This window comes from Schistocerca cancellata, chromosome 6 (assembly GCF_023864275.1).
Source record: "Schistocerca cancellata isolate TAMUIC-IGC-003103 chromosome 6, iqSchCanc2.1, whole genome shotgun sequence".
Classification (NCBI taxonomy): Eukaryota; Metazoa; Arthropoda; class Insecta; order Orthoptera; family Acrididae; genus Schistocerca; species Schistocerca cancellata.
The window spans coordinates 321303856-321448034 of NC_064631.1; the positions used below are offsets into that span (position 1 = coordinate 321303856).

At 42.6% G+C, this 144179-nt stretch overlaps 1 protein-coding gene across 1 annotated transcript; it reads right to left on the minus strand.

Annotated features, from left to right (window-relative positions):
• Positions 1 to 18286: 18286 nt before the first annotated feature.
• Positions 18287 to 97399, minus strand: LOC126088310 (uncharacterized). The gene is made up of 4 exons (XM_049906441.1): positions 97079 to 97399; positions 87659 to 87880; positions 61641 to 61946; positions 18287 to 18661 (listed from the first exon to the last, which is right to left on the minus strand). Exons 1-4 carry the CDS (start codon positions 97397 to 97399, stop codon positions 18287 to 18289), a joined length of 1224 nt encoding a protein of 407 aa, XP_049762398.1.
• Between the last annotated feature and the right edge of the window lie 46780 nt (positions 97400 to 144179).

Consider the following 144179-nt stretch of genomic DNA (forward strand, 5'->3'; position numbering starts at 1 on the left):
TACGTCACTCAGTCTAATTGGTTGGCGCAAACTTTTTCAATTTAGATGTCGTTTGTTTCTCCTCAGAAATTATATTCATGCCAGTGATCTGCTGTAATTAATATTAGAACCACACTGAATAAACTTTTGATATTCAAACTCGCGATGGACGTTGTCAAAAATTAATAATCTTGTGAAATAAATTACGTAACACAATTCTTCATAAATAAATTCTCGGAACACGTATTTCAACTTTAGTAGCATCCACTAGTTTATTATCTTCCTACATATAGACGTGAACCTGAGCCTTGACAAGACAGAACTGAACATTTACATCATGATTAAACTTTCTATGACGTCATTGTTGTACAAACATTACAAATTCTCAATTATTTAATTTTTAGAAGCACGACGCAACAACTCGGTTTTAGGATCTTCTGTTGCTCTTTGGCTGTCGACCCGCGACGTATAGTGGCCAGCAATTTTCTCTCTGGTCCCGGCAGCGAAGATGCTGTCTCCGTTCGTTGCGCCACCCTCTCCGTACATGAAACATAAAAAATAAATACAAAACTTTAGATAATTCACAGCTATTACAAATATTACAAAAATACATAAACAAAACAATAAATTAAACTTATATTCACCTGCGAACTGGGCTGACACTGGTGGATGGGGGACGCTTCAGTTTGACGCCCCACTACAAGTACTGACACATTATCTGCGTATCCAGTTATGCTGGCAACTGAAGATGACGTAACGAAGCGTAGAAACGGGTAGCGACAAAATAAATTAAAAGTCATAAGGACGGCTGTAGGTGTTTTTATTTTTTGTTACGATAGTAAACGACCGTCGCCTCAGAGACCTCCTGCTAAAAGGATGGACATACAAAGACAGGTGAATTAGGTGGTGCAGCAGGGAGAGGGAGGCAGATCATTCCCATGGCACTTGTTGATGATGTTCCTGTAGCTATAGCCTACCGTGCAGTACAAGCCTCAAATGCTGCAGCTGGTGCTTGAGTATCCCTCTGTGCGACACAATTCAAGAGATTGTGCTGCCGCAGTTTACAATGTTATGTCTCAAAGATTGAAAATGTGCACCAAAGGAATCCCCGGAGGACATCTACAAGATCGTGACTTTATCCCCGTTTATTTGCGCGAATAGAAATGGATGATACGTGGTGAAGCAATGTTCTTTTGTCGGAGGAGGTGCAATTTACTTTGAACAGTAGCCTAAATGCACAGAGCTATCGCATATCAAGTTCTATTCATTCATATGTTGTTGAAGAACATTTTACGCAGCTTAAGTGATTGTTTGGTATTGTTTCACAAGCTCCTTCTTTCTCAGTCCGATTTTCTTCGAAGAGATGACACCTCGTAGTCATACTAGGTGTAAAGGTACTGCTCCTCGTTATCTCTTTATACAACACTCGATTCCAGCTTCGCAAGAACGTAACGGTGTCCTTATCACTACCTTCACGCAAAGTGGGGCAGCATCACATGTCGCTTCCCAGGAGAAACATTTGATCGATAAAATTTCGGTAACGACTGCATCATCTCTAGGCAATTTCTAGATGTGTAGCGTTCCAGATCCCTCGACATAAATCTGTGTGACTTCTGGTTGTGGGGATATCTCAAAGATCGTGACTGTCACGGATGTATCCGTACTCTTCCTGATCGTAAGGGTCGCATACAATGACATACGGCGCGCGGGATTAGCCGAGCGGTCTGGGCGCTGCAGTCACGGACTGTGCGGCTGATCCCGGCGGAGGTTCGATTCCTCCTTCGGGCATGGATGTGTGTGTTTGTCCTTAGGATAATTTAGGTTAAGTAGTGTGTAAGCTTAGGGACTGATGACCTTAGCAGTTAAGTCCCATAAGATTTCACACACATTTGAATATTTTTCTTGTCTCTGATTACGCCGGATATGCTGCGAGAAAGGGTCGACCACGCAGCGTTATGGATGCAGTGTGGGTGCACTCAGCCCTTGAGAGAAAAACTGTGGAGCTAATTGATTGAGAAGTAGCGGCTCCGGTCTCGGAAACTGACATACGGCCGGGAGAGTGGTGTGCTGATCATTCCTTTCTTTTTTTGCCATCGGTCTTCTGACTGGTTTGATGAGACCCGACAAGAATTCCTCTCCTGTGCTAACATCTTCATCTGAGAGCAGCACTTGCAACCTATGTCCTCAATTATTTGCTGGATGTATTCCAATCTCTGTCTTTCTCTACAGTTTTTGCCCTCTAGTACCATAGAAGTCATTCCCTCGTGTCTTAACATATGTCCTATCACCCTGTCCCTTCTCCTTGTCAGTTTGTTCCACATATTCCTTTCGTCTCCGATTCTGCGTACAACCTCCTCATTCCTTACCTTATCAGTCCACCTAATTTTCAACATTCGTCTGTAGCACCACACCTCAAATGCTTCGATTCTCTTCTGTTCCGGTTTTCCCAGAGTCCATGTTTCACGACCATACACTGCTGACCGTATGCCCCTCAGTATCTGCATCCGGCGACGTCTGTGGTCTGAGGATGACAAGGCGGCCGGTCGGTACCGTTGGGTCCACTAGGGCCTGTGGACGGAGTTCTATGTTGCTGCGTCGGGAGACTATAATGAACATATGTTGTAGCTTGTTACTGCACCCCAATAATCGTTAATGTGTTTCATCGTTCTTTCCCGTTTCCTCGTCCCACATCACATTCAGACTGCTCACAAGACCATGTTCCCATTTGGTGTCAGAAAGTGGAACTATTATTTTTTCACTATACTCCCTGAGCCCATCAATTAATGAACATACCTTCGGTGTTTCAGCGTCCTGCGACGTATAGAACCCGCACTGCAGCACTCGGTACACCTTCAGTTTAATTATAACCACCTGAGCCGTGACTTCCTGCGATGCTCTTGGCATGATAGTTTCTCTGTCTAAGTTACCCGTTTTGCGGCGTCCTGGTTGGCTAGCGCCCTCTACTTAGGACGGCCGCAGCTCGCGTGAGGAGTCTCGGTTGACTGCAGTGTCAGAGGGAAGATAGCACACGGAGAATCGCGAATAGTTATTCGGCTGTTGGTGTACTGCGAGGACGCTTGGTGTTGACGTTCCTGCGCCTGAGTCTGGCGGTAAGCAGAAGCAGTCACCGGTCAACCTGAGCTCTGTTTAAGAGTCGTGTTATCTGGAATCCTGAGGAGAGCGCGGAAGTTTACCGTGGCGTGATTGTTAACGGCGAGCTCCTGGACTAATTTTAAATGGTGAGCCATTTTGTGGTGGAACCTCCGGTCGTCATTACTCCATGTAGCCACACTGATCTTCGCTAGTCATTTCTTAAACCACTTAGACGTGGGTCCGAGATACTTGGTGTGTCAAGTCCATCTAATTGCACTGATCCCTGGTTCCGTTGCAGTGTGATCGATATTCGGCGATTCCTTTTTTTAATTTGTCATTGTTAATATGTTAAGCGCTGAACTTTTTAAATCAAATTTATTATCTATATAAAGCCTCAGCCGCTAATTTAAATTGGAATTGCAAACTTCTTTTTGTCAACTACCATAACAACAGTTTAACGCCGTCGAATGGTGCTTTGATATTTAAGGTTGTGTGCGGATTGCCTGGTCATTATCACCTTAAGCTAGTTGTGGATTATAAATTTATCTAGTGAAACTTCACGTCATTGGAGATTGTTTAGTGAAATATCGCTTTACTAAGTAACTGCGGTTGTCTCACTATAACGTTCAACACCTCGTCCTGTGTTTGGCTATACCTAGTGCTTGGCTATTGTTTTTAGTATTTTAGTGAACTGTGAATCAATACTGGGTTTGTGTGGTCTAGAAGCCGTTATTGTTGCGCGCAGGCCCTCGTGTTTGTCACTTGAGGTCTCGCACATGGAATTCAGGCCGGCCGGTGTGGCCGTGCGGTTCTAGGCGCTTCAGTCTGGAACCGCATGACGGCCTTGCCATGGTGGATACACCAGTTTCCGTCAGATCACCGAAGTTAAACACTGTCGGGTGTGGCCGACACTTGGATGGGTGACCATCCGGGCCACCAAGCGCTCTTGACGTTTTTCGTGGTGCGCCCAGCCTCGTGATGCCAATTGAGGAGCTACTCGACCGAATACTAGCGGCTCCGGCCACAGAAAACCATCTTAGTGACCGGGAGAGCAGTGTGCTGACCACACACCCCTCCTATCGGCATCCTGAGCTGAGGATGACACGGCGATTAGATGGTCTAGATGGGCCACTTGTGGCCTGAAAACGGAGTGTATTTTTTGTTATACAATTTAGTAATCGGTGTAGATCATTGCAATTTCCAAATCCTAATTAATCATTAAGATGGTAAAATAATTTTTTTTGTATCCTCAAATGAGTTTAGCATTCCACTCCAGCAGCCCATGTGCCCTCCTTACCAATCCTGTACCTTACCACCACTCAGTACTTAACGCCGTTAGATGAATTTCTATCTTTGGGTTTATTCAGCAGCTAACAGTACTGTCATACAGACTACATACGAAAGCCAACATACAACGACATAGAAACAGGTCTCTGCTATGTGGAGAAGCAATACTTCGATGGACCTAATCAAAATCAAATCACTTTTTTTGTGCTATATGACATCAGTCCATTTTTCGGTCATAATTTTGTGGTTGCATTTGTGGGCATTGGAGATGTTTACTGGAGAGCTTCGCTCCCTCCCCAGTGGTTCAGTGGGCCCAGTCTTGGGTCTCCTTTGTCAGTAGAGAGCAGTGTGCGAAACGACCAGGGCTCCCTGGACTGTTGGGTAAACTTCGCATAAGCTGTGGTCCACTCTGCTGCTTTTGTGTGAACATGGCCATGTGCCATACCTCAACGCCGCACGATCCTCGCCATCCCCTCGGCAAAATCTGAGCGTGACGTTTCTGCCTCTATGCACTAACTTCAAATGCCTAGTCACCGCTGTTTCGCCTTGCTAGCTTGGGAACGTTGTTTCCATTTCGCTTCAAAAATTTGATTTATCCAAAGAGATTGCATAATGGCATCCATTGCATGACCGGCACGGGCTTAACAGTCAAGGTAACACTGCTTCTACCCAGCCCCAACCCCAGCATTGTAAATTGTGAGTCTCTTGAGCGAAAAGTGGGAAATTTGCTGTCCTTTCAATTAATTTTCGTAAATTTTGTAAAGTTTTTCATCCATTGGATTAGCAGTAGTTTGATGTCACCTCTCCATGTAAAATTTTTGAAAGGTTTGAATCTGGGCAGCGGGAAGTAATATTTGAGCATTCAGGGATGGACGGTCAGAGGAACAGAGAGCTGATCGTCTTCTGGGGCTGGTTCTCACCATTTGCTGGAGCAAATATAAAGTCTTCCCAAGCCTCGATAGCATGCTTGCTCAGGTATGTGACATGAGTTGCAGATTTAATTAAAATTTGTATTTTGTTTCGTTATTTATACGTGCTAGGTGCACAGATTAGGAAATCCTGGTTTTTTATTGGTCATGCTGTCTTCCTTTCATTTGGCACCTCCCACAGTACTGGCGTTACTTTTTGTTAACGTAATTGGGAACAAAATCATTGTTGTTCTTTGATAATTTTTGATTAACCTATGTGTCGAGCAAACTAAATTCTGTGAAAGGTAGACTTGACCTCTAATCCAAGATCCTTAACTTTTCCTAAAATTTCGCTGCTGCGGTGACCCAGTAAGGATTAAATATAGCCTGATACACTACCAAGTAGTAACTTCCTGTGTCGGTGTTGCCCTCTGCATACAGTGGAGAGGTTGGACCACAGGTTGTTGATTATTTAGTTTTGTAATAGCAACGATCATGGCACTGCACCGTGCATCATGTGGAAACCCTGCTCCTGGCTCTTGTTTCTGGTCTCTTTTAGAATATTCCAGTTCGGACAGCATAGCAAAGCACCACGAGGGATACAAACAGTTGTAGACCATCTTGTCCAACCTTGTATGTGAGTGTACACTAACGAGCAGCCGCAGGACAAGCTATCACCAAGCATGCACATTTTGTATTTATAGAAATAATTTGTTGTATATAACTATTTTGTGTGTTTGTATGTCAAATTATCTTTTCTGAAGGTTTTTGTTGTATTTCTTGAAAAGATTTATTGCGTTGCATGTGAAGACTTTTTTGTGATTAGATTCGTTTGATCTGGAGTAGATTTCAGTTTCTATTCTTGTATCGATGAATAGTGCCAACTTCGTGCAGTCGAGAGAGACAAGAAACGCTTTCACGAAAGAGCTCTACATGGAATTACAAGCGTATCGGATAGCATCAGCAACAATTGAGTTGCCAGTCATCCAAGATACTGAAGCTACAGCGAAATATGGCCGAAGTAGCGAAATTCGCAACACAGAATCGTCAGTAGCACAGAGCAGTGAAAATTTAGAAAGCATGGGAGATATCCCACTATGGGCAAAGCAAATGCTAAAAGAAGCAGAAATTACCAGGAGGAAAGCAGAAGAGGGAGATAGACATAAGAAGCAGATGGCAGAAAGAGAGAACAGGGAGGTAGAACGGCAGCAGTTGAAAGGAAAGAAAAGGAAACAAAAGTGGAAGTTGACAGAAGAAAACCAATAGAAAGACATAGGAAAGCCGATTCAGACTGGAAAGACAGGAGCAGGCGCAGAGGCAGACAGAGAAAAGAATGAAGCACACAGAGAGCAGCTAACAGAGAAGAAGGCGCCGCTGCTCGGAGTATTTCGTGACCTAAATCTGTTGACGAGAATGCTGTTGAGATTTTAAATGTGGTATCGATAGTTACGATGCGACAGCGTAGGTTAGCACTACGAGAGCGTAAGATCTACACCCACGACAGCACCATCTAGAAAACGCTGTGCAGCTCTACGAACACCGCTCCACTTTCGCCCAGTTCATTAAGAGCAGACAGTCCTGAACCATCGCTTTAGCTTCTTGCTATTGAGACTCTCGTATCTGGACTTTGGCTTCGCACCTACGTGCTCACCTGTACCAATTTATGTATCCAAGTGTATAATTCGGGTTGGACTATAGTAAAACCACTTTAACTTTACTTGCAGTACCGACGTGCTATATTACCTCACTTGCTCCTAGTCTCTTCCTTTCATTCGACCTCTTTGTTAGTTTTCAGGAGCAGACCCACGCGCCGCATTCCAGGCGGGATAAAAAAATATTGGCGACGAGAAACGGCAACTATCAGGGGATCAATTCCTTTTCCCCTCTAGGTGATTTTGCTCGATACTATTTTAGCTTTGTCCATTTCCCTGTGTTAATCAGTGTATGAGTGCTTTTGACTTTGTTTGTATCAACAATGGCTTCACCACAGGAACAGGCTTCACTGTCCGATCTTTTACGGTTTCAGGCTCAGCAAATAACGCAGCTGCTTGCTGCTGTAAATGGACTGGTCACACTTCAAACTTCACCTACTATGGTGCCTCCGACGCTTCCGCCTGTACCACTCCCGACGTCGCCTCCGGCGCCGCCATTTCATGCCTTCGGTCCTGATGTTGAACACTGGCCAGAATGCATCGCCCATCTCGATGCACACTTCGCAGCCTAAACATACCAGGTACAGAGCGGCTTGCCTTTTCATTGCCAACGCTAGTGTTGTGTTATATCGTGTGTCCGTAAAATTGTTTCCTACCACCCGCCCAGAAACTAAAACTTACGACGAAGTGATTGATGCATTGAACTCCCACTTCCGTGATGGTGTAAATGTGGTAGCTGCACGCTACTAATTCTTTCGTCTCCTACGTGGTCCTAATCAGTCAAATAAATCATGGTTAGCGGGCCTGCAGGGACTAACTTCTGATTGTGACTTTTATTGCTCCTGTGGACGCTCCTAGGCGGACATCATGATTAGAGACACTGTTGCGCAGAATGTGGTGGACCACAGCATCTGAAAGCAAATCTTACGATTTAAAAACCCGTCTTTGCAGGAAGTAGTGGGCTTGCTAGACAGACAAGATACCTTAGATATGGCTAGTACCGCGTTCGACGTGACCCCGGGTGTGTGTACTGTTAGCGCGGCACAACACGTGCCCCCCCGCCCGGCCTTGGCTCAGCGAGCCACGCTGCGCCGTTCACGTACAAGTAAACAAGTTTCAAGCCAGGCACACACTAAGTTCAAAAGGTTCAAATGGCTCTGAGCACTAAGGGACTTAACAGCTGTGGTCATCAGTCCCCTATAACTTAGAACTACTTAAACCTAACTAACCTAAGGACATCACACACATCCATGACCGAAGCAGGATTCGAACCTGCGATCGTAGCAGTCGCGCGGTTCCGGACTGCGCGCCTAGAACCGCGAGACCACCGCGGCCGGCGGCACACACTAAGAAACTGAAACCATATCCGAACTGTTCTTGTGCCCAACCAAGGGACAATAGTCCATCCCGTCAAGCACAGTGTCATTTTTGTAATAGAAAAGGTCATGTGCAAGCTGTGCGTAGTAAGAGAAGCTCTAATTCACAACCTGTCTCCCGTTCGCGTGACTCAAGTGGGCGTCATCTCAATGGAAACCACTTTAACTTTACTTGCAGTTACCTAAACTGCTCCTAGTCTCTTCCTTTCATTCGGCCTCATTGTTAGTTTTCAGGGGCAGACGCACGCGCCGCCTTCCAGGGGGGTAACAAAATTAAAGACAGTGATAAACAACGTGACCGACTGCCTCAGGAAAATTTGAAAAAGTAGGAACGGCAAAGACTTCAGTTTCTGGGATAATGCTGTCTTTGCAGGAACTAAATGCGTCCAAGGATACAGAACCAGTGTGATTTCCCGAAACTGATGTGTTTGTCACTGAAACAATGTATGGAAACCACAATAAAAGAATCAGAGTGGCCGTGAGCCATGAATTTCTTAATTCTCCTAGCAGAGCGTACAACACAAATAAATAATGTGTAGCATATTTGTGCGAATGCATGTTCTATTGGTGCGCCGTCAAGGACACAAGACAGGATTACTGCGAGGAAATCTAGTCGGATGTCGCGATCTGTGTTCATTAGTCAGTACTTTGATGATAAGCATTTTGCTCCCTGTGAGAATTCCTCAGTTATTCCACTGGTACATCAAAACATGGGTAGAACACTTTAGAGACAGTCTGTCAAACATTTCATCACTCCAAAGAACATTAAATTCTATGAGTAGTCATATGAGAGGAGAGATCACTGTGAAAGTTTTATCCGTCACGAGATACTGTATCGTCGGATTCAAAACAGAAGTTATGAAACTGTACTGGTCGTCCACTGAAAGAAATAGGGTTAGATTTATAATAGAAGTCCCAACACTGGCAGCAAAGCCCTTTTGTACCTAACCACAGTATCCAGACCAGGTCTTGAAATGGAATCAGCATCGCATCCATCGGTACGCTCGTCGAGAAATGATTCAAATTTTCATCAACACAATGACACAATGACTACTGAGCACAAAATATCGTTGCCTTGTTGTAGAAAGCGTGATGTGGATGCTTTTAAGCAAGTCTTCATTGGCCTCGGCCAATACGTATGAGAAGATAGGAGAATGAGCTTTAATTGTAACAGGAATCAGTAGAGAAATTCACGAGAGGAGCAGTGGGTAAATGCCAATGTCAGGGAAAGCAGTAACTGTAAGATCAGAATGTTATTTGGAATAACCAGACACCAGAGCATTATGAAGAGAGGCCTCATCTAGGAAATTACCTGTAAATACCACCAAGAGAGCGGAACAACATGAGAATAGAAATTACTGACATACGAAATCCTGCCCGTCATCGTAGTCAATATGTCTGACTGTTTAACGAGGAGAAAGCTAGTGGAGGCAATGGCCAAATCTCCACTCTAATTGCAAGTAGTGTTAAGTGTATTTTGTGTCTTTGTGTAGTTATCAGTTTTCTTGCGGCTACTGTTTCTGTGCATATGAATGTAGTATTTTTAGCTGAGACCCAAACAAGCAAACGTGAAGGGTATTGGAGATAGAAACGCCTAGCAGAAATCATTTTCCTTTGGTAATTATAGTTGGAGTCACAAACGACAGCGTTCGAGATTAGGCTAGTTCTGCCCAACTACGTCACGCATTCTTCGACATCCAATGAGTGCTCCGCTGTGGATGTCGTATCCAGTGAGAGCTTTAAATGCGAGCGTAGCGAGTTATAGTGGATTTTTTGTAATTCTATTTGTTTCGAGTTCTCATGGTTGATGCTGATGTTAAGAGACAAATTCTACACAAGCAAGTAGAGACATAATCTGCGAGATACACGCTTACATCAATCGCAAACCACGTGTATGCACGTACCGCTACTAGCGCTTGGAACCAAGAACGATGCAATCAAAAGTGGTTCAAATGTCTCTGAGCACTAGGGGACTTAACATCTGAGGACATCAGTCCCCTAGAACTTAGAACTATTTAAACCTAACTAACCTAAGGACACCACACGCACCCGTGCCCGAGGCAGGATTCGAACTTGCGACCGTAGCACCCACGTGGTTCTGGACTGAAGTGCCTGGAACCGCTCGGCCACGACGTCCGTTTCTAAACTGCGCGAACTGAGATATTTCGTGGATCGGAGTGTAAACGTGCAGGCACACGTCCGCCTGCTGCAAAACCTCACGGTGCGACCATTCAGTATTACGGAAATATAATACATCCTTTGGAAATTTTCCAGAATAAAGTGCACCCAACAGGAACGAAAACTAATATGAGATATTGACGTAACATGTTTCATTTTTCTTTCAGAAGTGTCTGAGGTAACAACGCACTGTATCTTTCCTCTAAAGTGTCATTTTGTATTTCGTTCTTTTAATGTCTGATCCCTGTCCTGTCTAATCAAAATTCTAGTGGTGGGATGGCAAATTTCCTTTGCGGAAACGTTTAGTTTCTGCACTCTTTCGTTGTTTTGGAAGCATTTAGAAATATCTGCAAAAGTGGTAGGAGACTTTTGAGTACGGCATGAAAAGGAATTACAGTTTTTTCGTATTTCAGCGTAGAAGTATATGTTGCAGATTTTATTAAGAGTTTTTGGGTGTACTGACAGCTGCTGAAAATGGCCTGCGGCATTTACAAATATGTTTAGGGTTCATAGGCTCTGCTTTTGTCGAGAGGGCTTTGAATGGTTCTGGCTGTGTGTATCTGTCAGATGTTTTTACTTGAGTCGTTTCTTTTAGTATGATAACTTGCCCATGTGGATTGATAATACTGATTATCTGCGCTACGAAAACCACTTTGAGCTTAATGCTGATCTCAATTTTAACCATCATGTAGGTAGACATGTTGCAGTGCACCATTGTAATTTGGTAGACATAAAACGTTTATAGGTAACAATAGTGTTTAATATGTGAGTAACGAATTTTTTAGACGTATGGGTAATCAAGACATATAAGTCAGGATTGAAATTGAGTTGTCTATAGAAACTGCGATACGTTTGAACTTATTCAGAAAGAAAATAACTGAAAGAAAGTATTTGGACCTATGACCATAGCAGTCTGGTCCCTTCAATCCCACAAACGAACCAACCAACAAAATATTCTGCTGTTGCACACATTCATTGATATCAAATCTCACTATAGAGTTATCTAGAGTGCTGCTAAAGAGGTTGTACATTCAAAAAACTTTACTGATTGAAGCTCACGCCTGTTATACAAGCAGACTGGCCAAGGCAAGAAACGACAGAACTGTCAGGTAGGCAGGTATAGGGCGTTGTCTACTTCCTTCTCTCTGGTGACTGTGCGTATATCAGCAGACATACTGAGGCATACAAAGACGGCAGCAAATTGCACTTGCTCGTGGCAGACGTCCTGGTTCCTCACAGGTGTCCTCAGGCACAGGGGTCAGCGAACCGAACAGCACAGGGTAGCAACCTCTGCAATAAAGTATCGTTGTCTGCATCAACTTAATGTAACAGTGCCACCCATGAGAGATAAGAAAACTTCTCGTAGTCAAAGGGCACAGTGAAGCCCTGTGAAGATATTATACACTCATGCACATAAATTAAGGAAAACGCTGATTCACGGTGAAACAACGCTCTGGTGTCCGGTTTGCGGGCTTAAATCACCACGGCGTATGACCACGCGGTGCATTTGACCTGCGGTCGTCGCACGGTGGTGCTCGCAGCAGTCCACATACGCATGTCAGAGTACGGTGTAGCGAGTAAGTGGGCAGGCGTTCTCAGACATGCCAATGGTGACTGTATGTTGAAAAGTGCTCAAATAAATATTGATGACGTTATGAGGGCGACTGGAGGCTGGTCAAACATAGCAGGTCGTAGAACGGGCACTCCGTGTGCCACAAAGTACGATCTCACGATTATGGCAACGATTCCAGCAGACAGGAAACGTGTCCAGGCGCTACAGTATGGGACGTCCACAGTGTAAAACACCACAACAAGACTGATATCTCACCATCAGTGCCCGCAGACGGCCACGGAGTAGTGCAGGTAGCCTTGCTCGGGACCTTACCACAGCCACTGGAACAGTTGTCTCCAAACACGCAGTCCACTGACGACTGAACAGACATGGTTTATTCGCCCGGAGACCTGAAAGGTGCATTCCACAGACCCCTGGTCACAGGAGAGCCCGTAAAATCTGATGTAAAGAACCCAGTACATGGTCATTGAAACAGTGGTCCCAGGTTATGTTCACGGACGAGTCCAGCTATAGCCTGAACAGTGATTCTGGCCGTGTTTTCATCTGGCGTGAACCAAGAACCAGATACCAACCCCTTAATGTCCTTGAAATGGACCTGTGTGAATGTCGTGGTTTGATGGTGTGGGGTGGGATTATGATTGGTGCACGTACACCCCTGCATGTCTTTGACAGAGGAACTGTAACAGGTCAGGTGTATCGCGACGTCATTTTGCACCCGTATGTCCGCCTTTTCGAGGGTGTAGTGGATTCCACCTTCCTCCTGATGGATAATAATGCACAGCCCCACCGAGCTGCCATCGTTGAGTAGTACCTTGAAATAGAAGATATCAGGCGAATTGAGTGGCCTGCATGTTCTCCAGACCTAAGCCCTTTCGAGCACGTCCGAGATGCTCCCGGTCAACCTACAGCTGCACGTCTTCAAACTCCCAGGACACTTCAGGAGCTCCGATAATCACTGGTGCAAGAATGGGAGGCTATACCCCAGTAGCTGCTCGACCACCTGATCAAGTGTATGCGAATCCGTTGTGCGGCCTGTGTACGTGTGCATGGTGATCATATCCCTTATTGATGTCGGGGTACATGCGCAGGAAACAGCGGCGTTTCGTAGCACACGTGTTTCGGGACGGTTTTCTCAGCTTATCACCAATACCGTGGACTTACAGATCTGTGTCGTGTGTGTTCCCTATGTGCCTATGCTATTAGCGACAGTTTGGTGTAGTGCCACGTAGTGTGGCACCACATTCTGCAGTTATCCATAATTTATGAGCATGAGTGTACTTGTAGATCTTCTAACTTAAACACATGGCAGTAACCAACACTTAACAAAGAAACTTGATGCTCACTTCTGTGAAGTCACTAGAATCCATTTTTGAATAATTTATTTTGTTTGGTGTCTTTTGTGATCTTGTTATTGTATATACCTTAGCTAGTTTAAGAAACGCTTGCTGGTAATACCAAGACATCTCGATGTGGAAACAATATATCAAGTTTTTAAAGGTCAGTTTCTATTGTTTTTTGAAACGAACCACTCTATTTTATTAACTTAATCAAGATATGAGGATGTTGTAAAAGATTATTCTTCGTTCTAATAAATAGAAATAGTTTCTAAGTCTGTATTTTCTTCCTTTGAATCTCCTTTTTTTTTATTATGCATACAGTTGTTCTTCAAATAAGGAGACGACATATTGGTTAACTTCATACACAATACTTCATAGTTGCTAGATGCCATTTCTTCCTTTTACAATGAAATTAATGTACGAGCAACTCAACAAAAAACGTTGCTGTGGTTATGATACGCGAATGTGGGAAACATTTCTTTTTGTTCTGCTAATCAGAAATAGTTGGTATGTCAAATACGCTCAAATACATTAGTATCAAACACATAAGTTTGGTTTGATGAAACATGTAATTTTATTTAGTTAATTCAATCAATAGTGTGTCATTGTAACAAGACTAACTGTACCCAGACTAAGGAGAGTTAATACTGTAATCATTTTTTTGGGTTGCAGATTCCTTCTATGAAGTTGCAGTTGTTCGTTAGTACGCACGCTCCACGTTTGAGATTACATTACCATGTTCATCTTCATACTGTGTTTATTAGCTAGCAATCAATCAGCCAATATTATTTTTTATCATTTCCATGATCTTGAAAGAAGACGGAGGCACTGTATCGGTTCAGAGATTGCGTGAATTACTTACTTTTATTGAATATGATATCCATTTGGTTAATAGGAACTGCTGTTAGGGAGGTTTCCTTAAGTTTTGAATCAGATAACGGGGTGATGTGACGCAGCTGTCACATATCATAGTGCAGTATCAGTTTGACCACTGTTTCGCTGTTATATTTATAGGCACTGGAAATCTGTACCTGGAGAGTAAGCTTCACGACCTCCTAACCTCCAAATGATTCACAGTAAGGTCTCGGGTCTTCTTTGTCAGTCTGAAAATCTCATTGGAGCACTTTGCTGATCTTGACCAGATGTAAGTTTTGTAGGCCATGATGGTGTTGTCCATAAATTGAGCAGCTTTCTTCTCCCATGTTCCGGGTATGTGACCTGAATTGCTAATTTAATTCGAATTTGCATTTCGTTTCATTATTTATATCTGAAACCTGCTGAGATCGCGATTTCTCGCTTCTTCGTTCTCCCTGCAATCTTCCTTTCATTTGGTACCTCCTACACTACTAGAGCCACTTTTTTAAAAATAATTCATAACTGATTTCTTATTTTCATTAACCTTTGTGAAGCTTAAACGTAAATTTAATTATGTTAAAGGTAAATATAGCCTCTGACTCGAGGTCCTTAACTTGTACTTCAACTTCCCTGTTTAAGTTCAAAATGGCACTGAGCACTGTGGGACTTAACATCTGAGGTCATCAGTCCCCTAGAACTTAGAACTACTTTAACCGAACTAAACTAAGGACATCACACATATCCATGCCCGAGGCAGGATTCGAACCTGCGACCGTAGCGGTCACGCTGTTCCAGACTGAAGCGCCTAGAACCGCGCGGCCTCCTGTTTAAATGACCCATTAAAGAATGAATGTAACCAGATATGTTACCAAGATGTGCTTTGCTGTGTCGGTATTGTCCTTTGTGTACAGTGGCCTGATTGGAAGATTTGTTGTTAATTATTTCGTTTTGTAATAGCAACGATCATGGCACGCCATTCAACATCACGATGGTATTTACTTAACAATATGATTAGAATAATGCGAAGAAAAGTACTTACTTGACAGGGTAATCCGGTACGGTGAATATTGCACTCAGTAATTAATAGGTTACTAGCAATTTAAATTTTCGGATTAAGGTAAAAAAACAGTTCAAATGGCTCTGAGCACTATGGGACCCAACATCTTAGGTCATAAGTCCCCTAGAACTCACCGTAACAGTCCCGCGGTTCCGGACTGCAGCGCCAGAACCGCTAGACCACCGCGGCCGGCGATTAAGGTAAGAAGAGCAGGATATTTACAAATTATTTGAAGAGAAAACTGTATTCTAGATCAGCTTAGACTCGCATATCACTTCCAATGGTTGGGGAACTACCAGTTAGGAAAATTGAAGATAAGTGTGTGTGTGTGTGTGTGTGTGTGTGTGTGTGTGTGTCTGTGTGTGGTGTGCGTGCTTGTGTGTTTTTAAATATGCGAGTACTTTGTTAAAAGGTAATATGACACACTATTACAAGTAGCCTTCCTTATGTACACTCCTGGAAATGGAAAAAAGAACACATTGACACCGGTGTGTCAGACCCACCATACTTGCTCCGGACACTGCGAGAGGGCTGTACAAGCAATGATCACACGCACGGCACAGCGGACACACCAGGAACCGCGGTGTTGGCCGTCGAATGGCGCTAGCTGCGCAGCATTTGTGCACCGCCGCCGTCAGTGTCAGCCAGTTTGCCGTGGCATACGGAGCTCCATCGCAGTCTTTAACACTGGTAGCATGCCGCGATAGCGTGGACGTGAACCGTATGTGCAGTTAACGGACTTTGAGCGAGGGCGTATAGTGGGCATGCGGGAGGCCGGGTGGACGTACCGCCGAATTGCTCAACACGTGGGGCGTGAGGTCTCCACAGTACATCGATGTTGTCGCCAGTGGTCGGCGGAAGGTGCACGTGCCCGTCGACCTGGGACCGGACCGCAGCGACGCACGGATGCACGCCAAGACCGTAGGATCCTACGCAGTGCCGTAGGGGACCGCACCGCCACTTCCCAGCAAATTAGGGACACTGTTGCTCCTGGGGTATCGGCGAGGACCATTCGCAACCGTCTCCATGAAGCTGGGCTACGGTCCCGCACACCGTTAGGCCGTCTTCCGCTCACGCCCCAACATCGTGCCATCGTGCAGCCCGCCTCCAGTGGTGTCGCGACAGGCGTGAATGGAGGGACGAATGGAGACGTGTCGTCTTCAGCGATGAGAGTCGCTTCTGCCTTGGTGTCAATGATGGTCGTATGCGTGTTTGGCGCCGTGCAGGTGAGCGCCACAATCAGGACTGCATACGACCGAGGCACACAGGGCCAACACCCGGCATCATGGTGTGGGGAGCGATCTCCTACACTGGCCGTACACCACTGGTGATCGTCGAGGGGACACTGAATAGTGCAAGGTACATCCAAACCGTCATCGAACCCATTGTTCTACCATTCCTAGACCGGCAAGGGAACTTGCTGTTCCAACAGGACAATGCACGTCCGCATGTATCCCGTGCCACCCAACGTGCTCTAGAAGGTGTAAGTCAACTACCCTGGCCAGCAAGATCTCCGGATCTGTCCCCCATTGAGCATGTTTGGGACTGGATGAAGCGTCGTCTCACGCGGTCTGCACGTCCAGCACGAACGCTGGTCCAACTGAGGCGCCAGGTGGAAATGGCATGGCAAGCCGTTCCACAGGACTACATCCAGCATCTCTACGATCGTCTCCATGGGAGAATAGCAGCCTGCATTGCTGCGAAAGGTGGATATACACTGTACTAGTGCCGACAGTGTGCATGCTCTGTTGCCTGTGTCTATGTGCCTGTGGTTCTGTCAGTGTGATCATGTGATGTATCTGACCCCAGGAATGTGTCAATAAAGTTTCCCCTTCCTGGGACAATGAATTCACGGTGTTCTTATTTCAATTTCCAGGAGTGTATGTGATAATTACTACTAAGAAATCGTCATTTCAGCTGAGATATGTTGACGCAAATATGAGCTATTAGAAGTGGCTTCCTCGCCATTGTACACCAACCACGTTACAAAACGTATGAAAGTGTGTGCACTGGTATTTTACATCCTTGCCCTGTGTCGTTAAGCCATGACAACTTCCACCGAAGTCGTTTATCTCAGCTATAGTGCGTGGCACTCTGCAGCAAAATATTGTGTACGACGTATGACGTACAAGAAACTAGACGGACGCTGCAAATCGTATACTTACCCAATGCTTTCAGTTAAGGGTTGCCGCTTTGCAAGTCCACAGCTATGTGTATACATTTCTTACACTACTCAGAACACCACTGCTTGTGTCTCATGCATATGTGTGCAGAGTATACAGTTTTACTTTTACGATGAAGCGCAGTAATTTGTCTGCAGTAAGTAACTCATCCACTGCCACTACTGAGTTGACAATATTCATGCAACTTGCGTGAGAATGCAGTTAAGGTCGGAAAAATGCCAACATCGTAACAATAAAGAGTAATGCAGAGTCTAATGTTTTAGGTAAATGTCTCCGGAACAGAAAAATTTCAATAATCCTAGTGGGAGCAAGCTTTGATGCTGGCTTCGGTTAAGAAGTACTATCGGGTCATTGATAATGAGTTGTCGGTTGAAAGCAACAACAGGTTATGTGAGTGTTATCTGAAACAAGCTTTATAGTTAATACTAAGGAAGAGCTAAGGAAGGACACACCGTATAGCATTTCCGTGCGTGACACGGGAACATTGTTCGACAGTACGGCTTTTGGAGTTTGTATTTTTCGTTGTTTTTTTTTCCCCTAGACCGCAGACAGAAATAGCCAGTATCGCTCCCTTGAAAAGGGAACAGAAAAAATTCTTCCCCACCTTTTCCCAGTCCGTGCCTGTCCTTTTCCATCGACCTCGTCGGATACGAGATGTAAAGCCTTAACTACTAACAAAATGATGATCAAGAGCACTTGTAACAACTTGCAAAACAATGGTCTGTGTTACAAGCTCTTATGCGCAGAGAAAGCTTGTGGAATGAGACGACGGTCACGAAATGTAGGTAAAAGTACGTCGTGGCGTCGGTTATTTCCAGTCCAGAAGCTCTTCAACATCTTCCGTCAGGATTTTCCTGTAGACGGGATCAGAAAGGAAGACGTGGCGCAGCTCATGGTCGCGGTCGCGGACCATGAAGCGCTGGAAGTCGGCCGCCGACACGTACTTCCGGGCGACGTCGCCGGTCATGGCGGTGAGCTGGTGGTGGACGGGCGCCATGACGACCCCACCGAGGCGCAGCTGCCGGTAGCTGCTCACCAGCTCCGACCACGGCAGCTCGCGCGCCGCGTCCACCCCGCCAGCCACCAGCCGTGACGTCAGAGCGCTGTGATACTCGCGCAGCAGGTCCTCCAGGTGGGCGGAGCGCAGCTCGCGGGAAGTGGACAGGTGCAGGAAAAACCCGATCTGCGGGACGGGTAGCTAAGTCACAAAAAATGGCTCAAATGGCTCTGAGCACTATAGGACTTAACATCTGAGGTCATCAGTCCTCTAGACTTGGAACTACTTAAACCTAACTATCCTAAGGACATCACACACATCAGTGCCCGAGGCAGGATTCGAACCTGCGACCGTAGCGGTCGGGCGGTTCCAGACTGAAGCGCCTAGAACCCCTCGGCCACAACGGCCGGCGCTACGTCACACTCAGACTGTCAGAACCCCAACCAAACATTACTCATGGATACAAGCCATTCATTGGTTGAGTAGATTACTCTGTTAATTGTACTTCTTGTGGATCTTAATTGCGGCCTCTCGAGGTTATCTGGAAAGAGCCAACTTTACATTCATGGCACATCTTCTGAGAAAAAAATTTGACAATTCACTCTCATTACTTCTATATGGTCTTTTCATGTATGTAGTGATTAATATTTTGTTTATTGTCTCTCCCATTTCTTCCCCTCTTTAACACACGTACACAACTAGAATACTACGAACTTCGATAGCGTAAAAGAAGCTCTTAGGGAGACAGGATATCGGTTTTCATTCCAAGATAGTTTTGTCACCCATTAAATTCTTCATGTTACTGGGTAGATGGCCAAAAATATTTGTTGCTGGATACTTGTTTCTTCTCTGTTGCCACACTAAGGATGAGTGATGATTAGTGAAAATCCTTTCTCCTTACTATTGTATGAGGTGAGTCAGTGTCTCCACCTACGGACTTTATGCAATCCACAACACCTTAAAGTACCATGCACAAGATTTTCATACTCTGTAATAGACTCTGTTGCCATATTTCGGGGTGCACTCAGCCTCGTGATGCTAGTTGAGCAGCTACTCGAACGAATAGTTGCGGCTCCGGTCACAGAAAACTATCACAACGACCGGGAGAGCGGTGTGCTGACCACACGCCCCTCCTATCCGCATCGTCAGCTGAGGATGACACGGCGGTCGATGGTCCCGATGGGCCACTTGTGACCTGAAGGCGGAGTGCTTCACTAGACTCGCCAACTATTAGCCTTAAAGAATATATATATAAACTATTTGTAGGACATTTGATGTAGTTATGTTTTTTATTCGCATAAGTTTCCGGTAGAGGCCGTTATTTTCGAATTATACAAGAAAAAATTTCAAAAGTGATCTTCAAACACTTTTTCCTTGAATAACTCCAAATCGGTGGCCTCCAGCGCAAATGTGTCCCAGTACAAAATTTAACCACGTTAAATTTCCTGCAAAGTATTTCTGGTTGGTTTGTGGGATTAAAGGGACCAGACTGCAACGGTCATCGGTCCCCAAAGTATTTCTGTTCATTTTTTTCTGTAGGAGCAATAGTTTGCGCATAGTGAGCTAGAGAAAATCAAAATTTTGCGTATGGTTTTTGAAGGTGTTATGAGTTGTGAGTGGCGTAAAACCAATAGGTAGCGGCAGCTGACTCAACAGTGTAGTATGTTTCAGGAGAAAAATTAAATTTTTTACGTGGTGCTAGTACACACTACTCCATTAGTCGTCCTATTTAACATGTGTATAATATTTATTACTTGCTAAGATGCTGCTATTGAACGTAACCCAGAACTAATTCTCACACAAGTTGATAAGCAAAGGAAATAGAGTAAGCCCATTGTTTCTTTTTATGAATTTCACCTCCGACGTTAATTCATTTCCAAATTCCCTTGAAAAAACGTTCTCTTCCTCTGCCACTTTGACGTTCCACTTTGAGGTCAGTACTATTCATAATATAAACGACCGATTCGTCTCCTGTATCTACGTGTACATTCTTGAGTTCGCCTTCCAATCACACTCGCAGGCAAAACCTTACTGGAATAATGTTCGGGGACATCGGTGGCAAAATATTGTGATCACTTCTGTATAATGGCCTTGTAGGGATCATCAGCATTTAGTAATCAACTGGTGACAAAACTGTGTAGAGGCTCCCTCATGCTGGAAGGAGGTACCCAACCTTGTAGCCAAAGGAGCTTATCCCAAGAATGCTGGGGTCTCATTTCCAAGCTATTCTACATAACGGGGCTACGTAGGACGATGTGGTGACACAAGGGTCCCAATCCACTGTCTGTCATACCACATCTAACATTTACAAAGGAAAGTTCTCCAAAGTGTTTCTTCAGAAAAGCGTTGGTGTTTTCATCGGATCACCGAAGTGAGTTAAGAGTGTTATTGATGCCGTCATAAGTGAAAGTGACCATCAGTAAACATTATTAGTGAGATTCATCAGTGATTTCCGATTAGCCAACGATAAAATTGTAATCGTGTACTAACATCTTTGTCTTGAAGGTACTGAATCCGCTATAAATATTGATAGAGGCCACTCATATGTACCATCCGCCGTATTCTTGTAAGTGGGATACCGCAATATAAACTAATTCTGCGTGTACTTGTTGAAGCTCTGTATTGCACCAACATAATAATGTCTTCTAATTCATAAACATTCCGCTCGTGTGTACATTCAGATGAGAAGTAACTGCTGGGCACCTCACAGTCCTCTCTTCAATCTGGCACTCATCATCAATTATGTAATCGTCTATAACATTCTCTTCAAACAGCGTTCCCGTTACTAAGACCATGCACATTTACCGTAGTGGCATACTCGTCATTCATAAACACGTGTGACATGATCAAGAGATATTGTATAAGAGTCCAACAAATTAGAATCACCGCTGAAAAACACACCATCGCAGTCTGAACTTAAAGACAAGGATGAGGATCAATAAATAAACTTGAGTACCAAAACGCTAACTGAACACTAATCGACGTATCCATGTAACTAATAAAATTAGACCACGTTATACGGGAAGTTTTACTCAAATTGGTCTCCACTGACAAATCCTAAATTATTTACTATTCATCCTTAAATGTTTATATTTATGAATGTTACTGTTGATTTCAAACTGTTATGATTATTAGTTCCTGAAAAAGAAGCATACTCTGAAGCTGTGATGGATGAAATACAAAAAGTAAATATACTATGCACATCCGTTAACTGGTTTTCTGAACGTGTTTCCAAGAATGCTGTAAGCAGGATGGCTGTGAAGTTTCCAGCACACATATTGCGCTACAAACATCTCCAGAAGGGATCCTAAAGCCTTCCTCACGGCTCCACCTTCAACACACACAAATAAACAAAAGATGTTATGTGGACGTGTGTCCGGAAACGCTTAATTTCCATGTTAGAGCTCATTTTAGTTTCGTCAGTATGTTCTGTAATTCCTCGATTCACCGTCAGTTGGCCCAATTGAAGGAAGGTAATGTTGACTTCGGTGCTTGTGTTGAGATATGACTCATTGCTCTACAGTACTAGCATCAAGCACATCAGTACGTAGCATCAACAGGTTAGTGTTCATCACGAACGTGGTTTTGGAGTAAGTGCAATGTTTACAAATGCGGAGTTGGCAGATGCCCATTTATTGTATGGATTAACACAGGGTAATAGCCATGGCGCGATACGTTTGTATCGAGACAGATTTCCAGTACGAAGGTGTCCCGACAGGAAGACGTTCGAAGCAATTGATCGGCGTCTTAGGGAGCACGGAACATTCCAGCCTACGACTGGCGACTGGGGAAGACCTAGAACGACGAGGACACCTGCAATGGACGAGGCAATTCTTCATGCAGTTCACGATAACCCTAATGTCAGCGTCAGAGAAGTTGCTGCTGTACAAGGTAACGTTCACCACGTCACTCTATGGAGAGTGCTACGGGAGAACCAGTTGTTTCCGTCCCATGTACAGCGTGTGCAAGCACTATCAGCAGCTGATTGGCCTCCACGGGTACACTTCAGCGAATGGTTCATCCAACAATGTGTCAATCCTCATTTCAGTGCAAATGTTCTCTTTACGGATGAGACTTCATTCCAACGTGATCAAATTGTAAATTTTCACAATCAACATGTGTGGACTGACGAAAATCCGCACGCAGTTGTGCAATCACGTCATCAACACAGATATTCTGTGAACGTTTGGGCAGACAGTGTTGGTGATGTCTTGATTTGGCTCAATGTTCTTCCACCTACGCTCAATGGGGCACGTTATCATGATTTCATACGGGATATTCTACCTATTCTGCTAGAACATGCGCCTTTACAAGGACGACACAACATGTGGTTCATGCACGATGGAGCTCCTGCACATTTCAGTCGAAGTGTTCGTACGCTTCTCAACAACAGATTCGGTGACCGATGGATTGGTAGAGGCGGACCAATTCCATGGCCTCCACGCTTTCCTGACCTCAACCCTCTTCACTTTCATTTATGGGGCCATTTGAAACTCTTGTCTACGCAACCCCGGTACCAAATGTAGAGACTCTCCGTGCTCGTATTGTGGACGGCTGTGATACAAAACGCAAATCTCCAGGGCTGCATCAGCGCATCAAGGATTCCATGCGACGGAGGGTGGATGCATGTATCCTCGCTAGCGGAGGAGATTTTGAACATTTCCTGTAACAAAGTGTTTGAAGTGTTGCTGTGTGTTTCCATTCCATGATTAATGTGATTTGAAGAGAAGTAATAAAATGAGCTCTAACATGGAGAGAAAGCGTTACCGATGCCCATGTCCACATGACATATATTCTTTCTTTGTGTGTGAAGAATGTTTCCTGAAAGTTTGGCCGTACCTTTTTGTAACACCCTGTATAAAGTGTATCCGGCGGACATGGAGCACAGGCATTAAGGTAATGCTGAAACGGAGCTATTTATCTGACGTCCAGTGGGGGTGGAACATTGACTTTTGGGTCATGGATGGAGGGATTTCCGAAACGGCTAAGTTTGTAAACGATTCTCATGCCACCAAGGTTAAAATATACCGTGCGTGGCCGAATGACGCTATGGAAAACAGGCGCCGAGGCAATTGTGGAGCATAATGAAGAGCTGAAGAGTGACTGTGGAGATACATGCAACTGTTGAGCAACTGACCTCCCAGATGAACCAATCGCGACCGTTAAGCGTTCGCTGCTACCTGTGGGCCTCTGCAGCAGTCACCTGGTGCGTGCACACAACCTGACTGCTGTTCATCAGCGATGCAGGCTGGGATTTCGACGCCAGTACCGCTACTAGCCTTCCTTTGAGTGCCGACAGGTGGCTTTCTCAGATGCCCAATCGGACAGATGGGCGTGGGCGTGTACGGCGTGAAACATGTAAAACCAAACACCCTAAATGCATTATCATCTGGAAAGTCTTTTCATAGCTTTCGTCATTCTGGAAAACACACTGGTTACAACGATTGGGGACCATGAAACCCATACATGCAGTTTGTTCTTCTTCGACACCATGACATCTACCAGCAAGACAATGCAACGTGTCACACAGCTCGTCGAGTACATGAGTGGGTTAGAAAAACACCGGGATAAGTCTAGTGTACTCCATTGCCCACCAAACTCCCCGAATTTACACCAAATCGAGAACCTGTGAGACTACCTGAATCATGCTGTTCGTGCCTTGGTTTCTCAACCGAGAAGCGTAGTGCAGTTGGCCACGGCAGTGGAGTCGACACGGTTCCACAACCCTGTCGGTATCTTCCAGAACCTCACTGACACCCTTTCTGTGCGACTCACAGCGATCCTCGCTGAAAGGGTCTCACAGTGATCCGCGCTGCCATGGTCGGTTATTCAGGATTTTGACACGTGACCACACTCAAGTGACAGGGTGATGTATGTATTAAAAATTTTTAATTACCTAAATTTTACGATCACTAGATATCATCTTTTTCTTTCTGTTTGATACTTATGACTCGTTTATTTCAAATAGTGTACTGCTTAGTCGGGAATGACTTTGTGTAAGAGTAAAAAACGCATCTGACTTAAAATAACACGCTAATCAGGCAGTTGGCACTTCATTTTAGCCTAAATGAGGCTATGCTAAAAAAAGCTTTGGAGGAAGGCTGCAACATTCACTGATTGTAACTATGGTGACAAAGGCCTCTAAAACCTTTATAGATTCTGTTCCCTTTCCCTTCCATAATGAACTACCACACAATACGCAAATATAAATTTGTTACGTTCCATGTCATAACAAAAAATTGAAAAAGAAAATGATAAAGAAGCTTTGACATGTCGAAAACACGACATCTGAAAAATTCGATCGTTGCAAAATAGTAAAACTATGTATCAAAATAAGTAAGGATTTTAAGTACAAAACACGTGTGGAACTACATTCACAAATTTTGCTGTAACGCCCATATGTATGGGGAAATTCATTCAAAAACTGCTGTAAGATGGCGACGTACGTGGCTAAATGTCATGTATTCTTCATTGTGCAAAAACATATGTTAACAAAAAAATGGTTCAAATGGCTCTGAGCACTGTGGGACTTAACATCCGAGATCATCAGTCCCCTAGAACTTAGAACTACTTAAACCTAACTAACCTAAGGACATCACATACATCCATGCCCAAGGCAGGATTCGAACCTGCAACCGTAGTGATTGCGCGGTTCCAGACTGTAGCTCCTAGAACCGCTCGGCCACTCCAGCCGGCCATATATTAACATTATCAGCAGAAGATGACAAACGTTTTTCACTGCGAGATAAAGTTATTTCTCTTACAAGGGGTAGCTATAACGTCATCGTGGTTTTCAGTAGTGCCACGTGTGTTTTGGTAATAATGAAAAAATCTTTAATTTCCTTATAATGTAGTTCTGTAATCAAACTATGCTCTTCGACAACAGCACATTAACTCGCTCAACATCAAGGGAGCGAGGTGGTATTTTGTCCCCTCCTTATGATGATATTGTAATTTTTTTAATGTACTAAAACTGTGAAAAATATTTATTGTTCACCACGATACCATAAATGCTTCACATATACTGTGTGATCAGAAGTTTCCGGACACCTGGCTGAAAATGACTTAACAGTTCCTGCCACCCTCCATTGGTAATGCTGGAATTCAGTATGGTGTTGGTCCACCCTTAGCCTTGATGAGAGCTTCCACTCTCGCAGATATACGTTCAGTCAGGTGCCGGAAAGTTTCTTGGAGAATGACAGCCCATTCTTCACGGAGTGCTGCACTGAGGAGAGGTATCGATGTCGGTCGTTGAGGGCAGGCATAAAGTTAGCGTTCCGAAACATCCCAAATGTGTTCTAAAGGATTAAGATCGGGACTCCGTGCAGGCCAGTCCATTACAGTGATCGTATTGTAAGGTAACCACTCCACCGCAGGCCGGGCGTTAGGAACAGGTGCTCAAGCGTGTTGAAAGATGCAATCGCCACCCCCGAATTGCTCTCAACAGTGGGAAGCAAGAAGGTGCTTAAAATATCAATGTAGGCCGGAGCCGTGATAGTTCCACGCAAATTAACAAGGAGTGCAAGGCCTATCCATGAAAAACACGAACACACTGAAACAATATTGCCTCCGAAGGTCATAGCACTTGTATCGGATCCTGATGCAGTTTGGAATTCCGGTGCGATGGTCTGGATAGATGTTTGCCTATTACACATTACGATCCTCTTCGACTGTCGGCTGTCTCTGTCAGTCAGCAGACGAGGTCAGCCTGTACGCTTTTGCGCTGTACGTGTCCCTTCACGTTTCCATTTTTCACTGTCACATGGGAAACAGTGGACCTAGAGATGTTTAGGAGTGTGGAAATCCCGCGTACAGGCGTATGACACAAGTGACACCTAATCACCTGAGCACGTTCGAAGGCCGTGAGTTCCGCATAGCGCCCCACTAATATGAAAAACGTATGTTTTTCGGGGTGTCCGGATACTTTTGATCACATAGTGTATTTCGGTTAAACTCACTGCACATTTGTAAGTTTTAGTAGTTCATATGACATTTCCCAGTGAATGTCATGCACAATATTTTCGGGTTCAGGACTTGTTTACACATAGATACTCCTTGAAAAAATATGCCAACAGCCTCTTGACTGTTTTGATGCGGCCTGAAAGGAATTTCTCTCCTAGACAACCTTTTCATCTCAATATAGCACTTTCAACCTACGTCCTCAGTTATTCCAATCTCTATCTTCCTCTACAGCTCCCTGTAGCACCACGAAAGACATTCCCTATGTCTTAACTGATGACCTATCATCCTGTCCCTTCTCCTTGGTAGTGTATTCCACATATACCTTTCATCTCCGATTCTGCGCAGAACCTCCTCATTTCTTACCTTATCAGTCCACCAAATTTTCAACATTCGTCTCAAAAATTTCGATTGTCTTCTGTTCTGGTTTTCCCACAGCCCATGTTTCACTACCATACAACGTTCCAAACGTACGTTCTCAGAAATTTCTTCCTCAAATTAAGGTCTATATTTGATACTAATAGACCTCTCTTTGTCAGGAATGCCCTTTTTACCAGTGCTAGTCTCCTTTTGATGTCCTCCTTGCTTCTCCCTCATTGGTTATTTTGCCACCTAGCTAGAAAAATTGCTTATCTTCATCTGCTTCGTGACAATCAATTGTCATGTTAAGTTTTTCGCTTTTCTCATTTCTGATACTTCTCATTACTTTCGTCTTTCTTCGAGTTACTCTCAATCCATATAGTGTACTTACTAGACTGTTTATTCCTGTCAGGGGATCATGTAATGCTTCTTCATTCCTCTCATGATGGCAATGTCGTAAGCGGATCGTATGATTGTTCTCTTTCCACCTTGAATTTTAATTCCACTTCTGAAACTTTTCTTTATTTCCATCATTGCTTCTTCTACGTACAGATTGAACAGTAGGGGCGAAAGACTACATCCTTATCTTACATCCTTTCTAAAACTATCACTTCGTTCTTGGTCGTCCACTCTTATTGTCCCTTTTTGTTTTTGTACATATTGTATATTATCCGTCCCTCCTTATGGCTTACCCCTATTTTTGTCAGAATTTCGAACATTTTGCACCATTTTAGATTGTTGAAGGCTTTTACCAGATCGACAGATACTATGAATTTGATTTTCCTTTATTCTTGCTTCCATTATCAACCGCAAAGTCAAAATTGCCTCTGTGGTGCCTTTACCTTTCCTAAATTCAAACTGATCGTCAAATAACACATCCCTAATTCGCTTTTCCATTCTTCTGTAAATTGTTCTCGTAACTTTGATACGTGATCTGATAAGCTAATTGTGCGATAATTCTCTGACTTGTGGGCTCTTGCAGTTTACGGAACGGTGTGGGCGATATTTTTCCGAAAGTTAGATAATATGTCGTCAAACCCATACATTCAACACAGCAACGTGAGTAGTCGTTTAGTTGCCACTTCCCACAATGATTTTAGGAATTGTGATGGAATGTCATCAATCCCTTCTGCCTTATTTGATCTTAAGACTTACAACCCTCTCTTAAATTCTGATTCTAATATTGGATTCCCCATCTCTTCTTAATCGACTCCTGTTTCTTCTTCGATCACATAGGACAAATGCTTCCCCTCTTTTGGGCCTTCAACGTACTCTTCACACCTACCTGTACTCTCACCTCTCCATTTAACAGTGGAATTCCCGTTGCAATCTTAATGTTATCCTCCTTGCTTTTAATTTCACCGAAGGCTGTTTTTACCTCCCTATTTGCTGAGACAGTCCTTCTGACAGTCATTTCTTTTTCGATTTCTTCACATTTTTCATGCAGCTATCTCGTTTTACCTTCCCTGCAATTCCATTTTATTTCATTCCTGAGTGACTTGTATATCTTTAGTTCCGAATTTCCCTGAACGTTTTTGTCCTCCCTCCTTTCAACGATCAACCAATGTGTTTTTCTGTTACCCGTAGGTTCTTCGCAGTTACTATCTGTGTACCTATTTTTATCTCTGAAAAATTATTTCCCCTTCTTAACTGAACTGCCTACTGAGATAAACATTATCGCAGTATCTATAGCGTCGTAGAACCTCAAGCGCATCGCGTTATTTCTTAATACTTCCGTATCCCACTTCTTTGGGTACCGATTCTTCCTGACTAATCCCTTAATCTTCAGCTAACTCTTCATCACTACTAAATTGTAATCTGAGCCCATATCTGTTCCTGGGTACGGCTTACAATCCAGTACCTGATTTCATCTACATCTACATCCACATCTACATGGATACTCTGCAAATCACATTTAAATGCCTGCGAATGGTTCATCGAAGCACCTTCATAATTTTCTATTCTTAGAATCTCGTATAGATCATAGAAAGAACGAGCACCTATATCTTTCCGTGCGAGCTCTGATTTCCCCTATTTTATCTTGGTGATCGTTTCTCCCTATGTATGTTGGCGTCAAAAAAATTTTTTCGCATTGGGAGGAGAAATTTGATGATCGGAATTTTGTGAGAAGATTCCTCCGCAACGAATAACGCCCTTGTTTTAATAATGGCTATCCCAAATCCTGTATCGTTTCAGTAACACTTTCTCACCTATTTCGCAATAATATAAAACGTGCAGCCCTTCTTTGAACTTTTTCGATGTGCTCCGGCAGTCCTATCTGGTAAGGATCCCACTAAGTGCAGCAGTATTCTAAAAGAGGACGGCCAAGTGTATTGTAGGCAGTTTCTTTAGTTGATCTGTTATATTTTCTATGTGTCCTACCAATAAAACGCAGTCTTTAGTTAGCCTTCCCCACAACATTTCTGTGTGTTCCTTCCAGTTTAGGTTGCCAGTATTTGTAATTCTTAGGTATTTAGTTGAATTTACGGCCTTTAGATTTGACAGAAGTTTAACGGATTCCTTTTAGCACTCATGTGGATCACCTTACACATTTCGTTATTTAGGTTCAGTTGCCAATTTTCACAACGTACAGATATCTTTTCTAAATCGTTTTTAAATTGGTTTTGATCTTCTGATGACTTTACTTAGTCGTCAGAAGATCAAAACAAATTGCAGAACGACTTAGAAAAAGTTTTACCAGTTGAAAAACGATAGCGTCATCTGCATAGGCCTACAACCTAATACGGCTGCTCAGATTGCCTCCCATATCGTTTATATAGTCAAGGAACAGCAAATGGCCTATAATACTAGCTTGGGAAACTTCTGTCTTAATCGATGACTTTCCGTCAATTACTACGAACTGTAATCTCCCTTACTGGAAATCACGTATCCGGTTACATAACTGAGATGATAGTCCATATGCATGCAATCTCACTACAAGCCGCTTGTGTGGTACAGTGTCAAAAGCCTTCCGGAAAGCCAGAAATACGGAATCCATTCGAAATCCCTTGTCAATAGCACTCAACACTTCTTGCGAGTAAAGAGCTAGTATTGTTTCAACGAGCGATGTTTTCTAAATACGTGTACACTGTGTGGCAATAGACAGTTTTCCTCGTGGTAATTTATAATTTTCGAACACAATATATGTTCCAAAATCCTGCTGCATATCGACGTTAATGATGCGGGCCGATAATTTAGTGGATTACTCCTACTATCTTTCTTGAATATCGGTGTCACATGATGCAGCCTTCCATCTTTGGTTACGGATGTTTCGTCGAGCGAACGGTGGTATATAATTGTTAAGTATGGAGATGTGGCATCAGAATGCTCTGAAGGGAACCTAATTGGTATATAGCCTAGACTAGAAGATTTGTTTGTACTGCTTTAAGTAGCTTCATTACTCCGAGGTTGTCACTTCAATGTTTTTCGTGTTGGTAACTGTTCTAGATTCTAAATCTGGAATATTTACTTCGTCTTCTTTGGTGAAGGAATTACGCAATTCAGTGTTTAGTAACTTTGCTTTGGCAACACTGTCTTCTATGGTACCTCCATTGCTATCGCGCAGAGAAGGCATTGATTGTGTCTCGCCGCAAGCATACTCCACATACAATCAGATTCTCTTCGGATTTTCAGCCAAGTTTCGAGACAATTTTCGTGGTGGTAATATTATAAGCGTCTGGCACTGAAGTCCGTGCTAAATGTCGAGATTCTGTAAAAGATCGCCAATCTTGGAGAGTTTGCGTCTGTTCAAATTTGGCATGCTTTTTTCGTTGTTTCTTCAACAGTGTTCTGACCCGTTGGGGATCAGCTCCATCGTTTGTTGGTGTATTTGGTATAAATCTCTCAATTGCTGCCGATACTATATCTCTGAATTTAAGGCACGTCTAGTCTACACTTACATTCTTAATTTGGAAGAAGTGAAGATTGTCTCTCAGGAAGGCGTCAAGTGAATCTTATCTGCTTTTTTGAATATTTATATTTTCCGTTCATTTTTGGAGGATTTGGGGGTTACAATATTCAATCTCGCTACAACGCCCCTGTGTTCACTAATCCCTGTATCCGATTTGTTGCTCGTTATTAACTCAGGGTTATTTGTTGCTAAGAGGTCACACAAGCAGAGATTCAAAACCCTAACTACCAAAGCACTCAGGTGAAACTAAATACACTCCTGGAAATGGAAAAAAGAACACATTGACACCTGTGTGTCAGACCCACCATACTTGCTCCGGACACTGCGAGAGGGCTGTACAAGCAATGATCACACGCACGGCACAGCGGACACACCAGGAACCGCGGTGTTGGCCGTCGAATGGCGCTAGCTGCGCAGCATTTGTGCACCGCCGCCGTCAGTGTCAGCCAGATTGCCGTGGCATACGGAGCTCCATCGCAGTCTTTAACACTGGTAGCATGCCGCGACAACGTGGACGTGAACCGTATGTGCAGTTGACGGACTTTGAGCGAGGGCGTATAGTGGACATGCGGGAGGCCGGGTGGACGTACCGCCGAATTGCTCAACACGTGGGGCGTGAGGTCTCCACAGTACATCGATGTTGTCGCCAGTGGTCGGCGGAAGGTGCACGTGCCCGTCGACCTGGGACCGGACCGCAGCAACGCACGGATGCACGCCAAGACCGTAGGATCCTACGCAGTGCCGTAGGGGACCGCACCGCCACTTCCCAGCAAATTAGGGACACTGTTGCTCCTGGGGTATCGGCGAGGACCATTCGCAACCGTCTCCATGAAGCTGGGCTACGGTCCCGCACACCGTTAGGCCGTCTTCCGCTCACGCCCCAACATCGTGCAACCCGCCTCCAGTGGTGTCGCGACAGGCGTGAATGGAGGGACGAATGGAGACGTGTCGTCTTCAGCGATGAGAGTCGCTTCTGCCTTGGTGCCAATGATGGTCGTATGCGTGTTTGGCGCCGTGCAGGTGAGCGCCACAATCAGGACTGCATACGACCGAGGCACACAGGGCCAACACCCGGCATCATGGTGTGGGGAGTGATCTCCTACACTGGCCGTACACCACTGGTGATCGTCGAGGGGACACTGAATGGTGCACGGTACATCCAAACCGTCATCGAACCCATCGTTCTACCATTCCTAGACCGGCAAGGGAACTTGCTGTTCCAACAGGACAATGCACGTCCGCATGTATCCCGTGCCACCCAACGTGCTCTAGAAGGTGTAAGTCAACTACCCTGGCCAGCAAGATCTCCGGACCTGTCCCCCATTGAGCATGTTTGGGACTGGATGAAGCGTCGTCTCACGCGGTCTGCACGTCCAGTACGAACGCTGGTCCAACTGAGGCGCCAGGTGGAAATGGCATGGCAAGCCGTTCCACAGGACTACATCCAGCATCTCTACGATCGTCTCCATGGGAGAATAGCAGCCTGCATTGCTGCGAAAAGTGGATATACACTGTGCTAGTGCCGACATTGTGCATGCTCTGTTGCTTGTGTCTATGTGCCTGTGGTTCTGACAGTGTGATCTTGTGATGTATCTGACCCCAGGAATGTGTCAATAAAGTTTCCCCTTCCTGGGACAATGAATTCACGGTGTTCTTATTTCAATTTCCAGGAGTGTATTTCGCCCCTGCTTAGGAATCTGCAATATGCCACAAAATCGGTTTACTTTCTGACGCAAACAAAAATGCGAGAATTGTGCAAGATAACTACTTTCATTTGAAAGCAGGACTTCAATAAAAATGGCAAGGTAATGTTAATCAGAACAGAAGGAGAACTTGGGATCTAAACGGCAATAGATTTATTCTTTCTTAATATCACAAGACAAAAAAATGACTAAAGAAACGTCACACAAACATTTTCATTTCACAAACGCTTTTACTGATATGGGGTCTATGGTGGACAAAGTGATGAGTTGGGGATCGACACAAGACACTAACCAGAACACTAATCGCTCTGTCTGACTCTACTATTCCAAAATAAGCGTTCGGCGACTGAAGTCATGGACAGCTGCAATCTGTTATTGATGGTGCGTGCCCGAAAAATGCGAGTACGCAGTCTCGCAAGCGGTTAATTCGGAATGCAGGTACTTCCCTTTGAGCATCTGAAACCCCTATGGATTCCAGTGTGCAGGTGTAACTGTTTGCTGGTCTGCCAAACCAATTTTACTCTGTGCCACGACTATGCGTGATGGAATATGTCAAATGTTTAGACAGCCGACTCAAGACAAATAAGTACACACACACATCACTCGTCGTGTGCGTGATGCTAGAAGCAGTACCTCTGAAGTTTCAGAAGGTGACTGGCACAGGCCCCAAGTGGCACACAAGCAAAAGACACACCGTTTAGGTAGACACCTGTAGTTCTTTACAAGCAAAGCGCCAGTACAAGAGAGATCTTCTCTTTCTGTCCTCTTTCCTCCTCAGCTCGGTAACAAAAGCCCATTTACATCTTAGACTTCCTCCACCTTAGCACAAGCCAATCACGAGCTGGAGCGCGGCATTTGAAGCTCGGAGAGCGCCCCTTGCTTTGTATACTTCGTTTTGACCGATCAGAGACTTTAAGGTTAATTGGAAGAAAAGGAAAAAAGATTCAGCTTCCCAGCCTCTTTCCCACGCATCATTTTGTTAACAAATTGACCAGGATGGAACCACATCCCTCCATAAAAAGCTTGTTATCCGCTCTGTTGCATCCATTTCGAAGTTTCCAAAGGCCGGCCGCGGTGGCTGTGCGGTTCTAGGCGCTCCAGTCCGGAGCCGCGCTGCTGCTACGGTCGCAGGTTCAAATCCTGCTTCGGGAATGGGTGTGTGTGATGTCCTTATGTTAGTTAGGTTTAAGTAGTTCTAAGTTCTAGGGGACTGATGACCACAGCAGTTGAGTCCCATAGTGCTCAGAGCCATTTGAACCATTTCGAAGTTTCCAAAGAATGGCCATAAACTCGCTAAAAGCCTCCTGCTTTCACAACAATATTTTGTAACAGAGTCTGAACGTCTGGGTGCCATTCACCTGTCCCACGGAAATGGGCGAAACGCTCACAGTTGTCTCGTCGGCTTCCTGCCTAACAAGGGCCCAACCTCTGCTTTATTGCCGTTCTACCATGCGCTTGGTATTGCAGTGGCGACTTCTCAGCGCTAGTCAGTCTACCTGGACACGGATGCCGACTTACTGGCGCCAACCAACGTGTCTGCACAATCAGACTGCGGAACTCAGCCGTCCGGAAATATTTCCATCCAGCTTCCACAGAAAAAAAGCGTTTCCCTCGGCCCACAGTCGCTGTGCGCCTTTACTGCAGTCGTTTAAATCAGCACCCTATTCCTTTGAACACAGGTAAAGCTTACTTCCCTAGAGCATGCAAGCAAGAGCATTAACTACTGCCCACCATTTCAACATGATATATGAAGTCAAATCGTAATAAAGATCGTCTTCACTAAGGACATGAAGTGACATAACGCTGAATCAGAAGTGGGAGTTCCCTGCAATCTCTCAATTGTTGCTATTAAATATTAAATTAACATGCAGAAACTCAAGAAACTAAACTATCAAAGCACACATACGAAATGGTACAATAAGCTCCTGGTTAGAAACTCATTAAAGTCAAAAAGATGTTACTATATTAAATTAACATGCAGAAACTCAAGAAACTAAACTATCAAAGCACACATTCGAAATTGTACAATAAGCTCCTTAAAGTCAAAAAGATGTTACTTCTCTATTGTTGTGTCTAAATCGCGGGGCTGCTACGGTCGCAGGTTCGAATCCTGCCTCGGGCATGGGTGTGTGTGTTGTCCTTAGGTTATTTAGGTTTAAGTAGTTCTAAGTTCTAGGGGACTTATGACCTAAGATGTTGAGTCGCATAGTGCTCAGAGCCATTTGAACCATTTTTTTTTTTTGTGTCTATCTCTGGCAGTCGCTGTTTCCTATTTCGAAATCTGTGTCTCACCATGATGTAATCTAACTGAAATCATCCCGTATCAACCGACCTTTTCGAAGTATACCTCCTCTTGCTGTAATTCTTGAACAGAGTATTCACTATTACTAGCTGAAATTTATTACAACAATCAGTCTTTCTCCTCTCTCATTCCTCGTCCCAAGCCCGTACTCTACTCTAACCTTATCTTCTGTTCCTTCCCCTACAACTGCATTCCAGTCTTCCATGAGTATTAGATTTCCATCTCCCGTTACGCATTGTATTACCCTTTCAGTATCGTCGTATACTTTCCCTATCTCTTCAACTTCAGCTTGCGACACTCGGTATGTATACCTGAGCCATCGTTGTCGAGGTTGGTTTGCTGTCGATTCTGATAAGAACAATCCTATGACTGAACTGTTCAAAGACATACTCCCTGCCCTACCTTCCTATTCATAAGGAATCCTGCTCCCATTTATACTATTCTCTTCTGCTGTTGACATTACCCTATAGTCGTCTGATAATAAATCCTTGTCTTCTTCCCTTTCCACTTCACTAATGTCCACTATATGTAGATTGACCCTTAGTATTTCCCATTTCATATTTACTATTTTCCCTATGTCATTCAAAGTTCTGACATTCTATGCCCCGAGTCGTTGAACTTTATCATTTCGTTAGTTATTCAATCTTTTCTCTATTGCCTTCCACAGCCATTTGTGCTGTGAAATAATATTAAAAATTAAGTGGGAGGCGGAGGATCAAATGAAGAAGTGCTAAAAGCAGTAGGTGGAGACAAATGGGTGTGGAAGGCAATAGAAGAGGGACAGATCATGACACGTTTGCTACGGCATCCAGGGAGAGCAAAGATTCCTCTGGAAAGAAATACTATGCCTGCTCAAAACAGTGGAGCACCAAAATATATGGACGGATGTCACTGTAACGTGATACACATACACACCATTGGCGGTTATGTAACTGGAAAAAATAAATTGGTACACATGGAAAGACAACGTCGACTCTGATCTGATGACGGCATATTCCACCTGGGCTATAGCAGGTGTACTGATAACGGTTTCAACGTCGTCCCCAGTAGGTAGCGTAGTGGCGTAGCTACCGGGGCGCAATCTATGTTTATCCTTTAATACGGAATGCTCGAAGTCAGATGGCTCAGTGCGGTGCAAACGTGTGAAGAAAGCAGACAACCATCCCAAGGAGACACACTCGTGCTTTCTACAGCCAACTGAGTGAGTTTGAAAGAGTTCAGATTGTACTCTTTTGTGCGTCGGGACGGTCTTTTCAGAGAATTACCACACAAGATGGACGTTCTAACAACCCTACCACAACAAAGGTCAAAATTTAATAATTGTAGTGTTGCTCACGCTGCTAAATACTGCATTTTCGGGCAACAACAAAATTATTATGTTGCAGGTGTCATTAGAGCACAGTTAATAAAGTCATTTCATGTAATAATTGATAAACTAGGCACTCATCTTTTCGTGTTTCCCACGCTGGTCTCGTTATGAAATCATGGCTCAATCGTCGAAAATCTAGGTGGTGATGATTCCAAGCTCGGATGCAAAGAGGCGTAGGTTTTAGTCTGCTATATTCAAAAGTTTTGTAGCTGCGCTTCACAAACCTTCCTTGAAGATTCAACATTTCAAAGTTAGCACGATAGTGATGTAAAAAAAATAATCAGCACTCCGAATTTAAGTTACACTTCTTTTTTATTGCTTTCGTTGCGATAGCACGTAACACACAAAACATCACTTTACAATACAAAACATACTTGAAAACATCTTCCTCACAGTCGCTGTTAAAGTTCACATTTTATAAGCTGACTACAATATGCGTCTTTCCAACATGACGTCCAAGAGTGGACTTTCTCAAGGTCCGACTCTCTAACAACTAACTAATAATCGCTTACGCGCCCAAAAATCAGAGTTACAAGTACGTCAAAGATCATAGTGACAAAAGAAAGAATACACATAAGAATAATATCATTGCAATATAAACATATCGATGTATTAAAGTACCTCTACATTAATGAAATCAAATCTGAATGTTGTCTCAGAAATATGTTAATTACTTTACAGAAACACAGTAGAATATAGCTGCTATCGAGAGGTTCAGGTGAGGTGCCGTAATGGTTACGTAATTCAAGTACCATTACAACGTGCAGTGTTAGTTGTTTAATGATGCTGGTATGAGTGGTCAAGTGAACATTCTCACACTCATAGACGAGATTCTGGATGTTCACTTAGTGCAGACACCTTCCAGAATCGTCGTATTGTGAAGGCAGCAACGGCAGGTCGTGCAGCTAGCAAAGTGTGGATGATGACGCTTGTGAGGCCAGATGTGCCAACACGAAACTGTTGCCATTATTAGCAACAGCCACGAACACTTCTAGCCTGTCTCCACTCGGGTCACGCCACTGACATACACGACTCGATTGGTACCGTCAGAGTACCACTTTGAAGAAGGAATGGCGCGCCGTGGTCTTCAGCGACGAAAGCAGATGCTGCCGGCACCCAAATGATGGTCGTTCGCTTGTACGGCGTAGACATGGAGAGCGCTGTCTCGAAAAGTGCATTCGTCCAGGACATCCTACACCAAGCCTTAATGCCTGCGTTACGAAAAGCTACAACTCTGATTCACCGTTGGTGTTTCTAGAGGAGCGCTAACGAGCGCACGGTACTTGCAGAATGTTGATAGACTCTCTTTTTTTGCCGTTCTTGCAACAGGATGGTGATATGTTGTTGTTACAGGATAATGCTCGCCCACACACTGCCCGTAAAACTCAACGTGCTTTGCAGGACTTGCAGCAACTACCCTGACCAGCAAGATCTCCGGACTTGTACGCAATGGAACTCTCGTGTGATATGATGGGACGATAAGTGGCTCGGGTGACTCGTCAACGAACAACTCTCATATATCTACGTGAATAGCTTGAGCAGGCGTGGCATAACGTATCCCAGAAGAGTATTCGCCATCTGTACGACCGACTAGATGCCAGAGTCAGCGCCTGCATTGCCGCCCGTGGAGACTACTCCACGTACTAATATGGTTGTTTCAGCTTCGGTCAATACCTTGCACCTTTGAATAGTTGTGCTACTGTCCTGTAAATGTAACCAAATTCCTGTAATCCACACGCACTGTTGAAACAATGAATTTGAGTGAATTGGATACATATAAAAGAGTGTAATTTTTTTCTGGCATTGTACTTGTAGTTCTCTGTGGCAAGCAGAATGGCTATCAGAATGCATTAGCACTCTTCTGTTTAATGCTGTGAAATTTGGAAATTTGTCGTAAGGTCTTACGGGACCAAACTGCTGAGGCCATCGCTCCCTAAGTCTACACACTGCTTAAACTGACTCACGCTAAGGACAACACACACACACTCATTGCCGAGGGAGGACTCGAACCTCCGACGGGGGAAGTCGTGCGGACCGTGACAAGCCGCCTAGACCGCGCAGCTAATTATTCCTGTGAGCAGGAGCGGTACGGTAGAGTGTATAAGGGCCGCGAACAAGGTAATATACTGACTGATCACTGAGAACTAGCGTTGCTACCTCTGGATCACGGGGTCCAGGGTTAGATTTCCGGCTGGGTTGGGGAATTTCTCTGCCCGGGGACTGGGAGTTTGTGTCGTCCTCATTATCATCATCATCATCATCATCATCATCATCATTCGTAACAGTGGCCATATAGGACTGCGAAAAAAATTGGATTGTGAAAAAAAATTGGACTGTGAAAAAATTGTGACTTTGTACGGGCGCTGATGACCGTGGAATAGAACGCCCCACAAACCAAACATCATCATCTCTGATCTCTTTAGCCGGCTTCGGTGGCCGAGCGGTTCTAGGCGCTACAGTCTAAAACCGCGCGACCGCTACGCTTGCAGATTCGAATCCTGCCTCGGGCATGAATGTGTGTGATGTCCTTAGGTTAGGTAGATTTAATAGTTCTAAGTCCTAGGGGACTGATGACCTCAGAGTTAAGTCCCGTAGTGCTCAGAGCCATATGAACCATTTTCTGATCACTGTGAAGGACACAGAGATGCTGCCTACTCGTATGAGACAGCGTCATCAGGCACTAAGAGAAGCACGAACAGTTGATGACTGGCGTCAAACGGTGTTTACTGAGAAATCTCAGTTTTGCCCTATTCCGGATGATCATTATTGTTGAGTATGACGACGACATGGGTAGAGGTTCCCTTCATACGCTGCTTTGAAGATACAACACCTTGTTACTCCTGGCTTCACGGTTTTGGAAAACATTATGTGCTGATAGTGTGTGACGAAACTATAACGGCACAATAAAACGTCACAGACAGTCGGCGTCTCCATGTGTTACTTCTCATGCGGTGGTATCGTGGTTCCATTTGTCATTGGGAAAGTTCTCGTCAGACATGGCATTGGTCTCTGTGAACTGCCTGTGTAAAATAAATGTCGTATGACTAAGGTCTCCAGTCGGGTAATTGACAGAAAGTCATCAAGTAAAACAGAAGCTATTTCTGGCGTTCCCCACGGTAGTGTTATAGGCCCTTTGTTGTTCCGTATATATATAAACGATTTGCAGACAATCTGAGAAGACATCTTAGGTTGTTTGCAGATGACCCTGTAGTTTATCAACTAATAAAGTCATCAGAAGAACAAAACAAATTGCAAAACGATTTTGAAAAGAATCTGAATAGTGCGAAAATTGGCAGTTGACCCCAAAATAACGAAAAGTATGAGGTCATCCACGTCAGTGTTAAAACGAACTCGTTAAACTTAGGTTACGCGATAAATCAGTCTAATCTAAAAGCCGTAAATTCAACTAAATACCTAAGTATTACAATTACGAACAACTAAAATTGAAAGGAACGCATAGAAAACGTTGTGGGAAAGTCTAACCAAAGACTGCGTTTTATTGGCAGAACACTTAGAAAATGTAACAGATCTACTAAGCAGATTGCCTACACTACGCTTGTCCGTCCTCTTTTAGAATACTGCTGCGCGGTGTGGGATCCGTACCAGATAGGACTGACGGAGTACATCGAAAAAGATCAAAGAAGGGCAGCACGTTTTGTATTCTCGCGAAATATGGGAGAGAGTGTCACAAAAATGATACAGGATTTGGGGTGGACATCATTAAAAGAAAGGCGTTTTTCGTTGCGACGGAAAGTTCTCACGAAATTCCAGTCAACAACGTTCTCCTCCGAATGCGAAAATATTTTGTTGACACCGACCTACAGCGGGAGGAACGATCACCACGATAAAATAAGGGAAATCAGCGCTCGATATAGGTGTTCGTTCTTTCCGCGCGCATTCTATCACGCTGACCACTTAGCTACTGAGGGCGAACAACTGCCTGTTGATGTTGTGTTACTACAGTGGCCAGTAAGGTACCGAAAACGACCACAACAGAACATGTGATGGACCATCTTGGACTTAAACTCCGTCTCCGTGCCAGTATCCAGGAGATAATGGACCTGTTAACAGCTGTGGCCTGGTTTGTCTCAGAAGTGCATGAAACGGCCTTATTATACCATTGCGAACCGAATCAGTACACGCATCAAGGCAAGAGGTGTTGCAAATTAATACTGATAAGTGGGCTCATACTGCAAGTTCTTTGTACATTTAACGTGCTTTTGTTATCACTGAAACAGTATACCCTTCCGATTCGTGTAGTTTCATTTCGTTTCCGCTTCCCCTGGTGGGAACTTCATTGATTTTTGTCAGGCAGTGTATCACAGACAGACCAAGATTAAAATACGTAAAACATATCGTAGAAGGCCTTGTCGAAAAGAGATATGCAGAGGAAAAAAAATTCGTATCAGGTAAAAACAGATGAAAGGAGAGTGTCAAATCTCCCAAGAGACTGAAGAGTTAATGAGAACCACAGTTAACTTTCTTCGTTATTGAATTCTTTTGGCAGGGAGATGGTCCAGTTTTACATGAAAAAGTACACAAGTGTGGAATAAGTATCAGTGATCGGAGTAGCGCCCAGAACCTCAGGCTGCAGCGGTGCCAGGAAGGATGTAGCGGCCAGGTGCCCCCTACCGCCCCCCCTCCCCCCTCCCAGAACTCCACGGAGCCCCGGAATGATTTGTTGTTAATTAGTTCCGCAGCCGTGACGGCCCGTCTCCAGGGCGTACAATTGTGCGCAGCGCTCAGCTACGCCGCTCGCCAGCAGTTGTGGTCGTGGTCTGCCCTGCACGCACGGAGCCGCAGGTCTTAATTAGGCACACTAAAACGACGTTTGCACACTTAATATATACATACATTGCGTGTATCTCCGAAGAGTCTTCAGGTGTGTTTTCTCTGGAGTGTCGGCAGACACTTGAAGCTTTGTTTTTGCATTTCACAGCTGGAGTCAGACAAAAAATTACTGCTTTTCACACCTTTTGTAGGACGCTCAATGACAACAGAAAGCGACGGTTTGTTTCCCACAACAAACAAAATTATTTTTGAATCGGAATTTTAGGTTTCCATTCGATAGCGCGCTCTGAAGTTAATATAATCCGATATTTGTTTCACCAATGTAAATTAACAGGGACAGGAAAACCACGAAGAATAAACAGCAATCGAGAAGCGACTCAGCAGCACTGCATGTTTCGCGCTAGACCACAATTCACAGAGCTATGAACAACAGAACGACTGTGAAATGTGTGGGAATCACAGCCCCAAGGGCAGGCGCGGTTCTGTTTACGCCCTTTATGCAGCCCCTAAGTCCTTTTCGTGTCGATTCTGAAAGGCTGTGTGTCTGAAATGCTTTTCTGCGTCACCCATAATTAAACCGCGTGATATCAAACGCGGAACGTCGTGGTTCTGAAGTCCATTGCAGAGACGTCAAAGGAAGCGAAGAAATGTGTGTACGGGGTGTTGTAACGAACTTTCCAACGTGTGACACGTCCACGGTGGCTTTTGGCACCATTGTGGTGATATATGGTGCATAAACTTCCGGGCGCTGGCGTCTTTTTGTATGCGTACACCTTGGTTTTGAAACGTCACAGAAGTCGTGGGTGACGTCGCAGAGCGTTAGAGAGGAAGGTTCCAGACAGGTTGGAGCCAAATTTCAAACTCGGGCGTCTCAATTGGATAAAATTATGGGGTTTCACAAAGGTGATCCTTTAACTATGTTGCGCAGCGTATTTTCTGGATATATTCCAATCTCTCTCTTCCCCTACTGTCTTAACTCTCTACCCTTTAATATCATGGCGATTATTCCCTGATGCCTTAACAAATGGTGTATACTACTGGCCATTAAAATTGCTACACCAAGAAGAAATGCAGATGATAAACGGGCATTCATTGGACAAATATATTATACTAGAACTGACATGTGATTCCATTTTCACGCAATTTGGGTGCATAGATCCTGAGAAATCAGTACCCAGAACAACCAACTCTGGCTGTAATAACGGCCTTGATGCGCTTGGGCATTGAGTCAAACAGAGCTTGGATGGCGTGTACGGGTACAGCTACCCATGCGGCTACAACACGATAACACAGTTCATGAAAAGTAGTGACTGGCGTATCGTGACGATCCAGTTGCTTGGCCAAAATTGACCAGACGTTATCAATTGGTGAGAGAGAATGTGTTGGCCAGGGCAGCAGTCGAACATTTTCTGTATCCAGAAAGGCCCGTACAGGACCTGCAACGTGCGGTCGTGCATTATCTTGTTGAAAGTAGCGTTTCGCAGGGGTCGTAACACATCTGAAATGTAACGTCCACTGTTCAAAGTGCCGTCAATGGGAACAAGAGGTGACCGAGACGTATAACCAATGGCACCCCATACAATCACACTGGGTGATATTCCAGTATGGCGATGACGAATATGTGCATCCAATGTGCGTTCACCTCGATGCCACCAAACACGGGTGCGATCATCATGATACTGTAAATAGAACCTGGATTCATCCTAAAAATGACGTTTTGCCATTCCTGCACCCACGTTCGTCGTTGATTACAACATCACAGGCGTTCGTGTCTGTGATACAGCATCAAGGGTAGTCGCAGCCATGGTTTCCGAACTGATAGTCCATGCTGCTGCAAACGTCGTCGAACTGTTATTGCAGATGGTTATTGACTTGCAAACTTCCCCATCTGTTGACTCAGGGATCGAGACGTGGCTGCACGATCCGTTACAGCCTTGCGGATAAGATGCCTGTCATCTCGACTGCTAGTGATACGAGGCCGTTGGGATCCGGCAGGGCATTCAACATTACCCTCCTGAACCCACCGAGTCCATATTCTGCTAACAGTCATTGGATCTCGACCAACGCGAGCAGCAATTACGCGAAACGATAAACCGCAATCGCGATAGGCTACAATCCGACCTTTATCATAGTCGGAAACGTGATGATACGCATTCCTCCTCCTTATACGAGGCATCACAACAACGTTTCACCAGGCAACGCCGGTCAACTGTTGTTTGTGTATGAGAAATCGGTTGGAAACTTTCCTCATGTCAGCAAGTTGTAGGTGTCGCCACCGGCGCCAACCTTGTATGAATGCTCTGAAAAGCTAATCATTTGCATGTCACAGCATCTTCTTCCTGTCGTTAAATGTCGCGTTTGTAGCACGTCATCTTCATGGTGTAGCAATTATAATGGCCAGTAGTGTATTATCCTATCCCTTATATTCATCAGGATTTTCCATATCTTCCTTAATTCGCCGATTCTGCAGAGAACCTCCTAATTGCTTTTTAGTCCCCCTGACTTCCAACATCAACATTACAGGACGTGACGAAAATTATAGAACGCAGAAATGTACGTCATTTCTTCATGTTAAGAAGACGAAGTTCAGTGACAGACGAAAGTGACATATTCTATTGCATTACCTTGTTAATATATTGCGTAATGTGTATCTTGATACAAAATAACTGGTCACCTGAAGATGGTCGTAGCGGATGAAACAATTGTCAGGTAAGAAGCATACCTACAGAGGTTGGACAAAAATATGGAATCACTGCGAGTAACGCATGTTTGAACATAATACAGATGCTAGCCAAGCCTGCAGGTTAAGCTGTTGTATTTGACCACAAATGGTGTAAGGTGTCAGGCAAATCCAACACCTTCCATGAAAACCCTGACATGATAAGCAAATCCGGCAGTATGTCACATAGCTCCGAATAAATCCTGACATTAAATTAACCAAAGTAATACGATTAATGAGTGAGCAAATGGAATACCACAGACTAACACAAGAACGACTAAATGCATGTCATACCTTCCCACCGTGAAACAGACGCAGTTCCGAGGGAAGAAACGAGAACAGAAGCCGAGAGCAGAACCGTGTTAAGCTAGAAGGCCCTACGATAAGGGACGGACACCCACGTCGCCTGCCAACCACCAGGACCATCCCCCAGCCCATGTTTAAAGGTAGAGCCCTCCAGAAGAACAGTATATATCTTACGATAACACTAAAAGGGCCACACCAGCTGCAAGATTTAGCGTGAGGCTGTTTCGCGTCTCTGTTATGTTGAAAACGTTAAAAACATTGCCCCACCACGAAAAGTAACCGGCAGGACCACCCCCCAGCCCATGTTAAAAGATAGATCATGGAAACCCACTCAGGGAATATTCTCTCACATTTTTGTTGAACGCAGTTGGTTTTTATCATCCTGTATTAAAATATTTCCTTTTATAAAAAGTGCAATTTATAAACAATGCTTTGTGAGTAGAATAAAATTTCCAGTGGTAAACATAACTGCTTTTTCGACTTTATTTTACCAGCTAACTAAAAATAGGAAAGCCTTGAACCCCTTCAACTAAATTTAGTTAGTAGTAAGATTCTTTTACAGGGAGTGGAGTGGAGCTGACGTTGAAATCATTAAGTATTTGGTTATATCATCGCTAGTGTCACGGAACTCTTCTGAACTCTACATGTCATGTGTGGTCTGGCGTCTCCTTACCAGCAACAGGTCCCAGGTTCAAACTAGTCAATTCCCTAAAAAACACACTCAGAGCGACGTTGCACGAAAGTGGTAGGGAGAGACGACTTAGAACAAACATACACCACGCAGAATGCAAATTCGTTAGGAAGAGAAATTTTAATATACTAGTTTTGACATACAGCAATGATACGTGGAACTGAATAATTTAAAAGCCGAGGATCGGTTACTGAATACTGGAAAGATTTGTGTTTTGAATTACTAGCAGAGGCAGAGGAAGCGTATTGGTCAGGGAAGCGGCTGACGTAAAGTCTCTCGTTATGACTGATGAGAATCAAATTGATATGGTTGGAACATGTAGCGAGACGAATTGACTGTTTATGAACCAAGGGCGCTCTTTGGTGGTCTGCAAGAGGCAAAAGACAAAATGGAAGTTAAATTGCTTACATCAGAAAAGATACAGGAGGAACGTGGACACATACTGACGAAACGCAGAAGAAAGGATGCAGAGAAGTGATTTCCGCACTAGCAGACATTAATTCGCTTGCGGTGAGGATGATAATAATTGTTAGAATACTTCGACTGTCTCCGGTCTGCAAGATAGCGACGAGTAACCAACAATCGTTTCTCGCAAATTCTGACAAAAAGTTCCAATAGTGTAGCAGCATAGTCATAATACACACTTCAAAAAAACCACACATTGCATGTTGTACCATCATACAGCGAGACCTTCAGAGGTGGTGGTCCAGACTGCAGTACACACTGGTACCTCTAATACGCAGTACCACGTCCTCTTGCATTGATTCATGCCTATACTCGTCGTGGCATACTATCCACAAGTTCATCAAGGCTATGTTGGTCCAGATTGTTCCATTCCTCAACGACGATTCGGCGTAGAGCCCTCAGGGTGGTTGGTGGGTCACGTCATCCTTAAACAGCCCTTCTCAACCTATCCTAGGCATGTTCGATAGACTTCATGTCTGGAGAACATGCTGGACACAGTAGTCGAAGTAAGTCATTCACAAGATGTGCAAAATGGGGGCGCGAATTGTAGTCCATGAAGACGAATGCCTCGCCAACATGCTGCCGATGTCGTTCAGTACCGGTTGGAAGATGGCATTAATGTACAGCCGTTAAGGACTCCTTCCATAACCGCCAGCGGCGTATGTCGGCCCCACATAATGCCACCCTAAAGGTGCGGGGAACCTCCACCTTGCTGCACTCGCTGAACTAAGGCGTTCAGCCTGACCAGGTTGCCTCCAAACACAGTCTCCAACGCTTGTCAGGTGAAGGCATATGCGACACTCTTAGGTGAATAGAACGTGATGCCAATCCTGAGCGATCCATTCGGCGTGTTGTTGGCCCCATCTGTACCGCACTGCATGGCAAAGCTGGACCTCGGAAGGGACGTCAGGAGAGAAGTTGTGCATCATTCAGCCTATTCCTCACAGTTTTGAGTCGTAACACGACGTCCTGTGGCTGCACGAAAAGCATTATTCAACATGGTGGCGTTGCTGTCAGGGTTCCTTCGAGTCTTTATCCACAGGGACCGGTCACCTACTGCAGTAGTAGCCCTTGGGAGGCCTGAGCGAGGCATGTCATCGACAGTTCCTGTCTCTTTGTATCTCCTCCATGTCCACAATAGCATAATTAAGTTACGAATTTTAATATTGTTAGATTTAAGTTTTCTCTCCAATGCAAGCGCACAGGTGGAGGATACATCGTTGACAAGTTGGTTCTGACCCAACAAGTAAGTGAATGGATTGTCAAGTCGTGTGTGCAAAAAGTTTATGAAACCCGTGAGATCGTATGAGCTCATGTTGACGCGAAGTAGGGCGCGTGAATTGCTTTTAAATCAGAACATAAGGGATTCGGAAAGATTAGCCATGGCAGATCGAGACCTTGACTGAATTGAGGTAGAGACCCAGCATGAAGATGGACAGAGAATAGAGGACAGTACAACAGACGATGCAGTATCGCGAGAAATAGGACAGATAATGCACCATAACGAGGATAATGTACGTCAAGGCATAGGAAACGTAAGTCAGCACACGACAGAGGAGCAGGAAAGTAGACAGACAGTCGATGAGGACTCTAACTTGCGTCTTGAATACATAGAACCCATAGTACAAGTAATCAGAGTTCCCTCACTACAGAGTACAAGGAATGCGAGCAGAAACGTGTCACCGCACAGTTCAATGCAATCGGTTGCGAACCAACACTTGGGCGAAAACACAGAGCGTAGGACGTCGGAAGAAAACGCAGTAGGACCCACCAGTCTGGCAGAATTATTACAACAAATTACGGAAACCATGACAAGGCAAAATAAAGAGATAGCAAACCAAATTCAAATTCAGAATGCAGAAACCACGAGACAAATGCGTGAGATTAAAGAACAAAACAAAAAAATTCAGTTACACCTAAGTCATATTGAGGACGAGGTAAAAGAATCTCGAGAAGTGACAGGAAACTTAGTAACAGGTCACAACCAATTGAGAACAGACATTGACAAGGTACAAGCGGACGTACAAACATTGGGTAATGACACTCAGGGCGAGATCAAAACATTACGTAACAACACCCAGGGAGAAGTCAAGAAACTAGAGAAACATATAAACGTAATTACTAGACAAGCAGCAGGTACAGCGCATGAAATTGTTGAAAACAGTGTGTTACGCAAACGTATCACAAAAGCAGCGCTGAAAAGATATGATAACCGCATAGTTAAAATAGAAGCGCAAACGAAGCAACAATTTCAGAAATTGCGAACGGAGTTGTTGCAAACTATTGAAGAGCGTCGTGAACAGGATCGAACAAGCACTGAATCTGCAACCACATCCGTATCTGTAACAGCACCGGAAAAACAAGCAATTAACGAAGATATTACGCATTTGCGATTCCAATCACAGGCGGAAAGTAACATACGTGAAATCATACAGCCTGCACAGCAACAAACACGTTTCGAAATTCTTAATGAACAAACGGCACCACAAACGTATGCGGAACCACAAATGTATGTTGCAAGACAGTTTGGATTGTGCAATGAAGCAGCAAGGTTAGCCAGACAAGATACCGAACCAATACGTGACAATGGAAAGTCAGGTCGCGAAGAGTACAGTATAATGCATTCAGCCACACGTTCACAATCGATGGAAGAAAATTATGGCGTACCACTCCAACGATACTACGCAAGGGTAGGCGAAAGTTACAGTGGACAATATCCAATGGATCTACCACAGCCGGAAACAACGACGGGAGAAATGATCAGAAACAAAAATGGCGAAGAATCGCGAATTTCATTTCGAACTGTGACGAAGTACGACAACGATCATTTCCTCACAGTCAGAAAATTTCAACACTTTCGAGAAGGAAACTCATTACATCCACGAACTTTTATTGATCAATTCCGAGTAGGATTACCAGAACACTGGGCGCTAGCACACAAATTAGACTTTATATGTGCACACATGTCAGGAACAGTCGCAGAAACCATGCAGAATGTTGCATCGACATGCCGATCGTACGAAGATTTCAGAGAGAAGTTTCTCTCACGATATTGATCCAGCGAAGCACACAACAGAGTGAAGTACGAATTATTACAGAACCCATATTTTGAAAATTCAGGAGCGAAGAGTCCCGTGAAATTTTTCGAATTAATGGCAAAGAAAAATCAATGCTTAGATGTACCATACAGTGACGGAGAGTTCATTAAATTATGCGCGATGAAGCTACCATTGAAATACCAGCAATCATTAGTAGGTCACGGAGGCAATGACGTCGAAGCATTTAAAGGTATTCTAAGGGAACTAGAGTTCATATTTTCGGATGATGGCGCAAGAAAAAGACGAAGCGCACGTGAAAACGAAAGCAAAAAGCAGTGGAATCCACAAGACACAGTACGAAGAAACAATAATTACGAACCACGTTATAACTTCGCTCCAAGAAACGACAATAGATTTCAACAAAGAACTGGTTATGGATTTAGAAGAGAATATGGCAATAACTATAATTCTCCCAGGAACGGCAACAACTATTACAGAGGGAATAACGACAACCGGAACGGAACGGGCCAATAGACCGACAAATTATCAACAAAGAAACCAATATCAACAAGCGGAGCAAGAAAAGAGAATACAGATAGAAGAGGTGGAGGTAAGACCACCAAACCCCGAAAAACGTTCGAATTGACAGCTAAGTGCCCATGCCAAAAAGAATGACGCACCGACCCAGGATAATTGCAGCACCTTGAACAGAGAAGTAAATACCTTATCACGAGAAGAGGAGAAGGAAGAAACAAAACCGCAGGGACCAGATGAAAACGAAGACAGGGAAATAACAATATCGTGTTGGGACGAAATTAATTGGGAGAATACTGACGAGGACGATTAATTACCAGAGGCATGCACGACGAATGTACGAGGAAAGGACGAAGTAATGAGTATTGCAGAGCTATTTGAGATGGAAACCAGGGAAAGCGAATTCAATGAGGATAATACAGAATCGTCAGAAGTTGAAAATAGGTCACTAGTGGGCACACAACCCAACGTATATAATGAAGGCAGTTATGAAGCGATAATTAGAGCATTTAGATGCGATTATGTGGAAGTAGCGACGAAGAAGGAGAAGATAGACGAGGATGAGGAAGAGGTAGAAGATGTTGAAGACAGCGTAAATGAAGGAAGAAATAGAGAAGAGGAAATAAAAGAGAGAGAAGTAGCAGTCGAAGCTTATCCTACAGAAAGTTCGAACTCACAATGGAAATTCCTGAAAAGACTCATGTATGATTCAGTGGATGATCCGTTGATGCAAGAAGAAGAAGAACAGAACCAACCCTTTCCAATTCAATCAACTGTGAAGGCCATGGTAAAGCATATGCCAGTCAATATTGTAATAGATAGGGTAAGTGAACAGACTGCGATCTCAGAAAATTTATTCATGCAGTGTAATGCCAATGAGGAATTGCCAGTTATGAAAACACATAAGATTAAAGTAAGAGGTCCTATTAGAAACAATGCTGCGGAAGTTACGAGACAAACAAGGTTAACTCTTTCGTGACAAGGTCAAAAGATCGAAGCGAACTTCGTGATTATACCTAAACTAACTGTAGATTTGATTATAGGTGCAGATTTTTTAAATGAGAGACGAGCGATAATAGATATTGGGAAAGGTAGCGTAACATTCACGAATGTCACACTTCTCTTTGAGCAAAAGCTAAAATTAGAAGAAATACCAGTTATAAACAAACAATTAAGAATGACGCGAGATAAAGAGGATGAAGAATTAGAATGGTATGCACAAAAGGGGGAATCGCCTCAACTCATGTTAGAAGTCCATAAAGAAATCGACCAAAAATTGCATGAAGTTCAAGGTATTTCGGAACACAGTAAAAAAGAATTAGAGGGTATTTTACGAGATAAAGCAGAGGTATTTTTACCTAAGACTGGCAGTATTAAACACTTTCAGTACAAGTTTGATGTAAAACAGCACAAACCATTTACAGTGCGACCCTATACAATCCCATTAAGCTACAGGAATAAATTATTCCAGGAGATATCTAAAATGTTATATGATGATATTATTGAACCAGCTACCTCCACATATAACAGCCCACTCCATATTGTACAAAAACGAGATGGGAGCATCAGGTTAGTGCTTGATTCCAGACAGATCAACACAATCATAATCACTGAGACAGATCGCCCAGAAAAATTAGAGGAATTGATACAAAACTTCCACGGTGCTAAGATATTTTCATCAATTGATTTACAGAGCTGTTTCTGGCAAATAGAATTGGCCCCAGAAAATTTACGGCATTTATCGTATTCGGTAGATGTTACCAGTTTAAACGATTGCCATTTGGTTTAAACATATCATCAGCAGGGTTTATTAGGGGATTTAATACTATACTCAGTCCTGAAATTTTACAAAAAATTACATGTTATGTTGATGATGTAAATATAGCAGAACCCTCTTGGAAACATTACAACGACACATTAAGTCAGTTTTTACGGATCATGAAAGAGCATCGGATCACAGTAAATATAACAAAATACAAATTTGGAAGGCGAGAGGTCAAATTAATAGGACGCATAATTTCAGAGAAAGGGGTAATGCCCGACCCAGAAAAAGTAACGGCAATCAAAGAATTCTGTACTCCATACAATAAGAAAACTCTAAGAGGATCTCTAGGTCTCACCGGATTCTATAAAAATTTATTTGGATCGACTCTCTCGCAACACCACGCCTATGTGCATTGACTGGAAAAAGCACACCATGGGTGTGGGATCAACAAGCCAATGAAGAATTTTTAAAAGTGAAAAACGCACTAACAACAGCACCGGTTTTAGCACATCCTGATCTAACACAAAATTTTTGTATGGCCACTGATAGCGCGAAAACAGGTTTAGGAGTTGTTTTATTCTAAGAATACGAACAGACAGGGCTAAGATCATATAGAACAATTGCATTTGCCAGTCATGTACTCACAAAAAGCGAGAAAAACTATTCAGTCATGGAGCTGGAAGCATTGGCCATTGTATGGGGCTTCCAACGTTTTCGATACTTCCTATTCGAAAGAAAAACAAAAGTATACACTGACCACAAAGCATTAGAATTTCTGTAATCCGCCAAATTAACTCATGGGATGTTAGCCAGACGGATGTTAATACTACAAAAATTTGACTTCACTATTACACACATACCAGGACCAGCGAATGTATTAGCAGATGCTTTATCGCGATGTCCACAGGGTGCATCCAATAACATAGGTTTGGAAGCAGCAGAAGACCAGTTTACAATGTACTATATGAAAGAAGTACCTTTCGAAAACTACATTACGACAGCATTGAAAAACATAGGCATAGAACAGATCAAGGATGTCGAAATACTAGGAATCAAACACAAGTGGAGAAGTAAGGATTTTCCAGACATTCGACAGCACTATCTAGTAAAAATCAATGTTTTATTTTTTAGACGAAATGTTGCAACGAATGAATGGTTAATTTATATCCCAGACGAACTAATTAATAAGTACACATGGTATACACATTTAAGTAATGGCCACTTTGGACCAAAGAAATGCTTTTTAAAAATAAAACGAACAAGCCATTTTCCTAATACGGAAAGACGAATTACATTAGTATTAGTCAAGTGCAAAAAATGTATGAGGGCTAAACGCATCACTTTCCAAACCAAATCACCTATGTTTCCAATAATCCCTAAAAAATTAAAACAAATAGCTGCAAAAGATTTGATATGGCCCCTCCCACGCACAAAAAATGGATATATTTTCATATTTGTCGTTTTGGAACTTACTTCTAAATATGTTACCTTGACACCATTAAAACGGGCAACAGGACTTACTATAAGTAGAGCATTTAAAAAGATTTTCTCAGACAAGTAGGTCGAGTGGAACGAATAATTTCGGATAATGGCCCACAAAACAAATCAGTGCAATGGCAGAACACGTTAAAACAACACAAAATAAAACCCATCTACATATCTAAGTACAACCCTAGCGTAAATCCAGCAGAACGATCTATGAAGGACATAGGCACTTTATGCCGATTAAATGCAGGCAAAAGACACAACACTTGGGATATATACCTTAAAGATTTTCAAGAAGTAATGAATGAAATGCCACATACCACTACACTACTACCTCCAGTTACTGTACTTAAAAATATTGAACCCCCATACATAACCAGAGAAAATGTTAGATTTCCTACTGTACCACGTAGACAGCACAAACAAGTCATAGCAACAGCACTCTCCAACATCAGAAAGGCAGCCATTAAAAGGAAAGAAAGAGGAGATAGAACAGCAATTAAAAGAACATTCTCAGTAGGCCAGAAAGTATTTGTAAAAACACACGATTTCTCCAGCAAACAGAAACACAAAATACATAAGTTTTATGCTGCATTCAAAGGACCTGTCACAATTAGCCGAAATGCTCATGATAATGCTGTGGAACTAATGAACCCAAGAACAGGCAAAACCTTAGGACTTCAACATGTGAGCCATATCGAAAAGTTTGAAGTTTAATTTTATTACTGGTAAATAATTAGCACAATATTTCAAGTTTATGTTGCAGATAAGATCGTCAGGAGAAAGGAGAATGAAGAGAGAGGAAGGTGGGAAAAAGAAAGTAGTTTCAATAAGAAGAAAAACAAAAATAACACCAATAGTACCATAGATTAAGGTGAAGGGATAAAGCGTAGATAGTCTAACAGCATGAAATACTAAAATGCTATACACCACGACTCTACACAAAAATAAAAAACGAATTTGAGGATTCTTGTATAAGTTAAGACTCAAGATATCTTGGAATTGTAACATGGAAAGGGCGCATAAATTTGTAAAACTTTTTAAAAAGGCGTAAAACAATGAAGGTGCTAGACATGTGTTAGATGAATATAAGTAAAACTTTTGTAACAACCATTGTAAAAACTCCAGCAAGGATGAGATGCAACGACCCACAAGTTGCAACGTGAGAAGGATCAAGAAAGAAAAGGACGTAATTAGCAAGAAACGATTCCTACAAGGCAGAAGCGTCCAGAGAAGGGAAAGGACAGTGACCGATGCAGGGAGAAACAAGCAAACACTGGACTTTCACTGCTCGTAAACCCTGGGACGCCCCCACTCAGTGGAGAGAGCAAAACACGGCCCGACGAGAAGACTGCTTGGGCAAGCCACCACTGGCAAGAAAAGAAAAAGGTCTAAAAGTAACACTACTGCTATTAAACAGCACGCTGATGCACGAAACTGAAGAAAACTTCCACAAAGTAAAAATGACATATCCAAAATATTTATCAAACTGTTACTAAGAGGAGAGCTTCAAAGCGACTAGTTTTCAATAAATATTTCCATATCCTGTCCAAAGAAGAACCAAGAATCAAGTAAGAAGCAGAGAAAAAGCAGGAAGAACAGAAGTTGAAGATTCGCAAGATCGAGACCAAGAAAGAAGATGGGTGAAGAATAGACAACATACCTTCCCAAATCCCTATCCTATTGTAAACTAGTCGTCTGCAAAGTGTTACAACGAAAAACGACCGCTTTCAGCGACACATAACGATGACTTTCACCCATACAAAACCAGTATACCATGAGATTCTGCACTCACACCTCCATTCCATTATGGGACCTCCACAACAGCAACACACACTTGCAAAGCCAACAAGGAATGATGAAAGAAACTGTACATCAAATACTTCCCCACATCCATCTCGATCAAGTCCATCACCTTCGTGCAAAAACATTCACCAACCTCATGCTTAATCATTCATAGGATTGTGTGAATGTGCGAAATCAAATTATGTGATGTAGGAATTGTGCAAAACGAACGTGTGAAAAACTGTATAAGTTAAGCACACCAGACAGCTAATAAACTACAAAATTACAGTCATTGACTATGGACTTAAGTAAAAAAATAGACTATCGATAAAAATAAGTCATTAGTTCTGAAATGAACAGTATATAAAGAACAAAAGTAAGGCATAATAAACACTAAAAATAAACTCATAAAAATAAAAGAATAACTATATTTTACTTATTTTCTCCTTATAACAACAAAGAATACAGAATTATCTTGTTGGATGTTTTCCCTTTTTTTTATAATATTTGTACCACTTCTTAGGATAATATCTCAATACTTGTGTATGTATATTTCTTTGTCAAAGCAATTATTGGAAATAATTCTTATTTGTTAGTGTAACAATGTTGAAATGAGTGTCTTGAAACAAAAACAAATTACTTGTACATGATACTTAGAAAATGTGTTACGAAAAGATTTTACTTAATTACTACATTTATAAAAAAAACAATATTTCTAAGAAAATCGGTGTGAAAGACTCCTCACTTTCGATAACAACCTTCTTAAAAAACAAACTTCACACTTAAATAAAGAAAGAAAATAATTAAAAATTAATAATAATAATGATAGCATAAAAATATTCTTCTCTTGTCAATATAAACATATTTTTGAGAATAATGTGGAAGAATATAAAGATATAAATTAGTAATACAAACCAGCATAGAACCAGGATAACGTGGCTGAACCGTAGGCAACAAAATTTAGATAAGGGAATAATTTCTGATGGACTTAGACAACGATTCAATCATTGCCTAACTTCAGTGCAAAAATTAAGTTGGAAGGGTGCTGATATGTAAGGTGTCAGGCAAATCCAGCACCTTCCATGAAAACCCTGACATGATAAGCTAATCTGGCGGTATGTCACATAGCTGCGAATAAATCCTGACATTAAATTAACCAAAGTAATACGATCAATGAATGAGCAAATGGAATACCACAGACTAACACAAGAACGCCTAAATGCATGCCATACCTTCCCACCGTGAAACAGACGCAGTTCCGAAAGAAGAAACGAGAACAGAAACCGAGAGCAGAACCGTGTTACGTTAGAAGGCCCTACGATAAGGGACGGACACCCACGTCGCCTGCCAACCACCAGGACCACCCCCCCAGCCCAAAATAAAAGATAGAGCCCTCCAGAAGAACAGTATATATCTTACGATAATGCTAAAAGGGCCACACCAGCTGCAAGATTTAGCGTGAGGCTGTTTCGCGTCTCTGTTATGTTGCAAATGTTAAAAACATTACCCCACCACGGAAAGTAACCCCCAGGACCCCCCCCCCCCCCCAGCCCATGTTAAAAGATAGAGCCCTCTAGAAGAACAGTATTGATCTTACGATAACACTAAAAGGGCCACACCTGCTGCAAGTTTTAGCATCAGACTTTTTCGCGTCTCTGTTACGTTGCAAACGTTAAGAACATTGCCCCACCAGGAAAACTATAACGTTTCTCATTGGATAGACAGAATGTTTGTAGGCGGAGCTTAAGGTTAACATTGAGACCCTGATTGGTCAGATGAAAACACAGCCAGATAGTTTTTTTTAAACCAACTTCAGTAAATTGTATTAAGGAGAAGTTAGGAGAGAGTTGCTTCCGAGATGGCGAGGTGCATGGAGCTGTGCTGCCCGCCGCCCCCTGACGAACACCGACAAGGTAATAAACGCACACGATGCCGCATTTTTCAGCGCATAAGGCTTCACTCAGAACTGCAGAAGTCTCATCTGTTACATCCCCTTTTTACGTAATACTAGTGTCGATCGTCAGTTTAAGCTCATGGTATTCACATTTGCTACGTAAGTTAAAATCTGAAACGCGATGATGATTGTGTTATATAATTATTGAGAAGCCACATCAGCCAGTGTAATTTACGACAAGTTAGATAAGTAATTAAAGATAATTGAGGGTCACTGTAGACCATTTTGATAGTTTTCTCTTTTGTGAAACTTAATTTAAACCTAGATTATAGATGTGATATGGCATAGGTCATCCTTCGGTCCATTGTAGTTCATGGAAACCCACTCAGGGAATATTCGTTCACATTTTTGTTGAACGCAGTTGGTTTTTATCATTCTGTATTAAAATATTTCCTTTTATAAATAGTGGAATTTATAAACAATGTTTTGTGAGTAGAATAAAATTTCCAATGGTAAACTTAACTGCTTTTTCGACGTTATTTTACCAGCTAACTAAAAATAGGAAAGCCTTGAACCCCTTCCACTAAATTTAGTTATTATTAAAATTCTTTTACAGGGGGTGCAGTGGAGCTGACGCTGAAATCATTAAGTATTTGGTTATATCAACTCTAGTCTCACGGAACTCTTCTGAACTCTACATGTCACGTGTGGTCTGGCGTCTCCTTACCAGCAACAGGTCCCGGGTTCAAACTAGTCAATTCCCTAAAAAACACGCTTAGAGCGTCGTTGCGCGCAAGTGGTAGGGAGACACGACTTAGTACAAACTGACACCACGCCGAATGTTAGAATGGCACCTTCACAACGTTTCAATACTTGCAATCAGTCGTGGTCAGAACAGTGTCCTACGTCCTCCTGAGTCTATTACGTCGGAGCTACGTGTATCCGAACGCAGGCATTTTGTAGTTGCTCGTGAGGTGGGTTCTTCAGTACCCAAGGTAGCGGATGCGTTTCCTGTTGCTTTTTAATTTTTTATACCTTATAAAGGGAAATCGGAAAAACATCATCTGTTAACACCGAGCTTGGACGAAAGTGGGTGTAGTGTCATCCTGATGGAAGGTTGTGGACGACGGGTGTAACGAAAAATAAGAGGACGCAGCTGAAGAGGACGCAGCTGAAGAGGACGCAGCTGAAATCCTCACGGCTAAACTAAATGTTGTACTCGAAAGCCCTGTCAGCACCAAAATAACACGAAACGAGCATTATAAGTAGGGAACCCGGGGAGAGCTGGAAATGCCAAACCATAAATCATGGATGTAACTATTCATGAGATTACTATGTTGTGCTGAAGCCATAAAGTCTGGACTATTGAGCAATGGAAGAACGTCTTTTGCTCGGATGAGTTTTATTTCACACAAATTTCTGAACTATTTTGCGTCCCAATGGTGGAAAGTGAAAAAAAGGGGGGGGGGGGAGAGGGGTTGAGAGGTTCAGAGGTAATTTGGACAGCCATATCGTGGTCCTCCCCTCCATGAACCATGGACCTTGCCATTGGTGGAGAGGCTTGCATGCCTCAGCGATACAGATATCCATACCGTAGGTACAACCACAATGCAGGGGTATCTGTTGAGAAGCCAGACAAACGTGTGGTTCCTGAAGAGGGGCAGCAGCCTTTTCAGTAGTTGCAAGGGCAACAGTCTGGATGATTGACTGATCTGGCCTTGTAGCAATAACCAAAACGGCCTAGCTGTGCTGGTACTGCGAACGGCTGAAAGCAAGGGGAAACTACGGCCGTAATTTTTCCCGAGGGCATGCAGCTTTACTGTATGATTAAATGATGATGGCGTCCTCTTGGGTAAAATATTCCGGAGGTAAAATAGTCCCCCATTCGGATCTCCAGGCGGGGACTACTCAAGAGGATATCGTTATCAGGACAAAGAAAACTGGCGTTCTACGGATCGGATCATGGAATGTCAGATCCCTTAATCGGGCAGGTAGGTTAGAAAATTTAAAAAGGGAAATGGATAGGTTAAAGTTATATATAGTGGGAATTAGTGAAGTTCGGTGGCAGGAGGAACAAGACTTCTGGTCAGGTGATTACAGGGTTATAAACATAAAATCAAATAGGGGTAATGCAGGAGTAGGTTTAATAATGAATAGGAAAGTAGGAATGCGGGTAAGCTACTACAAACAGCATAGTGAACGCATTATTATGGCCAAGATAGATACAAAGCCCACACCTACTACAGTAGTACAAGTTTATATGCCAACTAGCTCTGCAGATGACGAAGAAATTGAAGAAATGTATGATGAAATAAAAGAAATTATTCTGATAGTGAAGGGAAATGAAAATTTAATAGTCATGGGTGACTGGAATTCGAGTGTAGGAAAAGGGAGAGAAGGAAACGTAGTAGGTGAATATGAATTGGGGCTAAGAAATGAAAGAGGAAGCCGCCTGGTAGAATTTTGCACAGAGCGTAACTTAATCATATCTAACGCTTGGTTTAAGAATCATGAAGAAGGTCGTATACATGGAAGAAACCTGGAGATACTTAAAGGTATCAGATAGATTATATAATGGTAAGACAGAGATTTAGGAACCAGGTTTTAAATTGTAAGACATTTCCAGGGGCAGATGTGGACTCTGACCACATTCTATTGGTTATGACCTGTAGATTAAAACTGAAGAAACTGCAAAAAGGTGGAAATTTAAGGAGATGGGACCTGGATAAACTGACAGAACCAGAGGTTGCACAGAGTTTCAGGGAGAGCATAATGGAACAATTGACAGGAATGGGGGGAAGAAATACATTAGATGAAGAATGGGTAGCTTTGAGGGTTGAGATAGTGAAGGCAGCAGAGGATCAAGTAGGTAAAAAGACGAGGGCTTGTAGAAATCCTTGGGTAACAGAAGTCATATTGAATTTAATTGATGAAAGGAGAAAATATAAAAATGCAGTAAATGAAGCAGGCAAAAATGAATACAAACATCTCAAAAATGAGATCGACAGGAAGTGCAAAATGGCTAAGCAGGGATGGCTAGAGGACAAATGTAAGGATGTAGAGGCTTATATCACTAGGGGTAAGATAGATACTGCCTACAGGAAAATTAAAGAGACCTTTGGAGATAAGAGAACCACTTGTATGAACATCAAGAGCTCAGATGGAAACCCAGTTCTAAGCAAAGAAGGGAATGCAGAAAGGTGGAAGGAGTATATAGAGGGTCTATACAAGGGCGATGTACTTGAGGACAATATTATGGAAATATGCTGAGTGTGGGCCAGGAGACCATTACGCGCAAGGATACACTTTCATATGCACGGAAGGTATACGAAACTTTAACTATCTTTTCCGTATTCCTCATTCTCTTTTTCGTCTAGCTCTGTGGCTCTGTTCATCTTTAGCTTACAGTGTGTAGCCATTTCGACCATTATCTCTACCCCTGGCTATGGCAGACCACCTTATTACCCCATTTTCTCTCTCTCTCTCTCTCTCTATCCCTCTCTCTCTCACACACACACACACAAACACATACACACACACTATATATATATAGTGTGTGTATGTGTGTGTGAGAGAGAGACAGAGAGAGAGAGAGAGAGTTGGTCTTATATTCAGTTATGAGTCTAGACTGCAATTCTGGAGGTGTAAAGTTTCACTAAGGCCTAAAAGATTATTATTTTCATTATAACTTTGAAGGTTATTAGTTTAATTGACTTAAGTCCTTAGTATATTGAAAATGGAAATGGAAGAGGATGTAGATGAAGATGAAATGGGAGATACGATACTGCGTGAAGAGTTTGACAGAGCACTGAAAGACCTGAGTCGAAACAAGGCCGCAGGAGTAGACAACATTCCATTAGAACTACGGACGGCCATGGAAGAGCCAGTCCTGACAAAACTCTACCATCTAGTGAGCAAGATGTATGAAACAGGCGAAATACCCTCAGACTTCAAGAAGTACATAATAATTCCAATCCCAAAGAAAGGTGGTGTTGACAGATGTGAAAATTACCGAACAATCAGTTTAATAAGCCACAGCTGCAAAATACTAACACGAATTCTGTACAGACGAATGGAAAAACTAGTAGAAGCTGACCTCGGGAAAGATCAGTTTGGATTCAGTAGAAATACTGGAACACGTGAGGCAATACTGACCTTACGACTTATCTTAGAAGAAAGTTTAAGGAAAGGCAAACCTACGTTTCTAGCATTTGCAGACTTAGAGAAAGCTTTTGACAATGGTGACCGGAATACTGTCTTTCAAATTCTAAATGTGGCAAGGGTAAAATACAGGGAGCGAAAGGCTATTTTCAATTTGTACAGAAACCAGATGGCAGTTATAAGAGTCGAGGGGCATGAAAGGAAGCAGTGGTTGGGAATGGAGTAAGACAGGGTTGCAGCCTCTCCCCGATGTTATTCAATCTGTATATTGAGCAAGCAGTAAAGGAAACAAAAGAAAAATTCGGAGTAGGTATTAAAATCCATGGAGAAGAAATAAAAACTTTGAGGTTCGCCGATGACATTGTAATTCTGTCAGAGACAGCAAAGGACTTGGAAGAGCAGTTGAATGGAATGGACAGTGTCTTGAAAGGAGGATATAAGATGAACATCAACAAAAGCAAAACGAGGATAATGGAATGTAGTCGAACTAAGTCGGGTGATGCTGAGGGAATTAGATTAGGAAATGAGACACTTAAAGAAGTAAAGGAGTTTTGCTATTTGGGGAGCAAAATAACTGATGATGGTCGAAGTAGAGAGGATATAAAATGTAGACCGGCAATGGCAAGGAAAGCGTTTCTGAAGAAGAGAAATTTGTTAATATCGAGTATAGATTTAAGTGTCAGGAAATTATATCTGAGATTATTTGTATGGAGTGTAGCCATGTATGGAAGTGAAACATGGACGATAAATAGTTTGGACAAGAAGACAACAGAAGCTTTCGAAATGTGGTGCTACAGAAGAATGCTGAAGAATAGATGGGTAGATCACATAACTAACGATGAAGTATTGAATAGGATTGAGGGAAGAGAAGTTTGTGGCACAACTTGACCAGACAAAGGGATCGGTTGGTAGGACATGTTCTGCGGCATCAAGGGATCACCAATTTAGTGTTGGAGGGCAGCGTGGAGGGCAAAAATCGTAGAGGGAGACCAAGAGATGAATACACTAAGCAGATTCAGAAGGATGTATGTTGCAGTAAGTACTGGGAGATGAAGAAGCTTGCACTGGATAGAGTAGCATGGAGAGCTGCATCAAACCAGTCTCAGGACTGAAGACCACAACAACAACAACATATTGTGGTATTCTGTGCACGCCACAGTTACTTTTAAGTCGCATTACTACCAAGGACTATCTGATTATTTTGAATCAAGAGGTCAATCCTATAGTATAACGTTTGATCCCCAATGATGATGCTATGTTCAAAGATGACACTGACGCAGTTCACACAGTCCGCGTCGTCTAGGACTGGTCTTCTGAGCTACAGAATGGATTTTCGCACCTGCCTTGGCCATCAGTCATCAGATATGAATTTTATTGTCATTGCAGTCTACTTAGAAGTCAAACGAGCGTGATCGCTATCCACCTGTATTATCTCGTCTGCCTCGATAGCTGAGAGGTCAGCGTGACGGATTGCCGTCCTACGGACCCGGGTTCGATTCCGGGGTGGGTAGGGCTTTACTCCGCTCAGGTCACCCAATGTGGCATCGAATGTAAAAGACCTGCACCAAGGCTGCCGGATTTGCCCCGTAAGGGACCTCCCGGCCAATGACGCCAAACGCTCATTTTTTCTATTATTTTTACCAGACCTTTCCTTGGTTTTCAGGAGAAATGGTGTAATATCAACTCGAAAATCGTAGAAAAGCTTAATTCATAAGCTTTATTTATCCGTTGCGAGACGACAGTTTTCCTACACCGTATTATGCATGGCAATGTGTTGTGGTGTTTCCATATTCTTGTCCACCCATTCTAGAGTAACAACTATAGCGGAGCTCGTAAGATTCGTACTAATCAGCTGTGGAAGAATAAAATAATCGAGTTTAAACTTGTATTTTGCATCTCAGTGCCACACTGTAAATCAGTATACCCACCTCATAGGCTGGAGGAACGTATCTGACGAGCTGGAAGTCGATCAGCCGCACCTCTGAGGGCCTTCCCTCACCGTCGTAGCGAAACATCAGGTTCTTCACCCAGACGTCGCCCTCCGTCAAAACGTTCCGGTACTTCGTGGATGGCTGAATAGCATCTAGCAGCTGCCAGCACGTGCCCTCAATTCGAGCCTTGTCTGCGCCCGGTCGTATCAACTCAGCTAAGCTGCAGATTCCTTTCACGCTTGTGCGGAACCACCCGGTGGCCAAGTTCTCCTCTTCGCCAGTGAGAAGATTCTCCTTACATATCTGGAAGACCAAGTGAATCCACATAAGTAAAGAAGGCAAAAAGGTTGTGATGGCCACACGTAACACGTGCTGAGTGTGGGCCAGGAGACCATTACGCGCAAGGATACACTTTCATATGCACGGAAGGTATACGAAACTTTAACTATCTTTTCCGTATTCCTCATTCTCTTTTTCGTCTAGCTCTGTGGCTCTGTTCATCTTTAGCTTACAGTGTGTAGCCATTTCGACCATTATCTCTACCCCTGGCTATGGCAGACCACCTTATTACCCCATTTTCTCTCTCTCTCTCTCTCTCCCTCTCTCTCTCTCTCTCACACACACACACAAACACATACACACTATATATATATATATATATATATATATATATATATATATATATATATATATATATATAGTGTGTGTATGTGTGTGAGAGAGAGACAGAGAGAGAGAGAGAGAGTTGGTCCTATATTCAGTTATGAGTCTAGACTGCAATTTGGAGGTGTAAAGTTTCACTAAGGCCTAAAAGATTATTATTTTCATTATAACTTTGAAGGTTATTAGTTTAATTGACTTAAGTCCTTAGTATATTGAAATTAAAGCTGATGTTGAAATCAGTCCTGTTGTTGAGATTATTACAGTTGCAGGAAGAATAATTCTTGATTTTTGTGATTTTATTTTTACTGATTACGAATTTTCGGTATACGATATAATTAGAGCTTAAAATCTGATTCGTATACGATAATAAAGTGTAATTGTGGATAGTACAACTATAATTGTTATAATAGTTGCTATGTTTTTTTCTATAAGTGATAGTGATTGTATGACAATACATTTTGGTAGGAACCGAAAAAATGGTGGTAAAACTCCTAGGGACAAGAGTGATAAGAATATTACGAATTTAATTTGGTTTATAAAGAACAAATTTATTTGTTTCAATAGTATCACTATAATTAGTCTTAGTAAAGAATAAATAATAAAATATATTTCTCACACGTTTTCTCTAACGGTTGGTGGTCTGATTATTCAGCCTAAATATCTAATCGAGGAGTATGCTAGATTTTGTCGTAGCGATGTTTAATTTAAGCCTCCTATTGCCCCAATGATAACTCTTAAAATAATAATGGTTCAAATAAATGTTCTTAGTTGAATACATATATATATATATATATATATATATATATATATATATATATATATATATATATATATATGTGTGTGTGTGTGTGTGTGTGTGTGTGTGTGTGTGGGAGAGAGAGAGAGAGAGAGAGAGAGAGAGAGAGATGCTTAGAGAAAAGGACATACACCACTGTTTGAGAATGAAACTGGAACTTAGTGATGGCTGTAGCAAGAACGTGTGGAATGTGACAACAAGCGGAAGGAATATATGGTGCTATGCAATAAAAACTAGAAGGTGGATTTGAAACATACGAGTGGCTATGACACAGGGCCAGAGAAGAAAACTGCTGCAAAGAAAGATGTTCAACATACACTGTGGGTCAGACCAATTTTTTCGACTTTTACGGACGAGTGGAGTAGAATCGTAATTTGACTTCAGTTTTCAGATAGTCTTATAACGCTAGAAACTCCCTTTTTAATCTTATAGAGCTTAAACAATAACAGAAAAATAAACACTCGTTGCTTCTACGAAAATTTAACCGTATCTCGGTATATTAATACTTTAAATATTAGGTTGGTGCGTAAGTTCGTAGCGTCTCTCCATAAGATTACTAAACACAACACATACACATTACAGAGACTTCCGTCATCTGCAATATATTCTCCTTCAATATTCACAACAGTCTCCCAAAGCTAAGGTGACCTGTCGTTTTCGTGACTGTAGAAATTACATGGAGGCTAAGAACTCGTCGAGCCAAGTTCTGACGCATTTTCATCCGTAAAGGTAATTCCCTGGAGGTTGTTCGAGAGAGAGCGGAAAAGGTGAAAATCTGAGGGCGGAAAGCAGGTGAATAAGATGCATCACTTCACGCAGACTTTCTGTTCGTTGTTCTTGAATTGCGCCTGCAACATGTCTTATCAGTTGTTGACAATAAGTGTCAGCAGTGATGTTTACACCTCAGGGAAACTGTTCGTAGCACACTACACCGTCGCTGTTCCACTAGATGCGTTACATTGTCTTTTGCGGATGAGCGCAGATCTTCATATGGGGTTTTTCTGCTTTGTTTGGACTCGACCATTCCTTGTTTTTCTCATATTAGCCTAGACACAATTTCTCGTCACCAGTAACGATGCAGAATAGGAATGGTCGGTGTTGTTCACGAGGCAACTGATGACGAGCAAGCAGAGATGCACACGTCTACCTGCTGTTTTTTTGTGATTTTAGCTTAGAGCATGCGGTACTTATACACCCAATTTTTTAACCTCCCGCATTGCATGCAAATGTTGCGCGACTCTGGAATGATCACAGTACATCAGAGTTGTCAGTTCTCTAGTACAGTGAAGCGTATCATTGTGGGTCAATGCATTTAAAAGATTTTCATCAAACCCGGAAAGCCTTCCTGAACGCGGAGAGTCCCTAATGTCAAAACGGCCCTGAATAAATCGATAAAACCATTTTACAGCCGTTCTCTGTTCAGTGGCATTATGCTGACACACGGCGCACATGTTTCGGCCTGCCTCTGCTTCTGTCCCCCTTCTACTGTACTCAAGCGGAAGAATATATCAGAAATGTGCCGATCTCTGCAATTGGCACTCCATTTTCTAATGGCCATAGCTCTATTCATTATCTACAAATGACAATATGTAAACATCAATAGTAAAGTGAACAAGAAATTTAAAAAAAATTATTGCGCAGCTGGTCCCGGGGGAGGTTCGAGTCCTCCCTCGGGCATGGGGGTGTGTGTTTGTCCTTAGGTTAATTTAGGTTAAGTAGTGTGTACGCTTAGGGACTGCTGACCTTAGCAGTTACGTCCCATAAGATTTCACACACACACACAAAAATGGTAGTCGGTAAATAAACCCAAAGCAACAGAAATACCACCTTGGAAAACAAATACGCTACGAATTTATGCACCAAAATAATTTTAATTTTTAACGTACATTATGAATACTAATTAATAGTTCTGAATTCAGGCTAACTGGGGTCCAAAGATAGAAGTCAGACATCAGGCGAAGAATGACTTTACTGCTCTTATTGCGCGCGCCGGCTTGTGTGGCCGAGCGGTTCTAGGCGCTTCATCTGGAACCGCGCGACCGCTACGGTCGCAAGTTCGAATCCTGCCTCGGGCACGGACGTGTGGGATGTCCTTAGGTTAGCTAGGTTTAAGTAGTTCTAAGTTCTATGGGACTGATGACCTCAGATGTTAAGTCCCATAGTGCTCAGATCCATTTGAACCAATCATATGATGCGTTTCGGAGTTTATCTATCATCACATAACTACGAAAACCCAAATAGAAAAATATTTTTAAGACATAGTATTTGTTAGCTTTATAACTCCACTTGAGTGAAATCACTTGGCACAAACTGTACTACACCAACTGAGGAGCGGGGCTGCAAGTAGATACGGCGTTGTTCAAGTTCGCACAATACAGACACAGTTTTATTCAGCACAGTGCTTACCAAAAAGATAATTTTGCCACCAGGTTGCAATACAAAATGCATAGCGGCGCCAACGCGCATCAGCTAATGTACACTACTGGCCATTAACATTGCTACACAACGAAGATGACGTGCTACAGACGCGAAATTGAAACGACACCAGAAGATGCTGCGATATGCACATGATTAGCATTTTAGAGCATTCACACAAGGTTGGCGCCCGTGGCGACATCTACTACGTGCTGACATGAGGAAAGTTTCCAACCGATTTCTCATACACAACAGCGGTTGACCGACGTTGCCTGGTGACACGTTGTCGTGATGCCTCGTGTAAATGGAGAAATGCGTACCATCACGTTCCTGACTTTGATAAAGGTCTGATTGTAGCCTATCACGATGGCGGTTTATCGTATCGCGACATTGCTGCTCGCGTTGGTCGAGATCCAGTGACTGTTAGCAGAATATGGAGTCGGTAGGTTCAGCTGGTTAATACGGAAAGCCATGCTGGAACCCAATGGATCGTATCACTAGCAGTCGAGATGACATGCATGTTATCAGCATGGATGTAACGCATCGTACAGCCACGTCATGATCCCTGAGTCAGCAGATGGGGACGTTTTGAAGACAACAACCATCTGCTCGAACGTTCCGACGACGTTTGCAGCAGCATGGACTATCAGCTCGGTGACCATGGCTGCGGTTACCCTTGACGCTGCATCACAGACAGGAGAGCCTGCGATGGTGTACTCAACGACGAAACTGGGTGCACGAATGGCATTATGTCATTTTTTCGGATGAATCCAGGTTCTGTTTACAGCATCATGATGGTCACATCCGTGTTTGGCGACATCGCGATGTACGCACATTGGAAGCGTGTATACGTCATCGCCATATTGGCGTATCACCCGGCGTGATGGTATGGGATGCCATTGGTTACACGTCTCGGTCCCCTCTTGTTCGCACTGACGGAATTTTGAACAGTGGACGTTACATTTCAGATGTGTTACAACCCGTGGCTCTACCCTTCATTCGATCCCTGCGAAACACTACATTTCAGAGGGATAATGCACGACCGTATGTTGCAGGTCCTGTATGGACCTTTGTGGATACAGAAAATGTTCGACTGCTGCCCTGGCCAGCACATTCTCGAGATCTCTCACCAACTGAAAACGTCTGGTCATTGGTGGCCGAGCCAGTGACTCGTCACAATACGCCAGTCACTACTCTTGATGAGCTGTGGTATCGTGTTGAAGCCGCATAGGCACCTGTACCTGTACACCCCATCCAAGCTCTGTTTGACTGAATACCCACGATTATCAAGGCCGTTATTACGGCCAAAGGTGGAGATTGTGGGTACTGATTTCTGAGGATCTATGCACACAAATTGCGTGAAAATGTAATCAAATGTCAGGTCTAGTATATTATATTTGTCCAATGAATATCCGTTTATCATTTGCATTTCTACTTGGTGTAGCAATTTTAATAGTCAGTAGTGTACATTTATTATACCATGTGTCCGATGGCTAAGAAAAAACTTTATTATGAGATAAAAGAAAAATTTTTATACAAATTATAATGAAATTTCACTGAAAAAAGGCTACACAAAGCGTTTGCTTAACTTCGGGAATATTACGTGACGCTAAATTTCGTCAAAAGCTGCAATCACAACTGTTGTACAGTATGACAAGGGACATACAGTCAAAATCTAAAATAATAATACATTGTTATATATGTCCAGCAATCGTTCCAGAGTAGGTGTAGTACAATTTATGCCAAGTGCTTTCAGTCTGTGATTTATAAAATATTGTTTTTCTTGTTTTTTTTTTTGCCTGATAACTGACTTTTACCTTTAAGACTCAGTCAGCCTGAATGCGTAACTCTTGATTATCGTAACAGTGGCCGCCTGCCTCCAACATGCCTCGGGCATGGATGTGTGTGATGTCCTTAGGTTAGTTAGGTTTAAGTAGTTCTAAGTTCTAGGGGACTGTTGACCACAGATATTAAGTCCCATAGTGCTCAGACCCATTTGAACCTCCAGCATGCCTTATGCCACATTTATATTATTTACGAATACTGCTAAGGTGAAAGGGTATTTTTGTTTAGATATTACAAACTATGCAAAACTTTCACAGAAAACATGAGTGTCATGTTTATGTAGTCATCCTGTCTGTTGGTTGATGGCACAGCAGCGCGTTAACACTTGCCGCGATATATGAGCATTTAGGTCCCAAGCAACGCGTTTTTTTTACTTCGCAGCGACAGACGCTATTGATTGGATGAGAAGGATCGCCTAGTATACTTAATGCATATGCCTGGGGGCTTCATGCAACCCGTTGAAGAGGCTCTTGCGGTTGGCATTGAGGGTAGAGGAAGCAGCGATAAGCAGGCTATGGCGCACGTTAGAACAAACGATAACTGTCGTCTGGGCCTTGTCCTCATATTTAAACCATTCCAGCGAATGGCAGCGAAGTTTTGAAAACTACCTTTCAACGAAGCTCATGTTGTCCCGGAAACCGATCGTAGCTCTGGTTACCGTTAAATCCCGTTTCTACTTGTGAGTATTCAGCGGCATCATTAAATCTAAAATTCTTGATGTTCGTAAGATTAGAGATACTAAATGGGATATCAAAACGGCGTGACAAAAGTCCTATCAACTGGTATCGTATTTATTTCATTACTTAACGTCCAATGAAACTTCGACTCTACCCACATTCACTCTCTGAATCAAAGTCTTGCTATACCAGAACCAAAGATTTTTTAGCAATTGTGAATGTTGAAACGTGATTCGAATCAATCTTCTATGACCCCCTGTTGTTTATACCTTAATACTGGTATGATTCTAGATAAGATAAATTATTATGGTCTCAGTTCTGGAACGTTACGTTGTTGATTTCGACTACAGTGCCGAAGATTTTTTTCATGTCTTGTACTATTTCTGTTTAAAGTCGTTGCCTTATTAAAGCCTTCCTTTCAAATCTGAGTTGTTTTTTCCGTTGTAATATCTAGTACTAAACAAATTTCTGATGGGCTGTCTGTACGACACGTTGGCGCTTTCATTTGCGAAATAAAATTAACGATGGACGTTAAAGTTCATACGCCGTTCAGTTGACAGCTGGCTCCTATGCAATGACCAACTTAAATACTCCATCCCTGTAAAAGCAGAAATGCAGTCCACCAGCTTTCGGTTGTCCCTGTAATTTTTTACCCGTCGAAGTATTGCTGTCTGGCTAGGATTTCCCTGTTACTGACGTCTGTACACTGAGCGCTCTTTTCTTTGTGTTTCATCCCAGCTAATTTTGGGGAGTGCTCCAAACGCGCATGCGCATATGTTCGTTTGCTCCTTCCTCTATTACTCCATCGATCTATTTCCAAGGGCATACGTGGAAGTGAAATTAGTGAAGCTTAAAAGCCTTTTTTCCTCGTTTTCTTCTTTAGTATCGACTCTCTAGAGTTAACTACGACACCTTTCTAATATAATGAGTGAGGAAGCTATCAACCGATTGTTGCTCAAGTCGCCATCGGAAAGTTTAATATTTTCAGTCAAAAGGCTGTAAGATTATTTCTCTAGCGTACTGCGGGATGAAACAACCTAACGAATTTCGATCCTGTGAAAACAGTTGCGTATTTCTACTGAAGATTTCACAATATATGCGGGAGAATATATTACATTCACTGTGTATACTTCCTATGCTTCTGATTCTAATGCACGAAGAAACTGCTTAAGACTTGTTAAAAGTGATAGTAAATATTTCATGATATTCTGAATACAAAATACAGTTAACCTTCTCTTGTATCGGAACAGTATTCTGCTTTTATTTGGCACTAGTTAAGCGGCACTACTCTAAAATGATGATATCAGGATCAAGTTGCTGTCGGTCCTAGAGAGGGACAATATAACATTTTTGGGATAAGACTAAAAGATTTTCGAATTTTATTGTGATTCTTGTACATGGGTGTTTCGTCTGGTTCTCCATCCTAGTGGACAGCTTTTGTCAGCGCGTACCGCCTCAAAGTTTCTTCTCCTCTGTTCTAAGACTGCTGAGTTTCATCGTTCTTGAGATCCGAGTTGCAGAACTTCTTGATGAGTGTTGTACAATCATTCGTTCGACGTACTTTGCCAAATGATATTTTCTATACTTCATACTGCTCTTCAGATCAAAAATTCCTGACTGCCGAATATGCCAGTTGAGCGGGTGTGCTCTCTCAAGACATATTATGTAACAATCTCAGTACTTCAGTTTTTCACTTTCATTTTCTAGCTATGCTGAATCCAGAGTATTCTCATAAGCATATGACAACAGGCACTACTCGCACTTTCTAAAATAATAATTTGGAATAAGAAACTTATAGTATATACGGGTCACTGTTTTATTCGCGACAATGTTCCAGTTTGTAATATTAATTAAGGTTTGATAGGAAATTGATGGGAAACAATTATGGCCAACGGCTATGAGAAATTTCCCACAGACAGGCCCTTTGAACGATGGACGAGGAACCTCTTGCTCAAGGTTACCATATGTTACTGAAGTAAAATACCGAAAAAGATATAATTTGGGCTAATCATTTAAGGACTACATTTTATATTCAGCACTAAAATACCCCTCTGGCCACTAAAATTGTTACACCAAGAAGAAATGCAGATGATAAACGGGTATTCATTGGACAAATATATTACACTAGAACTGACATGTGATTACATTTTCACGCAATTTGGGTGCATAGACCCTGAGAAATCAGTACCCAGAACAACCACAACCGGCCGTAATAGCGGCCTAGATACGCCTGGGCGTTGAGTCAAACAGAGCTTGGATGGCGTGTACATGTACAGCTGCCCATGCAACTTCAACACGATACCACAGTTCATCAAGAGTAGTGACTAGCGTATTGTGACGAGCCAGTTGCTCGGCCACCATTGACCAGACGTTTTCAATTAGTGAGAGATCTGGAGAGTCTGCTGACCAGAGCAGCAGTAGAACATTTTCTGGGTCCAGAAAGGCCCGTACAGGACCTGCAACATGCGGTCGTGCATTATCCTGCTGAAATGTATGGTTTCGCAGGGATCGAATGAAGGGTAGAGCCACGGGTCGTAACACTTCTGAAACGTAATATCCACCGTTCAAAGCACCGTCAATGCGAACAAGAGGTGACTGAGACGTTTAACCAATGGCACCGCATAATACCATCACGCCGGGTGATACGCAATATGGCGATGACGAATACAAGCGTGCAATGTGCGTTCACCGCGATGTCGCCAGACACGGATGCGACCATCATGATGCTGTAGACATAACGTGGATTCATCCGAAAAAATGACGTTCTGCCATTCGTGCACCCAGGTTAGTCGTTGAGTACACGATCGCAGCCGCTCCTGTCTGTCAAGGGTAAACGAAACCATGGTCTCCGAGCTGATAGTCCAAGTTGCTGCACACGTCGTCGAATTGTTCGTGCAGTTTTTTGTTGTCTTGCAAACGTCACCATCTGTTGACTCAGGGATCGAGACGTGGCTGCACGATCCGCTACAGCCATGCGAATAAGATGCCTGTCATCTCGACTGCTAGTGATACGAGGCCGTTGGGATCCAGCATGGCGTTCCGTATTATTCGCCTGAACCCACCGATCCATATTCTGCTAACAGTCATTGGATCTCGACCAACGCGAGCAGCAATGTCACGATACGATAAACCGCCATCGCGATAGGCTACAATCTGACCGTTATCAAAGTCGGAAACGTGATGGTACGCATCGCTGCTCCTTACTGGAGGCATCACAACAACGTTTCATCAGGCAACGCCGGTCAACTGCTGTTTGTGTATGAGAAATCGGTTGAAAACTCATGCCAGCACGTTGTAGTTGTCGCCACCGGCGCCAACCTTGTATGAATGCTGTGAAAAGCTAATCATTTGCATATTACGGCATCTTTTTGCTATCGGTTAAAGTTCGCCTTTATTGCACGTCATCTTCGTGGTGAATAATTTTAATGGTCGGTAGTGTACGCGGGATGTTCAGTAGGTAACGAAACACGTTTTTTTCTTCTAAGACCAGATTGTTTTTATTCGTGATTCCAATACATCTTATTATTCCCCACTCCTTTTTCCAAACAGCTCTTTCTTTCAGACATAATCTCCGTCCAATGCGACGGTGTTACGGCACCTTACTGTGAGGGCCTGTATGCTCGCACCAGTCTATTCGTCGATAGTGGAGTAGAAGTCTTGCTGCATCAATAATCTCCCCATCATCGAAGTAGTGCTTCCGCGGAGTGCATCTTTCAATGGGTCAAACAGATGGAAGTCGGACGGATGGCACTCGAGAGATGCGAGATCTGTGCTATAGGGTACATGAGGAGGAACAGTCCAATGAAGATGTGTGAGCTTCTCTTAAATGCACAGTCTTTAATAGATCCTCCCTTTGTTATGGAGAAGGAGAAGTTCGTTTGCATTTTCGTGGCGACGAACATGCTGAAGTGGTTTGTTCAGATTCACACTTCAGGATTAATAGTAGCACGATGAGGGAAGACATGAAACAGAATAACCCCTTTAGAGGTTCAGAAGACGTCGCCATGACTCTCCCGGCTGTAGGTGCGGTTGTGAACCTTTTCTTCGGACGAGAGGTGGTGTGGCGCCACACCACGAATTGCCGTTTTGTTTCCGGTTCGAAGTGATGAACCCGTGTTCCATCGCCTTTGCCACGATCAGACTCATAAAGCGCAAGCAATTCCTCGCAGATGGTCTTTGGTTGCTCTTTATGGTCTTCTTTTAGGCTTCGAGGAACCCAGTGGGTACACACCTCCAACTGGTGGACGAGTGTATCAGCACTACCAACAGAGACGTCCAGTTGAGCGAGCGAGGGTATTTATTGTGATTTTTTCAATCACCTCGAATAAGAGTGTCCACACTTTCAACACTGCAGGAATCACAGCTGCGCGCGCCCACCCAGCACCTGGCAGATCTCACAGACTTGCGCGACCTTGTTGTTATCATGACGGACACCTTGCCCGACTCACCTTGCTTTTGTTCACTCCGGGTATCCGTAGACATTCTGCGAGCGGCTATGAATGTCTGCGATGCTGTGGTTTCCCGCCAAATGAAACTCAATGACAGCTCTCTGCTTGGATCGCACCCCCGTCGCAGACGCCATTTTGAAGTCAATGTATAGCGACGTCAACTATCGGAACTTCAAGAAACAAGCGGGAATATTTGTCGATAGCCCACAACATCTACATTTTTCAACCGATATAGGCCGAGAAAAGAATGTTTTCCGTTACTTATTGAAAGCCCGTCGTACTGTACGTTTAAACGAAACTGTGAAATTTGTAGTAGCGAAACAGCAAGAAGCATGTGCGCTAGATATGTATTTTATTTTAAAATATTATACGAGTGCTAGCCAAAGAAGGTAATACTTATAGAAGGAAACGTCAGAGAGGCTGCAGATATCCTCAGGATTGAACGAAATTTCAACAGAGATGATGGCTGTAGGCTTTCGACCACGTGGCTTCACCCTATCAAGGAGCAAAAAACAGTCGACGTAAGCAGCTTGTTAACAACAATATTTTGATAACGCTCCCCGTGTCTCTCACTAATGGCTATCAGTACCCTAATCAATGTACAATTGGTCACGAATAGTGCCTAAGGAATCTTACCCAATAACTCTGTGGATAAAAATGAGGGCGAGCACTTTTATAAGTGTTCATTCTACTGATTTTCTAACTTCACCCTCATGTCTCCCGTACATGTTCTCAACGGGATTGGAAGACATCACATCCCGATCTTCCTCACAATCCCATCAAACATCTGACAGATAATGTCGGCTGCGCTATTTCCCTTCCACACTCCTAGGGCTCTCCCACCCAAAAGAAAAACAAATATGACTGTATACGCATTAACTGGAACGCCTATTGGGGTTCCTTCCATACACCAATCAGAAGCTAGCTAATTAGTCTGAAAAATCCCAGTTACAATTCACACCATCCTGCCCCCAAAATACCTTGTCTAAATCCATATTCACCTACATCTCCCCTCACCCAGTTCCCCTGTCCCCACCTCAGCTGAAGAGAATCCCGTCGTCTGTAACGATACTGCTACACATCCGAGATTGGATGACTCTCAGACTCTCCTGTCAACTATAGCGACACAGCGGTAACCCCTTTTATGCACTGAAACATTGGTACAAGCAATAGGCATGCACAAAACTCAGCAACCCATTACACGTTAACCAATAAGCTCAATTTAGGACTGGAAAACTTTCAACCGCTTCACTGGTACAAATCCTTAACCACACCATCATCTCCTCCACAATAACTAAACATTACAGTCTCAGTAAGATCAACCTCTCTGCTGTATACCCTGAAGGTATCCAGTGACCCGAACTACCAACACACCGTAGCTCTTTACGTCCACAACCGCCAACCATGCCACTTCCTTCTCCAAACTTTAAATACTTTCACACAACGCAACAAAACAAGTTAAACACTGTACCAACAGCATAGCACAAAGTTACGCTTTCCAGCACACCAAACATAGGAACTGCTCGTGACTCATTACCAAGTGCCATGTTACAGAAAATTCTTCCTCCTACATGCAAACCTAGCAATTTTGTGTAGTGCTATTCTATATGGTGGTTTAAAACCCAAGCTCCAAATGATCTCCAACATTTCAACCTTTACGCTAATGAACCTTCCAGGGAAACCTCCTCCTCCTACGGACCCATTAAACCGTTCTTTCATCTTCAGCATCGTACTTCATTCTCTCCAAACCCAATGCAACCCCAAATATTGAGAAATGCAATTCCCAGTTCCTAAAACGCACTGTGATTTCCTTACGAAATACTACATGCACGATCAGCTCCAAAACCTCATCCACATCTTTTCCCTACATCTGAACAAGCATCGTGCTGTCATATGTGTCTCTCACAACCTTTGAAGAGCCTTTTACCGAGTATAGGCGTCTGGTCTGTTCAAACTGCAAAAATATGCACTTCCCAATAATAGCTTCCTTTCTCATACATCAACTATTTAGTCGACAACAACGATACTCGAACTCGAATCTTACATCCATCCACAGGCATGCCTCTCTCCTCATCACTGTTCCTCTGTCTCTCGTATACAGCTGAGACAGACTAGCGCATCTGTCTCTACTTATCAAGCAATAATAGAACGTACCTTCAGTTGCTTACGTGTCTGCCACTTCTAGTTCACTGCTCATAACAGTCCCATGCGTTTATTTATAGTAAAATGACCATGACAGTCAACGGCAAACTAACTAAAAGACCATCACAGTCTAAATCACAAAAAACCACTAACTTCTGAGTTACGTCCTCGCACCGTCATCAACACCGACAAAACTTCAGACAACCCCTCCTCACCTTTCCACGTAACATGGATTTCCACATCTTCAAAATTTTATTAGTCCTAGAACGGAATAAATTCCATTCCACCAAACGTACCCACCTTCCATTTATTACAGACGTCTGTATCAGTGGATATATTTTTCCTGCCATCTCTCCTCAGATTTCTCGAACATCTTTGCAAATATACGTACTATAAAGTAGACGGTCAAAACCCTCCTTCTCCCCAATCCTCTCCAGTTCTGGGCTACTGCCGTGCCTATACCGGCACGTCTCACCCTCTTCATTCACATTCTCCACATCGTATCCCATGCCAATTTCATTTCGCCTTTCCTCACACAAGAATCCGACCTGCATCCTTGCAGTCTACTTCCTAGAGTCCCATACCCTATATATTTTCTTTAGATCAATGATCAAGTAGCTCTACCAGGCTTCTGAGACACTTCCTCTACTTTCTGCTCCCGTCTCAACTTACACACTCTATGTCCCAGCCCGCAATCATCCCCTCCATCACAAACCTAATGACGCATCTTCTGAATGTCTCATTTCCCCTCATCCCTCCATTCCCTCTTCTTCCTCATTCAGCATTTACTGGAAGCTCACCTAGATGAATTTGTCAGGTGGAACATCGTCATCATAATCATCTTAACATCAGACACGCTATCACAATCACTTTTTATGTTAAATCAAAAAATCGTTATTTTGATCCTTTCATTACAAACTTTTTAACAGTAAAAAAACAGTAAGTATATATTTTAACATCGTTTGAATCAAGTGAAGCAAGATGGCTACTGCCAGTCCGTATTCCCCACCTCCTTCACCATCTGATAAGGAATTAAATTATTAAGAAACATAACGACAGTGGTTGTTACAGTACGCAGAGGCAGTGGTATATATTTGACGACTATCTCGTAAGTTCAAAATTTAGAATAATCGCAATATGGCGGTAAGTAACCAAAACACAGACAAGCAAATGATGAAGTGTATAACGTGTATGTGCTACAAGAAAAAAGTTTAGCAGCTCTTTATGAAAATGAACTTAATAAAAATAGACTTACTTAAGGGAAACATCTACAGATGAAGATGTAAGTAAAGGACGGAAAAATATAACACAGGTTGTATGTAAAATAGCAAATGAAATTTTAGGAATAAAAGAAATATGTTAGCAATAATAATCGTTTGAGAATACGGAATGCAAAAATAGAAGAAGCAACTAGAAAAAAAACTGATAGCTTACAAGGTACATTTGCGAAATGAAAAAAATATTACTCATGAAGTATATAATAAGGAAAGAACAAGTGCCAAGAAAATAAACAGAAAGGCAACCGAGGAAGCATGGGATAAGTTTATAAGTGAGTTAGGGCATAATGTACGTGGGAGGCGGCTGATTGTATGTAAATTAATTACTAAATGTCTATGAATTAATTAAACACAGGTACTGTAAGATTAAACGTAATACATGAAAAAATGGGTAAAACGTCATAAAAAGTTACGATATAATGAGGATTTGGATAGGTCCAAAGGAAATAAACATTACCAGAAATAGATACAGCATTAAGTCCCATAAGAAAGGAGGGCACCTGGATTAGGAAAAAATGGTTCAAATGGCTCTGAGCACTATGGGACTTAACATCTACGGTCATCAGTCCCCTAGAACTTACAACTACTTAAACCTAACTAACCTAAGGACAGCACACAACACCCAGCCATCACGAGGCAGAGAAAATCCCTGACCCCGCCGGGAATCGAACCCGGGAACCCGGGCGTGGGAAGCGAGAACGCTACCGCACGACCACGAGATGCGGGCACCTGGATTAGACAGAGGTTAATACATAACTTATTAAATATAGTGGCATAACGTGCAAAGTAAGAATTTCACATCTACTTCATAAATATTGGGTCCATGGACCCAGTCCATTCCATGTAACCGCAGCCCATAGCATTATGGAGCCATCACCAGCTGGCACAACGCCTTGTTGACAACTCGGGTCCATGGCTTCGTAGAGTCTGCGCCACACTCGAACCCTACTAATCAACTGAAATCAGACTCATCTGACCACACCATGGTTTTCCATTCTGTAACGTACAACCGATATAATCACCAGCCCAGGAAGGCAGAAGCAGCCGATATCGTGCTCTTAGCAATGGCACTCGTTTGTCTGCTGCCATAACCCATTAACGACATATTTCACCGCACTATTCTCAAGGATAGCTTCCTAGTACGTCCGACATTGACTTCTGCAGTTATTTCGTACAAACGCTGATGTCATCAGTAGTTAAGTCAAGGCGGTTGACCACCGCTTTGACCTTGGTGAGAGGTTATGCCTGAAATTTAGTACACTACTGGCCATTAAAATTGCTACACCAACAAGAAATGCAGATGATAAACGGGTATTTATTGGACACATATATTATACTAGAACTGACAGGTGATTACATTTTCACACAATTTGGGTGCATAGATCGTGAGAAATCAGTACCCACAATCTCCAGCTCTGGCCGAAATTACGGCCTTGATAAGCCTGGGCATTCAGTCAAACAGAGCTTGGATGGCGTGTACAGGTACAGCTGCCCATGCAGCTTCAACACGATACCACAGTTTATCAAGAGTAATGACTGGCGTATTGTGACGAGCCAGTTGCTCGGCCACCATTGACCAGACGTTTTCAGTTGGTGAGAGATCTGGAGAATGTGCTGGCCAGGGCAGTAGTTGAACATTTTCTGTATCCAGAAAGGCCAGTACAGTACCTGTACCATGCGGTCATGCATTATCCTGCTGAGATGTAGGGTTTGGCAGGGATCGAATGAAGGGTAGAGCCACGTGTCGTAATACTTCTGAAATGTAACGTCCACTGTTCAAAATGCCGTCAATGCGAACAAGAGGTGACCGAGACGTGTAACCAATGGCACCCCATACAATCACGCCGGGTGATACGCCAATATGGCGATGACAAATACACGCTTCCAATGTGCGAACAAGAGGTGACCGAGACGTGTAACCAATGGCACCCCATACAATCACGCCGGGTGATACGCCAATATGGCGATGACAAATACACGCTTCCAATGTGCGTTAACCGCGATGTCGCCAAACACGGATGCGACCATCATTATGCTGTAAACAGAACCGTCATTCATCTGAAAAAATGACGTTTTGCCATTCGCGCACCCAGGTTAGTCGTTGAGTACACCATCGCAGGCGCTCCTGTCTGTGATGCAGCGTCAAAGGTAACCGCAATCATTGTCTCGGCTGATAGCCCACGCTGCTGTAAACGTCGTCAAACAGTTCGTGCAGATGGTTGTTGACTTGCAAAACGTCCCCCTTTGTTGACTCAGGGATCGAGACGTGGCTTTACGATCCGTTACAGCCATGCGGATAATATGCCTGTCATCTCGACTGTTACTGATACGAGGCCTTTGGGATCTAGCACGGCGTTCCGTATTACCCTCCTGAACCCACCGATTCCATATTCTGCTAACAGTCATTGGATCTCGACTAACGCGAGCAGCAATGTTGCGATACGATAAACCGCAATCGCGATAGGCCACAATCCGACCTTTATCAAAGTCGGAAAAGTGATGGTACGCATTTCTCCTCCGTACACGAGGTATCACAACAACGTTTCACCAGGCAACGTCGGTCAACTGGTGTTTGTGTATGAGAAATCGGTTGGAAACTTTCCTCATGTCTGCACGTTGTAGGTGTCGCCACCGGCGCCAACCTTGTGTGAATGCTCTGAAAAGCTAATCACTTGCATATCACAGCATCTTCTTCCTGTCGGTTAAATTTCGCTTCTGTAGCACGTCATCTTCGTGGTGCAGCAATTTAATAGCCAGTAGTGTATATTCGGCACTCTCTTGAAACTGTAGATTTCAGAATACCCAATTCCCTCACAGTCTCAGAAATGGAATGTTCCATGCGTCTAGTTCCAACTATCATTCCGCGTTCAAAGTCTGTTATTTCCGGTCTTGCGGCCATAATCACGTCGGAATACTTTTCACCTGAACACCTGAGCACAAGTGTCAGCGCCGCCAATGTACCGCCCTTTTGTGCCTTGTTTAGCGATACTATCGACATTTGTTTATGTGCCTATCGCTATTCCTTGACTTCTTTCATCTCAGAGTAATTCCAAGGTTGTAAAATCCTCCATTTTAAGAGACTGCTTCATTTCCATGTGTGGTGTGTAGACCGTTATCTTATATTCATTGAAGTGCATGTTAGGTACATATGCAGTTCATTATTCTCATCAGTGATACAAGATAACAAGAATTTTCCATAAATGACTGGGCGAAGAAGACCGGAGACCAATCCCAGAAACTGAAAAATAGTCCCCGTAAAAAATAACCAGTTCACTGAAATGCAAGATATTTATGTCGGTCAAATTTTTGTTTCGATTTCTGTATATGCGTTTGCCAGATGTAACAGGATGCTATGTGATGTCCTCCGCATTGTAATAACTTGATAACGTAATAATGGTTGCAATTTTAATTAATATATAGTCTAGTCGTCCTAGTTTACTAGAATTTCGGTTTCCACTGAGAGCATATATCATTTGAATAATGCCTCACTCACCACTATCAGTGAATTTCGACCTCAGTGTCGTTTTTAGCCGGGCGGGGTGGCCGAGCGGTTCTAGGCGCAACAGTCTGGAACCGCGCGACCGCTACGGTCGCAGCTTCGAATCCTGCCTCGGGCATGGATGTGTGTCATGTTCTTAGGTTAGATAGGTTTAAGTAGTTCTAAGTTCTAGGGGACTGATGACCTCAGAAGTTAAGCCCCATAGTGCTCAGAGCCATTTGAACCATTTGACACTTTTAACTTGTGAAGATGGAGTGAATACTGTACATCCCTTGAATATTGTAAGTAATTGTATTGCTTTTCTAACATCTGTATTATAAAATTCGACAGTTTTAGAGCAGATACACAGAGCCATCTAGGAGTGGTCAGACGCACATTCATAAAGATGTAGGCTCGTATTCAAGCAACATATTTTAAGAATCCTATGTGTTAAAACAAGGAATTTATATTGTTTATATCAATTACTTAATACTGTAAACTTTTTTCTCTACAATATGCAAATTATTAACCGGTGAAGATATGTATTGATAAATAGCTGATTTTTAATTTTGCAATAAGAGACGCTATTCTTATGCTCGCCATGTCAAATTGTGACCAAAACCAACTATGTAGCGCAACAGAAGTGGAATAAACGTATGCTTGGTGGAGTAAAGACCGCTACATCAGTCGCCATCCGTCGGCTAGGATTTCTTACCATCGCTGTTCATATAGTATGTTACATTGGTTAATAACCCCTTGTAGCAACGTTGGACAGTGGGCGTTGGTAGAGAATAAACTGGATAACTTCAGTTACAGTGTGGTATGAAACAAACCAGTGGAATGTCACTAGATGTGTGTATACATACGATCATACAATACTATAAATACATCGTACGTAAATACAATGATATAAAATTCCTTAATAATTGAAAACAGGGTCTGTAGTAGGCTGTAACGTAAACGACCTTTATTCAAATCGTGGGATTAGCTTATTACGACTACTTGTCATTTTCAAGCACAGGTAGCCATATGGTTAGGAAGAGCTACAAAATTTCCACCAACACCTCAACCAGCAGCACAGCAGATGGAAAAGAGTGGGTGCCGCCTTTCCTCGACGTGGAAGTTTACAGAAAGCCTAATGGGAAACTGGGCCATACAGTATTTAGGAAGCCAACCAGTGTTGACAGGTGCATGCATGCATCCTCCCATCATCACCGTACGCGGAGGAAATCCACCCTACACACTTTAGCCAAGAGGGCTCACAGGATCAGCGATGATAAACATCTAAAGGGTGAACTACAAAACCTCAAGTCAATTTTTTGTGCCACAGGTTATGGAATGAAAGTAATAGATAAAAGCATGGCAACAAAGAATGAAGGCAATAGAGGAGAGCATAAGGAAGCACAAAACATCGCTCTATTATCATTTGTTCAAGGTGTCAATGAACGGGTGGGCAAAATACTCCGCCGCGCAGTCATCAAACCACTTTTCCGAAGCAGCAACAGAATGAAAGATGTTCTTCGCACAACGAAAGATTCAGTTGGCAAGCTACATACTGCTGGAGTTTACGAAATCAGGTGCGAATGTGGCTTAGTGTATGTAGGCGAGACGGGGCGCCCATGAGCACACGGATATGTGAACACGAAAGATGTATCCGAATATGACAGCACACCAAGTCAGCGGTGCCACAACACCAGGATGAGTGCGGCAAAAAGATTCTTTTTGGTGAAGCACGCTTACTGGCTGACAGCCTCTTACTCTCAGGAGGAAGATTAGAGAGTTAATAGAAATAGCCAAGCGACCAGCCAACATGAACTGAGAAGACGGGTATCGACTTCCGACGTCTTGGCTGCCGGCAATAACAGCGCTACGGGACGATAGCTCACGTGTAGCAACAAACACAGGCGCGAGGGGGACCGCAGCGGATGGGGGTACACTGAGTACTGGCGCGCCTCGGCCGGCGCTAGAAACCAGAAAAACAACGGGATGTCACAGTTGCCGCCTGGTTTTCGTTAAAATGGCTCTGAGCGTTTTGGGACTTAACTGCTGTGGACATCAGTCCTATAGAACTTAGAACTACTTAAACCTAACTAACCTAAGGACATCACACACATCCATGCCAGAGGCAGGATTCGAACTTGCGACCGTAGCGGTCACGCGCTTCCAGACTGTAGCGCCTGGAACCGCACGTCCACTCCCGGCCTGGTTTTCCATTCGAGGTTTGCATGAATCACACGCAATAATGCAATCACCAATCAAAACGTCGAGTTTCCACCAATGAAAATAAATAATGAAAATACCAATAAAAGCTTCTAACATCCCTCTCCATCATCCTAAACAGCCTACCAGAATTAGAGGCCATGTCTGCAGATATATAAGAAACAAAGTTCTCTCATTCAGATCCGCCCCATCCTCTGTTATGCCAGCGTAGCTTGGATTTCCGCCCCTCCCCGGTTCTATAAATTCCTCCAAATCCTCGAATACCATGCGCTCCGCCTCGCCTTCCGCATCTGCCTTCCGTCCCCCACGCGCATCCTCTACGACCTCATCCCCTTCCCCCACCTTCTCCTTTTCCTTGAACACATCAGCACACTATATATTGTCCGCCGCCTTGATCCCCCTCACCCCCTGGTAACTCCCTTCCTCTCCACCCCCAACCAGTTGCCGCGCCTTTATTGTTGTGTCCCATCCTCTCTCCACCTTCACACACTCCATCTTCTTTCCCAACGCAACTTCCACCATCGACCCCTCCCGGATGATGAGCTTCGCCCTGGCATCTACCCTTCCTACCAACCCTAACCCCATCTTCCTGCCTCCTCCTCAGGGCTCAATCTCCTTTCCATCCCTCCTCCTGAGCGGCTTCCCCCTCCTACTCCCCCTCCCTCTCTTGTGCCCCCTTTCAGTGTCTCTGCACTCTCTCCTGCCTTGTCTTCCCTCTTCATCTCCCGCCCCACATGTCTCCTGCCTCTTCGTGTACTCACTGACGCCCCGACTCTCTTCATCCCGCCACTTCTCCTGATGCCCCTTGCTCTCCCCTCATTTTCCATCCTCTCTGACCTTTCCCTCGGCAGGTCCCACCTGGCAGTTATATTGTTCGTCGTGTGTGCTCCAAGTGGGTTTTAAGTGTGTTGTTCTGGAGTGTTTTTAGTAGTTTGGCCGACTTTTACCTTGTGCTTGTCCATTCAGTGTCTTCTCTGTGTTTTAAGTATCGCCAACTGTGTTTTTTAACTTTCTGGTGACTTTTTTAACTGTCCCCCATGAACGTCTCCACGTCAGTGTATTTTTACCACTATTTTCTCCCATTACTCTGTTTTATGTACCCCTTTTTTATCGCCTTATGTATGTAACATTTTATTCTTGTATTAGTTGTCATGTCACTCGGCTGAACAGCGGCGGATTGTGCAGCTGACAGTCCTCCCCTGCCTCTGTGGGGCAGGGGAATGAAATCACAATAAAGAAGAAAAAAAATCTCATTCAGCATTGGCAGTGACCTTGCTCCCGTTCTCCTCACTATCTCTAGTGGTCGCCATCCCCGCTCGGCTCCCTCCTAAACCTGTCCATTACTCCCGTGCCAACTGGGATGCCTATAGGGACGTCCTTACCCTCCACTCTCCTGATGATATCTCTTGCACTGCTGCCTTCCTGCACCAGACCTTGTCTGAAGCCGTCGCCAGCCATATCCCCACGAAAGCCATCCACCCTCACTGCCCAGCCCTGCCCCCACAGGCCATCCTTCTCCTTCAAGAATCCCGCCGCTTCTACTGCTCTTTTCTCCGTGACTGGGACACACTTATCCGCCACAGGCAATTTAACAACACATCCGAAACCTGCTTACTGCGAAGAAACACTCCCAATAAACTCTTCCAAGTATTGGTCTGCTTTCCACCGCCTTACTGGGACCCGCCCCACCCCCCAGTACCCTCTCCTCCTTGATGACCGTCCCTTTCCTGACAACCTCAGTAAGGCCAACCACTTTGCCTCTCACCTCTCCAATATTTTTTCCATACCAGATTATCCTCAATTTGATCATTCCCTTTTCTCTGACGTCATCGACTGTACGAATACCTCTGTTCCTCCCCTTGCTCCTAGATTCCAGTACTTGGGCCACACACCACCATCTGAATTTAACACTCCCATCACTACACAGGACATCAGCAACACACTCCACATTGAACGCAACACTGCTCCTGGCCGAGACCGCGTTACCAACCGCCTCCTCAAACATTGCCCCCCCCCCCTTCCTTTCAGTTCTTGCCACCCTCTACAACATCATCCTTGCCACCGGCTTCTACCCCAACCTGTGGAAAACCTCCCGTACCTTGGTGTTCTCCACACCCAACAAGCCTCCATCTGATGCCTCTTCCTATCATCCTATATGTCTCACCTTGGTGTTCAGCAAGTTTTTGGAATCCATTCCTATCCGGTGCATCAATCACCACCTCCACCGAAACCACCTCCTCCCCAACACCCAATGTGGCTTTCAACCTTCCTTCTCTGCTGATGACCAACTCTTACGCCTCACTCATCTCCTCTCCCTACAGCGTAACTCCCGTCGCTCCGCCATTTTTGTCTCCCTCGACCTCGAAAATGCCTACAACCATGTGTAGCATCCCAGTCTCCTGTTTAAACTCAACCTACGCCCTTCCTGTCAACTACATCCGTCTGATGGCCTCCTTCCTCTCCCGCTGCCCCTCCATAATGCTGATTCCCACACCTTCTACTCCTCTGCAGGTGTGCCCCAGGGCTTCGTCTTCTCCCCTCTCCTCTACCTCCTGTACATGGCAGATGTGCCCAAACCTCCTCCCCCTCCAGTACACCTCTTGCAGTATGCCGATGACACCTCATTCCTTGCACTCGCTCTTACCCTCCGACAGTCCCAACGCTTTCTCCAGAATCACCTTGACCTTTTTGCCACATGGTGTAACCAGTGGACCCTGAAAATCAATCCTTCCAAGACCCAGGCAATCATCGTAGGTCGTACCACTCGCTCCTTCCGGCTCCTGGATTTCTCTCTTACCATCTGCACCTCTCCTGTTCGCCTTTCCCCCAACCTCACCTACCTTGGCCTCACCATTGACCGTCACCTCACCTGGATCCCTCATCTCCAATCCAGCCAATCCAAAGCCCACAACCATCTCCGACTCTTCAAATCCTCTCTGGCCAGACATGGGGCTTGCACCCCTTTACCATCCTCCACACCTACAAATCCTTAATCCGTCCCATCCTCTGTTATGCCAGTACTGCCTGGTTTTCTGCCATCCCTTCCCCCCCCCCCCCCCGAATTCAATAAGTCCCTCCAGATCCTTGAGCGTTATGCACTCTGCCTCGCCTTCCGTATATGCCTCCTGTCCCCCACAATGATCCTGTATGACCTAATTCCTTACCACATCTGCTTCTATTCCTCAAACATATCCACATACTCTACACCTCCCGCCGCCTTGATCCCCCTCAACCCATGGTTGCTCCTCTCCTCTCCCATCCCCACCCTCTGCCACACATTCACTGCTATGTCCTCCCTACCCTCCATCTCCTTTTCCAAGGTGGCTGCTGTCAACTCCCTCTCCTGGATCATGCCCCCTCTCCCTCCATTTATCCCTCCTATCAACTCTGATCCTCACCCTGCCTCCTTTACTCTGTCCTTTCCCGCGGCTCCCTCTCCCCCCCTTCCATCCTGTTTTCTCTCTACCTAACCTCTCCCTACCTCCCCTCTCCCCCCTGAGTCCTTTTGTACTCCCCTCCTCTGCCTTTCCCCACTCCCTGTCGCGTCTGCCCAGCATACCCCTCCTCTTATAGGTAGTCGTTCTCCATTGGCTACTTTTCCGTCCTTCCCCTCATTCGTTTCTCCTCTCCTTCCCCCCATTTTATTTCCCATCATCTGTCCAAGTTCCCCCCACCTGCCGTCAGCTGTGGTATGTCATATTTGCCAACTTTTTAGTGCAGTGTTCAAATGAATGTTCAGTGTTGTTCGTCTTTCCAAAGTGTTGTGAACAGAAATCACGCTGTCGCTGGGTGTGAATTTTATGTATCTTACGAACAGAAACCAGACTGTCGCCATGTTTTTTTCAATTGTCTGTCTATTACTTTATCTGTCTGCTTGATATGTATTTTATTAGCATCATCATCCCCTTGCTCTATGTTTTAAGCTCCACGGTTTTTCCGCCATGTTACCATTTAAGTCTCCGTTTTTATCACCTGTTTTTATTATTTATTATCTTCATCTTCTTAAAACAAATTCTGTAGGCTGAAGAGCGGAATACTAAGCTGTTGCCAGCCCGCCCCCTTCGGTGGGAACCGAAACTCAATGAAGGGGAAAAAAACTCATTCGCAGTAACCAAAAACACCTTGATGAAGGTCGTTTGCAACAGGGACTGAAACGTCGGTAGTTTTATATATATTGATAATGCGGTCACAAACCCAGAAAAATTTGAGTATATATACGATGTCCCAAAATGTAAACCAAATAGCAAAAATATGCTTATATTCCAGGTCACTGAAGATGCCTTACAGAGAGTAAAAGCTAAACACGTATGGTACGAAAATTGTGTTTCATTGAGTTGTAGTTAGATAATCAACAACTAAAACTTATCAATATACCGTGATATTACAAGCAACTGGGGAAGACAGAAGTACTGACGTTGAAGATGTCAACCTTTCGTTGGTTATTCAATCTTTTTGTCATGGCCTCCTCTCCAGGAGATCCGAATGGGGGACTATTCCGGAATATTTTGCAATTGGAGAGACTATCATGACACTTTTCCAACTACGTGCCACATGCCCTGAGGGTACCCGTTATGCATCTTTAATGCAGTGGTCTCAGTTGCCTTTTTCATCCTCACGTCCTTCTTCACTGCTGATTCTTCCACCTTTAGAGGCAGTTTCGCATCCCAAGGGACCTCTATCCGCTTCTCCACCGTCTTTGAGAAGGCCATTGGCAGATTGAGGTTGACTTCTTATGCTGGAAGTCTTCGGCCGCCAACGCTGATTATTAATCAAAATTTATGTGATGGCGGGTTACGAACCTGCGACCGAGAACCTTTTGATTATTAATCGAAGTCTCTACCCCCCTTTTTTAGCTTTTTATCTCATTTTGTTCGTTATTGTTCGTTCTATCTGTTCGGGGCAGACGTCCCATAATGCTTATTCAAGTTCATCATTGATCCACCAACTCAGTTTTTTTTATTACAGAAGTTAGTTAATCGTCTGACCGAACACGCTGAGTTACCGTGCCGGCACCGCAGGACCACGTGTGATGTTACACGATGCCATGGACCATGTTTTTCTTTATTAAACATATGGAAGAGGTGAATCTCCACAAAAAAATTAAAGAAATCCCACGGCTTTAACTAAATATGTCGTTGATTCAAATGGCTGAGGGTGGATACAACGTATTCAAATACATAAGAGTCTCAGCCTAATCATGCGATCTTATGATCGATATTTCATGATGCCGAGTGGTTATGATTTACATTGGAAAAATATTGGTTCCTATTTTGACCACCAGGTAAAAATGTGGTGGTTTGAATGCAAGGAAAAACGTATAGAAATATTTCTGTATTTAATGGAAAGTCAATCAAGTGACAAACACATATTTGGATTTTATTGTTAACGACTACTTTCACAATTGGTTCAACATCAGCAGCAGAGCCGTCGACGAGATTCTGTACAGCGCCAGATTTGCACCTAGTGGCCAAAATTGGAACTAACTCTCTTCCAGTTTAAAGAAATTCTGCACTAAAGCATTTGCATATCTATTATTCAAACACATTCTTAATCGCACTTATTATTATTATACCGCCAACCGGTTTCTACCCGACGTAGGGGTCATCTTCTCGGTGTTTACACCATTGGTCGACTGCTGGTGGTGTCACCCTGCCTACATAACGGCAGGAAACTATGCATAGTTTCCTGCCGTTATGTAGACAGGATTGACACCACCAACAGTCGACCAATGGTGTAAACGCCCAAAAGGTGACCCCTACGTCGGGTTGAAACCGGTTGGCGGTATAATATTAATAATAAATGCGATTAAGACTGTTTTTGAATAATTGTTTAATCATACTAATCGCTGCTTCATCTCGACAACCATGTTGTCCAAAAATTTGCATATCTGCTAAGTTTCGCAGCCATACAGTAAGTACAGTCCACATTGGACATCTGTGAGTGTATGCACTTTAATCATAACCACCCGATATCAAAAAATTAACCCCATGGTAGCTTTATACGGGTACATTTACACAAAGCAAGTTGCTGACCCTACCGGAGACTGGAGCTTACCTCTGGGAAGAGCGTGTCTAGAGGTGCTCCAGTGCGGCGTTCCAGCAGGATGGAGGCGGCGTGGAAGGCGGCGAGTGTGCGCAGCGTGAGGCGGCAGTGTTCCAGGTCCAGCGGCGGGCGGCTGTCCAGCACCTGGAACGCCTGGGCCGACAGGTCTTCGAGCAGCACCAGGTCGGGCCGCGTCAGTAGGCACCGCGGCGCCCACACGGGCGAGTCTGCCGGCTGCGGGCAGGCAGTGACATCACGGGCAGTGAGCGTGGTGGATCGACACCGGCCACTGCGTTGCCAAATAAGCATGTGCCCCCTGAACGCTGAAGGAGCGTGGTGTTTGCAATCTGAATGGCATACCTTGCAGTGCAGAGTGGCTGCTCTGAATCAACTGAAATAATGTGTAATTCTCTTTTAGAAGACCTGATGTTTTTGTTGTTTTTATTGTTTTGTTGCCGTTGCCCACACCGAAGAGTGGCACAAAGTTACTCTCCCCTTCAGTTTTGCTCATTTATTGGACACTCTCTCTGTATTCAAACCGTTCTCTCCCCCTACAGCTTTTATTTCCACACTTCCATCCATTACCAGATTTGCTAATGATGATACAGTAAGATGTGTCCCATTAACCGATCCCTTCTTTTAATCACGTCTTCCATATTGTCTCCAATTTCTTCTTCTATCATGTTACCAGACATTTCCTCTGTTTGGTTAGGCCTTCAGTGTCCGTTTTCCAGCTAACCGCTCTCTTCGCGTAGTAGTGAAATTGCTCTTGCATTCTCAATGTTCACTTACTATATGATGAATCAGGCCTTTACGATAGATAAGATCATACGTTGAGTCACAACAAAAATAATTAATCGCTTAAATACGATGCAAAGCCATTTGTACCAGGGCTACTCGTTGATTAAAGTCCGAACGATCGCAAAAAGGATACCACAGTGAATTTCCGATGAAGCTTTCATCGGATGTGTTGGGCGATGTCTCTGTATGTACGTCGGTCGCGTCACTTCGCTCTTTTCAGCTCTAACTGCATAGTGAGCAGATAAAAACCCGTAGTCTTCAAAAATGGTTCAAATGGCTCTGAGCACTATGGGACTTAACATCTGTGGTCATCAGTCCCCTAGAACTTAGAATTACTTAAACCTAACTAACCTAAGGACATCACACACATCCATGCCCGAGGCAGGATTCGAACCTGCGACCGTAGCGGTCACGCGGTTCCAGACTGAAGCACCTAGAACCGCACGGCCCCCCCCGGCCGGCCCGTAGTCTTCCCCCAAGTATAGATGACTGCTGAGAGATTTCACCTGATTTCATGCAGTTCACATAACTTAACTGTTAAGTATTTCCTTTTTTCATGAAAGTTTTCACCCGCAAATTACGGGGGGAATGAAGACGCATCTGCAGCGTTTTTGTTGAGAATTGTTTAATTACCCATCATACAGTACTTCGTCCTAGTGTCATCTCTGCTCACATGAACCACTGGCAACGAAGACATTCTGGCACAGACAACTCGCTGAAGACCAGCTTATATAAATGAAATTACAATTAAATCAACACCATTAGCTGCTGACGGGCGTTGATATACATCAACGGGGGCAGTTGAAGAATGTGTGCCCCGACCGGGACTCGAACTCGGGATCTTCTGCTTACATGGCATCTTTTTGCATACTGTTCGTTGTTGATTGTTGTGTTTGGTCTTTGCGGACGTCACATGACATCCTTTCAAGTTCGTTTGTTAATCCTTCCACTTAGTATTTTTTTATTGCAATGGTCAACCAACTCTCTGACCGAACACGCTCAGCTACCGTACCGGCATCCATCTGAGCCACCGAGGCCACAGAGGATAGTGCGACAGCAGGGACTTATCGCAGCCACGCTCCCCGTGAGACCCACATTCTCAACTTACAGTCCACACTCTACATTCGTAGTGCCCCTGCCATTATACCCATTACTCGCGGCAGACAATCCACCGAGTCCTGTAAGAGTTCAGGCAATTCATGTGCATCCGCACTGAAGAAGGTCAACAGCTGGTTAGACTTAACGATATGAAGATGGCATGTGTTCTTTCGGACATGTTCGAAAGAACAGATTCCATCTCCATGTCTTCATAACTTAGGTAAATGGTGGAAAGCACAGGCAGCTTCCTTCTATGATGATAGTACTGGAAAGTTGGGACAACGCTAAGACAGATGTCTAAGACGGAGCACAAATGTTTGGAAATGTTTTACTTTGCTCATAATGAGAATCAAAGGCTGATCTGTGTTAATACATTGGAGACGATAAATTTCTTTCCCAAGGAAAAGCTGTGACATTTATTAATGACAAATATATAAAGGGAGCAATCACATTCATACCAGACACTACCAAAACAATAATGGTTCATAGTAAACAGCTAACCCATTAGTCTTGGGAAAAAAAAATTTACGAATCCAAATAAATAAAAATTACTGACTTGCACATTGGATGATGTAGTACATAGTAATAACCTGAGGTAATGATGAGTTACGTGTACAAAATAAACGTAGTTGCTATCAGAACATATGGAAGTGCACTTCTGCGTGAAATGCACAACCTCTTTACGTTGACCTGAACAGTGTAGAACACTTTGCATACCAGAATAGTTCTAGAATAGTTTGCATGCTTCCACTACTTGTAACGTATCTAAAGATATTCATTATTAACACAACTGGGAAAATATCCCAGTTTTTCTTGTGTGTCTTTCTAGAAATATTTTCTCAATGTTTTATGTAAATTCAAGTTATGTGCAAATGTAAACTGTTATTATTCTAGCAACAGAAATAGTATAGCGATAAATCAAATAAAAGATATGCAAAGACTTATGTATAATCTAACCCTGAATACAGACTATAACGTGTCACTGACATGATGAAGTGCTGGTAACGTGGAAGGCCCGAAAATTTAGCACGAGCCAGAGAGCGTAGAAAGACAGACTGTATCATACCGTCACTGTCTAGTGGGCGTACTCACAATGTAAAGTTAGAACTATGAACAATTAACAGTATGACCACAGCAAATGTGATAGGGTATGTAATGAGTAACTATCTCAGTAAAATTAGCAGAAATTTCTCATCTTCAAGCTTAGAATACGTAGTATTGCTACATGTGTTTAGCATAATATATATGCTAGATAAGACATTAAAATAAAAAAAATGTACTCCAGTCAAATGCGGTGAATTACATTGTTCCTGGAGAAACCACAATTGTACTATCTCAGTAAAAGACTGAGCTTTGCTGCGCGATTTTATTTAGTGTCTAAAGTTAACTTCCGGTACAGGGTCGCTGGTCACCAATCGGGTGCCTCCCCAAGTGCGGATAGGGGAACGTAGTGTAGTGGGCTGGATTCCTTAGCCACAGAGAAAGCAATCAGGCTAGTTGAAGGGAAACCCCAAACCCAAACCCGCTAAGCTTAGGTGGTGTTCTTAGGTCACGATGAAGGCAGCCTGTCTAGAAAAAGGACCTCCGAAAAGAAACCGGTTGGTCCAGACCGCGAAGGTGACAGTTCCACCACTGTGCTCGAGCTCAGAAGGCTAATAATCTAGTAGCTTTAAATAACGTTATCAGGGAAAGTGACAAAAGGAAACACAGGACAGATAATACTGTGACAAACACTTGGTTAAAGCCATACGAAGCGGTTTTCGAATTGGAACATGAAACATCAGATTTTTCATCAGAGGCTGAATGAAGCAGCTGGAAGACGCGCTCAGGAGCGACAAATGCGTCGTGATGGCTATGCAAGAAACAAGAGTTCTCCAAAGGATCATGAAGGTCGGTAATCAATACACTCTCTTTAACAGCAATGAGTCACGCCAGATTGGATCTAAGGAGCTGGTTTCGCCGTCCATAACGAAGTATCCACAGCTGTTACCAAGTGTATACCGAAAAGTGATCGCATCTCTATATAAAATTTACATTGTCAATTGCCATGCACCAACAGAGGACGCAGGTGATGAAGTGAAAAACAACTTTTATGCAGAGTTGGAGGAAGTCGGAGACAGATTAAGAGGACATACAGCCCACCAAGTCTTTAATGCATGAACTAGGAAGGAGGAGGGAAACAGGCCTATCATCGGCCCAGATAGTCTACTTGAGGAAAGCAATGAAAATGGTGCCCTACAAATCAATTTTTCTGCCGACAGAAGAATGGCCATTAACACTACGTATTTCCCTCGCAAAGCGATACATAAAATTGCTTGGATACTACTAAATGGCTAAAATAGAAATGAGATTGATCACTTTTTCTGGATGGGAATCATCGTGTGTGTGTGTTGAACAAGTAAGGATATTTTGCGGGCTCATATGAATTCCGACCATCTTCTAGGGATTCTGGAACTGCGACTGAAGCTATCCACCAAATGGCTACAGAGAAGTGAAGCAGTGGCTCGACATGACAAAGACATGCTTGCAAATGAACAAGTGAGACGATGCTATCAATAAAAAGTCATGACTCGCCTATCGTCCAGGATCGCAAGTGGAGTGGAAGAATAGTGGCGGCCACTACAAGAGGATATCATTCAAACTGCAAGTGATGAATATAACAACCTAAGCCAATGAAAAAGCCGTGGTTCGATGATGAGTGTAAAGAAGCAGTGAAGACTAGGACGCAAGAAGATTAGAATGGCTGAAGAACCCCACTGACAACACAAAGATCCCATACACGATGGAAAGAAGACTAACAGATAGAATCATAAGGCAGAATGAACTAGGAAATGGTAAACAACTATTGAGGCTAACTAAGGATTAAAGGAAAGCAACCAGCGCCTTCTTTCGGCGAACAAGGTTTGCGGGAGATATTTATAGACAGTAAACTTTAATCCCAATAGATGAGGAAGATGCTTTGCAAATTACTAAATCATGAAGAAGTTCCTGAGCCAATATCTGATGAGATAAAAACCATCCTGGAGGCCCTTAAAAACAATAAGACTCCAGGCAGTAGTGACAGCAACGCGGAGTTGTTTAGATACTGGGGAAAAGCGATAGTAGAAGGTCTCAAACAGCTTATGGCTGAAATAAGGTCGGCAGAGGAGATCCATGCGGATTGGAAAAAGCCAATCGTACACCCGATTTTTAAAAAAGGCGATGTCACAAAAGTGCATAATTATCGAGGGATCTCGCTGCAGGAGATAGGATATGAAGTGTTCACCACTCAAATACTAAGTCGATTGAAAACATTGCTCCGAGGGATTGTAGGCACACCCCAGTGTGGATTTGCCCCTGTACGTTCAACTACCGACCACATCTTCACATTGAGACAGATAATGGAGAGGTTATATGAATTCGATAAAGACTTACACCTTATATTCTTTGACTTTCGGTAGGCATCCGACAGCATTAATCGGACCGCTCTCTGGAAGATAATGCGGGATTTTAGCATAAGAGTGAAGTACATTAGGCTGACTGCAGCTTGTTACAACAGTTCAAATTGCGATGTACGAGCTGCAAATCAGTTGTCGGACCCCTTCAAACTTAATAATGGATTGATACTGGGTGATCCTCTCTCACCACTTCTGTTCAACATAGCGCTGGAAAAGGTGAGACTTGCCATTGACCATAATAGGATGCTGGAGAGGGTTGGAAGTGATACGATCCTTGCGTTTGCAGATGATGTAGTGATTGTGGGTGAAACTCTGAATGAAGTGACAGCAGATACCTCTCAATTTGTTCTAGAAGCGAGCAGACTAAGGTTACTGGTCAGCGATGAGAAAACAAAGTATACGGTAGTCTCTCGTAGACAAAATGATTCGTACGCCATCAGTATAGACGGTAATAATTGTGAAAGAGTTGAAACATGCAAGTTCTGGGGTCAACAGTGTCGAACAAAAGTGAGATAGAGAAGAAAAATTCGACAAACAATAATAAGTGCAAACCGGGAGTACTACAGTTTAAACCACCTATATGTGTCGCGCATCGTATCCCAGGAAAGCAGGATACACCTATACATGTAACTAGTGCTACCGGTTATATCGTATGGTTGTGAGACGTGGGCAAGTACATGGACTACGGAAGGGTGCATTCGTGCGTTTGAGAGGTATATTTTAAGGGAAATTTATGGTCCATTATACAATGCAGAAACTGCAAGATGTGAAAGAAGGCACAATGAAGATCTGTATAGGCGGTTTAAGAAAGCTGATACTGAGAGTGTGATTGCAAGAAGAAGGCTACAGTGGACAGGACATGTTCCACGGCAGAGGGCACTCTACGTAATAGAGTCTTTCTAGACTAGCCGACTGGTAGACTTCCATAAAGCTGACCGCAAACGAGGTGGAGAGACAGGACTTTAGTGACCCCGGAAGAAATAGATCCAACAGCTAGCATTGAGGGCGCCAGAAAGAGAAGTAAATGAGCAAATATGTAATAAATTTCTGTGACGTTACAACTATTTTCAACCTTTTATCATGATTCGTGGAATTGATGTGTTAATAATTTCATTATGTATATGTATTTGAATATTTCTGTCTTCTGCCATGGGCCTAAATGGCCGGTGTGTGTGCAATAAATTACGATCTAAAGTTAACTTTTCATGATAAAAACTAAGTGGCTTAAACTGTCGCAAAAGTGTGACTAGTCTATAACCTGAGGCAAGAAGAATATTAGAGCAGAAGCACTGTGGAGTTTTTCTCTCTAAATGACAATCATCAGCCTCCAATAAATTGTGTACATCATCCCGCAAGAGGAGTACGAATGCTCGTACTAGTACTTCAAGACGATAATGTGCTTACCCATATATGATTGTTACTATATGAAACCACTTTTAAGAGCGACCACCAAATCTGAGCTTTTATTTCATCAAACAAGCTACAAAAAGGCCATACGGAACCATTAATTATATGTATTCTAGTTCATGACAGGGCGGGAGGTAACTTTTTTGCTATTTTGAACAATGTAGATATAATATTATAAAAATATAAACAATATAAGTTATGTTTTTAATGACAATCCTTTCACTTATCTTCGGCGTAGTAGTTGAAAGATTATAGTAGCAAAGAGCGAGTAACTGAAATATTGTTGTTACAGAAATAATGTTATTAAAAGTACACATTTCAAAGCAGTTAAATGACTATTGCCTTTCGTTATAGAAGAATAGTAGAGGTAGATAAAGTTTAGTTGATTAACTAATCACATGTTTTTAGTTTTGCCAGTGGATACTCTGCTTACATAACTTGTAGCATTCAAACTGATTGTTAAATTTAAAGCTTGCACATCGATTTCAGTTAACATACATTGAATTTGCTACAAAAAAGACACTAATTATAGTTACTCTATTTTTAAGAATGTCTAACAGCTTTCCAAGACAATCAGAGTTTACGCTTATATACGCAGAATTTGTATTCCTTTCCGAATTTAAACTACTGCAATCAGGTTCTGACACTGTCAGGCTTTCAGATCAGGCTTGCACGATATCATAAGCAGCATTAAACATTCAGATTAGCGTTAGACACTCAATTCTGACCTACGGCATAGTCTCCTAGGAAAATGCAAGTAAGGTAAGAAGTGTGTTTATTTTAGAGGAATACATATTAAAGGCCGGCCGGAGTGGACGAGCAGTTCTAGGCCCTACAGTCTGGAACCGCGCGACCACTACGGTCGCAGGTTCGAATCCTGCCTCGGTCATGGGTGTGTGTAATGTCCTTAGGTTAGTTAGGTTTAAGTAGTTCTAAGTTCTAGGGTGCTGATGAACTCAGCAGTTAAGTCCCATACTGCTCAGAGCCAATACGTATTAAGATTAGTGTGAATGTAATTATAGAGCACCTTGCAGAATATTTTTCAGGTTCCAGCGCATTCACACGCTTACATGCTGATACGTGTGTTTCCAACGGCATTTAGACGAATAGCAACGGCGAATTTAGGATGCACTGTGAGATTAACAGCCGCACTGTTAGAAGTATAAATAATTTCATACAGGCTACGAATCCTTATCTGAGTTTCAAATGGAGAGTTATGCTAAATTAAGCGAACAGCTATCGACATAAATCGAGAAGGTAAATCCTCAGATATCCAAATCCGAAGTTAAACAACACATCTTTAGCAACTCCTATAATATATGGTATCAGAATATTTGGCCTCAGGATGTGTTCAACAGATCTTGTCTTTGCAGTATACAGTCCACTGTCATAGTTCCTGTGGCGTTAAATAAATTATTTATTCGAAATAATGTGTAAAGCAGATGCTGAGGACAAGAAGACGAGTAGAGTGTTTTTTTTTTTTTCAAAGGAGGTACATAATAAACATAAATATATTTCAAGAGTTCAGAAATTAATTATCATAATTGTCAGTGTGAGCACATTTGCCTAGTAATAATTTACTATCAGTATAATTCACAGAAGTAGCCTGTTACAGCTATATCTTTATGTAAATAACGTGAATTATTGCCCTGCCTTAAACGCTGTCATTCATGGTGAGATTTGTAGAACACAGTGTATAGCTGAGTGAATGAGTGAAGAAGAATGAAGAGTCCAACAATGACTTACCTGCATCACATGTTTCGTAAAAACCTACATTTCATACATCCGAATAAAGAGCCACTACATTTTTTTGAAATTCGTGTGGAATTGACTGATGAAGACTATCGTGACTGAGTCATTCTTCGGCGCTGATATCACAGTCACTACGTAACTGAAATAATAAAGTCTTTCGGATCATGACCACTGACACTACAATGCGGAAAAAACCACAAGTCATATCACTTGATATTATTTGCTCAAGTATCCTGTTGGCTTGCTACACAGACCGCCTTCAGATCCCGAAAATGGGAAGAAAAAGGGATTGTTGACGGTAGTAAAAGCCTGATGAGATGAAAAGAGATAGAAACACCGGTACGAAAATAATAAAATGTTACGAAATAATTCGTACCTAGTGCTGTTAATGGCAGTTCGTTAACGGAGCCAGAATATTTAAACTTGAGAAAATGAACAGACAGAACTAAAACGAGAATTATGTGGACAGCTATACCATCATATGTCAGTCTTTCCAGGCAAGTGAAAAAACATGACTTGATTAAATACATTTTAAATTGTAGGTTAACCAAAACTACGTATACTAAACACACATTATTGCATGGTTTACCACACAGAATGAGTAAAAAGTGCGGTTTTATGAGAGAAAAGGTGGCGACAGAGTGATGTCATGCATACATCCCTTTTTAACACCGAACGACATAGGATTCAGAGAACAATGACTGTGGTTTCCGTAGTCCACACGTTGAAGTGCAGGATTTGAGCCTTAATATTCGGTTCAAGGAAAAACGTTATCCTGATTTGTGATACCGCTACGCAATGTGAGTGAAAGCTACAGACTGTCGCCCAACATACAGACTACGAGTACAAAGTATACGCATTCCTCGGTAGCCACTACTATTACATTCGTGTGATTGTATATGTGTTTTACTTTATGTAATGCGGAACACAAACTCACCTGTGCCTCTATCAGCCGTGGGGCCACAATGTCGTAGAAAGTGGTCTCCTTCTCGAAGCAGTGTATGGAGTTGATGAAGTCCGTGTGGAACGAAGAAGCCCCTGACGGCATACTTTTGGCGAAGAACTCCAGCTGCTTGACTTTCTGTTCCTTGCCGAGCCTCACATTAATGCTGACTTTGAGGTGCGACCCCAGGAAACCACTGACCTCGTCACTCAACGGCCGGACCTGCACGTCCACAATTTCGAAATGATCGTCGGCCAGCCAGCTCTCTACGACTCGCTGGCACTCTTCCGAGCTCAGAAGATCAGACGGAGCCATGGTATTCCGGCCGCTACTGCGCTTCCGCAGACGAATTGGGTGCTGTCTGCTCGCTGCCCGCGTTACGTCACCGGAGCGAGAAGCGCCCACTGCATACAGACATAATCTCGACTGAAATATAGGCCCCTCATAAAAGCAACAGCCAGCCCATGTCCCCTTGGAGGCAGAGGCAGATCAGAGGATCGTTACACGACCTGTGCTTCCAGTTGCTATGAGACGTGCTCCGATATACTGCACACTTTCTCCGGATTAGCAGAACAGGTGTAAGAATTATAAACGGCTGAAGCCCTTTCTCTTATAAAACAGATAAATGACACTTTATCACAAGTGAAGGAAGTTGAAGTATTTGGTACCGCTTGATGCAACAACTTCTAAACATTTTCGCCTGTTGCTTACATGAACTCATTGATGTAGAAGGCGTCTTAGTCCCTTTTTTTGTAATTTATTTTCAGTAATGCAGTTTCGGACATATGACCATTATCAAATAGTAGCACATGGCAAAATCTAAAAATCTTCTGAGACGTATACTTGTCATCGTCGTACGTACAGCTACGCCGATGACATGTGTACAGGATGGTCCAGTGATAGTGACCGGGCCATATATCTCAGGAAATAAGCATCGAACGAAAAAACTACAAAGAACGAAACTCGTCTAGCTTGAAGGGGGAAACCAGATGGCGCAATGGTTGGCCCGCTAGATGGCGCTGGCATAGGTCAAACGGATATCAACTGCGTTTTTTTAAAAATAAGAACCCCCATTTTTATTACATATTCGTGTAGTACGTAAAGGAATATGAATCTTTTAGTTGGACCACTTTTTTCGGTCTGTGGCAGATGGCGCTGTAATAGTCACAAACGTAAAACCACGTGGTATCACGTAACATTCCGCCAGTGCGGACGGTATTTCCTTCGTGATACATTACCCGTGTTAAAATGGACCGTTTACCAATTGCGGAAAAGGTCGATATCGTGTTGATGTATGGTTATTGTGATCAAAATGCCAAACGGGCGTGTGCTACGTATGCTGCTCGGTATCCTGGACGACATCATCCAAGTGTCCGGACCGTTCGTCGGATAGTTACGTTATTTAGGGAAACAGGAAGTGTTCAGCCACATGCGAAACGTCAACCACGACCTGCGACAAATGATGATGACCAAGTAGGTGTTTTAGCTGATGTCGCGGCTATTCCGTACATCAGTAGCAGACAAATTGCGCGAGAATCGGGAATCTCAAAAACGTCGGTGTTGAGAATGCTACAACAACATCGATTGCACCCGTACCATATTTGTATGCACCAGGAATTGCATGGCGACGACTTCGAACGTCGTGTACAGTTCTGCCACTGGGCCCAAAGAAATTACCGGACGATGACAGATTTTTTGCACGTGTTTTATTTAGCGACGAAGCGTCATTCACCAACAGCGGTATAATATGCACTATTAGGCAACGGAAAATCCACGATGGCGGCGACAAGAGGAACATCAGCGATCTTGGCGGCTTAATGTATGGTGCGACATTATTGGAGGAAGGATAATTGGCCCCCATTTTATCGATGGCAATCCAAATGGTGCAATGTATGGTGATTTCCTACGTAATGTTGTAGCGATGTTACTACAAGATGTTTCCCTGGATGACAAAATGGCGATGATCTTCCAACATAATGGATGTCCGGCACATAGTTCGCGTGCGGTTGAAGCGGTATTGAATAGCATATTTCATGACAGGTGGATCGGTCGTCGAAGCACCATACCATGGCTCACACGTTCACCGAATCTGACGTCCCCGGATTTCTTTCTGTGGGGAAAGTTGAAGGATATTTGCCATCGTGATCCACCGACAACGCCTGACAACATGCGTCAGCGCATTGTCAACGCATGTGCATACATTACGGAAGGTGCACTACTCGCTGTTGAGAGAAATGTAGTTACTCGTATTGCCAAATGCATTGAGGTTGACGGACATCATTTTGAGCATTTATTGCATTAAAGTGGTATTTACAGGTAATCACGCTGTAACAACATGCGTTCTCAGAAATGATAAATTCACAAAGGTCATGTATCACATTGGAACAACCGAAATAAAATGTTCAAACGTATCTACGTTGTGTATTTTAATTTAAAAAACCTACCTGTTACCAACTGTTCGTCTAAAATTGTGAGCCATATGTTTGTGACTATTACAGCGCCATCTATCACAAAGCAAAAAAAGTGGTCCAACTAAAACATTCATATTTCTTGGCGTAATACAAGAATATGTAACAAAAATGGGGGTTCCTATTTTTAAAAAACGCAGTTGATATCCGTTTGACGTATGGCAGCGCCATCTAGCGGGCCAACCATAGCGCCATCTCGTTTCCCACTTCAAGCTAGACATTATTCGTTCTTTGTAGTTTTTTCGTTTGACGCTTATTTCGTGATATATTTGGCCCGGTCATGATTAGTGTCAGAAGTTTTTTATGCTTTGGCTTGTCCTGAAGTATCGTTACACCACTTGATAATGGGCATATGGCCGAATCTGCCGGAGTGCAAATATATAAATTTACAATGAAAGAGGCCTATCATGTCTTCTACAAAAAATTTCATGGCTGTGAACGCCAGCAACGAGAAGTTGATCGATTTATTGTCGCTTTACGGCTGGAGCAAATGAAAAATGATACAGTTTTTCAGCTTTGTATACTGATTTTAATACTTGTAAATGCTAATAAATATTCACTGACAAGCAATAACATTATGAGCAATAGCTTGGATTGAAATACATCTCTGGTTCTGCGTATCAGGAGTCTGACAGTTTTCTTGTGACTTTGTAGAGGTATGTGACATGAGATGTCTACGCACAGGTCATGTAATTCGTAAATAGCCGACTGCTGGTTTGCGTACGAGGTGGTAGCGGCCGGTAGCGACACAGATGGATTCCATACGATTTTCATCTGGCGAATTTGGTTAACGAGACATCGCTGTGAGTCCACCATAATGCTCCTCAAACCACTGTAGCACGATTCTGGCTCCGAGACATGGACAGTTATACTGCTGAAACGAGACACCACCATCGGTGAAGACATCAAGCAGAAAGGGAGGCAGATGGTTAGCAGCTGTCAACGTGTCTTCGATTACTATCACATGTTCATTGTAAGCGCAGAAAGATGTCACCTATTGCGTAAAACTACTCCCACGAGCTTGCATCCGTGGCGCGCTGCATGTTTCGAGCCGCCGTTCACCTCGATAACGGAGTTTGTGGAGACGATCTAATGTTCCAAAAATGTGATTCACACGAAGAGCTGAGACATTTCTATTGATCAACGGTCAAATTCCGATGGTCCCGTGTCTAACTGACGATGTTGGGTCAACATGTGAACATATAGGGGTGGTCTGCTGCGGAGCTCCATTTTCAACAATTTACAATGAACGGTGTGCTCCAAAACACTTGTGCGTGGACAGGCATTGTGCTCTTTCTGCAAAGATGCCACAGATCACCATCTATCCTACTTACCCAACGTTCTGTGAAGAGTCGTGCACATCCAGTCATTTAGCGTGTCGTAGTAGCTTTACTACCGTTCCACCTCTTTTCGTAGATGTTTACCACAGTAGCACGTGAACATTCAACCAGCATCGCCATTTTCGAGATACTTGTTCACAGGTTCTGCGTAATAATAATGTAAACTACATTTTTAAGAGAACTGCCACCAGGTTTGTGGCCTTTATCAAGGTGATAATATGATCTAGCTGTGGTAGTAGGAGAAGGCTTCACCTAACCTGCTAGAGACTAGGAGACTGAAATATTTAAGAGTAAGAAAGGACGTTTTTGTTAAACGTCTAATTTAACTATTACCTACAACAGTAAGCAAGAGAGCCAGTAAGTTAGGGTAATACTTAGAACTCTTGTGAACGAAAATATACAATCTTCTCCATGAGTGAAATCAACGAGCATCAGTCCTTTAGAGTATCAGGAACTACGGCTATTGAATGGTAATAGAAACAGGCGTATGTTTCTCTTTATCAAAAGTGACAGGAAAGAGACTGCAGACCAAATTATCAATCGGTGATATCCAAAATTATAGTATGTGCACTGCGATCTATATGGTAACGTACCGAGAAAATCTGTCGACCTAAAGACTGAATAGCTCTTAGAAAGAAAAATGTTATCTATGAATCTGAAGAAAGATTCATAGACCTGGTCTTAGGAAAATTGAATACACGTATGAAAATACCACTCCAGTAAGCCAATGCCCACACTCGGAGCTAGCTGCTGGAAAGACCAGAGAACCGAAATAGATTCCTGTCATCCTGTTTCATTGAGCACACAGCCACTGTTTCTTCCAAACGTGATATGATTTTCGTAATTACTTCTCATTATTTTGGTACCGACTCAAAAGTGTTGCCAGACTCTGCTACCCACCAATTTCGACAAGCTTCAGCATTCGAGTCGGCCACATTCTAAAGGAACACGTGTGAAAGAGTTTAGGTCATTGGGCTTCCGTTTTCAAAGAAGTCGTGAAAGCACGATATATTTATGATCTGGTGCGCTGCTACTACGTAACATGAGTGGAGCTAGCCCAAATAATAATACAGCAGCGTCGCCAAGGACTCTCCCATCATCAGGCGGCGGCCACACAAACCTCTGCCCCAGTGTCCCAACTGCAAGCAAACACGTAACTCAAGCAAACATTAACTCGATAACTGCCCTCTCTCATCGTCAGGCTGTCCTCACACTAACCACTGCCCAACTTTCCCATATGTAAGCAAACGTGTAACTCAAGTATTCTTCATGTGTTTATTATTTTTACTTTCATATTATATGCTCAGAATGTCATCCTTGAGCAGGAGCACACATGAAACGATTCTGTACAAACAATACTGCTTGCAGAATTTCGTCAGACCTTGGCAAAGGCCCAACTAACATGGCATTTCTTCTTTTCAAGAGCCGTCGACAAGTATAATATCTTCCATACTGCACCGAAGAATGAAACCGATGACGTGGAGAATAAACTACGCCAACGAACCAGAACAACAGCTAATGAGAGAAACTCATGTAATATATTAGCAACGCCTACAGGTTTCACATGTGGCTACAAGACAATTTCTGCGTGCACGTACGATCAGCAGAAGGAGTGTTCTACGTATATACTTCATTTCAAACTTTGCTCCTTTCACTGCATCAATAACTTCACTCCAATGAATTTCAAATTCAGCTAACCTTCTCCCAATAGTGTCTATGAAAGTTATAAATTGATTTGGTGACTCCGTGCAATATTTGTTTACAGGTGAAACGATGCTCACAAACCATTGTCAAATCTATTTCCGCAATACGCACTACTAGTCATTTCTAAATCTCCGTTCGCAGAGACACATATATGAAATACTTTGATCTGTCAACGTGTGGTGCAAGCTCTAGAAGAATCGCATCAGTGGCGTCTAAATGGCCACTAGTATCTACAACTGTGAACATGTGCAGGTGTTGGACAAAATTATAGAAACACCGAAAAACGCAGTACATTACCGAACCTTATTCGATTTAGGAACTGTTGGCAGTCAAAACTCAGTCGTCTCGGAATGGATAAATAGAGGTCCTGTACGGTTTCAGCAGTCATCTTTTACCATACCTCCTACAAAATTGTGCCCAGTTCAGGCGACGATGATAGATGTAGACAGCGATCGCGCACCCTTCTATACAAAGCAGACAACAAAGTCTCAATAATATTCGGATCTGGTGGCTATTGATGGTCACGGGATATGCGACAAGTCATCATCATAATCACAAAAGCAGTCCTAGACGATGCGAGATGTGTGAAAAAGGACTCTGTCTTTTTGGAATAGCATCAGTATAGGGAGTGAACACTGTATCATGTAACGTACCCCACCAGCAAAATGGCGCTTGGTAGCAATGTAATCTTTCAGAGTATCCATTGGCCCATGGAATATCGCGATATGGCAGTCCAAATAATCACAGAATCCAAGCCATGTTTCACTCTGCGGACGCAAACTCAGCCAGAAGTTGAAAACAATGTGAAACAAGACATCCAGCCAAATGACATTCGTATACTGCTCTAGGTTTTATGGCTCTGGCATCTTGTTTCCCTGTTAATGGCATTTCAATCGCTGATGAGTAGCTTTGTAATTCCAGTTCACCCTGAAATTAACTGCTTTATGTTATTTTGGTGGTGATAGGTCACTGCCAGTGCGATATTCAGTTCTGCAGTGACTTTTGCTGCTGTCGCCCTCTTATTTTCCATCAAAATCCTTTTCAGTCACCGTCCGTGGCGACCTCTCAACGCTTACCTTCGTCCGCTTTGTGAATTGGCAGATGATGTTTCTCCACTTTCCCTGTATGGAGCACAGCTCTTCTTCACGCTGCCTCTTGATACACCAAAGACTCGTACTACATCGCCTACGGAAGCATCCACCGTAGAAGCACGGACAAATTGCCCACTTTCCAACGCACAGAGTTCCAACATAATGTACTCATAGCTATACACAACCACGGCTGACACTTGCAACGTACTGAGAACTTTGTAAAGCTGCAGTCTTAGCTAGGGTCTCATTTTATGTTTAAGCATGCATTTTTCGCGGTATTCCAGCATTTTGTCCACTTCCTGTACGCTGCTGGCGTTCCTGGAAGACATTCCACGGTACGTAAGTCAGCCCATGTGGTATCAATAAGACGCACAGGTAATTGCAGAACTTTTCATTGGAATGGCAGTTCATTGGTCTAGCCGGTACGGAGACACAAAACGAACTTCACACGCACTACAAGTAACGCCTCTGTTGTTTATTCTGTGGGAAAAATAAAGACAACAACTACTGTTTTAGCCGGAGGACTCCCAACGATTTTGATACCATTGACCTATGCCCGGATGAAAGTCGGCGTGAAATATCGTCTGTCTGCAATTGCTTCACAAAACGTATTAGTGCTCAAGGTTGACACGTTGAGCACATAAATAAATGCAACTCCATCTTGATAAGGAATGCAGGACAGCGGCAGGTCGGTGGAGAGCATTAATGCATACCAACAGCTGTTATTTTGATATTCTTTTATTGAGCAACCAAATTCGACGTCAAGCTCATGTCAGCTTCAGACCAGTCGCATGAATGTCACCAAGTACAACTCGTGCATGCAGAAGACAAGGTATCAATATTTGTATCATGTTGCTAAGATATCCATACTTCAGGAGCGTGCGTGCTCTTCACACATGTGACAGAAACTGTCAAACCAACAGTCAAAGCTGACGGGACAAGATCAATCTTGTGTTGTCATTTAATCCCGTTTCGGCGCACGCTGGAGTATATCTTCACAGCGAAATGGATCAGTGATTTTCTGAATTTAATTTGAGTTCTGCTTGCACAAGAACGGAGGACACGGGTGTAGGCTGCCAGTCTAGTGAGAGGGAAGCTCTTCTTGTTCCCCCGAACCGCCCCTCATCGTCGGCCGATAAGGTGCTTCCTTGTTTACACACGTCACTGATTATCTTGGTGTGTTGGCTGTATTCTTCTAGAGTTACGTGTTTGCTTACATTTGGTACAGTAGGGCCAAAGTTTTCCTCACTGCAGGAGATGGGTTGGCGGTGTTATAGTGTCAATATTTGATCAAGTTATACATTTGTTACGTCGCTGAAGCATTTTCTACAGCTCACGCCAGCGGCACCGAGGAAACGATTTAGTTGGTGCCAGAGTTGGTGTCAAAGATCGGAAACGACAAACGAATGAAGTTACTTAACGCCAGCACATTTTCTTCTATAATATGACAAGACGATATCTCTATGTAAAGTATTTACGCGTTCTCGATATACACTGCCTGACAAAAAAGTTAATAACCTAGAAGGTAACGTCGGATGTCAGTGTAACTTGGTACAGGTACAATCATCGGTGAGTGTATCAATCACTAGAATTCAGTTACATATGACGAGCGCAAAGGGCATCATAGCACATTAGGGTAGTCGTGTTAGTGTATCTATTTTCGGAATGGTCACTAAGAGATACAGAAATCAGACACCGGATTATAACAAGTACCCAGGATCAGATATAGACTCAGGTCACAGTTTAGTAGTGATGAAGAGTAGGCTAATTTTAAGAGACTAATTAGGAAGAATCAGTTTACAGACAAGTAGGGTACGGAAGTACTACAGAAGGAAGAGATACACTTGAAGTTCTCTGAGGCTATAGGTATTGTGGTAAGGAATAGCATAGTTGGGTGATCATTTGAAGGGCAATGGACATCTCCAAAAAGTGCAATCACAGATGTTGGAAGGAAAAAAATTAAGTAAAAAGAAGGTAAGTGCCAAGAAACCATGAGTATAATGCTGATCGATGAAAGAAGAAAATAAACAATGTTTTGATCAATTCATTAATACAGTAATACAAGTCACTTAGTAATAAAATAAATAAGAAGTGCTGGATAGCTAACGTGAAATAGCTGCGTGAAAAATATGACGAAATCGAATAAGAAATCATTGTCGGAAGGACTAACTCAACATACAGAAAAGTCAAAACATCCTTCGGCAGAACTAAAAGCGAAGGTGGTAACATTGAGAGTGTAACGGAAATTGCAATGTTAAATGCAGAAAAGAAAGCCGATAGATGGAAAGAGTACATTGAAGGTCTCTACGATGGTGAAAACTGTCTGATGATGTCATAGAAGAATAAATAGGAGTTGATTTAGAGGAAACAGGGGATCCAGTATTAGAATCAGGATTCGCAAGAGCTTCGGAAGACTTAAGATAGAATTAGGCAGTAGTGACTGATAACATCTGATCAGAATTTCTGAAATCATTGGGAGAAATGGCAACAAAACGGCTGTTCACACTCGACTTTCGGAAAAACATCATCCACACAATTCCGAAGACTGCAAGAGCAGACAAGTGTGACAACTATCGCACAATCAGTTGCTGACACGAATACGCAGAAATAGGAAAAGTAAATTTATTTTGTCTTAAATGACGATCAGTTTGTCTTTAGGAAGGGTTATGGTACCAGACAGGCAGTTAGAACGATACGGTTGGTAATGGAAACATGGCTACAGATAAACCAAGATATGTTTACAGCATTTATGGACCTGGAAAAAGCGTTCGGCAACGTAAAATGGCACAAGATATTCGAAAGTCTCAGAAAAACTGGGGTAAGCCATAGGGAAAGAGGGTAATGTACGATATGCAAAAGAATCAAAAGAGAAAAATGAGATGGAAGAGCAAGATCGAAGCGCTCATATTAAAAAGGGAGTGAGACAAGGATATAGTCTTTCGCCTCACTTGTTCAATGTGCACATCGAAGAAGCGATGTCGGAAATAAAAGAAAGCTTCAAGAGCGGAATTAAAATTCGAGGTGGGAGGGTATCAATAGTAAGACCAGCTGATGACATTGGTATACTCAGTGAAAGTGAAGAAGAATTGCAGGATCTGCTGAATGGAATGGTCCAATGAGTGCAGAATGTGGACTGAGAGTAAGTCGAAAAAAGTCGAAATAATGAGATTTAGCAGAAATGATAACAGCGAGGTACTTAACATCAGGATGGGTGATCGCCGAGTAGATGATATTAAGGAATTTTGCTACCTGGGCAGCAAAATAATCCATGACAGACGGAGCAAGGAGGACATATAACAGGGTAGCACTGGCAAAAAGGGCATTCCTGGGCAAGAGAAGTCTATTAGTATCAAACACAGGGCTTAATTTGAGGAGGAAACTTTTGAAAATGTACTTTTGGAGCTGGATTCATTGTAAGTCTCCAAGTAGTTGTCAGATTTGCCAAAGAAGATCGGATGAACAAAACAGATAGCGTTTTGAAAAGATGTTACAAGAATAACATAAATGTAGATTGACAATAGCACGAAAATGGTGTATGGAAAAAAGAGAAGTTTGTTAATATCGAATATAAAGTAAAGGGATAAGAATTCTATTCGGAAGTAGTATAAATTTACGTGCATAAAAACACTGCAGACGAGAGAAGAATAAACTGTTTTGAAAAATGGTGGTGCAGAAGATTGCTGAAGATTGTAGATCCGTTAGCTAATGCAAAGGTACTGCGTCTAAGCAGGGAGAAAATAAACTGTAGCACACCTTCAGCAAATAAATAGATAAATGGTAATCCATCAATGACAGTTGGATAGCAGGCGGACATGAAGTACTTGAGTAACGATAACTGAATCCAAGGGCTGTATTGTAATCCAACGTCCGTTCTTCAAAACATACTACCAGTTTCGACCCTATAAAAGTCATATTCAGGCCCTTATATATGGAAACATACATAAAATGATAAAAACGTTTGGGTGTAGACACAACAAATATCACAGTTTGTGACTAAAAAGTGAATAAATCGCTTCATAAAATTCCAAAATAAAAATATGTTATCATTGTTGGTACAAAACTAAATTCAGCATCGAATTCATATTGGTTTTTCTTTTTAGTACAAGTCCCCAAACTCCAATTATGTGATGTATCGTAGAGGAACCAACGCGTAGAGCGAAATACATCAGCAGAGCAATGAAGTCACACATATCCCCAACCGGAACATCTACGAATATGGAATGTTTAAATATTTAGAAAAAAGAAACAAACTAATAACATTGTACCAAACGGCTGGAGTAAACAAAGTGGCCTGACTATCACGCTTTTGGCATGTCGTAGCATGTTTTGAATAATAGACATTGGATTACAATAGAGCTGTTGGTTTCAATTGTCATTATTCACGTAAATAAATGGATTTCACAAGGCATCAGTAACCAGTATGTATGGAAGTGTGTGTGTGTGTGTGTTTGTGTCTGTAGTTACTCAGAGATCAAAGGAACAAATCAGTCTTTGAACTTAAGACCAACATATCAGTGAAACAAAATTTTCAAATACCTTTTAACAATTTATTGGTAGCTCTTTAATTTCTTTTACTGGTTCATGTAATGTTTTCGTCTCATAAAGTTACACTATTCTTTGCGTAAATCGATTTGAAATAGGGATTAAATGAAAGAAGAGCACCGTAGAACGTGATATACTCATTGGAAAATATACATCTCTGACTGTTTGTATCCACAACAACGGCTGTCAGCTGTAGAATCTGGACAGAATTAGAGAACAGATTGTGTGGTATATGGAGCCTCTATTTGCTGTGATTTTTAAACATGTGTATGACTAAGGAATAGCACTTCGAACGCTATTACGTTCCCCATTACTCGATTTCGTGCCGTCTCTTCTCTGCTGGTGTGTGAAGTTACGTTCAAGAAGGAACAGATTGTGCAGAGATTCACCTTCATGTTACAGCCGCCGGTCACCGGTCTGCAGTCCTCCTTCCTGCAGCCCGTATTACAGGAACACCCGTAGACATCTGAGGTCGACAACGATGCTTTACGTGGGATTCTTGAGGAGATTTTAGGACTCTGTTAGGCATTACTTACCAGGAAGAACAGAACGGCATGCGCATACGTTATAAGACAATTTATTCAGGAGACACGGAGGCCTCTAAACTCCTTGCATGACAAATGATAATACACCTTCGGCGTAGTCTGTGGCTGACACCACATCGCAAATTGTCAACACGAAAAACTCTAAAACCAGATGAAACTTCTCCACATATCCTGCAGGAAGCTGTGGAACCCATAGAAAATTTACATTTTTCGAGAACTAGAGCATGAACTTGCTCCTGCCAATTACAATATGTGAAGATGTTTTCTGCCACATAGGTTACGAAATCTAGGGATCTGAACACGGTGCAACACTATGGCAAGAGAGAAATATTACGCATCCACAAGGCACACTATACTGCAGTCGTGTGGTGATCAGCAGTTACAACACTGGTACTGAAAAATGAAACTATACAACCTAAGGGCATACCGCGGGTGCAGTTACTTTGTTAGGAGATATCCATGGGTTTACTGCCGCCCTCCGCCAAGCGCAGAATCCCCACTCTGAGCGTGTCGTTGTCCTCTACTTGTAAACCATATTGCGTCTTACATCGTTCCCTTTATCGCGTCTACTAAAACTTCAGACGTTTGTAACATCTCTCCCAGTTGCGAACTTATTACATGATTTATTCTGTTTTCAGTAGGTAGAGTGTTGTTTCCAGGAGGTACAGATGATATTTCTTGGTCGGTGTTCCAGTCTAGCGACTTATTTTACAGTCACATGAAGAAACACTAGTTCTAGACCACCATAAGCAGTTTCTGGGATTTTCTACTGATTTTGTTGTTGTGGAGACATGTACTTTATGCAGAGCTTGAACGTATTATGAGTTCTACATATTTTAAGTGCTGTAAAACAGACTTAAGTTAGTTTGAGAATATTGTTATTTGTTCAGTTTGCGGGCTAACATCCGAAAGATGTTCGGGGTCACATGTGGTTCCTTTTCGTCGAAATGTCTTGGCTCCAACTCGTCTACAGGTTTAACAGCACGTCTCGCATTATACGCCCTAAATTACGCACTTGTGACCCTTTTGTTAAATTGTCTGGCTGATGGCAAGTTTGCGAAATACAAAGTTAACATAACTTATAATAAAAGTAATAATAATACCGGGAACTAAATTAACGACCCGTAAATGATGTAGGCGACACAATTGCTATTTAGTTAGAATAATGTTTATTCAGAAAGCAAACTAATAGCGAAAGTGGTCGTGTTTAGAATTACTATTACGCTCTAGTGCATACCCATTATACACAGTTCGATCATTCACAGTCTCATAGTGAATTAAAAGTCCACTCCACCCCGTTAACTACGTGAAAAGTTCACACCAGGCGCGCGGCCGCTCACCGCTCAGAGACTAAGTCCCGCGATACCATACAACGTTTCACTTCCTAGCTACCTAAAGACCGACTGCCCGCTTTCGCGTCTCAATCCGAGCTGTACCCTTTGATGTCTCCAGCTGAACTGTCCGCTTTCGCGTCAGCACCAGCACTGTCCCCTTTGGTGTCTCGACCAGAACTGTCCCTCTCTGCCCGTCTCCGGCCGCGTTTTCCCGCGCACCGAACATCGTCACTCAACTGACTAGGGCAGTTCTCTTTCCTGAAGCCGTCCATCTGATTGGCTACAGCTTATTCTCCATTATTTTACATGTCAACATATTTAAATAATCAAAGCTTGACCACTTTCATGTACTAAATAAAGTAACAATAACATACATTACATAATAAACCTTAAATTCTTTCACATAAAACCAATACAATTTCCTTCTTAACTTTGAATGTAACGGCCAGTAGCTTTGCACCAATGTGCTTTCCACAAACAAGTACAGAACAAAAGTAAATATTATGCACTAAACCTTACAAGAAATATTCTATTACCTATTAGCCGCGCGGATTAACCGAGCGGTCTAGGCGCTGCAGTCATGGACTGTTCGGCTGCTCCCGGCGGAGGTTCGAGTCCTCCCTCGGACATGGGTGAGTGTGTTTGTCCTTAGGATAATTTAGGTTAAGTAGTGTGTAAGCTTAGGGACTGATGACCTTATCAGTTAAGTCCCATAAGATTTCACACACACTTGAACTTGAACACTATTACCTATTGATTCAATAAGGTGTCATGCTGTCACCGTTCAATGTGTTTTGTGTGGAGGAAATAGTGATCTGATGCATAACTGAAAATACTGATGATTTAAATTTACTATATCTTTTAAACAAATGAAGTTACAGAGTTGATATTTACAACATTTGTCATTTTAATGATGCGCTTCTATATGAAATGTCGATCGTTAAGCTCGACTAAAGCGTTCAGATTTTAGCATTCAGGTCTTTGTTACAAAACTTGTTAATTTCACTTTACAGTAAAACCTAAACTATTATAGATATGCTCAATATCAATGTTTTATTGGGATCACCACGAAACTTTATGGAGGATGGCAGATTAAAATTACTGTGGCTTGATTCCCTGCATTACTATAGGATAAAATAGTTTTCATAAATGTTTCCTTTTATGGCCGATCTTAGGTCCGCCATATTTAACACTGCTACGTCTAGTTCGCGCAAACGGCTTCTACTGGGTTTTCCTATGACGTAGTTTCTCGTCTGTCTCACTCGCACACTACAGCGCTAGGTCTCAATAGACAATAGACGCCTGAGAGTTTCCCCATCTCGTGGTGAATCTGCGCCCTTTGTGGCACGCGGTCCTGGACCACAGGGTTCGTTTCACAATTCCTGTAGGCAGACACTTTCGGCCATATATTTAAATGAGAGCTAAGTGCTCTTAACTCACAGAGTTAAATTCTGTATATTTTAAAACTAACTGGACGGTTAAGCCACACCTCGTTAAGCGTGTACGATCTTGTACCTTGAAACGAATGGTCTTCTTATCATGAAACTCTTGAGAATTACCAATGACTTAAGATCCTTTATCGTCTTAAATTTTCCTTGTTCCCAATTTCTGTTAGCTGTCATTAGCTCCGTTTTCAAATTTTTTAACTTGCACCTGGATTTTGATAATACATCTTTTTCGATTTCACTTGCTGATTAGTGGTATGCAGTAGTGGAAAATTGTAACACAGACTGTAAGGAACGATATTCACAAGATTATCTGTGTTTTTGCTGCTAGATGGATGACTAAGCTGTACTTTGAAACAGTTTTTCACGTTTCGAAAACAATTTTCCGGAGTAATTGTTATAATTTCTGTCTGAAAATCATTTCACTTCCCTAGTGTGGTTTAAGAATCATGATAGAAGGTTGTATACATGGAAGAACCCTGGAGATACTAAAGGGTTCAGATAGATTATATAATGATAAGACAGAGATTTAAGAACCAGGTTTTAAATTGTAAGACATTTCCAGGGGCAGATGTGGACTCTGACCACAATCTATTGGTTATGACCTGTAGATTAAAACTGAAGAGACTGCAAAAAGGTGGGAATTTAAGGAGATGGGACCTGGATAAACTGAAAGAACCAGAGGTTGTACAGAGTTTCAGGGAGAGCGTAAGGGAACAAATGGCAGGAATGGGGGAAACAAATACAGTAGAAGAAGAATGGGTAGCTTTGAGGGATGAAGTAGTGAAGGCAGCAGAGGATCAAGTGGGTAAAAAGACGAGGGCTAGTAGAAATCCTTGGGTAACAGAAGAAATATTGAATTTAATTGATGAAAGGAGAAAATATAAAAATGCAATAAATGAAGCAGGCAAAAAGGAATACAAATGTCTCAAAAATGAGATCGACAGGAAGTGCAAAATGGCTAAGCAGGGATGGCTAGAGGACAAATGTAAGGATGTAGAGGCTTATCTCACCAGGGGTAAGATAGATACTGCCTACAGGAAAATTAGAGAGACCTTTGGAGATAAGAGAACCACTTGTATGAACATCAAGAGCTCAGATGGAAACCCAGTTCTAAGCAAAGATGGGAAAGCAGAAAGGTGGAAGGAGTATATAGAGGGTCTATACAAGGGCGATGTACTTGAGGACAATATTATGGAAATGGAAGAGGATGTAGATGAAGATGAAATGGGAGATACGATACTGCGTGAAGATTTTGACACAGCACTGAAAGACCTGAGTCGAAACAAGGCCCCCGGAGTAGACAACATTCCATTGGAACTACCGACGGCCTTGGGAGAGCCAGTCCTGACAAAACTCTAGCATCTGGTGAGCAAGATGTATGAAACAGGCGAAATACCCTCAGACTTCAAGAAGAATATAATAATTCCAATCCCAAAGAAAGCAGGTGTTGACAGATGTGAAAATTACCGAACAATCAGTTTAATAAGCCACAACTGCAAAATACTAACACGAATTCTTCACAGACGAATGGTAAAACTAGTAGAAGCCGACCTCGGGGAAGATAAGTTTGGATTCCGTAAAAATACTGGAACACGTGAAGCAATACTGACCTTACGACTTATCTTAGAGGAAAGATTAAGGAAAGGCAAACCTACTTTTCTAACAATTGTAGACTTAGAGAAAGCTTTTGACAATGTTGACTGGAATACTCTCTTTCAAATTCTAAAGGTGGCAGGGGTAAAATACAGGGAGCGAAAGGCAATTTACAATTTGTACAGAAACCAGATGGCAGTTATAGGAGTCGAGGGGTATGAAAGGGAAGCAGTGGTTGGGAAGGGAGTAAGACAGGGTTGTAGCCTCGCCCCGATGTTATTCAATCTGTATATTGAGCAAGCAGTAAAGGAAACAAAAGAAAAATTCGGAGTAGGTATTAAAATCCATGGAGAAGAAATAAAAACTTTGAGGTTCGCCGATGACATTGTAATTCTGTCAGAGACAGCATAGGACTTGGAAGAGCAGTTGAACGGAATGGATGGTGTCTTGAAGAGAGGATATAAGATGAACATCAACAAAAGCAAAACTAGGATAATGGAATGTAGTCGAATTAAGTCGGGTGACGCTGAGGGAATTAGATTAGGAAATGAGACACTTAAAGTAGTACAGGATTTTTGCTATTTGGGGAGCAAAATAACTGATGATGGTCGAAGTAGAGAGGATATAAAATGTAGACTGGCAATGGCAAGGAAAGCGTTTCTGAAGAAGAGAAATTTGTTAACCACGAGTATAGGTTTAAGTGTCAGGAAGTCATTTCTGAAAGTATTTGTAATGAGTGTAGCCATGTATGGAAGTGAAACATGGACGGTAAGTAGTTTGGACAAGAAGTGAATAGAAGCTTCCGAAATGTGGTACTACAGAAGAATGCTGAAGATTAGATGGGTAGATCACATAACTTATGAGGAAGTATTGAATAGGATTGGGGAGAAGAGAAGTTTGCGGCACAACTTGACCAGAAGAAGGGATCGGTTGGTAGGACATGTTCTGAGGCATCAAGGGATCACCAATTTAGTATTGGAGGGCAGCGTGGAGGGTAAAAATCGTAGGGGGAGACCAAAAGATGAATACACTAAGCAGATTCAGAAGGATGTAGGTTGCAGTAGGTACTGGGAGATGAAGGAGCTTGCACAGGATAGAGTAGCATGGAGAGCTGCATCAAACCAGTCTCAGGACTGAAGATCACAACAACAACAACAGTGTATAAAAACATAATTTTCTAGCGCAACATTTATCATTTCACCCACGCCCAAGTCAGATGGTCCGGTCGATTCTCTTCGCTGAGGACCGTCTTCAATTTTTTACTGCGTCTTAATACTTCTATAGACTGGAAGTTCACTTAACCTAAATATTGTAGAACAGTCTCAAAAGCTTCCACACTGCCACATCCAGAACACGCACTGACTGTATGTCTCTAACTCTTCAAGTGTGCGCCATGTACGTCATTCTCTGAAATTCGTCGGCCCTACAAATAATAAAGGAAAAGTGGCTTCTCGGTGGTTCCTTGAGAATCAGCGTCTTCTGAATTTTCTTGAAACTGATTACCAGACTATTTCAGTTGTCACAAACAAAGAATCATGACAAAAAATCGACCGAAAAAAATGTTCCCTTTCACAGAAAAGCAAATGAATTGTTGCATCCATATTAACACCAATATGATTTATTGGATGTGGAGCGGACTACGGACGCCAAGATTAGGAAAAAGGCCAACTTTTCAAAATAATCGAGTTGCTGCGCTTCATGTATATTTCTCAGTAATTAACAAACCAGAACATTGTGATGGAATGGAACTATACAATAAAAAGAGAAAGCTATACTTCAGCAACAGTTATTCAGGAGGTGCATGAGAGGCCTAAATTGAAAAAAAAAATTGCACTACACGAGAGACGAAACTCTTAAAATTTAGATAAAGAGCACTTCATTTTCCATATTATAGGCATCAAATAAATTTTACTGACGTTTGACAGCACTGCCCTTCAACACTGTGTATTTATCTTTTTCTTTACTTTGTAATATCGTTATCAGTTGTTATTTCACAAAGAAAGTGCAATACAGACAATACATTTCTTATTGTTATTACCCGTTTCTGAACTATTCTGATCTGAAAGTATAAAAAAGGACAAAACGTACTACTATCTAAGCTATTCGACGTAGGTACATATCATGAATATTTCGTTTCTGTTTCTTAAGTAGCATAGCACACATTCTTGTGTACTTATAATATTTATTTTTTGAATAACATAACATTCTTTTTTATTTTCCTCTGTTATTCTTTTACTTGTTATGCCGGAAGATAGATTGATTGGACCGAAACTGAACATTATAGTAATACGTAATGTAGACTGTGTTTTCTACCTAAAGTTGTAAAACATGGTCAGTGTTTCCCCTCAAAAACAATGCAGTATTTCTGTCATTTTCACGTTTTGCGTTTCCACCACTTCCCGTAGTGAATTACCGGAATGGACCCCTTTTTACGAAGAACAGAAATATAAAAAGTTGAGGTTAAGTTGTTGGATGTAAAATACGTATTTAAGTGGTGTACGTGGTGGTCACAGACGTGTTATAAACATCCCGTTCATATTCCATACGGACGACATACATGTTTATGTGTAATTCCTAATGTTGACTACCGGATTATTTTACGTGTCACATATTTTTCCGAATGTGGCATAGGGATATTCTGTATACTGCTTCGTTGTAACTGTACTGCCGAAATCAACCAATAGCAAATAAACTGAATATTAGGCAGCTAATAACGAACAATGTTTTCTTTTGGACCATCTAAAGACGTTGTGGTTCGCTGAAAAAGGCTGGCAGCAATATTAATTATTCTTTGATAGATCCTTTTAAGTAGTCAGTATTATCCCGTAAGTTCCCTGAAACATCAGCTTATACACAGACTATACACACATTTCTGTAACACATAAAAAAAGCTCTTCGTGTATCCAAATTCAGGGAACATTCACTGAAGACTGTTTCCGTTCGTTTTTCAGGTCACAACATTAAGTAAAATCTTTTACGAAAGAAATGAAAGAGCCGGAATGTTTTCTATATAAAATCACATTGTGGTTCCGGAACGAAGTAAGAGGAAGTTTTGCTCCGGACCCTTTCCGGCCGGAGGCCACTTAACCCTGATTCGTGCGAAAGGAACGCTCTGATGTTCCTTTTTTTCCCCAATTTCGTTTTCGTTTCCCATGAGGCAGGGGCGCGGTACCCCGCGGACAGAAGGGGGTGCAGGGCAGGCAGAGAGTGCCTGCCTCAGCCGCAGGCTACGTGCGCTTTGAACAGGTGGGCACCGTGGGCTGCGCTCTGCCGCCGTGTGCAAAGACGGGGGGGAGGAGGCCTTCACAGCGGTGGACTGGCTTCAGGTCTACTGGCCGCGGCCGTAGCCGGCCATTAAAAAAATTGCCTGCAGATAGTGAGTTAGCGAGAACGGCGTGCATTCCGTCTGGTGCTGAGTACCCGGCGTGCGGTCCTGGCCTTCGCTCGGATTCCAAACGCGTTCTCTACCGTAAGGTCTGCTGTTTCTACATTCAAAGTGAATCTGTATGTTGCATAACATACATGGCGTCCAAGCAGGAATGTACATCATTGCTTGAGGGACAAATTACCTGCAGACTGTGACAAGATATCAATGCCTAATTTAGTTACTTGAAAAGCTTTTTCTGCTTCAAAATTCATGGTTGTCTGTTCCATCTTGTTTGGTTTCTTGCCACATGCGTTTCGCTTCTTTTATTTATGAAGTATCTTCAGTGGCTCCAATACGTTTTATTATACACACCTTACCAACAAAATGTCAAAACTATGTAGTAGTGACAAGTATGTCAGTTTTGTCATATTTTCTCTTGCCCTTCTTTGTTGCTTAAGGTTAGCCACTCACATTTACCGCAACATTTCATTTTCAATTTTTTATTGTATTTTGAACGTGTGTGTAGTTACAGCGTGTAATGTTGCCCACTGTCACTGTGTGTTTCTTTTTCTTCTTTTGTTTGTATTCTATGTGTGTTTTGACAGGTGAGTATCTTTGGGTGTGTTTAGTTATGTGTGAATATGACATTCTTAGTGAGATATGAATTCATTTATTTTTATTTTTTATTTTTATATATTTTTGTTTGTGAATGTTCTAGTCCTCACGTGAGTAGATATCATCTGCCCCCCCCCCCCCCCCGTCTCTCTCTCTCTCTCTGTAAGCACGCGCGCGTGTGTATGTGTATGTGTGTGTGTGTGTGTGTGTGTGCGTGTGAGAGAGAGAGAGAGAGAGAGAGAGAGAGAGAGAGAGAGAGAGAGAGAGAAGAGAGAATGGGGGGGGAGGGGGAGGGAGATTCATTATTTGTTCTAGTTAAATGTCACGATTTTAAATGCCACATTTGTGTATGTTATTCTTTTATTGATTTGGTTGTTAATTACCTTCTTTTTCTTTACAAGGGCTCTTTCTACACATGAAAGTTTTCCAGTAATAGCAGGAATTTTTAGTGTAGTTGTTCACTCTAGTAATTTTCCTCTTCTGTATGGATGGCTCATGGCCATGCTTCATCAGGTGTTCAGAAAAGGTAGAATGGCTCATTTCATACTTCCAGGTTGTTATATGTTATTTATACCTGGCTTGGAAATTCCTGCCTGTCATCCCCGGATATACTATTTTGCAATCTTGGCAATATAAGTGGTATATACAGGTTGACAGTTATTGAACTACATGAAATAAAGTCGTCATAGCTTCTGAACGGTTTGCGTTAGGACGTTCTAGCCGCGTGGCTCGCCGCGGGGCAGGATGGGAATTCGTATGTGCATGCACGGTTTGGTTTAGCGACGAAGCCCACTGTCCTATAGATGGGTTCATCAATAAGCAAAACTGGCGCATCGGGGGACTGAGTATCAACATTTCGCGATCGAGAAGTCCTTTCAACCTCAGTAGGAGACGGTGTGGTGTACAATATCCAGTCACTGAATAATCGGTGCGATTTTCCTTGATGGCACTGCGACTACCGAACGCTACATGAAGGTTTTGGAAGATGATTTCATCCCCATTATCCAAAGTGACCCTGATATCGACTAACTGTGGTTCATGCAAGACGCAACTCGACCCTTTCGATGCACGAGAGAGAGGTTGATGTGCTGGAGGAATACTGGGGACCGTGATCTGGCTCTGTGGTACCCAGAAACCACTGGCATGGGCCTCGATTAGACGCCATATTCTCCGGATCTGAACACATGCGACTCCTTTTCGTCGGGCTATATTAAAGATAAGGTGTACAGCAATAACCCCAAAACCATTGCTGAACTGAAAACAGCCAGTCAGGAAGTCATCGACAGCATCGGCGTTCCGACACTTCAGCGGAACATGAGAATTTCGATATTCTTCTGCATCTCATCATCACCACTGATGGCAGGCATATCAAACATGTCAAAACCTAAATCCGAAATCCGAATATGTATAGGGACGTGTACATGATGAACAAAGAGTTTGCAAGCCGTAGTTTGTAACTAATTTACGTATTAGATATTGTCTCTAATTAAACCTCTGTGAGATTATAACGTTGACCTTTAATCAAATGCGCAATACACCATATGGCCAGGAACACACACTTTTAGAGACCATTTATCCAGCGATGTACATAACGAAAATCAAGAAGGAAACATACACTACCATACATATAACACATCAAAGAGTAAAGTATGAAAGTTCCCAACAGCCCCACAAGTTTTCGATATGTCAGTTCGTGAACTCTGAAAGTCCCACAGCATACAGCACCACTGATGTTTACTTTAGGCAGTGCCTGTGTCAGAAAATCAGCTTGCTGTTTTTAGGTATTTACAGGTTTCACATTGAATTTTCCTGTTTTAATTAAATCACGAATATAGTGGTTCCTCACGTCAATGTTTTCTGTTCGAGCGTGATGCACACCATTGCGACTCAGTGCAATAATGGCACTTCTGTTATCACAGCATACACTTACTGGTTTATCACTATGCGTAACACACAATTCACGAAGCAATCCTTGAAGGTATACCGCTTTTTGCCTGCTGTTGATAGAGCCATATACTCAGCTTCTGTAGTTGATAGAGCGACGGTTGTTTGTCGTTTTGAAGTCCAGGAAACTGCTGTCCCAGCTAACTTCAAGATATAGCCGGTCGTTGATAGCCGCTGATGGAGGTCTGATGCATAGTCAGCAACATCAGAAACCTTCAGTTTCATATGTTTCACCTTTTCGGAAAGTTAGTCCTACATTGACTGTGCCTTTAATGTATCGCATAATTCGTTTGACCGCTTCCCAGTGGATTTTCCGATAATTAGAATTGAATCTGCTTAGAACCCCCACCGCATATGCAATGTCCGGTCTTGTGCTTTGAGCTAAATACAGTAGTGCTCCTACGGCTTGCTGATAAGGAATGCGATGTAACACAAGGTTCTCCTCAACCGTCAATTTATTTTCACATTTTTGCAGGTTGAACCAGGTTCAAATGGATATGCAACCGGATTACAATGTTCCATACCAAATTTCTTGAGTATGTTTGCTGCATATTTGCTCTAATCAATGCTAATCGTCCCTTGTTCCCTGTTTCGTTTTATTCTCATGCCAAGACACCAACTAAGTTCACCAAGATCTCTCATCTTAAACAGATTCATTAATCCTGTCTTCAATTCTTTCTTCCACCTATTATTTCAATTAGAGAAAATGATCAAGTCATCTACATAAACAGCTGTAATGAGTATATTTTGTTTCTCAATTCTGAAGTAATTGCAAGAATCATATTCTGACTTCTTTAGGTTAATTTTATGTAATGTCACATCTAATTTCATATTCCAAACGCGTGACGCCTGTTTTAGGCCATAAATTGCCTTCTTCAGCTTGATAACCTTCATCTCCTCCCCCTTCTTCACGTAGCCTTCAGGTTGACGAATGTAAACTTCTTCATCGAGATCACGATATAGGAATGCAGTTTGAACATCCATATGTTCAATGTCAAGATCAAATTTAGCTGATAAAGCTAACAGGATGACGAATAACAGGCGAGTACGATTCATCAAAGACTATTCCAGGTATTTGGGAATAACCTTTTGCTACGGAACGAGACTTATAACGTTCAATTTCACCATCTGACGTTTCTTTCATCTTGAACACCTATTTCGAATTAATTACCTTCCTGCCTGGTGGTAAGTCAGTCAAAATCCATGTTTCATTTTCAAGTAAAGATTTATATTCATTATCTAAGGCTTCCTTCCTTCATCATTAAAAATTAAAGATTTATATTCATTATCTAAGGCTTCCTTCTTTCATCATTAAAATATTTAGTATTTGGTTTTCTTTCACAGGATGATTTTCTAATTTCTGGTTGCATTTCTGGCTGCTCAACTTCCGTGTGATTATGTACGTGGCCGTTTACTGTTTTCTCAGTGTCACTTTGTGCTAATTCCAGATAAACTACATTTCTGTCAACTTCTGAAGGTTTTGTCAGTTCAGTTGCCTCTTTAATGATGTTAGGTGCTGGCGCTAGTTGATGACTGTCTATACGAATATCGTCAATTGGGTTACTGTTTGGAATACTGTTTCCATAAGTGCACTTAGAGTTTTCGATGAATTGCACATCACGGGCTTTCACAATCGTCTATGGTGAATTTGGATCAATCAGACGATATGGTTTAGAATCTTCGCAATATCCAACAAAGACAAGTTCCTTAGATTGATCTTCTAATTTCGTCCTTTTTTCTTTTGGTATATGTACAAATGCTCGACATCCAAAGATTCGCAAATGACTCAGATTTATCTGACGACACTACATAATTCCTCAGGAGTGACATTCTTAACAGCTTTTGTTGGAGATCGATTCTTCAAATAAATTGCTGTGTTTACAGCTTCAGCCCAAAATTGTCTACTTAGACCTGCATCAGCTTTTTCAATGATTGTCCGATTTAAGCATTCTGCAACACCATTCTGTTCTGGCAGGTAAGAAGTTGTTGATTCATGTTGAATTCTATTCGTCTTTAAAAATAACTTCATGCACCGATTGACGAACTCTTTTCCATTGTCTGTTCGAAGTATTTTGATTTTTCGACCAGTTTCATTTTCTACTCGTGCTTTGAATTCGATGAATGCGTCAGACTTCTGTTGTTGATTTTAGCATATAAAGAAAATATTTTCTTGACAGACCATCCGTAAAAGTGAGAAGATATCGTTATCCTCCCCACGGAGCCATGCTCATTGGTCCACAAACATCAGTATGCACAATGTCAAGTAGATCTTTTGCTCATCTACTTGACGTTTTAGGAAAAAGTTGTGGAGACTGTTTACCTTTTATGCAGAGAATGCACGGATCTAAATTGACGTTCGTCCAGTTCAGTCCACCAGCCATTTTTTCTTTTAATAAATGCATGCTTACACGATTCAAATGTCCCAATCTTCGATGCCACAATTCATAACTGTCAATTTCTACAACATTTGCGTAATGACGCACTTCATCTAATTGATGCATACCATTTATTTGAGTTGCTGTTGCTATTGGTGTTCCAGAAACAATTACATCACTTTTATTGTATACACCGCACTGCACATTATCAAACAATGCACACAATCCACGCCTTGTCATCTCACTTACCGACAGTAGGTTGTAAGCAAGGCCTGAACATCATTAGCAGTTATCTGTTTATTCTTGTCGTCACAAGTATCTCGAAGATGAACATCGCTTTCTCCAATAGCCTGAAGATTGCTATTATCTGCTACTGTCACTTTAGCAGCTGTGGTCGATTGGAAGGTGTTGAACGAGTCTCTTTGATTCGTCATGTGTCGTGAACACCCGGAATCCACATTCCAGCCACCACTATGATGCGAAGATGCAGTTAGAGCCATTAACACAGTTTCGTTTTCAGTTCTCACTGCATTCGCACAATTTGAAAATTTATTTGGTTTTTTCTTTGTTCTACACTCATTCGCCTTGTGACCAGGTTTCTGACATTTATAACACTTAAGAGGCTTGATATTTCGCCCATCACACTGGATATTCGTCTTCTGGTGTTTACTGTCCTGCTTACTAGCTGTCAGCGCCGAATCTGTGGTCTCATTTGTGGATGCAAACTGACGTTTCACCGATTACTGAATTAATCGCTGACTTACTAAATCACTATTAATCTTGACACCCGAATTCTCAATTGGCATAAACAAGGGTTGGAAATCTGCTGGAAGTTCACTTAACATAATTGCAGCTACGAAATCATCGTCCATCTTCTTACCAATGCTTCGAATTTGTTGAGCAAGTGACACAATTTTCGACAGATACCCCTCCATATTTTTCTCAGAAGCCAATCGTACATTCATTAAGCATTGTAACAGCCCAATATAACTAGATGAACTCTTATCTTCAAATGCAGATTGTAAATTTTGCCATGCTTCTTTAGCAGCCGTTGCTCCACGAAGTTTTGGATACACAGATGAATTTACAGATAAACATAATTTCGATAACGCTTTCTGTACTTTCTTCTCATCTTCGTCAGCGAGAGCAATTGTGTCTGATAGTCCCTCATGTTTCAGGTACATTTCCATCGTGAATTTCCAGTCTTTGTAGTTTGTCATACCGGTCAACTTTTCAAAATTAAACAGTGATTGTCCACCCAAAACCATCTTGAATACGTTCAGATAGTTAAACAAACAAATCTTTAAAGTTTCTCTGAAAAAAGAAAACGATTAGCAAGACGTTGAACACATGCGAAAATTATGTAACCTTTATTTATCAGTTTATATCTTTGCTATGGAATGTTCACTAATCGCTCCTGGGCCCATAACCTATTAGATATTGACTCTTATTAATCCTCTGTGAGATTGTAAGGTTGACCTTTTAATCAAATACGCAATACACCATATTGCCAGGAACACACATTTTTAGAAACCATTTATTCAGCGATGTACATAAAGAAGATCAAGGAGAAAACATAAGCTACCATACATATAACACATCATAGAGTAAAATATGAATGTTCCCAACATTACGTTCTCTTTTTCATATAGTTCAATAAGTATCGCTCTGTATCTGCTCCTTGATATTTACCTGGTATCTCTATTGTTGTTTGTAAATGTGTACGCCGTGTGTTCTCTCACAAAGAATGACACATTCACTCACAACAAAACACACACAGAAATATATACATGGACAGACAAGTAAGTGAAATGCACAAATATCAAAACATTCACATACAACACATACAAAAGTTGCCAACATTTCACGCTGTAAATACACACACTTTCCACACTCAACGCAAAGTACAAATGAAATGTTGTAATAAATGTGGGTGTAAATGCCGGAAATCGGCCATCTGGAATATGGGGACCGAGTTAACACATGTCCAGGACCATCCATATGGACTAGAATCAATGGAAATCGTATGTAACACCAAACCTCACGAAACTTGGGCCACAAATTTGTTTCTCACCTAAAAAAAAGATAAAAGCATGAGAACCTATCTCGTAGTGACATACTTGTAACTACTATATTTGTTACAAGCCACTGAAAATGCTTTACAAATAAGAAAAGAGAATTGCATATGGCAAAAAATACACTGCCTTTCATTAAGCTGCAAAGACGAAATATACCTCCACGAAGTAATTTCACCTGAAACTCTTCAGTTCCAAAGAAGTCAGTTGCTAAAACGCGCTGTGATCTTCAATATCTTATTATTATTGGTTAGTTACTTAAATTATTCTTTATTTACTTATTATTGTAAATGAATATTCTTTATGTGTGCTTTTATTTTAATTATTGGTTTAGCTATTGGTTTTATTTGGTTTAGCTCAGTTCCTTATTTCCCTTTACCTTTACTCTTCTGAAAAGCTGAAAAATTTAGCAAGTTAAGGTTTATGAATTCGGGGATAATCATTCGACGAATTCTAACCGTGGAAAATGCAAGTTCGCACTATGTTCCAAACTTCACCTCCGAGCGATCTACGTCTCGTAAAATCTGTACGGTGATAATTAACTAATTTCGGAATGTAGATATACACACCTTGAATACTTGATGTTAGTGATTGGATATTATTTTGTGCAAAAAACTATTTGAACATTTACTATGTATCGTAATGGCCTCTCAAAATAAATCATTCTCCTCCTCTCACACGTCCGATCTCTCATTGTTTTCACAAAGAGTCCCAAATACAAAATCTTTGGTTCGGTAAGACACAGAGATGCGTTCGTAGCACGGAACGTCCGAATCTCCCAGTCCGTATATGCCGTTCACAGCAACACTGACTCGTCGCACACAGATCAGAATTTTGCATACTTTGTTACACCATATGACCCCTCCTGGGCGTGAATCTTGTTTCCTCAGGGAATTCGGGGCCAAAATTACAATAACAATGACTCTACTGTCTTACTACCGTATTGTTGAGTAGCATGTGCTTGCGATGGTTGACCACTTTTGCCACTTATACAATCTGACTAGCTCTCATAATCACCGGCTACTGATCATAAGGTTAAATAATTTGACAGTAACCGTTTAAGCAACTTTGTAAACGGCTAATGTGGCCATGGACGTCCGATCAGAATAGCCTCCCCATTCGGGTGAGGGTTCCTAAGGGAATGGTAAAGCGCTGTGAGAGAACGGATTAGTACATATAATTTTCGTTCTCACGCTACTGGTCTGAATTCAGAGATTCTGAAAAGGTGGTACCCAATTTTAATACTCAGAATTCGCGTAAACTTTCGTCACTTTTACCAATTTCTTCTTTATATAGTCACTTATGAATATCAGAGTACCATATCAAAAAATGGTTCAAATGGCTCTGAGCACTATGGGACTCAACATCTTAGGTCATAAGTCCCCTAGAACTTAGAACTACTTAAACCTAACTAACCTAAGGACATCACACACACCCATGCCCGAGGCAGGATTCGAACCTGCGACCGTAGCAGTCCCGCGGTTCCGGACTGCAGCGCCAGAACCGCTAGACCACCGCGGCCGGCAGTACCATATCAACACACCCACATTGTCCGTGGTAAGTTCTGGTGATAATTCTCTTTAGTGTCTTCACATACATTTTAATGCAGCTCAGTAATCGTTATCGTATATGCCGCACTTGAGTATATCTTTTTTCTTTAGCACACATATAATCACTCTTGCGTCTCTTCGCTAGTTCCTTTCTATGACATTGCACCAGCACGTGTTCAGAGGTTATTTGGCAGCTGGTAACACACAACACTTCGTTGGAAGTTCGTTGATGTTCACAGTATACGTCACTAATCCGTACTTCTATCAGTCTTCAAAACTGATTCTAACTTTTACAGAATTCCATTACTAATTTATTTACTACCCCTGAATCTACATAAATTCAGCCCAGTCGGTTCTCTTAATTTGTTGTCAAAAATCTTATTTTAAATAATGACAATTTAATTTCAAACACCTCACACCGATCACACATATCTCGCTCAACTTGTTCCAGCATTGTCCTTTCTGATATCCTCGTTTGTAATCTATCTTAAACAAATTTCGTAAATACTCCACCAAGTGAACTGACTTTTGTCTTTAAAATATTTAATCACGTGTATTCATGTGGCAACGGCATATATATATATATATATATATATATATATATATATATATATATATATATATATAGGGTGTTACAAAAAGGTACGGCCAAACTTTCAGGAAGCAATCCTCACACACAAAGAGAGAAAATATGTTATGTGGACATGCGTCCGGAAACGCTTACTTTCCATGTTAGAATTAATTTTATTACTTCTCTTCATATCACACTAATCATGGAATGGAAACACACAGCAACAGAACGTACCAGCGTGACCTCAAACACTTTGTTACAGGAAATGTTCAAAATGTCCTACGTTAGCGAGGATAAATGCATCCACCCTCCGTCACATGGAATCCCTGATGCGCTGATGCAGCCCTGGAGAATGGCGTATTGTATCACAGCCGTCCACAATACGAGCACGAAGAGTCTCTGCATTTGGTACCGGGGTTGCGTAGACAAGAGCTTTCAAATGCCCCCATAAATGAAAGTCAAGAGGGTTGAGGTCAGGAGAGCGTGGAGGCCATGGAATTGGTCCGGCTCTACCAATCCACCGGTCACCGAATCTGTTGTTGAGAAGCGTACGAACACTTCGACTGAAATGCATGAACCACATGTTGTGTCGCACTTGTAAAGGCACATGTTCTAGCAGAATAGGTAGAGAATCCCGTATGAAATATGGTAACGTACTCCATTGAGCGTAGGTCGAAGAAAATGGGGCCCAATCAAGACATCACCAACAATGCCTGCCCAAACGTTCATAGAAAACCTGTGTTGATGACGTGATTGAAAAATTGCGTGCGGATTCTCGTCAGCCCACACATGTTGATTGTGAAAATTTACAATTTGATCACGTTGGAATGAAGCCTCATCCGTAAAGAGAACATTTGCACTGAAATGAGGATTGACACATTGTTGGATGAACCATTCGCAAAAGTGTACCCGTGGAGGCCAATCAGATGCTGATAGTGCCTGCACACGCTGTACATGGTACGGAAACAACTGGTTCTCCCGTAGCACTCTCCATTCAGAGACGTGGTCAACGTTACCTTGTACAGCAGCAACTTCTCTGACGCTGACATTAGGATTATCGTCAACTGCACGAAGAATTGCCTCGTCCATTCCAGGTGTCCTCGTCGTTCTAGGTCTTCCCCAGTCGCGAGTCATAGGCTGGAATGTTCCGTGCTCCCTAAGACGCCGGTCAGTTGCTTCGAACGTCTTCTTGTCGGGACACCTTCGTTCTGGAAATCTGTCTTGATACAAACGTACCGCGCCACTGCTACTGCCCCATACTAATCCATACATCAAAGGGGCATCTGCCAACTCCGCATTTGTAAACATTGCACTGACTGCAAAACCACAAAAAGTGGTTCAAATGGCTCTGAGCACTATGGGACTTAACATCTATGGTCATCAGTCCCCTAGAACTGAGAACTACTTGAACCTAACTAACCTAATGACATCACACAACACCCAGTCATCATATGGCAGAGAAAATCCCGGACCCCGCCGGGAATCGAACCCGGGAACCCGGGCGCGGGAAGCGAGAACGCTACCGCACGACCACGAGCTGCGGACCTGCAGAACCACGTTCGTGATGAACACTAACCTGTTGATGCTACGTACTGATGTGCTTGATACTAGTACTGTAGAGCAATGAGTCGCATGTCAACACAAGCACCGAGGTCAACATTACCTTGCTTCAATTGGGCCAAATGGCGGTGAATCGAGGAAGTACAGTACATACATAAAATGAGCTCTAACATGGAAATTGAGCGTTTCCGGACACATGTCCGCATAACATCTTTTCTTTATTTGTGTGTGAGGAATGTTTCCTGAAAGTTTCTCCGTACGTTTTTGTAACACTCTGTATGAATATTCTGATGTACCTAATACTAACATTTTCATAAAAAACTTAAACAGATATCCACTATTAACTATAGTATTAACTGAAATTAAGAAACATCATACTAACTCATCCTTAATTAAAGTAAAAATCATGTTGCTGAAACAAAAGACATATATTTACATATTCTCTATGAATCATCTCTTACGCATTTCTGTTGAATCATTATACGCTTATCTGAAATTATAAAAAAATTGCTTATATTGTTCTCAGTAGATATTTTCTTTCTCTGCCATCCCTTCGTTCCTTCGGAAATGAGACTTTTTAAAATTTTGATTAAGATATAATCCCTTTATATTTCTTGTTTCAGGATGTCCTAATAAATATGCTCCTTGATTTTGTATACTAATTACCTCAAATGGTCCTTGGTACATTAATTGCCGTTTCATATTTATTTTAATAATGACGCACTTGGACGTGTACAAAATATTACTCTTTCCCCAATGCAAAAGGATTGTCTTCGTAATATCCTCTTGTCAAAATCTATCTTCCATTTTGTTGCCTTTTCGGTGAGTGCCTTACCAGTCTACTGCTGGAGGCCATCGCATCACACTCTCTCTTAGCAACTATCCACCTTTTGAACGTCCCGCCGCCCTTCTATTACTTCCGCCATTTTTTCTTCGAACTGAGCTACGTCCGTACTGCGATACTGTCAACGCACTTGACATCCACGAAAGCGATCCATCGATCCATGGCCTTCTTCAGCAGCACAAGTCACTGAACATGGTTGAGGGGAAGCATACCCAAGTCGACTGGCGTGCCCTTTGGGGATCGGTATGCGCTTCTTATCTTGACACTGACGTCCAATCACAGTGGTACCTTACTGTCAATGGGAAGCAGGTATACCTCGCACGCCTTCAAGGGATTCTCCTCGCACACGCGCTTTTGCATGTCGCCTGTGATATTTTGGACTCGGACGGGCATCGCCTGGTGTGCGTATCGTCAAAAGGTGTCTAATTCTTGGTGCGAAAGACGGTGGCCCATATTACCCACATGACTCTTCATCAGATACCTAATCAATTGCTCCTCTTTCAGGAAGCGTGATACTTCCTGCAATCGAAGACGAACTCTGTGAAGTGGGCTGGTGCATATGTACACACAACAAAAAAGTTTTGCATCACCCCGGTTCCCTGAACTCCTGAAGAAATACTTTGACTGTGGTATTGTATCACAGACACAGTCCCTTTGACTGTTCAGAGAAGTAAACAACCATGCATGAGCAGCGCTTATTAGACGGAGGGGGTCCGACAGCCGATCAGTTCCAGTCATTCCACCAGGAAGGCGGTACACGGCTCGTGTTGCCTGTAGTTCAACCATGCCTAGACGGTCAGTACCGCAGGGTCGATCACGTCCGCATTGTTACTTTGCGCCAGGAAGGGCTCTCAACAAGGGAAGTGTCCGGTGATCTTGGAGTGAACAAAAGCGATGTTGTTCGGACACGGAGGAGATACAGAGAGACAAATGGTTCAAACGGCTCTAAGCACTTTGGGACTTAACATCTGAGGTCTTCAGTCCCCTAGACATAGAACTACTTAAACCTAACTAACCTAAGGACATCACACACAGCCATGCCCGAGGCCGGACTCGAACCTGCGACCGTAGCAGTACAGAGAGACAGCAACTGTCGATGGCATGTCTCGCTGAGGCTGCCCAAGGGCTACTACTGCAGTGGATGACCGTTACCTACAGATTAAGGCTCGGAGGAACCCCGACAGCAACATCGCCACGTTGAGTAATGCCTTTCGTGTAACAACAGGACGTCGTGCTACGACTAAAACTGTGAGCAAGAAGCTGCATGATGCGCAACTTCACTCTCGACGTCCATGGCGAGGTTCATCTTTGCAACCACGACACTATGCAGCGCGGTACCAATGGAACCAACAACACGCCGAATGGAAAGCTCAGGATTGGCACCACGTTCTCTTCACCGATGAGTGTCGCTTATGCCTTCAACCAGACAATTGTCGGGGACATGTACGGAGCCAACACGGTCAGGATGAGTGCCGTAGGCATACTGTCCCGCGAGTGCAGCAAGGTGGAGATTCCCTGCTGTTTAGGGCTTGGCATTATGTGGGGCCAACGTACGCCGCTGGTGATCATGGAAGGCGCTGTAACGGCTGTACGATACGTGAATGCCATCCTCCAATCGATAGTGCAACCATATCGGCAGAATATTGACGAGGTATTTGTCTTCATGGACGACAATTCGCGCCCCCATCTTGCACATCTTGTGAAAGACGTCCTTCGGGATAACGATATCGCTCGACTAGAGCTGCCAGCGTGTTCTCCAGACATGAACCTTATCTAACATGCCTGGGATGGATTGAAAAGGGCTGTTTATGGACGACGTGACCCACCAACCCCTTTGAAGGATCTACGCCGAATAACCGTTGAGGAGTGGGATAATCTGGACCAACAGTGCCTTGATGAACTTGTCGATACTACGCCACAACGATTATAGGCATGCATCAGTGCTAGAGGACGTGATACTTGGTATTAGAGGTACAGGTGTGTACAACAATCTGGACCACTACCGCTAAAGATCTCGCTGTATGGTGGTACAATGTGCAGTGTGTGGTTTTTATGAGCAATAAAAAGGGCGGATATGATGTTTATGTAGATCTCTGTTCCAATTTTCTGTACAGGTTCCGGCAATCTCGGAATCGACGTGATGGAAAACTTTTTTTGATATGTGTAGTTCACTACTTGTTTTCTGATAGCGAGAAAAATACCATTGATTTTTGGCTCTTCCTTAATGAACGGCATTGTGTAGCTGTCCGCGATCTCCAATTCCCGTTGCAGTGTCTTCCTTAACCAACCGCAGAACTGGGGTGTTCTTGCCATTAGGAACTGATCATTGCCTCTTCCACTCTTGGAACCGTTACATTCTCTGGTGATCGGAATGTTCTTGTTCGAAAACCTATGCGTAGATAGCCTCACTGAAATTTGATGTCTTGCCACACTCTCCTCCTTGGTTTCCCACTATTCTCGGTAGTATCGATGTAAATTTAAAAAATAAGTAAATAAAAAATGAAAACCTATAAAAAGTAAAATAAAATAAATATAACATTGATGTTCATTGTATCTCTGCTTCACATTCGCTATTCTTCTACCTAGGCAGCACAAGAACCCATGATGGACGGAGCAAGGGGAACATAAAAAGAAGATCAGCACTAACAAAGATGGGATTCCTGGCCAAGAGAAGTCTACTAGTATCAAGCATAGCCCTTAATCTGAGTACGAGATGTATGAGAATGTACGTTTGGAACGCATCATTGTGTGGTAGTGAAACACGCGGGAAAACTGTAAAAGTAGAAGAATGTTGTTAATTAGGTGGACATATAATAAAGAAATGAGGAGGTTAGCGAGGAAAGTAATCGATGGAAAAAGTGACAAGAAGAAGGGGCATGACAGGACATCTGTTAAAACATCAGGGAATAACTTCCATTGTACAAGAGGGAGCTTCAAGGTAAAAAATGTTGAGGAAGACAAGAGACTGGAATACCTCCGGCAAGTGAATGAGGTCGCAAGTTGGTAGCGTTCCTCTCACATGAAAAAAGGCGTTTCACAGTCAAAGTAAAACAATAGGAAAAGCATCCGTCCACCAGGTTTCGCTGCCCATCAGCGCTGCTATTGTGAACATTCAAGAATCCTATTTCGCTGGAGGAGTGGTAGCTCGTTGTTTTGTGATCGCTCGTGGCGCACAATGTCTTGAGCATGACGAATAGATTCGACTAGATATCTTTTCCGCGTTTCGTCATGATGTGGATTGGACTAGCGAATTGTGTCACCCATTTGAGGGCCAGCAGTATGACAATGTTTCCGCCGAGATGATGTCCACAGGTGCTGCTTCTGGCCATCGCGTGAAACGATCGACCGTGGTTAGCAAGTAATGGTGACCGTTCGAAGGAGACGCAACTCCACGATGTCTGTGCTTACAGGCGTGAGTGTTCGTATTTGTAAATCAAAAATTGGCGAGCGTACGTGTCGGCCGACCTTGCTACGCTGTCACTCGATGCAGCATCTTGATCACTCGCATCAGTCCCTTAGTTCCCGGCCACACGAAACGATCCGATACTGGGTGCATTGCTGGCCGCGCGCGCTAGGGTGGAGGAGATTGTGCAAGGACTCGACTGCACTTCTTCTAAAATTGGACAGTAGATACGTACGTGGTTCCGCCTTGGACATATCGCAGTATCGTTTGACACAAGTTTCCAGGACGTTAGTTAATCGTAGGTCCAATGAAGGCGTTGCTCGGTCTATTAGTTGTGGTTCGGAGAAATCGATGTATTCGATGGTGGAAACATTTTCCACACAGGAGAGTCAGTCTGCGACTACGTTCTTGCTCATGGGTGTATGTGGAACTCTGGTGCTGAACTGAGAAATATACACCACCTGGTTATGTTGCCTGGGTGAACGACTGAGGATGTTTTGCCGAGAGGCGTACATTAATGACCTGTGTTCTGTAAACATAGTAAAATGTTGGGCTTCTAGCTGATGATGAAAGTACTTGATAGCTTCGTATATCAAAAGCAACTCATTGTTCTACGCACTCAATGTTGTTGGGACGTCGAACGTTTGCGCAAGAGAAAGGCAAGAAGTTATCCCACACTACTGTTTTGTTGCTGCAACATCGCACCCACAAGCGTCTGGCAAGCGTCCACGATCAACACCAACGTTGCATTTGGCTCAGGGTGTGCTAGTAACGCAGCGTCCGCTAATCCTTGCTTACTTTCCCTGAACGCAGCAGTCAAGCGTTCTGTACATAAAATTACTATTTTCTTTGCATTTATGACCTCTGAGTGCAGCTGTTTAAGGTACTTGTATTTCTGCCATACACAGTAGGTGGCTGGGATAAAAATTCAGCATTGTGAGAATACACATTGATTCATCGATCACGGTCGGCCAGGAGGTCTGGAGGATCGCTTCGACTTTGTGAGGTAGTGATAAGGAGCCGGATGGAGATATGTGGTGGTGAACCAAGTCTAGTTGTGGTTGACCAACATACGTTCCGTCTTGTTCAGTACAAGCCGTACAGATCTAACCGTGTGTTAGCGATACTGTTCCGGCGAGGCTGAAAATACCATTGTTTCATCTAAATATGGGAAACAGAGGGACAGATCTGTAATACAGAATCGATGAACCTCTGACAAGTTTTCACGATGTTCTGGAGGTCAAACGTCATTAATTTGCTTACAAACAGGCGGAAAGGTGTTATAATGGCCGTCTTCAGAATATCTTCTTCAGTGACCGGTATTTGGGTGTAGGTCTTGGCGCCGTCTAACACACTGTAGAGGCGGGCGCCACCCAACGCAAGGTTGTAGTCACGGAGTAACACCGTACGGGCAATGAGCGCTCTGTAGTAGTTTCACGGCTGCCAGATGCAATTGTGAAGACCGGGGACTGTTAAATGGCCTGATGATACTTTACGGTATTATACAGTCGAATTCTTCCTCGGCTATCGTTATCTATCCGGAGACAACCAACTCGGTCATCAAGATATTGGTAGTGCCTAAGTGGTCTTGATGTGGTGTAGGGTGTTGTGCTTTACTTCCTTAGGCACCCCATGGTTCGTCGTCAAAGCCAGAAAATGAGGGGACAGCGTGGTGTAGTCGCCATCTGCAGCTTCAACGGGTCAGACGGTACTGCGGCGGAGGCCTGAGATCGTTAATCTGGTTCTGTTGTTGACGTGCTGAGTATTTGTAAACCATGTAACAGGCTGTGGTAAGAGAGGACGTTTGCTCCTACAGTCGGCTCAGCGACGTCTGCGATCGTGAAATCCCAAACGAACGCTCTACGTAGGCCCAAATCCAGTTCAGACCGCTGTGGGCCGTATGTTGCTACGGAGGAATCGTTAGCAGCAGTCAGGACGAACGATGGTGGCCACCTACAACGGTGTATCACGGTATGTGGGCAGATACACAGAGCGGAACTTTGTCCATTAAATATTTCAACCTGTGCGCCGGTGGCCTACGAACAGGCGTTGTGACGTAAATTGGCAGTCGGATGAGGCGCCTACGTTCGACTGTTGCCGGCATTTGGGTATGTGCTGGGCATGGTACAGTGTCACGCCTGTTCCCTACATCTACTACGTTGCCAATAAATTCCTCGTTGTGGTTCGGCCACTGATGCAGAAGAGGTAGGTGACAGTCATCTACGTGAGTGTCTTCGGCGATTCGGGCAACCTCGATCACTACTCGCTTCACGGCGAGACAACAGTTGACTGATCTGCTAGGTCAACAGTTCATCTCTAGCTGGCGGTGCATAGTCGTGAGGCGCGACACGGTTACTCGTGTACTTTATAGTTACCATTCTGATGTGCTTAGGAGACATAGAATCTTACAGTTTGTCCCTCAGGTCCGCCATCATATCCAAAGACTTATCCGACCGGGATCCTATTATCGTCCTCATGGGAGATGGCTCACGGCTACTCCAGGTAGTTCGTAGCAAGCTGTCTGGAACCAAATCAGGGTCGATATTACTCCGCAGGTGCCACAAGTACTGGGATGGTTTGTGGTCCCCAGTGTCATCCCTAGTTAAGCTCAAGCAGAAGAAGAGTGCTTCGTCTTGCACGATCTAGAGGGCGGTATTGTGTGACAAGGAGTAATGCTGTCTTACCGCGAGTCCTGCCACAGTGAGATTCGACGCTGCCAGGCTTTTGTCATCGATGTATTGTCTTCGATAATAAAATGCCAATTTCGTGCTTTACATCGGCAGATAAAGTCGGAGTCATCACATTAGCTGTTCAGCTGTGATCTTGCTCTTGCGCCTGTAAATTCTGTGCAGAATGAAGATTAATTTGCAAGGACAACGTCTTGGTTCTCAAGCAATCATACGTATACTCGTTGATGAAACTAGACAATAGAGTGAGATTCTTTAACGTTGTAAATGCAAATAAAAGTGCTAGTCAAGAACGAACCAAACTGCTGCGTTTACCATAACTAAAACGATGCAACATAATAAAAATTCTCGGTAGAAAAAAATACACAAAGATGAAGCTTCTATAGGTATGAGAATAAACAGAACACAGAAAATATGATAGAAACACATCGTCCCTTGTGAACGGAGCAAAAACTATATTTGGTAGCGTGCTGTTCATAAACACACGCATCACAGCAAATGCGCATCACATCGCACAAACAGCGTCGGCAGCCGTGGTCACTACAAAATATCCAGTCAAACAAGTAATGTATATTTACAGGGTATTATTACTCTAGAAAGACAGACGGATCTAACTGACTTATTTCGGCAACTATACACAGAAAAAGCGGGTATTGCTTTACATTGGTCATGGCGGATTTAGTTTCCTAGTTTAAACAACATAACTGTCTTACGTAATATTTCAGCCTACACTTTTCAATACTTTTTTTTCTTTTCTCATTTATCAACGCAGCATTGTGTCAAAGAGCAGCATATTGTTTATTGAATGATCTTGTACATTACGGTTTGCTCTGCACCTACTAGGCGCTTCAGTCTGCGCGGCTGCTACGGTTGCAGCTTCGAATCCTGCGTCGGGCGTGGATGTGTGTCATGTCTTTAGGTTAGTTAGGTTTAATTAGTTCTAAGTCTAGCGGACTGATGACCTTAGATGTTAAGTCTCATAGTGCTTAGAGCCATTTGAACCAATTTTCACCTACTAACAATTACAGATTCCAAAAGGAGCTTGTTATCACATGTGAATCGTTAGCGTGACTAACCAACTTTAACTTCGTGAGTCAATATTGTCCAGGACATCCCATTACACTACTGTTACGATGTACTGTTATTTAAATTGGAACACTGTTTGGTAATGAATGATGATCAAAAAGCATATCATAATGCAGGATGAAAAGTTTGATGACATTTAAGGGATTCGTTGACACTGCGTAATGTACATGGTATTTGCACTAACATGAGATTACACTATTGTTTAACTACCATAGTTGTCGGAAAGTAATTAATGACAAAGATGCCTAATGGAAAGTTATTGGATTATTATCGCTGTATATAACATATGCCATTGTATTACACACTGTAGTAGATATTACTGCGCTAAACATGTAAGTGATAAGTGTTACATTGAAGATGAAAGTAATAATCGTTAGAGTGCTTCATTAATTTTGGGTATATAATAGTGTTCAATGAGATGCATCAACGTTACTAGGTTATGCTCACATTTTTCTGTACAAGATTGTAGCTGATACTGAGTTTCAAATTTATCTTTATGTATTTCTTTCTATGTTCTCTACCTGATGTTTGTTAGTTGTCAGTCACCTATAAAGTTATATGTTGGTCTATCTAATTGCTCTGGTTGACAGAAAAAGCAATTGGAAGTTTGATTTTACAAGACAGTACGATACGTCACATGTTAAAAAGGACGATTACCTTTTGTGATGAAAGGAGGGAGACTTAGTGAAGGAGGAGAAAGTTTTTTAATGAATGATATCCTACATGTCTCATTTATGTCTACTCCTTGCAGTATGATATTCATTACACTGTAACTGTATAATATTTCACATACTACTTCATATGTACATACTTATATTTAAAATTCATTATCAGATTTAAAGTATGTACTAGTTATCTCTTCTGTGTTTCGTGGATTGCGAGGTAGAGGTTTGTCCATCCTGTGTTTTGTCCACCATGTTTCGTCCATCCCGTGGACTCCTTTGGGGAGTACTGATACATAATGAACCAGTTTAGGAGTCCAACTGCATCGATCAATACCACAACTCTTAACCGAGACACCAATCATCAGTATAATTATAATGTACATATTTTGATGACAGCAATAATCCCTACTTCGTGGCTGTTAAGTAATGTATATGATATTGAAACACCAATGCACTAAACATATAGAACTCGGATAATTAGCAGGAATATATAAAATTGTCATATTCTGTGACAATTAGCAGATAATAAAATCGTATATAAATGAGTTGCTGATTTTCAGTTAGAGGCCAAAATACTTCAAAGTTTGGCTTATCTTGTGTACAGCTATTGTACATATGTTTTGTACATGTATCTAATGATGCTCACCAATTTTCGGAATAGTTACAAGATATTAAGAGTTATTGTCAATCATAAATCATGAAAAACGACTAAGACTTGCCTTCTGTTAATACTGATGAAAACGCCTGTTAAATTAAATGCCGAAAATATGATAGGAACACAGTACCTAATTTATTGAGTGTGCAATTAACAAAACTGCAAAAAGCCTTATTAGTACTGCATGTTTCATGTAATTTCATGTGATAAAAACGAAATCAGGCCAATCCGCTTATATGAACTGAGCTGTTGTTACATTTCCATCTGTATGATAACTTAACAAGATGTCATGATTTTTAATTGTAACTCGTAAAATCTGCACTAACAACAACGTAACTATTGTCATGAATTGTATATAAGTGACCGATTTTTGGATGTTGGAAGTTTGTGACGCAGCATCTATGTCACTGGGTGCAATAAAACTCTAGTGAGAAGTATTAAGGTGTACCTGTCACGTAATTCACATTGCACGCAGATTGAACCAAAAAGTGCGTCCGGTTATCGGCAGTATCTTCAGGGCAACGACCAGATCTCAAGTTCATTATTCTACATTACTAAGTTACACCACCCACATTGATTTTTTCATTTCATCTACCTAATGGTTCCAGAACTTCACGTTATTTACATTTCCATTTAAAGAAGAATACATTATGTCTTTGAGGTATTGGAATACTTAAGTGTCCTCTAAATGATATAGAAACATAAAAACAGGGTGGAATGAGCTGGTATCTGAAGTAATGATGGACAAAGTGCTAATGTTGTTTCAACTTCAACGTATGCCTAACATACAAAAATGAGAAAATAAATTCAGATATGAAACCCATGACTCATGAATTAAGTCTACGGTTCGAAATGCTGGAGTGAAACCAAGTAGACAAAAAGCAAAATTTTAAAATGAAAATCAGAGGTATGATAATCAACATGGACCTCGCAACAAACAAAGAAGTACTTTTCAGAATCACATATCTAAGCTGCGGTTCCCCAAATCGTAAAAGCATAAAATCAGTAGGATTTAGTTTGGGCAGTGTGATGTGTTTAGGTCTTGTCAAAAATATTTTGATTAGGTTTCTTCACTAGTAACTTACAGAAAATGAGTATCTTGACATCATGGATCTAGAACAGGTAGTAGATTATAATTTACATTCAGTATAGGACTGTTTTGAAATACAGGTTTTATTTAGTGAGCAATAAATCTATATTCTTAATGTTGTGAAGAGTGAGCTGTAGGCGAGGACTTGAGCAGTGAAGTAGTGAACACTGTTCTTTTACTACCATTTTCATTTAACGAAGAATATGTTGCTTCTCAGAGTGACTGGAATATTTGTCATCCAAACGATGTGGTAATGTAACAAAGTGCAGCAATACTTAAGTTTTTAAGAAAAGCTAATTTGTCACAACACTCGTTACATATCACGCCATATCTCATAAGCTACATGCCATACAACAACTTAATTTTAGAGTTGCCTTCACCATTACAGGCCCATAACGTCTGGACACTTTCTGTTCAAAAGAGACACTTATAGTGAAGTAATAGATTAAAATCTCAATTGTGACATGGAGCTTATAACAAGTAACATTCGAAATTTAATAAACGAAAAACTCTTCCTTTGAGTGTTTTGGAAAGGAGTGAGAGGGAGGCGGGGGGATGGGGGAGAGTGAAAAAGTTTGAAGAAATTTGAATTTAATTTTGTAATTTGTTGGAAGCTGGTGAGTGCTATAGCTTTTTCTAGACGAGAGTAGCATTGTGTTTTATTGGCGTGACGTGTGTTCCACCATATTGTGGGAAATATTACTGGTCACTATGGCATGACAGTAGAACGATTACTGCAAGATGTCGCTTGCTTTAATCATAAATATATCTCCGAGTGATACTAAATGTTATTGTCTTTACATAAAGAAAAATATTATCTTCTCAATAACCTTCAAATCGAGAGCTACATCCTTCATAATTTTATTTATGAAATTAGTGAATTTACTCACAGCGCTTTTGTTGCCTATGTCTACGGTAACTTTCAGAACTAGAATTAATGAAGTTAACTAATTTAATAAGACTGAAACTTGAATTGCTGGTGTACCAATGTATTATCACAAAAAAATGAAAACGTGAATAGTTGAAGTATGAATGAGAGCAGTGGCGTAATTAAGTTTACACAGATAATGGCAAATATTTATTCATCCTTTTTATAACTTCAATGAGCTGATAAATCTTACAAAAAATGACAAACAAAAATCAGAAAAGGGAAGGTGACTGATTGGCAAAGCATACATTGAAGCGAAAACTACTCGTATTCTCCTCTGAAATAGCCCCTTTTACAATGCAATTTGATTTTGTTTACAAAAGTCCACTGTGAGTCCAAATTTTATTCGAATGGAATCAGCTACGACCAAGTACACCAAAAACTTTGGTTCACCAGAGAACAGGGAGCTGTGAATATCATTTAACAACCCTATGCTGGTGCAGCAATACTTTACCCTTTCACCTTGATTTAGAAGGCAGCAGGAAACTGCACGCTGTGGGCAAGGGGCGGCATGCTGCGGGAGCGGTAATGTTCTGGCTATAATCCATAAGCGATAACCACAGACGAAAATGTACCATCAGTGGAAAATATAGCACCATAGGCAATTATCCGTGAGTGTAACCACACTCGAAAAACACCAACGAGGAAACATCGCTGCACTGGTGATAACCCTAATCGAACCACAGCGAGAAAGGTAACCATACTCTAATGACAACACGCCTCTGCCATGGATAACCCAAGTCCACCAGTATCAGTGGCATGATCCAAATCACGCCAAGATCCACTATCAGATTACAAATCGACTCCTGTGGCACCAATATCTCCTCCTCACTCCAAATGATGAGACAGACCATGTATACGCCTGCAGAAGAAACCAAACCATTACTACTTTCAAAGAAGAATTCTGAGAATAATTGTGTCTCCTAGAATTTTTCTATTATTTTGGAACCAAAAAATGCAATTTTCACTTTGTTCCAACACACACCTTTGCTACGGCATGACAAGTTACTAATACACGAATGTTCAAGTGATAAACCAACCAGTTTTGTCATAAGCCTGAGATGCTTTGGCCGAGAAATCCGCACATTCCTGTCCACGAAATAAATTTCTGTCAGTAAAACATGAGACAATACCAGTACGTTACCAATTTGCGGTAAATCAAAAGTGAAAATGCTGGACTGAAATCCACAAATTCCAAACTTACTAATCAGATGTCACAGGAGAAGATCTTGAAAGGTAACTTGTTTGGACTATATTTGATTGAGAATGTTGTCAAAATTTAGTGTACTAAATGGTTCAAATGGTTCTGAGCACTATGGGACTCAACTTCTGAGGTCATTAGTCCCCTAGAACTTAGAACTAGTTAAACCTAACTAACCTAAGTACAGCACAAACATCCATGCCCGAGGCAGGATTCGAACCTGCGACTGTAGTGGTCTTGCGGTTCCTGACTGCAGCGCCTTTAACCGCACGGCGACTTCGGCCGGCTCAATTTAGTGTACTAACAACATTTATTTTACCAAACAAGACATAAATTATACTAAACAAGTTATAAGTTGAATATCCTAAACAGCTAAAAGATTATTAAACACTCCACCGAATGGCTCCTGGTTGGCAAAGACAGTTTAACTAGGTGATCAGTGAGTTAAGTTCTCTGGCACTAAAAATGTGAATAACACGAGCTGATCTGACACTGAGCGGACTTTGATTGATCAAATTTATTGAAGTTTCTCTACATAGGTGCACCTGAGAGCAAGTGGCAGTTGAGGTCTCTACACCCTGACAATGCTGGAGCAGCAGTACGTTAAACTGTTTGTGACTTGCAACTGGTGAAATGTGTGTGGTAGAGGAGGTGAGACGTGGAGGCGATACCTGTGCATCGATTGTGGCCACTAAAGAAGTTCCAAAATCTCACAGTCTAGTGATTAGCAGACGGATTGCAATTTATTCCCTATTAGAGCCCTGAAATAATGGTAGATTTCAGTGTGTGGCACACCCGTTCACAGGTACTGCAGGATTATGCTCACTTATACGACAGAGCACACAAGGATACCAAACGTTAAGACTGGTAAAACAAAAACGAATAAGTGTGACCTCAGGGAGAGAGTAGCCCGTGACATTTGAAGTCACACTCTTTGGTACAGTAAGAACTTCACTACAGGCTCACCCATCTAAACTAGTCGGGGATGAAATCAGTCTCAGCACAGGACCCAACTACCAACCGCATATGCCAGAGCTTCGATCAGATGTGCTTACCAGACCAAAGTCCTGCACCCAAGAGATTCCCACCTATTCAGAGAAAAATTCGGTTTTCCCATAAAGTGCATGAACGACACCACCATCGCACCATCTTGAGCAAATCACAAGGCTCTAGAGGCGCTAAATCGCCCCTCCCACATGACAGCACAAACTCAGGGCAGGAGTTAAGAAATCTGCATCTCTGAAAACCGCCAATTACTGGCTTTTTAAAGTTTTCACAGAGGGGGGGAAAAGATGATTTTCTCTGAAGTCGTGTCTCTTTCCACAGCAACAATCGAACTCATACAGTCTCAAAAATCTTTATCTATATCGTATATCCTTTGGAGCTTGTTAGTCCTAGCTATGAGGTGTTATAAGGATTTCATCTCTAAATGTTTGCTGGTCGCTGTGGCCGAGCGGTTCTAGGCGCTTCAGTCTGAAACTGCACGACCGCTACGGTCGCAGGTTCGAATCCTGCCTCGGACATGGACGTTTGCGATGCCCTTGGGTTAGTTAGGTTTAAGTGGTTCTAAGTTCTAGGGGACTGATGACCTCAGATGTTAAGTCTCATAGTGCTCAGAGCCATTTGAACCATTTTCTTTCTAAACGTTTCTTACATGCCAGAGTTTTCTTAGACAATAGGGGCAGCTGAGGGAAGTAGCTCAATGGCCTTTTTGCAATATCAGTGACCATGAAAAGATGTGAATTTTTATTACATGTGGCTCTGCACCACATGCCTGGTTTACGACTCCACTGTGTAGATGCATTCCTTTATACTGTCGCCCATGCCCAGGCTTCTGCTGGCACCACATCAGGTATCATGGCATTGTCCTGCTGAAGCCCTGTCCCAACAAGGGGCTGCCCTGTCTGCCCTGTACAGCTGTAGACCTGTCCAGCAAGATTTACTAAGGGAATTATTAAGTAGCCCTCTGAAAATGGACTCTCCCTAAATTTTGAGAAAGGAAGTACTATAGACTGTTCTGTATAACAAATAGAGTCACACCGCCATTGATGCAGCATGTGAGCAGGAGACAGTATGCAAGGTAGAACGCTCCAGATTTTATTATTAATGATTTTATTATTATTATTATTATTATTTTATTATTGATGATAACTTGAACATGAAAAAGCATATAACTGGTTTCTGAAAGAGTAAAATTGAGCTACTTTTTGTCTTTGCGTAACTGCTAATCTTGGAAACAAGCATATCAACGTCTTGACATATTTATCCCTATTTCCACTCAGTAGTGTAGAAAGGAATAATTTTCTGCGTAACTAAGCACTTAGAAAGAAAATACTGTTTGCACAAAAGTGAGAAGTGAGAATAATACGTGGTGTTCACTCACAGATATCATGTAGATACCTCTTCAAGGAGCTAGATATTTTAACTATACCATAACAATACATATTTTCGCTAGTGAAATTCGTGATAAATAATACATCACAGTTTGAGAAGAACCGTGATGTACATAACTACATCACTAGAGGGGAAAATGTCCTTTATTATCCATTGGTAAAGCTGTCGTGGCTCATAGAGGAGTTCAATATACAGCAATAAAAATTTCTGTTCAATCATCCTACAACATAACATTTCTGACAGGGAGCGAAGCAAGTTTTAAATTTAATTTCAAACCATTTCTTCAGGACCGTTCCTTCAATTCAGTTAACAAATATCTACTCAAAACCTGCTAGCCAGCAATGAATGAACGTGTATAAGTACATTTGCTTGAATAGATATAAAATGATGTGTTCATTGATGTTAATAGTGATCAGGTATACAGGGTGAGTCACCTAACGTTACCGCTGCATCTATTTCGTAAACCACATCAAATACTGACGAACCGATTCCGCAGACCGAACGTGAGGAGAGGGGCTAGTGTAATTGTTTAATACAAACCATACAAAAATTCACGGAAGTATGTTTTTTAACACAAACCTACGTTTTTTTAAATGGAACTACGTTAGTTTAGTTAGCACATCTGAACATATAAGCAAATACGTAATCAGTGCCGTTTGTTGCATTGTAAAATGTTAATTACATCCTGAGATATTGTAACCTAAAGTTGACGCTTGAAACCTCCTACGTTCAGTTACGTGTTGTAACAAACACGGGGCACGGTCGGCAAGAAGCATCTGCAGGGGCATGTTTACGATGACAACCGTGTTTACGAGTGTGGCTGTAGTGCACGGTTGTGATTTGGTCTAGCTGTCGCAGTGTCCGCATGTAGCGCTTGCTGCTATTGTTATTCTGCATTCGTCTCCCCACGCAGACCAGCTGTAGTACACCGTGTTACCAGACGTCTGTGATAGTGTAGTGTTGTAGGAACTGTGACCATGGTGTATTCTAACTCTGAAAAGGCGGAGATGATACTCATCTATGGCGAGTGTCGACGAAATGTAACTGAAGCCTGCAGAGTGTATGCAAAAAATGGCTCTGAGCACTATGGGACTTAACATCTGTGGTCATCAGTCCCCTAGAACTTAGAACTACTTAAACATAACTAACCTAAGGAGATCATACACATCCATGCCCGAGGCAGGATTCGAACCTGCGACCGTAGCAGTCGCACGGCTCCGGACCTCACCCCTCATGATAATGTACATGTGCGTCAGTGAAAAAGACCAATAAAAAGGTGTTAGCATATGGACGTAATGTGCTGTTCCAGTCTCTTCTGAAACCTAAGGTCCATCACCGTTCCCTTTGGATCCCTACGTAATTCGGTGCTCTCCGACACACACGATCGAACAGCGGGGGAGTGGTACTCAAGCGTCAACTTTAGGTTGCAATACCTCCGGATGTAATTAACATTTTACAATGCAACAAACGGCACTGATTACGTATTTGTTTCTATGTTCAGATGTACTAATAAAACGAACGGGGTTCCATTTAAAAAACCTAGGTTTGTGTTAAAGAACATACTTCCGTGCGTTTTTTTATGGTTTGTATTAACCAATTACACTAGCCCCTCTCCTCACGTTCGGTCTGTGGAATCGATTCGTCAGTATTTGATGTGGTTTATGAAATATATCCAGCGGTAATGTTAGGTGACTCACCCTGTATATATCATGTAAACTAACTCGTTCCTTGTCCTTTTGATAAAAGAATCGTTCAAATGATCTTTGGATGTTGTAACTAACAAACAACTAACAGTGATGTGGTAGAACTCAGTGTAGCTGGTCCGCAGCTTGTGGTCGTGCGGTAGCGATCTCGCTTCCCGCGCCCGGGTTCCCGGGTTCGATTCCCGGCGGGGTCAGGGATTTTCTCTGCCTCGTGATGACTGGGTGTTGTGTGATGTCCTTAGGTTAGTTAGGTTTAAGTAGTTCTAAGTTCTAGGGGACTGATGACCATAGATGTTAAGCCCCATAGTGCTCAGAGC

Coding starts and splice junctions, on each gene's coding strand:
- LOC126088310 (XM_049906441.1), bottom strand. CDS start 97,399: ATGGCTCCGTCTGATCTTCTGAGCTCGGAAGAGTGCCAGCGAGTCGTA. Junction 87,881..97,078: donor CACGGCTGATAGAGGCACAG/GTGAGTTTGTGT, acceptor GCCTGCCCGCAG/CCGGCAGACTCGCCCGTGTG. Junction 61,947..87,658: donor TAGACACGCTCTTCCCAGAG/GTAAGCTCCAGT, acceptor TTGGTCTTCCAG/ATATGTAAGGAGAATCTTCT.